Consider the following 144,179-nt stretch of genomic DNA (forward strand, 5'->3'; position numbering starts at 1 on the left):
AATGAACACAGAGCATATGTAGACATGTGTGAATAGAAGTCACCGTCTTTTTCTCTGATGCACACACCTGTATATGCAAATAAAACCCTCTCCCCTTGAGGCTCTAACACATAAATACTTGCACAGGTAACGGAGATGCCTGGGGTTTTCTCTGCACCTTTCGTCTTAACCTTGATGTTCTCTCCAATTCCCACACATCTGCTTAACACGTGTAGCCCTGAGCATTCACTTCCGTCTGACAAGGAAAAAAAGAGAGATGAGAGAAGGTTTTAGGGATCAGGTGTCTCCAGAGACTCTGATTGGCATTCAGAAGCACCGCTTCCAGTCCTCGTGCCCGGCATCCCTTAGCGGTCCACCAGGCTTTCGCAAGATGTCGAGAAACGGACAATAAGTCCTGAGGTGATCCTCACAGATATCCTCGGTTTCTCTCTGACAAGAGTTGAATGTTTTTCAGTGAGTAGCAGAGTGAAATACTTTGGTTTGTTGGTGGTTGGTTTGGCTTTGTGTTGCACCGAGTTCACTCGAGTTAAGTTCAGTTTGGCAACAGAAGGGGAGGTTGACTAGTGAAGTTAATTAGCATAACTCTTAATCCACACAGTTACTTACACTTTGAGATATCGTCGGTTTATGGCTCTCTTGCCTTGAACTGGCAGTCTTTCTTCCAGCAGCGGGCGACTCCTCTGCTTGCAAAAAAAAAGTCAGATTGAAGTCTAAGAAAAAATGACCCCACTTCTCACTTGATTTATTCCCTCAGTAAACATTGTAAACATGAGTTTGTGGTCTCAATTGCTAGTTTCAAGTCTTCTTCAATACAGCATGATGTTCATTTAGTAAATTATGGTCCCATTTAGAGTAAAATAGACCATAAAGCGACCATTCATGTCAAGGTTGGCCCTTTATTCCGGAAAGGAATAAAGTAACCTTTTGAAACAACAAACTAAATACATTTCTTTTTCTTTCTCTTTTGTTTTCTTACCTGTTTGTGCTATGCTGAAAAAAGTGCCAAGAGGCAATCCGTTCTGACGTCACCGTGCATGTCACCTTAGCGTCTTCTTGAATATTAGCTGTTAAACGGCGCTTAGAGAGATATTTATTTCATCCCTGGAAGACAAAACAGACCTTTAGAAGCAGACAAGAAGGGCAAACCTCTTTATGTTTTCTGGTCACTGTCAGAGAGAAGAGCCCGAAGGAAATATCTTTGGTTACAGGAAGAACAAACCCTGAGTGTTTCTGCCACTGTATGTGAGTAAATGGAGGGGGGTTGTTATTGCTGAGGGCAAAAAATCAAAAGGGAAGAGAAAACAATACAGGCTATTCTCTCCATTCTCTCCCTTGGTGGTTCTCCGAAACCGGCTTCTCGCTGCCTTTTCTTAATATTTTCTCACTTATTAGATTTTTTTTTCCATTGTCTCTATATTTTCCTCTGATTTTCCCTGTGTTCTATGTACCATGTTTCTCCAATTTTCTCCTCCCTCGCTGTCTCTGTATCTCTCTCGTCCCTCTGGAGAAAACGACTGAAGCTCTCGCCGCACACTCAGCGGTTTGCAGCATGTAAGAGAATGCTGCTTGTGCTTGTAATTTAAAACGGTGCCTAAAGTGAGAGAAATTAATAGTGACAAGCCCCCTGACACACACGCTGATGGGCTAAACACACACACACACACACTTTTAGAGCATCCACATTCAAGTCATGCCCACCTTGCAACAACACATCCTGGGGTTTCTGCTCTCAAAGGTGCTTCACCCCAAATCCCTGTTCAGATAAACAGTGCTTGTCATCTTGTAAAACATCCTCAATTCCTCTCTGAGTTTGACTCATTCTTTTACTCCATCACCAGGATGTGACTTTTAATAGGAGGAGGAGGAAGAGGAAGAGGAAGAGGAGGAGGAGGAGGAGAAGGAAAAGGAGACTCCTCATAGACAGACTGGTTCCTGTCCTAGCATGTGAGGCTTCCATCAGCCCGGCCCATGCAGCCTCACTGGTTTCACACTACATTTACCTTCATTCACTTTAACACTCCATTGGGTCTCAAAAAGAAAGGGGAGGGGTGTAATTGCATTTTGAGTGATGTTTGTGTCATTACCTTGCTTCAAAGTCAGCGACAACAACAACAATTTAGGGACACGCACTCAGCCTGCCTTAAAAGTCACAGCTGGCAAATTAGAGCAGAGATGGTCTCAACCGAAACATAAAGACTGAGAGAGTCACTTTCAACAGCGCTTAATACTGATCGCAGTGAATTGAAGGTGAATTGAAATTAGAATTCTACCCACACTTTGTGTGTAAAACTAAAATATGAACTATTATAGGCCATTTATGGCAACAGCATTAACGATTGAAACCTCTATATTTTGTTCATGATATTTCAACACCTGCTGACTTATTGACAGCTCATATTCATGTGTTAGTTATGTTGATAGCAATCGACCAGACTGTCAAAACTCATGACTTGGTGTGACATACCAACAGACTAACAGGTTAATTGTTAGTCTGCTTGAATTGTTACATTATTTTTTGTTCCTGCCCACTCAGATATTGCACCAATCAAAAAACGATGATGACATTGTCAGTCAGAACCAAAAAGTCACATCCCCTCGCGCCACAGTGGGGGCGCTTTACACACCCACACAGGGTTAAACGGACACCAAGGAGCTATAAAATGACTTGAAGATGGCATGACAGCAGTCTAGACAGCAACGTTTGAATTTCATGTTTCTCGATTTGTGATCTTCAGAAGAGTCAAATGTTTGCAGTGCTGTCAAGTGCATCAAGACGTCGCCGAAAAGCGAATTGGTTTTTGCACTGCTTTATAGGCTGCAAAAATTGATTATACTTATTCAGTGTGGCTGTGGCGCAACAAGGCTGTAAAGCCTTGTGCACAGCACACTATAATCCTGCTGGCTTAATCATAAAAAAGTACAAAAGTTTCTCCTCCCACAGCTTTGCCAACGCCTGTACAAAAGTGTGTGTCACCTATGTGTTTTCTATCAAGTGACAGCTGCTCTCAAGATTCAAGCTCTTCAAGATTATGAATCTCAAATGCAGAAATGAGAGAAGCGATGTCTCAAATGAACCTCTAATGAACCTCAATGACACATCTTACTACTGGTAATGTTGGCGTGTATACCGTATATTGCAATGTCTTCGGGCAGTAGCCACACTGTCAAAATGTCTTGCGAAATTTTCTAGTTATATATTAAATTGCATGTGACAGCAGAATGCTTTTAATCTTGAATGCTGCACCTTTTTTTGTCCCTTGTGTTGTTATCATTTGGCAGTTGTTACAATGGTGATCTAAGCTTCTTCTGCTACTGCTCCTATTATAGATGCCTCTGATGTTAAAATGACTTCCCTTTGGCAGGATGTGATGCACAACATTTTAATGGCTATGTCTAAACTAGAAGAATTTATAAGCCAAGCAGACGCCGACACTTGCATGAGCACAGCTGTTGTTTGTTTGTTTACAAAGGCTTGCAAGTGCAAATTGTTCCTCGGTCTCAGATTCAAAAGATAATACAATGATGTGCTCAATTTCTACTCCAAAAAACTGCGGAGCTCTGAACAGAAATAGACTCCTGTCTGCCAGATTAATGAGGGACTCATTTGCCAAGGTGAGCGATGCTCAGCTGGACTGGCTCATCAGATAACCATATTCCGACCCAAAACACAGCTTTGGTTCAAAAAGTCAAGAATCATCGTTATCCTTTTTGTGTCCTCTGTTGCCAAGTTGCAGGGACGGGCGACCCGCAGCGCCACGTCGACCTGGCACTTACAGTACATGTCCGTGTGCTCCTACGGTGTTGGTGTGCACGTATCAGCAACATGCACATGCGAGCACATGAGTGAGTGTATGTGCTTTTACTGTTTGAGCATGGTTTTGCTGTGCTGTGCTAATCTGTTCAGACAACAGGACCGGCCATGTCCAGAGGCTATGGGCTAAGGACAGGAGGACCTTGACAGTGCTGAATCTGTGAGAGTGTGAGGATGCCTCCACCCACACTGACTTGTCGGACTCTCTCGCCACGTGACTGTCAAGACAATTATGATCGCGCCCGTAGCGTAGAATTAGATAAAGAAGGCTTGGGGGAGACAACTGCCTGAAATGTAGACAACCATCTAATGTGCAGGCTCAGAGACAAGTGGCAGCGACAGGAGGTGAGTCAAATTCTTATGTTTAAAATAAAAAAAAGGCTGAGATCAAATTGAAGACCAGCCAAGCTTAATTGACTGACAGGACGGAAAACAAGATAGCAGCATGACAGTAGCAGGGAGATAGTAGAGGTGGAGATAAAGGAGGGAGGGAGGGGGGGGAAAAGAAAGAGAGAGAGAGAGAGAGAGAGAGAGAGAGAGAGAGAGAGAGAGAGAGAGAGAGAGAGAGAGAGAGAGAGAGAGAGAGAGAGAGAGAGAGAGAGAGAGAGAGAGAGAGAGAGAGAGAGAGAGAGAGAGAGAGAGAGAGAGAGAGAGAGAGAGAGAAATGGGCAGCAAGCCAGTGGTGGCTCTGGAGGGAGTCTGGGATTGCTGGCGGTTTAACAGCACGTCAAGCAGCTGGTCAGTCCGCGCCATTTGCTATATTGGCCTTAAAGCACTGCTGAGATGAAAGCCGCCCACAACCCTAACCCTTACACGCACACACACACACACACACGTACACACACAAACACACGCCTCCATATGCCATCCTCTGAGCACATGCACCTGCACTCCTGTGGCTAAAAGGCTACTACAATTATCACATAATAGATCTTTGCCCTGTTGCTGGAACAGAGCCACCTGGATATCAGATGAACTGAACTTATTCTTCTGTAACCCAGAGCAAGTGAGGGAAATAGGGCTGGGAAAAAAAACCAAAACTACATTTGTGGGGTCAGTCCAATATTAGCGGTCCACGTGGAGCACAAATCACATGCATCAACTATAATAGCTCTCGTTCATCACAACGCTCACAGAGGAAGACCAACCTCATGCATACAGTGCTCCCTGCCAAAGACGTATTGCTCATTGTCAGTGCGAGGGGCACTTCATAGATTAGATTCATCACTGACCTCATCAAGTGCACAAAGAAAACAAATTGGCTGAAACTGTACAATGTTTGTCATTAGCTGACATGTGGCCTATTTTCTACCCCCACTTGTCACTCCCTAATTTGAAACATAGACGCTGCAGGCCACCGCACAATGCACAGAAATGTAGCAGCGTTGCTCAGCCGAGAGCGCTCGCTGACTTGTATCTAGACAAACAAATCGATAAGCAGTCCGCTCTGTTCCATTATCAGGCGGAAGAAGTTAACCACCAGCATCAGCAGCGGGAGCACAACAGCAGCAGGGACTTGTGAGGGGGAGGAGGAGGAACAAAACAATATGAATTCCCAATTCATTTGAGAGCAAACACTTGCACTGGCATCTTATTGATTGAGGACAAGTTGGGTGGAAACTATATTGGTTTCTGCATTTAGCAGGGCTTCACTGCAGTGCCACAACTGCCTCTGCCAAAGGTATCAGCCGTGGCATTAAAGTTTGACCTTCTGAAGTTTGCTCCAAACTTTCAAAATGTGTGTAGTGATATTCTGTGATATTGCTCTCCTGTGTTAAAAACCATGTCGTCTCTAAGGTTGTACTTGCTGTAAATATCAAGAAGGAAGATTTGTCTTTCGGGCCATCTGTTGTGTATATTTCTTTTTTGAGATTGATTTTATATAATCACCCATAAATGCAACAATTATCCTGGAACAACTCTATGACAACATATCTTGATGCATCGTTTCCCTACAGAAAATGTACAAGAAGCAGCATAAAGAAAAAGCCTGCCTTTAATATTCAAATAAGAAAGCTTCACAATTTAAATACTGTGATCTAAAGGAGGTAAACGCTGCCATTTGCGATGTCGCAGCCTCTGTAGCAGAGGTCATTGCTCATCAGCCAAAACAGCGGGGGCATATAATCTCTCTCACCTACGCAGCTGAAAGATGGGCCGCTCTGAGGGCTTCTGTAGCTGGCACATATATTTCCCAGGCTCTTACTCCCTCATTACCTGCCTCCTTTCCTTCCATCTCTCTGCCTTTTTTATAAACAGTGTCTTGCTCCTCTCAAATCTTCGCTGGTGTTTCTATTTTTACCAATCTAACAAGGTTGCTTGGTCACAGAGGACTGTGAGGAGCAGCGAAGGAAAGAAATGTTCACTGGGATCCAAGACGCACACACGCTACTTCTGTTACGCCAGCCCCCAAGAGGAAAGGGCCCTGGGGCTGAAAGTGGAGCCCCCGGAGATGGAGAGAGATGGGAGCGAGATGGGAGAGAAAGAAGAGAGGGCGGGTGAAAGGGCGGGTGAAAGAGCTCGTGCTTCAGAACAGGCGATGGTTAGACAAACTCTTAACCTCGGAGACAGATGAAAAGAATCAGCTGGGAGCTGAGTGAATACGAAGAAAATCAGGGTTTAATTCAGGGTTGTGTGGTGTCGTTTGGGGAAGGAAAGTTGAACCTTTGAAAATCAAACAGGAATGAAAGTCTTTGATGTACTGAATAAAGTGGAACTACTGAGTAACTATTTGATCTGGTTGTACCCTCTCACCATGTTAACTTTAACCAGAAGCATCAGTTGATCTAATGATTGTTTGGGATTTGTGTCGTCCTGGAATAGAGCCAGGCTAGCCCTTTTCAGTCTTTATGCTAAGCTAACCGCCTCCTGGCTCCAGCTTCATATTTTGCAGAATTATTTTTGCTTTTGGGTCCCCCCCCCCCCCCACACACACCTGAAAACCGTTTGTGCAATCTACTCCTATGCTGGAATAATGACTTTTGACGTCCACAGAATTAGCAAAAAATGCAGGCCACAGATGACACTTGTGAGTGATGTAAATTCCGTGACGAATTTGCAATTGATTGAATTACCTAAACCAATTGACACCGCGAACCTGGTGATGTTGCGGCCCTTCGGGAGTTCGTAATCGAGCCTTGACGCCAGCAAAGGTTTGAATTCAGTAATTTTGGAGATCATAGTTTGTGTTTTTGTTGTATTGCATGATATTTTGAGCTGTTGCTGTTCTTTTGTCATTGACAATGCTTATGATAAGAAAACTCTCATTCTCTTTCTTGCTGAGAGTTAGATGAGTCGATATAACTGACATAACTCGTGACTCTACGATAAATAAAGAGGCAACCGCCAATTGCCAATTGTGAATAGCTTAGCTTAGCATAATGACTGGAAACAGGAGGAAACAGCCAGCCTGGCTCTGTCGAATGGTAATAAAATCCAAATACCAGCACCTCTAAAGCTCACTGTTATCTCATTGTTATATCTCATTTAATTTGTGCAAAAAACAAAGCGTTAAAATTACATATTTACTCAATGGTACTTTGATGCAGCGGTAATGTAGTGTATGTATATCACTGCCTTAGCGATATAGATGACTTTCACAGGCATGAGACTGTGATAGAAAAATACTAAAAATCTTATTTAAGTTCAAAGTATCCACACCGTATGTGGGGATGATTTCATTTTTTCTAGAAATACCGTGCTCGGCTGGGCTCTGAAGGGGCCAGGTCGTATGAAATACAATATCTTTCTATTTACATAGCGGTCACACAGTCCATTTGATATAGTCCACTGGCTTCTATGTCATATGAATAACTCATGCTCAGGAGAGGAGTAGACGTCAATGCCAAGAAGTCATTGTCTGTCAGACCCATTCAAACCTATTTAACTGTGCTTTACATTGTATCTAGTCAGCAGAAAAACAGGAGGGGCTGATCTGGGAAGGATAAATTATTCAGTGCTTTAATGAAGGTGCACAAGGGTAAATTTGCTCTGTAAAATGGTGCGTCCTCGGGAGAGGAAGTCCACTGAATGACTTGGGACAAACAGAATAGCTGTAAGGTCATACAATATCAATATTAATAGATGTAAAGCTACAGAAAACTGTACTATTCCCCAAAGGTTAATACTGCTGACAGGTTACATGGCACGTACCGTCTGGCTCTGAGAGGAAAAGGTTGGATTTTAAGGTGCCCTCTTTCTGTGGTGTTATTCCATCATGGTGACAACCAGAGAACATGACCAATTACATCCTAAATAGAGAACAAGAGTGCTGACAGACAAAAGCAGCTAGATGTTTACATGTGTCTCTCATCATTACCAGATTTCCACAAAATTACTCAGTTAGGTTTAGGAAAAGATTGTGAAATACTTAGTTAGGTTTAGGAGACAAAACTAGTTCAATAGGTTTGGGAAAAGATCGTCGTTTGGGTTAAAATAACTATGGAAGGGCCTGAAAGATGGCTGTTTGTTCTGTGTGGGCTTTTGAGGTCATTGTACTTGTAAATATTGTTGTGGATTGTGTGGATACCATACAAAATCATTTTGTGGGATATCTACGTTTTCGTAGGTATAGTTATGCATGCTGGATGAGACCAGCCTGATATGGTACAACATTATGGTGACTGTGGCTAAGTGGAGAGCAGGGCCGTCCTACAATCAGAGGACCGGCAGTTCGATCCCCGGCTCTGGCTCCGCTAGTTGTAAGTGTCCTTGAGCAAGACACTTAACCCCAAAAATCGCTCCTGTAGCTGTGCCTACGGTGTAGATAGAATCTGAATTGTAAGTCGCTTCGGATAAAAGCGTCTGCTGAATGACTGAAATGTAACATTACACCTGCTAATCATCCGCATGTAAGCATAGTCAGTGAGTGCATGCTAATGTTAGCATTTAGCTCCAAGGGCCACTGAGCCTCACAGGGCAGTTAGCATGGCTATAGACTCTTAGTCTTATTTTCTCCTCAACTCTCACAGATACACCAGTAAAACAGCAAACAGTGTTTGATGGTTGGCATGTTGGGAGATCTCCACTTGATTTCAGTGAAACTTTCTGTCCGTGTTTCTGCTGTCAACACTAAAAAACCCTGTGAGCAGCCCTGTTATATGCTCGCTGTTCCACTAAGGAAAGAACATCAAGGCGAAAGAACGAATCAATTATTAGAACAAAAGACAACTATTGATAGCTGCAATTACTCTGAAAATCATAGTCATAATCCTCACAGTCGGTATTCCAGTTCTGTTTAGATCGTTAAGTTTTGTTCCACATTTAGACATGCATTCCTGAAAAAATGACACTCGCTCTCTATCAACTGGTAGTATTGAGGACAAAGGTATGCTTTGATTTCACCAGCGTTTTTTAACTAAATCCATCTATAATATATTGTTTTAGAATGACTGTTCATTTCCTATCTAGTGAGCATTTCCAAAGGATAATACCAGTGTAGCTTTACTTGCTTCCTATCACCCTTAACGAATGACATGATTAAACCCACTGATGTATTTGCAGTCAAGCTTCATTACATTTTTTAAATGAGCACAGATCACATGTGATTATGTTCCTCCACCACAAATTAAATTATGTGAACAGGACAGGAACTAGCGACGCCCTTTTCTCTTGAAGGCCATCATCCCAATTCTTCCTTGTTCCCTCTCTCAAAAATGTGTAATCTTAGATAACACTTGTAGTATGTTACTCTTTAATAAAGCCATTATAACTTCAGTGGATTTTTTTTTTTTTGTGCATATGTGTTCTCTCAGTTTGCATGCAGTTTTGTTTTGCCTCTTCACTGCCACCAGAAACTCAAAAACAGTGTAAAACAAGGTCAGAAAGTGAAACAGTGAAAAATATGAAAATACACATCCTCACAGCAAATACACTGGTGGGTTGATAGCATCAATAGGGAAACGCTCAAATTAGCCTGTGCTGTTCTTTAACTATGTATAGCATGCCACATATAAATTCTGTCAAGAGGTGTGAATGTTTGCTAGCATACACAACATGTGCTGTTTTTGTTGCTAAGCAACAGAATCATATTTTGGATCTGTAGCAATCAAGTGCTGACCTTCCACTAACTTGACAGTTGTCTTTTAAGAGGACATTGGGAACAAAATGGTTGTTTTTAAAATTAGATTACTTTTCCACATGAAGACACATAAAACTCCATAACAGCCTAATACAAATATTAATACCAGCCTCTTCCAAACAACACAGCAAATCAGCACTCTGATATGCAAATACGTGTCTACATCGTGTGATGGTCTTCCACTTTGCAAAACATATGGTGTTAATGCATGTCTTGGAGAAATATTCTGTCGTCTGGCTTCAGTTTTCTTTATCTGTTTGCCCTTTAGAAGCTGCAGCTTCACATTGTACTAGACGGTCTGTTTTCCCTGGTGGTGATTTCAGCTTTGTACCTGATATGAAGTGCTGTGTTCCTCCAGGACAAGCTGTCTGATGTGAGAAAAGCCTACTATCCTGGAATACATCCATTTCCTCAGGAAACACCCTCACATTCACGCACACGTGCACTCGTGCCTCTGGAAACTGACATGCAGTCTCTCACCATATGGGATAGCTGACTTCAGATCACTAGTCTCAGCTACCAAATGAGCCAATCACAACAGCAAGCTGTCACAGGTGTGCCACTGTCACATCAAGGATGTCTCACGTACTGGGGAAATATTTAGATTCAACATCCTGACCTTTTAATAGCTTTGCTGTGACCTTTGTGACCCCTGACTGTGGTGGTAGATGCTCAGGGCTAAACAACAGTGATAAGTACTAAACCTTGTTTTTCTTGTCTGCAAGTCCACGTTAGCTCAGCCCTGCCCGCCTCAGTTGCAGTTGCTACGCCTGTCAGGCTTTATGTTCTAGACCAGGGGTGTCAAACATACGGCCCGCGGGCCGGATCCGGCCCGCCACGTCATTTTATGTGGCCCGCGAATCCGCCAGCAAAAAAAAAAAAATGTAAAAGTCGGACAATTTACAAATATCCGTTGTATCGAGCACGGCGGAGCTCCTCCCCGATCCGCACACCTCCACCAGCGTATGTGGCAGCAGCAGCCCCCCTCCCCGCCGACGAAGAAGGAGCAGCACCCCCCCCCCCCCCCCCGCCGACAACCGGCCCTTTGGGGGCAACCATGATGCTGATGTGGCCCCAGAGCGACAATGAGTTTGACACCCCTGTTCTAGACACACATGAAGACTACAATGATATGGTGGCAGATTTAACGTCAAAACTCTATGTCATTTTTTAAACAGTGGGACTTTGATTTCTCATAGAAGTAAAGAGGATGGCTTCTCATTTGGTAGCACCTTACATTATTTTGACATTTGGAGAAACCATAGACTGTGAGTAAGAAATGGACGTAGTCGACGTGACGTCACCCATTGGTTTATGGACTACTGTTTTGCAACCAGTGAACGGAAGTGACCATATTTGGACTGTGGAGGAGTGACGTAAGGACGCCGTATACGACTCTGGTAGTGGTAGCGACCTGTCAATCACAAGGTAGCCCCGCCCTAAAGCATACCCGCTTTATAGTCTATTTTACTCTGAATTGGACCATAATTTACTAAATGAACATCATGCTGTATTGAAGAAGACTTGAAACTGGCGATTGAGACCATAAAGTCATGTTTACAATATGTAATGAGGGAATAAATCAAGTGAGAAGTTTCTCATAGACTTCTATACAATCTGACTTCTTTTTGCAACCAAAGGAGTCGCCCCTTGCTGGCTATTTGAACGACAGCAAGTTTAAGGCACTGGGAAAAATCCATGTCTAGCTATAGTTGCTTAGCTATGAATGGATAGTTCATACCATATAGGGTTTAGCCAAAGATATAGAATAGTAGAACGGACGTTCCCATTCACATAAATGTAGCAGGACGGCCAGAGCGTCGGCGAGCTGTGACCACACTTTACGGCCCCACTGAAGTGTTGTTGCCATTACATATAACCAGTGGCGGGCCATGCATTTTATACCTGGTTCCTTCTGTGCTGTCCTACTACACTTGAGCCAGCTCCTAATAAGCTCATCATGACGCCACAGCTATGGTTATTATTTGTTTCTAGGGGTGTAACAATACACGTATTCGTATTAAACCGTTCGGTACGAGGCTTACGAACTGAACAATACGTTTGAATAATACTAGTGCATTTGGAACATGCAGAAGCTTAAATTGTGGGAAATATAATGTTTTCGGTGGACTGCGCTCACGTAACAGACAACGGGCTGTGTGACCTTTTGAACCCGGAACAATAACAAAAAACAGCTGAGGCCCCGCACGTGTGTTCAGGGAGGCTAAGCTAAACTAGGGCTAAAGCAATCGCCACACAATCCCCATTTTTCCAGACCATCATTGGAAAACAACAGCCCGAACGGATTCAATTGTCCGAACAATAACCCTGCGCATGACGGGATGCTTCGTAATTAACGGACAATGCATATAGTCCAAATCAATGTAATTAACACAATGACAAGAACGAACTCACAATAACCAGTCACATATATTTATATGACAACAAAGCAACAAATCAATCCAGCAACGCTGCAGCACTAGAGCACGAGCCATTCATATTATTCATAAAAATGACACGAGAGACAAATGAACACAGTAGTAACGCTACTGCAGATGTAAAAAAAAAAAGAAGCAGTTCACTTACCAAAGCTGCTGTTCACTTAAAGACAAAGTCCATCCTCCTTTCTTTGTTTACAAAGTCAGTAACTCCCAAATCCATTTCTCCTCCTCCTTCAGCCATCGAGTGTTAAAAAAACAAAGCTAGGTAAAAAAAAAAAGAATCTACTAAACACTAAGATCTGCTAGCTAGCTTTCTGTTTGACAAAAGTCACGCTGGTCCACTGACCAATCACGGCGCACGTTAATGCAGACGTACTTAGCAGGCTACCTCTGTACCACTGGCACTTCAAAGAATACGCCCAACATGTCAAACTATAGATCTGATTGGTTGAAGACTATGACAATCAACAATATCGTCCCCATTCACTTAAACTGCAAAGGCTCTCTAGCGGGCATCAGGCCTCTCTCCTTAAATAGAGACATAGGGGCTGAATCTGATTGGATAAAAGCTCTCCTTAAAACAAGCTGTGCTGGAAGCAGCGCTGCAGGCTGGAAGCAGAGCAACAGAGGAAGACAGGAGCTGTGCAATGAGGAAATAAGCTAATGGGGAAAAAAAATTATAATACATGTAGTGTATTTGTAAAAAATGATTAAATTATAAAATAACTATAACTTTGTGATTCTGTTTAGGCCAGCAGAGAAGGCTTAGCTGGCCCTGACGGCCCACCACTATATAACAACAATCACCATTTTCTTTTTTTCGAGTCAAATTATCACAGAAAATAGTTCAATGTCCATTCCACTCCAATTTCTATGGGTTTAGAGAACAGTCATCAAAACAGCTTTACACCAGAACCAACAGGCCTTCAAGGACTGTCAAATGTTCAACCTTTGACACAGGCACTACAGATAGTTTTGCCCTGGGCCGCCTTGTATTATATCAGCTTAAATATCGCATGAGCTTTTAGCAGCTATTTGCAGTTAAGTATAAATAACAAAGTCAACAAATCTTTTTCCCTTCCTGTACGTACAATGGCATCAGCCATGTACGGACCACGTCTGCTGCTTTCGTCTCTTGTCGTATCACAGTGAAAGGAAAGAAGGCTCCCTCTGCTCCCCTGGGGCATCGCTGCCAAGGACACCTGTCTGCTGCTGTGATTCGCTGTGTTCTACTGCACTCCAGTCAGCACGCCGCCTGATTACATAAAACACTGAATGCAAGAGAGTGTCCTACAGCGGGACGCCTCAGGCTGCAGAGCCCACCCCGAGTTCCTCTCTCTCCTGTCCCAGACTCACTCCACCAGCTGGCTGCTCATCTGTCTCGCCATCTACCTCTCTGTGTCACGGGGCATGGTGGAGGACTCAAGCGCAGACCAGGCAGAGTAGTGTGAAACGGGTATATTTAATGAACAAAACAAACCAATAGTAGACCATACAGGAATCGGCAGGGGATCCACAGAACAGACAAGAGAGGAAATTCCAGCAGGACAGGGAAGACAGACGGGAAAACCGGGAACAGGACAAGCCAAACGGGCGGGTAGACAATAAAAGAATCTGGCAAGGAGTGACTGAGGGGCAGGAGTTTATGTAGGGGGAAGAACAGGTGAGAGGAGTTGTGCTGATGAGGGGGAAGTGCTTGATTAGTGATCAGAGGCAGGTGAAGGGAATAAGCTGAGGGAGTGACTGACAGGTAGAGTGAGGAGGGTAGACAAACACAGAACACAGAGGCAAAGCCTAATCGTGACACTCTGTCTCGACCGCAGTTTTAGTGAGGCAGGGCTGCGTGCTTGCTTCATCCAGGGAGCTACTCTGGTCAGTCCATGCGCGTATGTCCGTCTGTCTGAGTGACAAAGAGGTCGGCTCTAATTAAAATCAGCATTTGTTGCCGCAGGGAATGGTAACTATTGTCGTGGCGACAGTCGGCCCACTCGGTCCCCTAAGCAACAGAGCTACAGCTAATGAGAGGCGACGACATGGCTCTGCTGCCAGAGGAGCATGAGCCGGCTCTCTATCTCATTTTATTTTATTTTTCTCCATTTTTAATCTCTTTACATCGAGTTCATAAATGGGTTTGTTTTTCTGCCCTCTGTCTTCCTCTGACTCTGCCCTTATCTATTTATTTTTTGCTCTTTACTAATTTAGTAGACCTATGGACGAGCTTGCCACGCTTTGATCATATTTTCTATTCTCTCTCTCGTTTCTGACTTCACCCTTTCTTTCCAATTACATCTAGTTTTGTCTTTTCACTGTTCTTCATCTTGCTCCTCTTTCATTTTGCTCTCATTTATGGCAGCACATGCATCTCCTCCCTCATTCCTCTCTCACTCTCCTCCTGTCCCTTACTCTCTCTGATGAAGTAAAAATTAACAATTATCAGATGCTCAAATATTTTTGGAGTGTCTGTGAGCGTATAGAGAGACAATTCAACGCAACATTTATCTGTCTGTGCTTTGCAGCCTTATCTCTGCAGCGTTGGCTCTGTCTGCCTGCAGAAATACCACCAAGTTAATCATTTGTGCTGCAATTGAATTGCTAAAACACTTAAAGAGAGCTGTGTGATGATAATACAGATGAAACACTTGGACTTGGATGACAGATTACTTCAGCAACTCTTCTTTAGGAGAAGTGCTGCAATCCAACAATATTATACACCAATAATATTCCTATGATGTGATGGTCTGCAAATCGGTTGACATGAACACATTTCCCCCCTCATTTTGCCTGAAGTTTGGATAGACATGCTCATTTGCCTCTCGATCAAAACTCTTTGATCGGGGAGAAGAGTACAGGGATAAGCTCAACACACAGTTAAGCCTAAAATGAACTGCTATTCTGAAAAGCCCAGATGTAATTCTGGAAATGGCAGGAATGTCTAATTGCCTTGTCGATTTGAGAACCACAAGGTCAGCGCACTCAGAGAGAAAAATCTGCCTTTGTCTCCCAGAGCGGTTGTTTTGGGCTTTGCATATTGTGCTTTGTCTGCGTGTCAGTCGAGACATTCCTGGAGATGAAAACCACAGCGCGGTCCTCAAAATTATAACTTATGTTTCTGTGTTTCAGCAGCCACTACAGTATATAATTCACTTCTCAGCTCAAGGCTTGATATATGCTAAACTTTGTCCGGTGTCGCATCCAGCAATTTTCTTGTTTTTGTCCCCCAATTATCTTATTTTGCCCGTCATTCAACAACCAGCTATCAAAGTGTCAGAAAGCTGTATCTGCTGTCCGTGTCAGGACTACAGTCTTATTTATTCACCTCAATGGCTTGTTGCTCAGAAACAAACAAAGACCAATAATGGCTTTGACCATGAACAGCTTTTATGAGGGTGTCACTGTTGTTTCTTCAGCACTATTAAATGAAGTGTTGAGTGTATCGTCTTTCTTTAGTGTTAAATAATACTTTCCATATCCTCTGTCCCAAATCTTTCTGAGCTTTGGTTTTGCAATTTGCAGGGAACTGATTCAGCCAAGGTCTACCTTTAAACACGAAACGAAGAAACAAACGCAATAGCGAGTACATCAATTAAAAGTTGTTCTTCTGCAGTCAATTCAAATCTCTTTAAAGTTGGCTTTTTTTGTTTTGCTAATAGTCATTTATCCCATCTGCAGACTTCAGTCGCCTCAAGCTCAATCACTTATTCAACACAACAGAGTAAACATGATAAATGCCTCGGTGTAGGCTTCTTTCAATTACCAACACACACAGTCTGACGTAACCTTCCCTTGTGTGTCAGATCTTGGTAACACGAAAACGCTCCCTTCACAGTAAATCAGCTTCACTGAGAGCTTCTTGTTTGAATATAAGGCAGATGAAACTGTAACCGTAACATCACACAGACGACTGTTTAGAGGGAGAAGGCCAACCAGTGTTACCGTTGGAACGGTTGTGGGAGCTTTAACATGCTCAAAGCCTTTAGATCAACATCACAGTGTTATCACTCAGGGTAGTGAGGAGGACGATGGTTTCCTCATGAAGGGAGTTTGGTGTACTGTGTTCAGGGTTTAAACTGCAATAATATTTTTGTATATAAACAGTGGATCACATGACAACATGTAATGTGAAAAATGTGCCCTTAGTGACGAACCCACTGAAAACCATCCACGACCCTGGAGTTCCCCTCAGCTCCACCGGTGCTTTTGGTGTCTTTCAGCGCATTGTTTTCTGATCAGCTGTACGCCACCGGCCCAGAACCAAACAGCAGACACATTTTGGCGACTAGCTAATGAACATAGTTGAACATTTAGCAGCTTAAGAGCCAGAAAAGAAGTTTGTGGAGCCAAACAGAGTGTGAATATCTGACTTAATTCACCAGGACGAATCCAAATGAATGCTAATGAATGGTAGTGTTGCTCTGTATCCTCTAGGCAATGGTGGCATGCGGTAACTTAAAAGTAAACTAGCAATAAGTGTGAAAGAGAGTTTTTTTTGTTGAAGTGCCTTCTCATCCGCATGCCAAATTACCTCTTTCACAGCCATTGGCAGTTGCGTGGCTCGTTATTTACGGTAGTTTGATAGATGTTTTTTCCCCCAATCTCCTCTGCCTCTGATTGGCTGGCACTTGTTGCCGTCTTTGCAGAATTTGTTAAGTTTATTGCTAGATTGGTGAAAGGTTGGTAGGTTAATGATTTCAGCTCAGATGTGGATGTTTTCATAAGGATGGCAGCCGTCATGTATAGTGGTCTCATATATAATTACTATGTCCTGCATGCAGCAGAAACATTTTTAAACGTTGCCATATGGATGACATACAATTACAGATCTGTTGGAGATTTAAATTCTTATGTGGTATTATTATTAAAATGATTGTTTACCATAATGTTGATATGGCACACTGATGGCACTTCATATCGAAATGGTTGCACACCCCTTTACTAGTGTAAAGATGCAGCCATAAGTACGGGACAGAGCAACACTTTTGGACACGTACAACAGGTACAATGACAAAGTAAGCAACAATTTCTAAAAGCTTATACAAAACACATCTTAATTCATTTATATTTAGTTTAATAATCAAAAATCCAAACTGATCTGCTTCTTCAGGACTCTGTGGGTGTGGTTTGATAAAATTGGATTTACAGTGTCTTTGCAAACAATAAACAATCCCACAGCTGTCGGCCCCTTTTTGAATCGCATGTATTTCTAAAATCCGATCGGTGCACTGAAGTACGCGACATCACCTTTTTCCAATGGAGCCCATCCAACGTCAAACCACAACCCATCAGATTATTTTTTGTTAATGTGGAGAACAATGAATCATAGTAAAAGGCTGGTTTAGAAAATTAATTTTCAGGGGTTTTAGGAGATAATTATGGATTATCTGAATGGGCAATGGTGGCCAGAAACCCGTCTCCTTTGTGTGTGTGTGACAGTCACAGAGAAATTCAAGACAAAATATAAAGTGCACTAAAGTGCACAGCATTTGTACAGGATCCTTAGACAGTAGCTTAGTCTAGAGAGCTACTTTTCTAAATCTCACCACCAGTGCAGGCTGCCGTGAGCCATATCAAAATTAGGTTTCTTATCATATACATTGTAATAAGGTTTCATCATATAAATTATATAAATGCGCCCCAAATGTTTCATAACCCGGTTTAAATTCAACCCCTTTCCAATGTAAAAACAAAATGTTTTGAAAATCCATGATGGCATGAAGTTGATGAAAGTTAGATGGTCTGTCCCACACTTACACACACTTGGCGGTCTTGAGCTCTGAAGTGCCTCTTTGTCTTTAAGTTTTACTATTAAGTATTTTGCTACTGGCAGTATTCAACAAACGTGAAAAAGATCATCGTTCCTGGCATGTTGAATTGTGTGAATACAATAAAATACTCTTATGTTAATGTGATTCTTCTCAATTTACCGATGAGGTGAGATGAAAGTTGTGTAACACTGGATATAATACGTGATGAGTGGTCTTTCAGAGGTGTACACTAAACCATGATGAATGGTGTGATGCAGCCCTGACACATCACCTTTGGCGGCCTGTGATTGGCTAATTCATTGCTTGAGGGAGAGCATTTTTGTTAGACATCACCTTAGTCCTTATTTTACAACACTCGGGTGTAGTTGCCGTCAGTACTTGAGTCACACGTTTAGATTTAGCTGTACGTTTATTTTAGCACTTCACAGTAAGTGCCTCGGTCCTACTACTTTAAACAATTTCTTGACTCATGAGTTTAAGATTATTCTTAAGAGTATTTGTTATTCGTTTTATAAAGATTGTCAACATCAATATCATCCGGCTACTGTACAAAAAAAAAAGATCTTCGTGCTGAAGTTTTGTGTACCTGCCGGAGAAGCTTTCTCCCTCTGTTATTCATGGTAATGAACTAAAAGTTTGATTAGACTAAAAGTGTTGAGCAGGACTTATGAGTTATTTATGAAACTTCCTACACAAACTCTCAGCAAGTGGTAGACAGATTCCTCTCAGTGGAAATGACATCATCATTTTCAGATGTCTTGTAGTTTTTCTTAGTAGCTGCAATGTGCGGTCAAGATGAACAGATCGATATGCATAATCATGGTAATTACTTTGGTTACATATTAAATGTGAAGATGCTTTGGCTCCTCACGTGGATTCATTCAAAAGTTGCCCTTCTCAGTGCTACAGAAATGATTTTACGTGGACTATTCAGTTAAAAATCCAAGGACAACAAGGTTTGAGAGTAGCAGAGAAATGATTGAACATGTCTGTTGAAGCACTGAGGTGCACTAAACCGAGTCTCAGCCATGTCTTCTCTGTTGTAGCTGTATTTATTTATGACATGTCATCTGCTGTGAAAAAAAAAGATATGACTTTCTTTTTAAAATGTTCATTATTGTGCCAAGAATGTATCTAAGTAGCCTATGTGGCTCTGTCTGAACTGGGAGATAGATATAAAAAAAATGTTATGTGTGGATATCGTGGATGTATAAAGAGAACCGGATACAGCAAAGGAATCCGCTGATTTACAGACGCTGCTTCCCGATGTAAATCTATGGCAAAGTGTTTTTGGGCCCAACGGCATCATGTGACGGACCCGGACGTTGTAATGCCATGGTTTGGCCACAATGTAAAATTTGGTTCAAAGCCCGGCGCTCTTGCTGGAGGCTTGGTGGATATTGGTGAGGGAAAAAATAATAAGGAATCCAAACAAGAGAGTTTTACTTGAGGGACTGACATCTTTTAGAGTAGCTCTGAGCATTGGGAGTGAACAGCTCCGCCTTACAGTTCGCTAAGGAGCGAGAACAGATGCAGGCACACCCAAGCAGGGGGCAAATCTTTGAATTCATACCAGCTCCACCACACAGCTGTCACTTACAGCTGGGAGGCAGGGAAGAAATAGTACATGTTTCTATTGGATTTCAGTTTGGATGCAACCAGTGGGGTGTCAAATTGAAATACTCTTTCCTAAATTAAAGAAGCCCCCCCAAAAAAAACATACTATGGGGATGTTTGAATTCGTCAATGGGTGCTTGAGGCAACATTACATGATGGGACCCAGAATTCCTGGCTACGCCCCTGTGTGTGTGTGTGTGGGGGGGGGGGCTGGAGGCCCAATAATACATGCTGTTCTCCGCCTTGTAATAATCACATCACGCATTGCAAATTAGGACATTTTCCAATATCTGGTCTTAATCGGAATCTTGAAAGATGGAAATTGTACGGTCTAGAGTCCTCACCCAGAGAGCCTGGAGAGAGCAGACGGTACAGTAGCCTGGCGCGTCACAGACGTTTTCTCACCGAGTTTCACCACACGGTGGCCCTGTGCCTCTCCTTTCTCGATGCTCCTCCTCGCCACCGTCAGCTCAGCCTCGCTCCCTCCCCCTCCTCCTTCTCCTCCTCCTCCTCCTCCTCCTCCTCCTCGTCCTCCCTCTACTTCCACTCCTTCCTCCCGTCGCGCTGCGCAGAGCCACAGACGGTCCTCCAGCACCGTGCGGCGCGGTACGAAGATGGTCGGCGGCTTGTGCGCTCGCAGGTTGGCCCGCCGGTCACGGTCCGCCCTGATAGTAGCCCTCACGGTGCTGCTGGTCCAGACGCTGATTGTGTGGAACTTCAGCAGCCTCGACTCTGGCGAAGACAGGGAAAACGGAGGCTCCAACGTGCGGGAGAAGAGGGACCGGGTCGCAGGCAACAAAGCCGCTGGCAGCGACTATTTCCAGCACGGGGTCCAGCGGCAGCAGCAGCAGCAGCAGCAGCAGCAACGGCAGCATCTTCCTCCAGCCGGGAAGGGGACGTCTCGCCACATACAGCAGCCGGTAAGACAGATGCGCCACCGATGTAGTCATATCACATCCACCCTCAAAAAAATAGACTGTCTCGCCGGGGATGAAGCCCGAAAGAGGTTGGCAGACAGGTCAAAACATCTCCAGTTTTTGCGCTTTTGGGGGAGAAAGGCACACGGCCGGGCCCCAAAACGAATGTTTGACTGTTGTCACTTGAACGGAGGCGTTCTCGTAGGGAAACGATAGGATGTCTAAAGCGAGAGAGATGCAAGCGAGCCCTTTTTTTTGTTTTTTTACTCCGAGCATCCTCAGCTCAATGCTTGCTGAGGACAGGAGCCACACATTACGCCGTTGGAATGAACGCAGACTCCACTTTATGCCGAAGCTGAGTATGACATCTGAACTCAGCGTGCAGTTCACTCCGGGGCAAAATGATAGCACAACAGGGGCAAATCCTTCCAAAAGATATGCCAGCCTCACTGGCTGGGGTCGAAGACCGTGCCTGTCACGGTCTATTTGGTATTTTAAGTCAAATACAGTAGCTGCATGGCTCAGCAGCACTGAGAGGCCAAATTGAAACATAACCTAATTTGCGGAGTTGCTTTTTGATGAGTGTACAAAGATCAGAGTCATCTGTTGTTTGTGAAAAGGCAAACAGCTGTATTGCTAGTGGCAGCATGAGACACACAGGTCAAGATGGATGTGATTGTGGCGCCAAAGCAAACATACAGACCAGCATAATGAACAAATTGCGTTAAAGATAGCCTGTGGAACTGTGTCCATTCAGAAGTAGAGGAGCTAATGACATGCTTTACCGTTAAACATTTAAGAATTGGCTCCCAAAGATCCAAAACGTGTATTTGTAGACTCCACGGACGGCTCCCCGTGTCCTGGAGGCAACACACCAAGCAAGCAGTTCTGTATTTGTACAGGGCTTCCCTGCAGCATGTGATTAATTTGCCAACCTGATCCCCGAAATTAATATTCTCCAAAATTGAGCTTCTTGCTTCGCATGGTCTCCCAAGCAGTTAGGCTGCCCTAAAGAAATTGGACGCAGTTGATCCTGGCAAGCGTGCAGCGCTTTCCCTTCACAAAAGCTGCCAACCATTCAAGTATAGCCCACTCCTCAGCCACCATGCAACCAGTAGATAACCGGCTTTGATGTAGCATGATACACTGTGGCCTCCGCACTCAGCCAGTGACTCGGAGCCGTGCACTGTATCATCTGTCTCCTCCGCAGATTTTACTGTGACTCACTCGGCTTCATCTGGTAGGACTGTTTGTCCCACCTGCCGGCATCTCCACAGCACAAAGTCGTGCTAAGTGCTGGTTATATTTGAGTCTATTTCTCGACAGTCAGAGAATCCTCCAAAGAAATATCACTGTAATATCCCTGTAATAGTCCTGCAGGGACTCATTAGTGAGTTTACATTATAACTTTAGGGTATGGTTATCACTTGCGGTATGAAATTGCTGCAATATCCCAATGAGGATTGTACATAAATTAGTAATGCAGGGACATAACAGGAGCCGACAATCAGTTGTGTCACTACTATTCACGCTGCGTCAACACCGGTTTGTCCAAATGTGTTTCACTGTTAAAACACACAGTGGATGTGCACTCATGACCTTTTAAAGAAGGGCTTTCATCCCCCATCACCTCGAGGCACTTCACACAGTCCTGTATGCCAGTCAGTCCCACCAGCCAGTCAGCTCGCCGGCTGCCAGTCAGATTGTCAACCAGCTCTCTGCAGCTCTGTGGCCCCCGGACTCCTCACATTCAACTGGTCGCCCTGGGCCACATGCATTCCCTCAAATGGTTAATCACTGTATTTTCATTCTTTCTCCCCGTTTGGGTGCCCTGTGTTTGTATGTGTGTGTGTGGCTTGGCAAGGCAGAGTTGTCCAGCCTAAGGGTGACGCATAAGCGCCAACTGATGCTATATGAGGCGCCACGCCTCAGAGAGGGGAGAGCAGCGTTTTGATCTAGAATAGAATGAGCCAGAAGCTACAGTATGACAATAGCAGAATTTCTATATGTAATAACTTGTTTTGGATGGAAACATTATGCATAGCTTTGGATGTGTCATCCCAGCAAACAGGGGCTACAGTTGTCACATTAGTGGTCTCCCGTTATGTCTCTTGAGGGAAATTCTGCCGGAGAGCGAGGATGTTTTCTTCTCTCGTCCAACAAGACGCCACAGCTTGTTGTTCACATCTCCACATGCCTTGTGTATCTGGATGTATAAAGCGCTTGACTGATATTATGTTAGCGGTGAGTGTTAAAGGGACAGTTCAACCCAAAAACATAATTACATACTTTTCCTTGTACCTGTAGTGCTATTCATCAATCTAGATTGTTTTGGTGCGAGTTGCCTAGTTTTGGAGATGTCTGCCTTCTCTCCATATATAAATAAGGACTATATGGCACTTGGCTTGTGGTGCTTAAAGCGCCCAAAAGATACATTTGGAAAAACTCAACAGTGATGTCTCTTTTCAGAAATTAAGCCCCGTTTACTCAAGATTATCCACAGGCGTCGTTGTGAGCAATTTCTTATGGATTAAGGTCTGTGGATTTTTTAGTCTACAGGTAAGAGGAAAAAAATGGACCTTTGATTTTGGGGTGAACTGTCCCTTTAAGTCTAAGTTGCAGATTCCCCATCAGAAATGTCCCCACTTGTTAATTAGTCTGTCTTGTTTTGCCTGACATCAGTTCATTACAGGAGATATAGCATCACAATTATTACTAATAGGTGCTTATTAAGGCGGTCCCGGTGACGGCCGTGAAAAACGGTTATTGTGCCAGAATTAAACCAACCTACTTCCAGCAGGAGGCTGAGTCAGACTTTTTGAAAAGCGTCTGGCTCCAAGCTTCACATCTGGTCATCAGCGGTTTCTTTCCATCTGCTGCTGGTAGTCATATACTGTCATGATCCCCATGTACCCAGTGGGTGTCCACCTCACACATGTTGTAAAGAGCTTTCCCGTTTGTCATGGTATTGTAACATTACCTCTGATGTACACTTTTTCCATGAGTTTTCCTCATGCTTTCCTACAGCAAAGATTACAATCCTTCTGAGAATGCACATTTACCCCCGTTTTCTCGACAAGTTTCCACAGTATAGTGATTATACATACATGACATGCTGAGTTAGAAAATATCGTACATTATTTTGTATTATACAGATGTTCACCTCAGCTATTTTGCCACAGTGGCTCACTTGGCTTTGCTACAGATGCAAAGAAAGGAGTGCCAGCAGATATTTAACTTAAATAGTTTGAGACTGACAGATGTTGCCCACTGTCGGAGAGTGAAACACCGAATTCAGAGAAGCTAAAAGTGGAAGAAATCAGCTTTGTGGGGTTTCCCAAATCGTGGTAGCAGCTTATACTAACCGCAATCAAAGTCTATGGAGCAGTTATTCAGGATATAATTAGAATATATGAGCTCTTAGATGACGACCGACAGAATTAACATTAATGGGATCGAAAATGAAAAACTTGCTTCAAAAAATGCTTCAGTCATGCTGGGATTATTGTTTAATGTTTTCAATCGCGTACAGTACAAGTAACAATGCCCTGTGCATATGTTTTTCATTTGTGAGCTTTGCTGAAATCCGTTGTTACTACCAGTCTTTTCTCCAACCACCACAACCACAATGTGATTCATCGCACAATGTCCATGATCACAGTGCTGACTCACACAAACACCCAAAAGGATGTACTGTATTGCGCGTACGTAGATGCAGGGAAGCAGCTCCACACAAACACACCCACGTACACAGTTGCACACTCGCTTTACACGCGGCCCAATTTCCTTTTACCCCAGTTTGAACGTGGGCATAAATCACGTTTTCGGGTTTGTAATGATCTGTTCGAATTCCAATTTGTAGTTTCTCGAAAAGGTATCCACATGAACTTCCATGCTGAAGACGTGCAGTATATACATGTAAACACAACAGGTCTGTCTTGTACTCCAGCGAGGGGGCTTTCATAAAGTGCACTGCCACTCTTATCTATTGTATTATGTATCCTGCTGCCTGCAGAAGAATTTGGCAATTGCTGTTCGCTCTGCTAACATAAAACAGAGTAAACAAGCTGCGCTGAACAGATTATCTCGACAACAAACTTTCTGAGAAGTAATGTGAGGAAGTATTTTGGATTCAACTCAATGGATAAAAAAATGTTGGGGAAAAAAGCAAGGCGTTTAGTTGACTTTATAAAATGCAGCTTCCTTAAAGTAACATTCACAATACTCAAGTGAAGCAGCAGAGCAACAGCATCAATTCTACATTAGTGTTCAGTTACAGGCTATGTACATTCATTCAAACTTTGCCATTATTTTGGCTTCATTCAACAGATGACAGCACAGAGGCAGTCTGGAAATGGTTGGGATAGAGAGGGTTATGACTTGCAACAACGGTTTCAAGGCCGGAATCAAACCCACGGCATCGTGGCTACACGTCATGTGCCGTAACCATTCGGCTACCAAGGCACTCCCAAACTGGATTTTGTTTTGACAGTGACAGCCCTAATATCTACTGTAGGTTACAGAGGTGCAACGCAAAAGTACGCTATTGAGCGGCGTAACATTATTTTAAGGCCAGCCTTCTCATTTTTCATTCCCTCAGAGTCTCTTCATTCACTGTGCAACAAATCCGCCTTTCTCACCTTTCTCACTGCATGTGTCAGATTCTCCCATTTCATTCTTGGCGGTGCAGTTCGTTCCAACAAAACCAGTGCCATTCCATGTGCCAGTCACTGCCTGTGCTGGTTGTTGTATTGTGGCAAAGACACTTTAGCAGTGGTAATTGGCAGGTAAATTGGCACTCCTCGAAAGCAAATCGTCTTGGACTGTGAGCCATCCTGCTTTAAACAGACCTTTGAACATACATAATTACAGTCCAGAGACACCCAGGTGATGCACTTTGTGATTTCATGTCCCGATCATTACATCAATAAAGTGTTACTCTGTGAAACCTGTAATGAGGGAAAGTGAAGTACAGCCTGCCCATCAGTCCGTCCATCTGTCGTTGTGATTTTGCAAACAGACAGCTTCTTTTTCAAGTGCCGTTAGTCTCAGAGAGAGGTGGGAAAATATTCAGATCTGAGGGAGGAAGTATGCCCTCAGACTTGAAAGAGACGCTTCGAGAACCCCAAGACTCTTTGATGATGAAGTGTAATTTGTATACATGACACCATCCTTCTTCAAAAACCTGCAACAGAAAACTATTTTATCATAATCATAATGCGGTATACCCTCATGTCTTTTCACTGAGCTGATCCTACTCATATGCAAAATGTCAGTGTCAGTATGGAATCCTAAAACTTCAGACTATATGTGTAGTTTGTAGACTGAAGGTTTGGGTATCCATAGCAGCTCAAACAGCACAACACAGACACGTCCCTGTGAAGCACTCCTTCTAGCACAGGTGCTGAAAGTACTGCAGGCCTCTTCAGTGTGGTATCCATGTAATCCATTTACAGCACAGGCAGCAGCCTCTCTCTCTCTTTCTCTCTCTCGCTCTCTCTCTCTGTCCTCCTCCGTCTCTCTGCTGCTGATAGTGTTTAAAGCGGAATAGCCATTTAACTATTCAACAAGTGTCAGGATGTTAGAAAACACTACAAATACACCTGGGAGCAGAAAACACGCTGGCATGACTCACACAGTCCTGCACCGTATGTTGACTCTTGCTCATGAGACGAGAGTAGAGCAAGTTCCATTATCGCATTATGTTATTTAATAGGGCAAATGGATAACTACATCATCAAGTTAAAAGCAAATAATGTGTTGAGGGTTTCCCATCAGCACACTATGTACAGTGTTCTACATAGAAATAGCTCGTAAAGTAACGCAGCAATGAAGAACGGGGCTGGTGTTGTTCAAAATGTCAGTAATAGAATTTTTCATGTTCGATTGAAGAATGAGAGGACGAGCTCTGAACCAAGAGTTCTTTTTGATTCTCATGGCTACAGAGGCAAGTGATTTTTTCTGTCATTTCACTGACATCATTTTTAGTTCCGATACACAGGACTGAATTGGGATATGAACCGTTCAAAATCGAAATGTTTTTATTATATCATGAAATTAGAGTGTGTACACGCTTCCCTCTCTTCATGTCACTCATTGCCAACGCATCATCCAGTGTTTCGCCACTATACTTGATCAACAGAAAATTAATCAGCAACATTTGGTTCCAGCTTCTCAAATCTGAGGACTTTTCTCTGCTTTATATGATTGTAAATTTAATATATTGGGTTTTACGCTGTTGGTCCGACATAACAAGCAATTTGAAGATATCACGTTGGGTAAATTCTGGCAAGGACTTTTGACTATTTTCTGATATCTTATTGACTTAAAGATGAATTAATGTCACACAAACTCTTGTCTGAACAGGATTCATGGAGGGTCAACATGGAGCTGCTCTGTAACAGAAACCTACAGACGTGTGACAAATGAGCATTTAAAACACTAATGATTTTTAAACATACCTAAAGTTATTCTCTCGTTTGTTGTTTTGATGATAGTGGTGGAGAGCGTCACCTCACATGTTCTTCCAAAATCATCTCATATAGGTTCATTTGTCTGCATGTTTGGAAGCCCAAATCCCATTACTTTAACAGATATATGAACATACATGTTGCAACAGATGCCGTGTCTGAAAGGGGCAAGGAAGGGAGGCAATCAACTCGGGGTGTTTTTTGACGGCACAGAGTAATATGCATGTCTGAGAGGGGCTTAACAGACACACCGTTTACTATCCTTTCTCCTCAGTTCGACTGTGCGTATGGCTGCATGTCTGTGTGTTCTTCGTGCTCAGCTTGATGCCTTTGTATGCCTCATCTGTAAAACTGCAAAATCAAAGATCACAAGTACCGTTCATCTCTCTCCTGTCAAGTCTATTCAAACAAACCTCACCATTACCACCAATTAGAGTTGCATTGCTCCGTGTCAACACCCCCCCCCCTCCCCACACACACACACACACACACACACACACACACACACACACACACACACACACACACGCACACATCCTCACCACAACTCAAGCCCAGCTGTCTCTCCTGCCTCTGCCCCCCCCACACACACACACACAATCTTCCCCTCATCCTTCCATCATTCCGCCGTTACAGATGGTTTCATTCCCCAACACATTAATAACGCATCATCCAGATGAATGAAGCTATATAATACCTAGCGTTGCCGATAATCCCATAGGTAAGAGGCTTAGCAGACAGCCCTGAGAGAGAGACAGCAAGAGAGAGAAACATAGAGAGACAGATAGGAAGACGAGGCTGGTGGGGAGCTGAATTAGTTTTATCTGAAGTCGGGTATCCATGTTGATATTAAGTCGCGCTAAAAGCCTGCACACACATACAGACTAGACCATCACCATATGGAGGGGTTATTAGGCCAATGGCCTAACTCCTTTGCTGTTTAGTAGATGCAGGGTTCCTTTAAAATAGAGCTACTGTATTTTATAAATCGAGATCAGTGCCAGCTCTTGTACAGAACACACTGTACAGAACGTTGACTGTGTCATTATCACATTGAACTGCATATTAAAAAGAAACATTTTGAAAAAGCTTTCTCAAAGCACCCTTTTGTAAATTCATGGCAGTGGTTTAAATTGTAATCTGATTAACGTGTTTCATTGTAGAGTTCAATTTTGATCTCTCTTTTTTTTTAATACAGATGTAAAGATTCAGTCTCTGAATGTGGAAGAGCACTCCGGTTTTAATTTCCAGTCCACTGGGGTTTCAGATGGTATGTCATATTGGATTCTTGGGTAAAATTTCCAATACCGAAAAGAAAAAAATGAAATATCTTGTAAAAACTAAGACTAAGTATGATCGGCTTATTATTTGTTAGCCCATGCACACAGCATGCCTCTCAGAGCCTAATCTGACCCCAAAAAAGAGAAAGAATTTAAAGCCCCTGAAAACGTATTTTCTCAATCAGCTTCTTATTTTGAGCAACAGTTGCCCACATTAACACAAAGTCATCTCAAAACGTTAGAACCGTTAGAACAAGAGTTACATGTCTTTGCTCTTTTCACAGGTTTTAAGTGGGTGGGGCTTAGTTGGAAAAAGATGGTGTCATGTATATCTGTGGACCTATCAGAGCAATTCTTAAATGATAGTATAATGACAGTTTTGGGATTGTTTTCAATTTACTGATTCCACGAAACATGAAAATTACTGCAGCTAAAATGCAACCTTAGCTTACACTAGTCGTTATTTATAACCAGCAGCTGTTACAAATGTAGCGCTTTATAGATTGTGTTTTGATCCAAAGATTCTGTGGAGACTTGTACTTTAGGGAGGATATGTTTTTTTCTTTAACGGAACATAGGTGAGTCTCCTTTAGGTGTGATCTGCCAAGCTGGGATATGATGAGAAGCTGCACTAGTACGTTCCCATCAGGTTGGATTGCCTGAAGTGGAAGGCATATATCCTGTTTGTGGCAGATCTTTCAGCCTTTATCACAGTGTGTACTGCATAGCATCTCCATTCTAGCCCTGCAGCATTCAACGTGAATAGACTTCTTTAGGGGATCATTAGACAGTAGGGAGTGTGTTTGTCTCTCAACCGTAATGGTCGCATCTCAGTGAAAAACACTTGACAGCCTACTCGCTGGGGAAGCATACGGCAGATTGCCCACTTCTCTGAAACCGTCGCAGTGCCGCAACATTGACATGCAACACACTGATCCACATGTAACACCCAAATGCACATGAACATGTAATCACACCCACACAGACTAATGACACTGAGCATGAGCCACTGCCTTGCTATCTCCTCCTCAACACACCATACACTAATCCTCATGTATTGTGTTATTCTAATAAGACAGGGGAGTTTGTGACAGAGACAGAAAAGAGTACGTGGCAGGATGGTGAGGACACAGGGCGATGACACATCGGCTGGGCAGAGATAGGGGCGATCCGGCCTGTCAGGGAAAGCTTTTGTCCTTCCAGTCCCGTGGAGCAGGAGGAGAGGAACTGACAGCGGCGCTTTTCTTCCTCCTCCTCCTCCTTTATTTTTTTCTTCTTCTCACTACTGGAGCCGAATGCCAACAGCCCAGAAGACTTGTCTCTATCTGTGATTAAGAGAGAAAGTGAGAGGAGAAAGAAAGAAAGAGAGATAGAGACAGGCAGAGACAGAGACACAGAAGAAAGCCAGTGGAAGGGGGGGAAAAAGAAAAGATAAACGTCTCATCCCTTCTACAAATCCGACGTCGACTCAAATCCTTAGCGTAATCCTCGGGGGAACCCAGTTTGGTTTGAAGGCTTGTTAGTGTAGCAAAGACTGGCAATGACTGTGTGGTTGGAGACCATTTCTTGGAAACTAACCTTAGTCCAAATGGCCTCCAAGCATATAGGGATCAGGTCTGTAATTTTCCCCTCGGTTGGTGAAGTTTAGGGTTTAGAGGTAAGCTGATGCCAAGACACTGATCAAGCTGGTTTTATCAAGCATCTCTAAATAGGAGCTCTGATTTAGGAATCTGCCCAGTAATCCCAGTTATCCACTGCCACTCACAGGTTGTGTTTCCACTGGTTCAATTGATCACGCTCAAAGACACTTGCTTCTGCTCGACATTTCTTTGTATTATCCACATCTGGATAGCATTTCAGAGCGGCTGATGCTTTAAAATGAGGGGGAACTTGGGCAAAGCAGGCCAATGATATAATCACCATCATAAATGCAGACAAATGTGGATAAAATGATGTGAGAGGCTTTTTTTTTTTACAATTTTCCATTTTATATAATGGTAGGATTTTGAACCTGAATGCTTTTTTTGGGACCTACCAAAATTTGCCAGTAGCACAAGAGCATCAAACGGTCAAAAACTGTAACTGGGCATCAAATGTCTGATCAGTTTATAAGATATGGTGAACAAGTTGTTACCAAACAGTAGCTTATTCACACACAGCAGGTAGTGCGGTATACCAGTTCAACTGGTATACCGCACTAATAGCAGGTATGGAGCAACATTATCATTCACTCTCATAATGAATCAAATGAATCTCCTCTGTGGGGGACTGAAAAAAAAGAAAAAGTAAAGTTGCAGGAGCTAAATGAAGCTATAACAATCGGTAGAGCGAAGGGGTACTGCAGAGTTCACTCAGTCATTTGATCCATTGTTGGTGTAAAAATACTGATTTGTGCAACCTTAAACCTAAAAGCGTGGTAAAAGAAAACGTAGGTAACGTTAGAAGTTGCTCTCCTGTCGGAATAACTTAATCACTGTAGTAGTCGGGTGGTGTTTGACCTAGAAGGTCATAGCTACATAATTACCTCATATTTCACCCATTACATACTCATGACACAGCTAGCGGTACATTGTGTGTGAGAGAAATGAGGTTTGGGTTTATGGTCGAGGTCATGTTGAATAATCACCCCCGTTGAGAGGTCAGTGGAGCGGCTGCCTTTGCCTCAGGGCAGCCACTGTTGGGAGGTATGTTTTCGGGTACAGGCACACTGGAGACAGCCAGGACGCACTAGTTGGATGTACACACCTGCAAACATCCACACAAATGCATACAAGTGGATACACACACCCACGCACTCTTCAACGTCCCCTCGGTGCTAAAGGCGCACACCTACAGAATGCATAAAATCAGAAAATACTCTTCCTTTCTGCATCACAAAAAACTCACCCACACAATCGCCCTCTCTCTCTCTCTCTCTCTCTCTCTCTCTCACACACACACACACATGCATTGCACGTACACCTCCGCCCCCCTTGGTTCATGCACAACACACACATACACACACACTTTGAGAGTAAATAAAATGATAAAACCACATGAATAGCTGCTCTTCAGTATTCATGTTAAAGCACCAGGACCAGCCGGAGAGCTCGTACTCATTACTGAACAGGTGTTTTCTCCACCAGCACTGCATTTACATCCTGTCTGTCCTTCCTGCTGGTCTCCACTCTGCTGAACGCCTCAAGGGCGGAGCTCACGAGGTCTTAACGCAGACGCACGCATCAACGCTGACACATTCGCATCCTTCTCTTTGACAACTTCCTCCCCCTCTTCTCCCTGCATGCTCCCACTCCTCATCTCCCCGGTCGTCCTCTCGTTTTCCTCTTCTCCCATCTCGAGTTGGGGCTGTCTCACCGCACCGCTGAGTCGCTCACTGGTCCTCCAGGCGCCGCAGGCCTCCCAAATCAGCTTCAATGAGGAGCCCTGCCGAGGCTGTCGCTGCCGGGGAGAAATTGCGCTGTAATTGAGCTGCGTGATAATAATACGTTCTTCTCTCTGATTCCTACCAGCGGTGAATCATCAACACCATCATCATCGTGCCATCACATCAGCAACGCTCGGCAGACGCTTCCACGCTGCCGCCACCGGAGTTGACCCTCTCTCTCTCTCTCTCTCTCTCTCTCTCTCTCTCTCTCTCGCTCTCGTCAATTGCACTCGTTACACTTATTTTATTCCCATTTCCTCTCTCTTTCACTTTCCTCTCGCTCCGTCCTTTGCCACTACTTGCTCCCCTCATCTGCCGCCAACCATCCTTCCCGTTTCTGTTCCATGTGATTGCACGACTTGCCTCGGAGGTATACAGAAATTACAATGTACGAAGAAAAAAAAAAGTGTGTGAGTTCGTAGATGGAGGGGAGGGGTGGGGGGGGGAGAAGATAATTAGGATGGGTGATTATGTGAGCACAATGTCAAATGGCTTTTTGCTACTTACTTAAGGCATTCATGCTTCTATGGCAGGAAACGGGAAAGCTTGTTCCTTTTTGAACATTGAACCCATGAGCGTTCTCTTTTTCTTAATGTCTCGAACAGATCCTCTTGTTCATGCATTCCCACATACACATACAACTTCCATAGGGCATAAAAGCGTCTGTTTCTCTCAATGCAGCCAGTTTGTTAAAAGTCAGGGAATATGTGTGCACATGTTCATGCAAAAGTGAGAAAGGATGAGAAAGTTAAATTGTAGTAATTTTTATTATTAGTTAAGTAATATAGGAAAGTTGGTAAAATTATGAGGAAAGGGGAAAACAAATTTGACAAAAAACTGAGACTGGGGATTAATTCAACAGACTGTAAAGAGAAAAGAGGTTAAAGGGAAGCAAGTGCTTGCCAAGACGGGTTATAGACTTATGTGTGTGTGTGTGTCTGTGTGTGTGTGTGTGTGTGTGTGTGTGTGTGTGTGTGTGTGTGTGTGTGCGTGAGAGAGCTACTAGTAGGAGGGGAGTTTACACATGGCTTTCAGTGCTTTAAACATCCTCATGAGAATTCCCTTTCCATAGAAGAAGAGGCCCATTAGGAAAATCATTGACTGCTTATTGGTGTCAGCACTCTACAGTATTTGTGTATGTGTGTATGTGTGCGTGAGCTCAAACAAAGAACAGTACTGCTCTTTTTCCTCACTCTCTCTACCCTCTCCGAAATAGCCAGTCTAACTTTAAGGAGGGGGTAAGGGCTTTTTTTGACTTCTCTCTTTGTCCTCAAGTTTCTCCACCGCTTTGAGTGAAATCCGTTTTTTACTCCGGTGAATTGGCCTACAACAATCTTTTTATGTAACTCTCAGTTTATCCACAGGATGAAATGATTACACCTTTTTTTTTTTTCAATGGAGGGCCAAGTAGGTCTCACTGCAGTCCTCCGGTAACTTTTCATAAATGGTTTTGTGAGATAAACTCTGGACAAGGCGTGGCTGCTTCTGTGGGGCTGAAATGGGAGCGCTCCAGCCACATACCATACATGTACATGCACAATTATAGCAATTAGCTGGTGTGCGGATGTGTGACTGAGTTAGTGTGTTTATTAATAATAGCCTCCTGCGCATATGCACATGTTCCAGAGGTATAAAGAGTATGCAGACATAATTGTCTTAACTGCTGAGAAAGAGATTTGGTCAAGGCAATTATAATTCAGCCAGGGCACATTTGCTTGCTTAGCACTCAGTCTATTTGCCTAAAAGACACAAATGACTGCAATTTAACAGCAATAGAGGAGCACTGTAATGAGTTGCTAACTATTTGCCTGATGTGAGCGTGTTGCTCTAAGGTGGGAAGAATAATCAAAGGAATAGGACTGTATTTTCACTGGCATTATGTCCAGTGGCAGCAATGGAGATTAATGAGAATGAGGTTTATTAGCTTCTCAAAACTATTGTGCTTTCTCTTTTCCTCGGAATATAGCTTATATTTGACTTCTGCTCAAATTATTCCATTTGAGACCCGATGGGGGAGGTTGGTGCCTGGCAACAGTAAGGAGAAAATGTACAGTGATTCATTATTACATTGTTACATTCACATAGTGTTCTCATTAAAGGAACAGTTTAACATTAGTTCATTAGTGCTGGGAGGCAGATTCTTTCTGCCCACCGGCTGCTCACAGCTGACGTTAACCAGCTCTCCTGCCGATTTCAACACAGATTTGTTGTTCACAATGTAGCGTTATCAGGGGAAAATAGGGTGCACGAGAGTGTTAAACCACAGGTGTGCAGCACTAGTTTGCACATGTTTGGCCCAGGTAGCATGTGACACGTGTTGTTGTTATTCCTGTGTAAATTAACTGATAAAGGAAACGTGATATCGGATCAGTGCATAGACTCACATACTTGCCAATACCCAATTCATCATTTGATGCCGTATCGGAAGCATTCCTGATACTAGTATCGAAAAATCCCTTCCCTATTTATTTATATATTTTTTGCATTTTCCTTCTATGTAGTAAAGCGAAAGTAGGTACAGCCTGTATGTGAGTGTCATGCTCTCTGTACGCGCACTGTCAAACTGATCCTGCTTTTTCTCTACCGTGTGTGTTGCTGTCACACACCACTGAAACCAAGGCAAATTCCTTTATATTTCTTTAAATGTATGAAATTGAGCAGGAACATCATCCCTGTGAGAAGCTACGCTGTATATACTAATTTATAAATGTATGTTGAGTGTCAGAGATGCTTGTCTCCAGCAGGGCTCGTGCTGTTGGTCATGTGCACTGCATACTATATGTACATGTGTTATATCGTGTACAGAATTCCAGAACTGTTACTTAGTTCAATTAATGTAAGGTTATGATTTTATGATAGCCGGTGGCTCTATACCCTCTGTATCTGTGTGTGTGTGTGTGTGTGTGTGTGTGTGTGTGTGTGTATAGAAATGGTGTGCGGGTGAGGAGATATGTGCACGCTGCATTGCACATCAAAGGTCAGGGAAGGTGATAGTTCTCCCTCGTTCTGTGTGTGTGTGTGTGTGTGTGTGTGTGTGTGTGTGTGTGTGTGTGTGTGTGTGTGTGTGTGTGTGTGTGTGTTGTGCTCCACATGGTGTCCCAGCCTGCAGCGGGCCTGATGATTCAGAGGACACAGGCAGCATGACGTGCACTGTCTTTGACCCTTCTCTACAGCAGCTGTTAATATAACGCTGCAGCTGTGTGGTTGTTTATGCTGTTGTGTTGTGCTGATGAGGGGAGAGGGCCGCGTAAGTGGGACTAAATATGTACGTTTGTCATACACTTGTCACTATTAGTGTGCACTCGCTGTGAATGATATGTACACCTTTGTGTGCTTTTCATATCAGTGTACAGCTGTGTGTATTTAGCTCCTGCTGGGTCACCGCGGGCCCTCTGCACTCTAGGCAGCGCCCTCCTTTGGCTCCCAGGGGCCCCCAGAGGATTTTTGTTGGGATATGCTGACAAAGTGATGCTGCTGGACTGGCTAACTGCTCCTTCTGTGGCTGGCACCGGCACCGCAAACGTAGTCAGAATACCAAGCGATGGCCGTGAGCACTTTCCTGTCTCTTTTGTTTCGCACAACCACGCACACATGCAAACATTATGACATCATCAGCGAACCCTGAATTTTTTGATGGGCCCAGCTTGAGGAAAAAGCCCCAAAATCCAGCCTGAAATCTGGATCGTAAACCTAATCCTCAACTCTGGGGGATCCGATCTGAGTCGCTGCGGGGTCTGGCTATTGGCCATTACTCCGTTCCTCATTGCCCTCTCGCTTTCTCTCCTTTTCCCCCCTTTTCCCTCTCTCTAGCCAGCTCTCTCAATTTTTGGACAGCTGTTTCACACTGTGAAAAGAGGGGAAAGTAGCTTTAATTTTGCTAGTAATGCCTCAGTCTGTGCATCTGCTCTGTCGGAGTGATTAGCGCAGCAGAAGCTGTCTTTGCTATGGTGACAAGCCCATATGGTTTCCGTATGTACAAGTAAGCAGTGGGCTTGATCTGTCACTTTGTATTAGAATTTGTTTTACTTGGTAACATACTCGTTAAACAGGAAGAGGTTGTGATCTTTGATTATTTGCTAGAAATGATTGTCCAGAGGATCAGTTAACTCCTAAACCAAGAGTCTGTGAGGTTTTGGAGGTCAAAGTGGTTTAGAAGAAGAAGTCAGACCTTAATGTAGAGAGCTCTGAGTTAATCCAAATGGAGTTTATGTGTGTGTGTGTGTGTGTGTGTGTGTGTGTGTGTGTGTGTGTGTGTGTGTGTGTGTGTGTGTGTGTGTGTGTGTGTGTGATGGTGTGTGTGTGTGTGTGTGTGTGTGTGTGTGTTTGGGGGAGGGACATTGGCTAGTGATTTGGTAAATGTTTGATGGATTAGATGTTGCAGTGTGGCACTCTTCAGTCACACTTCCCCACACATGTACACACACACACACACACACACAGAGGGGGCTCTGTGTATGGCTCTTTTCCTCTCAGACAGAGGGAGTTTAGCTCCAGCCTGGTTTCTGTTTGCCACACAGTGCACCACTGTAGCAGGCTAGCCGTGCCTGCAGCTTCCGGGCTTTTAGTTGCACCAATAATCAGCTAGCCTCCACCACTTGTGCCAAGGTTAACCACATAATTACTGCACTCATCTGGCCGAATCTCTTCGCAGTGCAGCGCAGAAGCATGATCCTGCAGTTGCAGAGAGACGCGTAACCCTCGAGCACACGAAACTACAAGGCTGGAGCTCAGCCGTCATAACCCTCACTGCAGTGTGGTGAAGATAGAGCCGACTTTCTCAGCTTATCTTTCTCAGGAGGTCATGGATTAGCAATCCTTGGGCCTTGTAGTTCTGACTCATTCTCAAGCATCGGACGCAGTCAACAAACCGGTATCGCAGTATGAACTGCTCGGAGTTGTGGCATGAAAGTGGTGGAACAGGACCTTACTGGCATTCCTCTGGATTACTGGAAAGTCACTCTGCTAGACTGGTGCAGAAGGAAGTTAGCGAAGGAATGAGATTTTGGGTTGCGTAGGACGAGCAGGTATATATGAATGTGTCTGCATTCCTGAGGGCATGTGCGGCCTTTTCATACCTTATTTGTTGATACAGTATGTGTATGAGTGGACATGAATTTCCCCTCTCTGCATTCTGTTCCCATAACAGGAAAAGAAGTCGACATACAGTAAACCAACCAGGAAATAATTTAATTGCAGTCATTCGTGAAACATGGGGACTTCCCAAACCTCATGTTTTTTGTTTCCTGCAAGTCAGGGAGGAACTGTCAAGAATCTGAGATCTAAAAGAACTGGATTAGTATGTCAACTAAATAATTTATTTGTTATTTTCTTCCAATTTCCTTCACCCTTTTTCATCTCCATCTGTCTGCTTGATGTCAGTGTCTCACCATCAGTTTACTCCAGAAAGACAAACCCCTCACAATGTTAAACAACGCCTGAGGGAAATCTTTTTCAAATCAAACGCAGTGATTGCCATCAGTCTGAAAGGGTCCTCGTTTGTTGTGTGACCCACAACCTTTCTCCCTACCTGATGCTGCTTGGCTTTGAAATGAAATGTTTCCATAGTAACAATAACTTTTTAAAAGGTTATATAATTATTATGGTTCATTTATCTCAGTTTCATTAACTTTTCAAAGGAAAGCAAATAAGGATACACATCCTGAAAGGTTACACCATCCATCAACTGCTGCAACTAACTGGATTATTTATTAATTAGTCTGGTGTATAAAATGTCAGTAAATAATGAAAAAATGGCCATCAATGTTTTCCAGAGCAGAAGTGAACCATTGCCTGTTATGTCCATTAGGGAGTATAAGAGAGTAAGAAGAAGAAGAGCTACTTTATTAATCCCCTTGGGGAAATTCAATTTGGCAACTCTCCAGCTTCCAGTTCACAGTCCTTACCCACTGGTCCGTGTTGGACTTCAGCCTCCAGTCCCCATGCCAAGTCTTGATGGCTCGAGCTGCTGCTGCCCAAGAAAAGGGTCAATATTTGCTGCCAAAGCCCACGACGGGAACCAGGGACCTTTAGATCTTCAGTCTAACACTCTCCCAACTGAGCCGTTTCGGCATGTTTACATTCACTAGAAGCAGCACATTTTTGGCAGTTTTGCTTAAAAGAAAGAATGAATCAGTTTCTGAAGAATATGTTCAAAAACAGTGTGAAAGTGTGTTTCTGTGACGGTTACACCCTTCACCTCTGTACTTTCTGGTCCAAATGAGTTTGAACGGTCGGCGATTACTGACATCCACGCCATGCATGTCAAGCTGACCTTAAGAAGAGCACGCAGAGTCATCACATGCTTTGAATCTCTTGCTTTAAGTCACACTTGAACACACAAAAAAAGGCACATAAGTAACATACGTGACAGTAGACCGTGTTCTTAATCCAGGCAAACGTCAACAACATGAATAATAAAGTGAAACTAGAGCCAATGCGGCAGTCCACACCACCAAAACTACAGTCGGTCAAAGACATTCAGAGACCGCCAACAGTCAGCTTGGTGTGCTGGGGCGCTTATACCTACTGACTGATCATAAAGGAGAATTAAAACCAGAAAGGTAGTACCTCAGTTGTGAGTTAAATCTAATGTGCACTTTCGTCAAACGTTTATATGATCCTTCGTACAGCAGGATGTCGCTTTTATGGTTCTGAACTTTCAGCAAAGCACTTAAGTCATAGTAAATGTCCCGCTGTGCCAATGGAAAACGTGTAAAAGATTTTGCTTTGTCAGACGCTTTGTAGAAAAGTAATTTCCTCTTGTTTCTATTGAGGCTGGAGATAAGCCAGGACGCCTGGCACACCCAGAAACAATTTACAGATTATACACACTTTCTGTTAGAGTAGAGGACAAACAACACACCCATAAGTGTGCGTGTTATATGCCGTAGGAACCTTGTGTTAGCTCTAACTTACACCTACATACTGTACACACTGACCTACATAAACATACATGTTTGTTAGCTGGCATCAGGCAGAACATCTAAAAGTTGACAGGATGCTTCACAGTTCCTTGTTACGAATCTCGTAATTTCCCCTCCACCACAGAGACACTGAAAACAGAGTTCTTTCCTTAAAGTGCCCATTTATTTAATTCCACAATACAATAATGTATTTACAACCGCAGTATTTACGTGTGGCAGCAGCAGGATTTGGTCGGGAAAATACTGCGCATCATTAGTAAGATAACCCGCTGAGCAAAACTGATAATTGCGAGAAAAAAAAAAAAAAAGAAAGGAAGGGAGAGAATGAGAGACGAAGGAGGCAAATGACAAACATGATGAAATAAAAGTTTTTCGGAATAACGCTGCGTGGGAGGAGATTTGGAGTGACCTAATTAAAATGTTGGAATCCTGAGAGGAATAAATTAAGAAAATGTCAGTTAGGCTGAGCCGGAGGAGGGGAGATTAAGAGGCGCAAGCTCAAATACTGTCTTATTTCTGCTCTCTTTTATCACTGCGGCATGGAACATTGGTCTGTAACAACAACATAGAGAGTTGGTGTTGCCCAGGTTATTAACCATATAAAGCATTTGCAATGACATAAGTAATATAAAAAAAAAAAAAAGGAATGATGTTTCAAGTTGAGAAAGTTTTGAGCTTTAGGTGTCATGTAAAAGAGAAAGTTGGATAGGCTGTAACTAGTCTGACACGGCTGATGTTCCATTCTGCAGAATTTCAGGGGAAACTTTGAAATGGAAATGGAAATCTGAGAATGACAAAAGAAAGAGAGAGACAGGAAGCTTCAGAGCTTCAACAAAATAGTCCCACCTTGCAATTTAAGCAGCTTAAGGTTTCTACATCATTACAGTACGGTAGCAGTATGAAAGCCACGTGTCTATTAGCGTCATCGCTGACTTTCACCAGCCGTCCCAGATACATTCCCCCTATGGGGAAGCTCCATATGGGGCCAACATGTTTGTGCTGTGCAGGACAAGACCATACGGATGCTGTCGGACTGCATGTAGGGTGTATTAGAGCAGATAACAGCAACGGCAATGTGTCGATTGTCACAGGATGGAAGAAGTGGGATGAACAATGAGGGGGAGGAGGGCGGGAGAAAAAGGGAAAGAAGGACAGCTGGTACCAAGACTGGTGTTAGTTAAGGATGACTAAGTGACATGTTGACAAGAGACAGATAAGAGGACTCCATGGAACAAAGATGAAAAAGTATCAGTGAGCCTCTGATGCCAGTGTGCTTTAGTATAGAACAAGATCTTTGATTCCACTTCCCTTTGAAGTGATCCATGGAAATAACACCATGTGGCAAGCATGAATTTCAGCACTGGATGAAAAAAAGGTGAAGATCCGGTCTGGTGCAGCATCCCTAATGCTGAGCCTTCACAGTCTGCATTGACTCGCTCAGCCACAGCGTTCTGTGCAATAAGCACTCACTTTACTTTCAATTGCAATCAATTCAGAAAGTTTGAACAATGAAAAACTTCTGCCCTGAAAAGGATGTTATCTCTAATCTATTGGACAATAACCGCTTGCAAATGAACAGCGGTTTCAGTTTATATTTTTAAGCGAGCTGAAATGAACGCTTGCGTGCGACACTCCAGCACCCAGAACCCACACTGTGCAGTCCAGGCGTGTAGTTTTCGTGCAGAAGGCATCCGTTTCAGCGCTGCACTCCATAACAACAGCGGGTCGTTTGTTTCAATCTGAAATGAGTTGGTCGCAACAAAGCAGGAGGAATTTATTTTCTTCTCTCAATTCTTCCCAAAACGTTGCATCAGCCAGGGGAGGCTTTACATAATTTGTGTCATCACTCCTTATCCCGACCTTAAATCTCCCGTGGACTCTCGCTGTAGGTGCGTGGTGCTCTGCTGTCTTGTGCAGTGCCATGCATCAGCATGTCTGTGTTGGTGGGTATTGGTGATCGTGTAACAATGGCTGTGGGGCTACACTCCACTTAAGCTGTCATGCCTGTAATGAACAGACGATTTTAGTGTGAAGCAGCTCATCTATTGGTGTGTGTGTGTGTGTGACTGAAAGAGGGAAAAAAAAGAGAGGGCAATCTTCAGCATAACAAGGCAGACCTTGTAGCTTACGGGAGAAGGTGTGATTGACGGCTTAACATCGTCTTTTAACATCTGCCTGTTGATATCAGCTTTGTAAATGTTACCATTTGAACAAAGTCGCTGACCGATTTAGCTACGATTGCGTCGTAGCTGTAGTGTTGTGTTTAGTGCTATTTAGCAAATGTTAACATGCTAACAAGATAAACAAAAACAAAAAAAGGAACTTAAACTTGAAAAAATTCTTACACGCTAGAAAGTGTTATAGGCCGCTGTAATCGTTTCTCTTGTCCAAACTGGCTGTGAAGTCCACAAATCCACATTCCAAAGTTGAGGCGAAGCTAAAATGAGGTTTCATCAGAGTTTTGGCAAATGGAGTGGGCTTCTTTGTCCTGGCAGTTGGGTTTAGGTTAATGGCCCGTGTTGTATCCAGGCAACAAACCTACATACAGAAATATCCCTCCGCCACAGCTCAGCAAGGAAACACTGCCTGCATTAACGCAACGAGAGAAGTTCTTTCGAACACTAATCTAACTTTGACTGATCACCTGATTTGGTCAGACTGCTGAAGCGATTTACACTCGACGAGGACTTTGGATTCTGTAGGATGTTTGAGCTGTAAGGGATTGATTCAGCCATTACAGAACAAACCTTTAACTCTTGTTACGTACGTTAGGAAAGTGGGCGTTGTATTAAGATCAATCTGGACCTCTTAATCACAAAGAAATGCGGGGAAAAAACATGCAAAATATGATGACAGGTTGTTACGCTTGCTGATGGTTTTTGTGAAGCACCTTGACATTGCATTACCTGAATAAGAACTATGCGGTGTCGATTCAAAGGTGCACGCACTGAAACTGCAACTTGCCGGCTCTGAATCCAGACAGGGTCAAGTACATTCCCTTATCACCATGGCAACTGACGAAAATATCAAATTCATAAAAAAAACAAAAAAAACCCGCAAATGATCTCTTGGATTTGAAACAGAGATGAAATGTGATCATTTATCAAAGTAACTGGTGCTCAATTAAATATGTAATCCTGTGACGTCTGTTTAAATATATTCAATTCAACGTAGCTGACGGAAACATACACTCACACTTTATTTAGCAGAATGTCATTGTAATGAAAACAGCTAGTGAGGCTCAACGGGATGCTGTTTTGTTTCTTCCTGTTTTATCTCACTTGTGTTTTTGAATCATTTTTCCTCGTTTGTACAACACACCCTGTATCTTTTTTCTCTTTTGCTGTACATCTGTGTCTCATTTGTCTCTCTTTCCTCTTTCGGTTTCCCTCTTCTTTCTTTGTGCTTCCACTGACTTTCTCGCAGTAGATCTGTCGTCTCAGCACTTCTCCTACTGTGTGTGTCTGCTGCGTTCAGTCTGTCTGTGTGTGTGTGTGTGTGTGTGTGTGTGTGTGTGTGTGTGTGTGTGTGTGTGTGTGTGTGTGTTCCTTTTCCTACTGACATTTCCGTGCCAGGTGTGACAAATGGCAGGCAGAGAAGAAACATTTATTCCCTGTGGTGAGCTTAATTAGCCTATCAGCTAAGCCTTGGCACCAGCTTGTTTTGAAAACCTGGCACACACACACACTTGCAAGCACACACATTTATCCTCTAGTAAGAATCCACCAACAAGTGCACACACAAACAAGAGACAAATCACTTCATTACATGCACCGCATATATAATTGGACAGTACAATTAAATGATGTCTAAATCACAGTTCCAATCCTTATTTTTCTTCTCTGGCTTCACATCCAGAGGGACTGAACTGTAGCCAACCTCATCTTTTCTCTATTAAAAGGTTAAATCATTTACAAATTACTGCTCTCTTCCAGCAGTTAGCATATGGTGGGTGTGTAGAGGCCACACAAGGCCAGCAGCCAGGACTGGAGGAGAGACATTAAAGAGATTGCATGTGTGTCTCTTCCGTGTTTGATTTAGTGAGCAGGGTATCACATTCAGTGCCGTTTTACATCACATATCCATCTGCGTGTATCTTGTGTGTGCATGTGTGTTAACATCTGTCCGCTTCTGTGTCGGTCCATTGTTCTGCCAAATCCAACATCTGCAGCTGAGGGATGGATATTGGGGAGCGATGAAGGAGAAGGAGGAGGAGGAGGAGGAGGAGGAGGAGGAGGAGGAGGAGGAGGAGGAGGAGGAGGAGGAGCAGAAGGACTCCTAGTGTCCACTAACCTTGCAGCCAAGCAAGGGAGCTGTAACGCAGCGCTGCTAATTACAAACACACTCATAAATACAAAGTCACACACACAAGCGCATAAATGTGCTAAATGAGTGGTGACTGTGGGCCATTCTTTGTGTCCTCTCCCCTCAATCTGTGAACAAATTACAGACATTATGGGCTGCAAAAGAGACTCTTTGTCTACCTCCGTCTTTTTCTCTTTAACTCTGAGCCGGGGCCCGGCACGTCCCTGTGCACCCCCCACTGTGGAGAAGGAAATGAAAGCCAAAAATGTTGCTGATATGTCTCTCCCTGCTTAGCGCTGGGTTTCTGGGCTTTGATGCCAGCCAGGTGGTGGAGGGGTGGGGGTTAGGGTATTAAGAGAGGTATTATGGTGCCCTTTAAGGGTAGAAATGGGGGAGGTGAACATTGTAATTTGACCTCGACTTGTTTTGGGTGTGGCCTGGTCCGGCAGCCCCGCTGGCAACAAATGGCTTTTGATGTCAAGGTTAAAAGGTTTGGTGGGATTTTAGGGAGACTTCCCGCTGCTCTGAGGTGGGATTTGTGTTGGAAAGTCAACAGTGAGAACAGAAAACGCATGGTGCTTCATTTTCTCTCGCACACCAGCAGTTTGGCTGATTACCTGTAATTGCTGGAGAATTGGATGCAATGTTTGCTTGTAAAAGATTGAGGCATATTAATGTGTTATATTCACAAAGTTAGGGTGAAGTAGGTTTTTTGATACGTCTTTTCCTTGCCCTGTCTTTCTTTATCTTATACAACAGTACGTTCTAATACACGACAATATCCCCGTCTTTCATGATCTCTACTCCTTCAAATGCTCCTCCAAGATGTACTGTAGATACAGAAAGAGTGGGCTGGTAGTCCTGGTTAAGAAGACGTTAACAATGTGACCCACTGGTTAATGATGACAATCCACTTTGTCCCGTCATGGTCGGGCTTTTGTAAGCGTGGCGGCTGGTGTGATTGCAAGATGTTCTCTAGTTGTTCGAGCTCTACCCTCACTCCCTTAACATCTTATTGTACTCCAGTGGGAACATTGTAGCAATTATTTTTAATAAAATGGACAACTCTGGTCTGATGTAGTTTATTAGCTTCTCCGGTTCCCAAGCCAAGTTCCTACTGACTACCGTCTCCTGCTACTGGGTGAAATGTCTTAACTGCTGTTGAATGACTTGACATGGAATTTGCACACCACGTCGTAGCAGTTCATATTGCTTCACATGAAATCAAACTAACAAAAAAGGCAGCAAAAAGTGTGCAAATAAACAGAGACATCCATATATACATAAACACACACAGGGAGGTCTTTAGTTTGGATTTAAAAGAAAGTCTAAGATCAGCAGGCTAACTGCTCCATTCTTCAGGCGCATGAAAACTGAAAGCCATCTCATTGGACTTAGAAAGTGCTCTGAGCACATGGAGGAGGTTACCACCTGTCATCATGCTGAACTAAGATGGTGAGTTAACAGTGTACCTGCTAAACACCAGCATGTTAGCATTCTGACTTTAATCTAATCGCTACTGTACCTAAAGTCTCACAGCAGTGGATCTGAAAATCATTATTAATCTCATATTGACTTCAACATCAATTTGGCACAGCTAGCTACGGTTTCAGATAGACATCTGTGTTTGAATAAGAGCTTAACAGATTTAGAACAGTTCCACCTCTTCATCCCGTTCTCTCTCCGTCACTAATATCCACCTGGTTTACACTTGAATTATCACTCACCCGCAGTATTTTCATTAAATTTGATTGAGCGTTACATTCAATAACCAGTCAAATCAACAAAATCCTTTTTGCCCTGTCTTCTTTCAGACAAAAGATAAAGTAATGCAGTGGTTGGAAATCTCGCAGCACATTGTCAATGAGGAACCAGTGTCCAGATCATCTGCAAATAACGTGATCCACAGAAGTCTTTTGCTTTGATTGGACAACATTGATTTGGAGCAGTGCCTTAAACAAAACTGTTTGTAACTGGTGCCAACATTAATGCTGCGGTCAAGCACAGAAATCTCTGGCAGTGTTGTTCCAAACAGGATTAGAATGAATCAATAGCTCCTTTGATGAACACTGTAGTTATTGCAATAGAGGAACTCATTCTGCCACACACAAACTAAAGACTTGTTTTGTGGCAATTTGACCATCTAATATTTCCTGTAAATCTTATCTTTTGACTGTTGTTTCTTCTTTGGATCCATTTGTTCTCATAACTATGAAAATAGCTTAAAATCGGAAAAGTCTGAAACCTCCTTTTTGCCTGGGGGTGCTGGACGAGGGCCTTCAATCATTTAGATGTTTTAATGATCTGGGTGTCAGACCAAAAGATGGTATCAGCCGTACCTCCGCTCGTTACTGCTAGATTCGGTGCTGAACTCCTCACCCGCCTCCCCCTGTTTTCCCCATTTTCTTCAGATCTTTATCTCCCTGTCATTCGTTAACACAGATAACTCTGCAGACTTCGGCGACTTTAGAAAGTTGTCACATACATTCCTCTGAAACCATAGCTTTTTATACAAGTTTACCTTTTTCATTCTGAGGTGGCCAAGCACGACTGGCAGCGTGTCGCTCAATAAAACCTCACAGGATTCTCACAGATGTTTGGAGAAAAGCCATTAGTTGCTTGCGTTTGTTGTTTAAATGCAAATCTGACCACATGATGTGACTTTCAAATGAGCTGATTATAATCATTTGGAAAATTATATTCAAGACAAATGTTTCACTGCTCAGCATGCAAAATACATTAGGCAAATGTAAATGCAACAACCGGACCATTCACGCTTTTGAAATAGTAATTTTTTGCATGTTTCTGCTTCTGTAAACATTTGTGATGCACCCTGACAGATTTTCACCCCCATTTCTCCGGGCGGATACCCAACCAACAACTGTCTCCGATTCCTGCAACACAGCCTGAACAGTTTTTGTCTTGAGTACAAGAAGTGATCATAAGACTGTGACCAAATTCAAAAAATCCCCTCTAGAAATAATTGGCATCCTCAGTTACACTGTAATGCATCATGCATTTATGCATACACCACACCTCTGTATTTGTAGTTCTGGCCCTGTGCCTCTAAGTAAGCATAAGAATGCTACCACAGCATTCTACATGTGTTCGATACAAATGACAATATTGGTGAGGTATGTGACCAGAAAAGGTGAAAACACACAGACAGACATCTATGTCACTGTGTATTGCATAGAGGACAGCTTACCTTGTATATTATGGTCACAACTCACCATCATCTAAAACCTCCTCCACCAACACATTTCCAACATCAGAATTCGGGGCCTGCGGACGGCAGATTTTGTGGCTATTCCAAAACCAACACTCACTCAAGCACGACCACTGCGGTTTGTCAATTGGTCAACCGACCAGGTGTGCACCGGATAAAAAGTATGCAGGTCTTTTCACGTCTCTCTGAAACTAATTCTGCATTCGTTATCCCCATTTGTATGTTTGCCACATCTTGACTCTCTGTGTGACGGCAGGCTAATCTCCTCGCATGCACCTATAGCGTAGATGTAGACGTTTGGCTTTTCATATGAGCTAGTTCTTTCAAAGTTGTAATGCCTGACACACACACACACACATTGTGGTATAGGCTCACACAGAACTTGACAAATGTAGTTATAGTATTTTTTAAGCCTGTAGTGTACTCAACCGTCTCGACGATTCAGTCATCCACCCTGAACTCCCCACAGAAACTTTAATGTCTGGGCAAAACAGGAAGGAAGAGACATAGAGTTGGTTTACCCCAACTCTGAAAAGGGTAAACTCAAACTCTTTCTAGTCTGCAGCTCGCTAAGTAACCTGCTGCTGTCTTTGCCGTTGGGCTCATAGGTGAAGCTCAAGTCTGCACACACAAAGCCTCAGGTGATAAACACTGTGCTTCTTCACCGTCTTTTCATCTCGTTTTTCACCCCACCATCAGTGCACAGAAATAATTTCCTCTGCAGGTGTAAACAGAGCAGATAGGTTCCTAACCTCTGTGCACAGTGCGTGTGTTCTTTGTATTGTTAGAGTGACACAAGGCACTAACAATTTATGTAATTTGCAAAACTGTGTTCCCAGAAAAGTGCCTCTTGTTATTGCCTGGGCGTGCTGCATTCAGGTGTTCTTTTGCAGAGCTGAATTCTTCTTGACTCTGCATACAGATGAGAGAGAGGGAGAGCTGTAGTGTGTCGTGGAATGAGCTTCATTTCTACCCATGTTGAGGTGTATGTTGTGCATCTGAGTCTCCAGACCTACTAGGAAACCAGAACTTAATTAATAAATGTAATTAACAGGTGCCTTCTATTTCCATGAGGAAAGAGACCTAATAGGAAATACATCAAAACAAATTAAAGCAATCCCCTGGACTGTTTTACGACGGATAAGGAGGTAAAGTTTCTCTTTGTAAAGTTTCTGTTTGTCATTAAGCAGAAATCCTCAGAGAGCTTCAAAGCCCTTGGAAATAGCATTTGACCAAACAATCCCAACTCAAGGTCCACTTGCTTGTTCCTGAGCTGTTGGCCATATTGCACACACAGCAGATTGAATTGACTGATTGGGATTGTTCTGTCAAATTAGTTTACAGATTTAGTGCAGATTTGCATCCAGATGCTCAATCAGAAGTTGTGTAAAGGATTAAAATTGCATTAGAGCATTTTTAGCATGCGAACATGGTCATTAGAAGTAAACAATTCATTTTTTTGCCACGTTGTCATGAGCCTGAGGTGAAATGCTGAGTGAAACGCATCGCTCTTGTCAGTCCTAATAAAAGATAATTGATGATATTTTTACAAATTCAGTGTGCGGTCTTTGCCACAAACACTCTATGGGGGCTAACTAGTCCTATGTCATCCATTACCTAAACAATAATAGATGAAACTACTTAGACAATAGTAAAACATGTAAAATAGTTTTGTTTTCAGCCGAGCTGGTTATCATATCAGGGAATCTTTGTCCCCACTTCTCCATATTATTTGTGTTACACGGTAATGTGCTTTTGGAGGCTTTTCCTGACGGCAGAATTTGTGGTTGCATTGCGGAAGTGAAACCAAAAGCTCTCGTCGCTGTGATATATTTGCACATCATTAGCATGCTGTACTCAGACACGGACACATGAGAGGAACACACACACGTCCACCTCGTCCTATAAAAGAATGACACAGCGAACGGATGGATCTCGCATAAATCCACAGCTTGTCATTTTCTGTCTTGCCGTGACAGAAAGAAGCTGCTGACTCACTCTGACCTCTGCACCGCGGTCATGCTGTGTCACCGCTATGTCACACAGTGAACTGGAATCTCAGCTATGTTCCCTGACACGCTCGTCTCAGACCTTACATCACACATTCACATGTCGTTCCCACCAGTCCATTCATGCAGAACAAAGAGAGGGGACGGGGGCTTTTCCAGTCAGGGGTCTCTTCCCCCATCTCTTTCTTTCTCTCTTGTTCTCCTCCTCTTATCCACTTTTCTACTTTTTCTCTCAGGCGTTTCCCTCCTCCACTTGTAATCTCTCTCTCAAAACCCACTTTTTCTCCTCAAGTTCTGTTATTCTTGACCCATGGTCTTTTAGGGGGACTCTATAAAATCTTTATGTGAAAGGCTTTTTGTCTGTGGCACATCCCCCCCCCCCCACACACACATCGACACACACACACACACACACCTCCTTTGCACCCCTATAGATCAGCTGTAGGATCCCACTATGCAGCCTGACTATGTGGCCTCAATGCACAGAAGGGACCCTCTGTTGCGGTGCCACTGAACAGGGGCCCATGATGTCACAGGGAAATCACCTTCATCTCTCAAACACAAACACACACACACACACACACACAATGCACAGTGCGCAGCCCCTCCCCTGCTCTCTTTTCTTCTCATCGCCGTGGTGAATGGAATTGCATGGCTGTGCAGTTCAATCACTGTCAAGTGCAAAGAAAAGGGGTCTCTTGTGCAAAATTTCATGATTCACAATTGATTAAATAGGGGTGTCATTTCATGGCTGAGCAGGGAGGTGTGCGGAGAGGAGAGATGGGGATGAGGGGGTGAGGCTCTTTCATGCCCTTGTGAGATATGGCTCAGAAATCGCCTGATGGGCCCCATTCAAAGCTGGAGATGTAAAGTTCTTGGGTTTATTCACAGAGGAAAATAAGAGGCCGGTATACGAGAGAGGAGGGGTTACAGGGACACAGTAGGATAATTGCCAGTATCTTCTCATGGTTTGTTAAATGGCTTTCATGCCCTTAAGAGATACGGGCCTAATATACTGTATGTTAGCCGTATGATTTAGATTCCTGTTGTCATGTGGAAACTCCCAGGGTTCACCCAGCGGGGAGGCAGAGGACAGGGAATGGTTTTGAGAGTAGAAGACGAGCAAAGAGGGTGGTTTTTAAGGAGTATCGTTTCACTGTACTCCACAGAAGGACATTGACTATACAGTAGTAATGAGGTTAGAGAGAAATACTTCAGCACTATATTGTGGGAACTGTATTGAGTTGCAAACCTCAGACTGGAACTATTGAGGTTCCTGGATTTCTTAGTAGAATAGCAGCAGATCTATTCTAAAGTCCGACCTGTGTCAGACATTGATCAGAAACAGAGATTCAAAGGCCGGCACTCACGACCACAGCGAGACACAAAGGTCAACCCACTTTATCTCACAGGGGTTCTAATGTCGATTAAGACAATCTAACACTTTTAGGAGACTATTTAATAATTGCCAACTTACTTAAATCTATCGCAAATCTTGCCAAAGTAGACCTGCCAAATACCAAATATGCACTTCCGTTTACATCACTTTTTCGACTTTGTAACAGTGTTTGAGAGAAATGCGTTAATTTTCTATGTGATTGCATTAAATCTACGAAACAAATCAGTGCTGTTTTCTTTAGAAGGGTTTACATGATTAGACGAAGATTTCAGTTTACGTTTAATGGTAAAAACTTTCCACTGTTGCAGTTCAAGGAAAATTGTTTTTAACTAGATTGAAGATTTAAGGGAGAAAAAATAATAACACCAGCTATCATTTTTTTTTCTGTAAAAAAGGTATTACAGGGGCGCGCGTCTTGCTTAGCTCAACTAGCATTGTGTCAGGTTTGGTTAGCTGGGTAATGCTAGCTGTTGATAGTTCAGGAAGCATTGCTAACTGTGTCACCACTGAAGTGGATCACAAACTGTTAATGCATCTTTATTAGTGTCTCCCAAAGTGAGAAGATTTGAAATGAAATAATAATGAAATAATATCCATAGAGAGAGTATCCATTCATTGCTGAACGGCGGTGGATTGATACTGTGACCATAATTCAATACGTCCCCTAACGTACATAATGGACAAACAAGTGTACAACATTGTGAGCAGTAAATTGTGACTTTGAACACTTAAGTATCATGATCATTTTGCCACATCGCTGACAACTGTAGTGTTGCACAAGGGTCATTGTTGCATCTTATATACACATATAGCCCTTTCTTTTGTCTTTACTGCCTAACTAGCTATTACAGGACACAACGTAATAATACACACAGCTTTTAAACACAAAATAGAAACATTTCTATTTCTCCAGTACATGGATGGACTACCAAGTTGCAATAACATGGATGTAAATGCTCTGCTATTTTCTGTATGTCAGACACATGTATTGAATGGAGAAGATCTGGGTGAACAAATTGTACTTTTATATTTTATTTTGTACACTACAGCACTGTCTCTACTGTACATAATCCCTGAGGCACTAACCCTCAGATTCAATACACTCTTTTGGTTCTGGCTTCTGCTGCTTCCACATCAGAGAAATCATTTATTATTTCACATACACACACACACACACACACACACACACAGGATAAATGTGACTTGCATTAAACCAGTCTCACAAGGAACGAGCGTGTGTGTGTGTGTGTGTGTGTGTGAGAGGACAAGTGAGTCTGGAAATGCAGGTGTGTGTGTGTGTGTGTGTGTGTGTGTGTGTGTGTGTGTGTGTGTGTGTGTGTGTGTGTGTGTGTGTGCGTGCGTGTGTGTCTAGTAATCCATCTATGTAAGCTTCTGGGATGCCGAGTAAAGGTTTTTTTTAGTGGAGAAGGCGAACCGAACCGTGTGACACTCAGGCAGCTCGGCTTCACTTTTGCCACATGCTTTGGGGATTTTAGCTCTAACATTGTTCACAGTGTGAGTTTCCTTGTTGTTAATACACACTCAGAATAAATCTTTGAGGTTATTCGAGGTCGCCTCTCAACTCTGTTTCCTCTTAATCCAATTTAGGGGGGAAGTTCCGGAAGATATCAACGCATTTACCGTATTTTCTTATTTTTCCACAGTAGCGTTCTCCTCAGTTCATTTCCACAACAGTGAGCAGATTCTACAGTAGATCAAATTATGTCCCATTAAGTGACTCATTTACATTTCAAGCATTTATCCGATGCTCTCATGCAGAGTGACTTGTAGTGAGTGCAATAGATGATTACGATTGCATTCCTGGATTTACGATGCGCAAAACAAGAGAAAGAAACGTAATGGTCAAGAGAGTGAGCGTAGAATACTAGTGTGTGATCGTGAACTATTGGTGGCCAGGAAGAACAAAAGATTTTTTGCAATGTTACTGAAAACATTAAGGACATCGAGTGACCCAGTAAGCTGTGACAGTGTCACCGAGAGCCAGCATGCACAGTGCCAGGGCCCATGAAACTGTAGCAGCTAAATGGAATTCAGCCATCACACATTTTATCATTTACACCGTTGCTTATTATACTGTGATGTGTCAAAATGTGTGCAGTGAAAAAGGCTTATTAGCACTATAGCAGGCTGGCAATCTGGTATTTATCGTGAGCCCTGTATTGATTATAAATAGATTATCCAGGGTATGATGATCTGGTTTTATATTCCGATTGTTGAATTATGAAATTGCTTTGATATTATCCTTTGAGTGTAATGTTTAATAATTAGGAAAAGAGACTTTTGGATCTAGTTATCTTATCTTATGTCGACTATAGCTCAGGAGGTCGGGCGGGTCATTTGTTCGACAAGGTTGAAAATTTGATCTCTGGCAAGACAATGAAGTGCGTGACTTAAGTGTAGAGTAGCTCAACGATGGGCAGAGCTGCGGCTCGCATCAGTGTGTGAGTGATTTGAACTACACAGGTTCACATATGAACGGGTCATCAGAGAACATGCTTTGGACTGAGCGTAATCTGTACTCAAGCAGAGCTCAGGGGAAAAACTATTGCAAGAGATCACAAAAGTATTGCAATGGCATGCTGTGAGGGAAGCAGAAGTATTTTTTAATTCCACTCCTCAGAGAATCACCCACAGTTAATGCATTTCTTCATAACGTATCTTTGTGTGGAGCTTTTCATGCACAGCTTTGCTGTGTTTAACAATTTTGCTTGTTTGAGGAAGAGGAACTCCTTCTATCTTCTTCGTGTCTGTGGTTAGGATGGCAGAGGTCTGGTTTTTTTTTTGTCTCTTTGCCCAGCTGAAATCCATGCACGTCAGCAAAGCCATATAGTCATAATAGAAGAATATCCGAAAGAAGTGGAAATTCAACAGCAGCTTGTGAAGTCACCTCTGCCCTCTGGAATACCCATGAGTCTCAACCCTCGGATCATTGTCTCTGGAAGACTTTGATCTTTGTTCAGTGGTTTCAACCATAAGAAGCCGATTACAATCATTTGTTTGCTTAAGAAGATTCCCAGAGGAGAGGCATTTTTTTCCATACTTTTGCTTCTTTTTCAGATAATGCATCCTTTCTCCAAATTTCATCTCCCTTACGTGAAGCCGTTAAGTAGTTTTCAGAGGTTCTCGCTGTCAGTCTCCTCTGTATTTGTAGCACATTTGCAGACACACGCACAAAGACACACTCACTTTTCACCACTTTCGCCCCGGGGCTTGTTGCAGGGCACACAACAAGAGGCTTCTGTGCATACCAAACCCAGACTGTTCATTCAGAGCTGCCGCTAATCGTGCATTTGTGCGCACGCACACATACACACTTCCATTACATGTGACCAGCATTCCGCCAGTATTAGCCGTTGGGGGAGAAGGGATTTGAAGGAATTGATCAAAAAGGAGAAAAAGAAAGAGAGAAATATTCTCAGGAAATATTCATAAGATAGAATACAATGAAAGCTCTAGAAGGTGAATCTAAGCACACACCTCTTATGAAGTAAAAAATACCTCTCTCTGTATTTCTTACTCTCTGTTTCCAACCTGATCAATCTTATTGTTGGGTGCAGATTAGTACGGTGTCCCTGAGAGCTCAACGCCCCGCCATATGAGGAAACACATGCAAATAGATGCAACACAAGCAAATGAACACATGCTAAGCATTTAGAAAAGGATTGCAAGACGCTCACGACACAACGGAAACGATGACACAAAGCCGACTTTAATAACGTCATAAGCCACAAACTACGGCAAGTCGAAAAGTTCTTTTTTGCTTAGGAAGGTTCCTAACTGAGGGAAATGACCCGGGAGTATCTAACTTGCCGCCATGATGAGAGCTGTTTGAATTCTCTAAATGCTAAGGAAAGGTGCTTCAATGCTTCCTTTCTTAGCTCCTTTAGCAATACACTAGACCAGGGGTGTCAAACTCATTGTCGCTCTGGGGCCACATCAGCATCATGGTTGCCCCCAAAGGGCCGGTTGTCGGCGGGGGGGGTGCTGCTGCTCCTTCTTCGTCGGCGGGGAGGGTGGCTGCTGCTGCTGCTGCCACATACGCTGGTGGAGGTGTGCGCGGCGCGTGCGGATCGGGGAGGAGCTCCGCCTTGCGCGATACAACGGATATTTGTAAATTGTCCGACTTTTACATTTTTTTTTTTTGCTGGCGGATTCGCGGGCCACATAAAATGACGTGGCGGGCCGGATCCGGCCCGCGGGCCGTATGTTTGACACCCCTGCACTAGACCATTCTTTACCAAAGGAAAGGAGATAAAGTCCGCCCACAATTCTTTGTGGCGGCAACATTTAAAGTGACGCACCATTCGGCTGTCCATGAAAACAAATATGCCTATGTTGCACAGGTTTAACAATTATTTTCATACAGTCATAAAGTAATGGGATTCATGTTGATTTACATGAATAGACAGTAACAACCGTTTCATTTCATTTCATATGTATTTATTTACTTAACATCACATTTACATGTAACAAACAGTAAATATAGCAAACTGTCAATAAACAAATTCTCATTCTCAATAACAAGAATTAATCTACGTTATTGTACAAAATATTGAACAGTTTCATGGATGTTGCACGAGTGAATTGTGAGTTTCTACTGGAAGCAGTAGAAGTGTTGATTGTTACGTGTGAAAGCAAAAGGAAGGAAGGAGCTCCGGTTTCTCTCCTTCACACACCACGAGTGAAGCAGCCTGTCACTGGAGGAGCTGTTAATATAGCCTGCGTGCTATAGCGTAATAGATTTCATGCTGCGATATTTTAGTTGCACTTTTTGTTGTCCTTCTTCGTTGTAGTTTCACCATGGCAGTCCTACGTCAGTGACATCCACCATCGTATCACAATTAGTTGAGTGCATCACTTTCTACTGTGACCTGGATACATTTTCCATTGTGTTGTGTGGTTCTTGCAGCGCTTTTTCGAAATACTGTGCCGGTGTCATCAAATTGATGTTTTTGTGTGTCGTCAAGTTTCCTCATTTGCTCGTGTTGTATCTATTTGCATGTGTTTTCTTAATTTGCAGTGTGTTCAGCCTTTAGACCCTTTCAAACTTGCACTGTACGGCATTTGTCATTGACCTGCATTGAAGCTCAGTGTACTTTGCCATACTATGTATGTGTTTGATTCCTAAACTATGAATCTAAGAAAGTGCAAAAGAGCAGCTGCTCTCGCCCCCAAACTCTGATAAGCTACGATAAGTAAGACTTCTTAGAAGTCACTAAGCATTTAGGTCGTCCCAGCTCTACCCTGGCTCATTTCTCCGCAAAGTGTCCTGAGGTGCAAGAGCAGCTGTGAACAAAGTCTGTCAGTGTATCAGTCTCCCGTGTCATGCCAGACGCCACATCTTGCACAGAGTATTGCAGGGATTCAGTCCAGGTAATTAATCTGAGCTCGTTAGCCACATGGCAGGCAGGTCGTAGCAGAAGCTCGCCTGCATGCTGCAGGGGAGACTCAACGCTCACCCACTGCACTCGCATAGGAAGTACTCCATTTCTTAATAAACCTACATGTGCATAAACATATGTAGGTTTATGCACATGTTGGTTGTCTGCATGGCTGTCTGTACACCAGCTTGTGTTGACAGAGTACGCTGGCACATGCAGTGGATTATCTCAGCTTGGCCCCAAAGGAATGATGTCTTTTAAAGGAAGCTGGTGGGGTGAAACTGATATGTGCCGCTACCTTGCTCTCCCTCACATCTACCATGGGACTGCAACAGTAAATGATGGCATTAGGGAGGAGGGGAGGGGGCGGAGCAGATGAACTGCTTTCCTTCCTAGAGCGAGGGATGATTCGTGGGCCAGGGGAGGAGGAGGAGGAGGAGGAGGAGGAGAGGGATGAAGCTGGACAGGTGCTGAGAGAGAGATATGTGCTTCTTTTTTTTTCTCTCTGCTGCACAGGAGATTTGGGGGGGGGGCTGGAGAGAAAAGGATGAGAGGAAAAGAGAGAAAAAAAGACAGGTGAAATATTTCCCCCTGTGGCAGAGGAAATGGGGGAAAGTGGAAAGGGCCAGCTCTGCATTGAGAAATGGACTAAACCATTCCCGGAGGGGTTGCTGAAAGTCCCAACCCCAAAGGCCTCTCTCTAAATGTACCTACCAGTGATGGATGGTATTAACGTTTACCCCCTCTGCTTTTTCCTCACCCCTCAGCAGAGCTCAGGGAGGGCTGTTTGTGTGTGTGTGTGTGTGTGTGTGTGTGTGTGTGTGTGTGTGTGTGTGTGTGTGTGTGTGTGTGTGTGTGTGTGTGTGTGTGTGTGTGTGTGAGTCTGCACAACCAGCACACCGCATGCCAGGCAATCCCGGCATGGCCTCTTCGACACTCTCAGGGAGTAGAAAACACATCCCCTGTAACAATCGATAGCCACCCCCAGATCCCAGCCCCATCTGCTGTCCAACGCGGCTCCTATCTTCAATCGCCGCCACTGCTATTAATTGTGTGCCCCAGCGTTTCCTGTTTAGAGCCCGGGCCCTGAGATTAAAGAGCAGCACAGCTACTGGAGTCCTTTGCTCACAGGAGGAGGGAGGAGGGGAGCACAGTGTGAGGATTGTTTATCCAGAGGAATCTCCTCAGTGCCAGTTTACAAATACTACTCATTTCCATTTACAGAGCCACATGGGGCAAACCTCAACTCTTATCCGTGTCAATTAATTTGCACCGAATCAACATCTTTGTGATGCTTTTTATTTTTTTCCTCCCCAAACGAAAACAATTAAAGCCAACTGAGATGCATACAAAAAAGTAGTTTGCAACACAGCAATGTCAGCAATGTCATACGTTAGTTGATTACTCAGTCAATTGATCACATTATAGTAAAAATGTTGTAATTGATTAATGGTTGATGGCTCATTTATCAAGCAAAAATACCAACAGCTGCTGCTTCCAGCTTCTCAAATGGAACAATGTGCTGCTTTTTTCTGTCTTATACAGGATTGTGAATTAAATATTTGAAGGGTTGGAAGGGCAGCAGAGACATCGGCACCTGATTGTGACTTATTGGCCTTGTCTTTATTTGCAAAATGTTTCTCTGACTATAACTGCACATATGATGTGATCAATCAATCAATGTCACCTGCTGATCTGACTCAGATGTATCATAACTCCTTATCAGTTTAGTTACAAGATAAAAGCAATCGTCTCACTTACTCAATAAATGGCCTTTGACGTAGCACCACTGCTTGCTTGTTTTCCCTGAAGCTTGAAGAATTAGTTTGACATTTTAAGAAATAAGTGTATTTGTTTTCTTGCCGAGAGTTGGATGAGAAGATTAATAAGCCCGCAGTGGGCTTTTGCACAGGCAGTTTTACTGCCTTTGTGCTACAAACCACACTGAATAACTCTCTCATGTCTGTACGATAGCGTTAGCGTAGCTCAGCATCGCATAGCTTGACAGTCTCACAGCTGGTTACCAGAAATAGTCTGGCACAAAGCGTCACTTAACGCTTAGTTGTTGTAAGGTTTGAACAATTAAGACACATTGTGTTAATTAGTGAGCTTCAGAGGTGCTGGTTGGTGGACTTTGTCACTATTCCTTTGGACTGAGCCAGGCTAACGATTTCCCCGTTTATGTTAAGCTAAGCTAACCATCTCCTTGCTCCACCTTCACATTTACCGCACAGACACGAGAGTGATATCTTTCTTCTCATCTAATTCTCAGCATAACAGTGCAGAAGCATATTGCTCCTAATGTCAAACTATTCCTTACAGCAATCCTTTGCTAGATACATTACAGACTCAATAAGCCTCACGTATTCTCGCTGAGGAAATGAGCGTAAAAAGGGGCTTAGTATACTTTTGTAAATATTTTGTATACTTTGGATTGTATGACTTCAGTGATAACAGAATATGCAGAGTACTTCATCAACTTACATTTAATATATAGGTGCTGTAAATAAAGTACATTTGTTCCATCAAGATGGGTTGAGGGACGTTTGGGCATTGTTGTTTTTAACATTTGCTCACTTGGGCATTTTTTGTCCCTCATCTTCTCGTGTCTCTCACAGTAGGACTCAAAGTGAGAGTATCCGTTTCTTTAGGGCAAACACATGCTGCCTCTGCTTTACTTGCTCTCTCCCTCCCTCAAACACACACACAGTGAAGGGAAAAAAGCCACAAGAAGCATTCACTGTACGCACATAATCATGAATTCACACAGACTCATTTTACCTCTGCAAACATCCAGTGACTTACACTGCATGGATTAGCCCCCTCTTTGAAACTCGGCAAGTAGGGATTTCTTTTTAGGTGATCACTGGCCTAAGCAGTTGTTACACGCGGGATTAGCAGGTTCTGCCATTCAGACAACATGGTCTGTTTAAACTGGCAGGGTGAAGAAAGCGGAGAGAGACGATGAAGGGGGTGAGGAAGGGAGAGGTTATGACAGGCGGTAGCGGGGATGGAGTTGAGAATAAAGAGGAGAGAGACAGAGGAAGAGAAAAGGAGGTGTGAGAGACGTGAAATGGGGGACAGATGAGGAGGGAAGGGGAGCAAGATGCGGAGCAGAAGGGATGAGAGGTGAAAGGAGCGCAGCAGAATCGGGATGTGTGAAGAGAAGTGTGAAGGGAAGGAGAGGGGGAAAAGGCAAAGAGTCGAGAGAAGTCAGAGATGCATGGAAAGAGATGAGTGTAGAAGGAGGAGCGGTACGTAAACAAGAGGAGATCAGATGAGAGGAGAAGCATACGTAAAGGTACCTGGTGTTGTGAGAATGGTACCTCTGCCAAGGAAGCAGCTTAAAAGGACCTGACAATGACAATATTGTTTTGTGTCCTCCTCTGTTTTTCATCTTGTTTTTGTTCCTTGTTTCACTTCTATAATATCGCCCTCCCTGTCTCTCTGAGTGTGAAAGTGTGTCATCCAGCCACCTTTGTAATTGTGCCGGTACAAGGTGTTTGCAGAAAAGGAAGCTTGATGGGCTGATAACAGGCCTGGCTTTAGGGGTGGAAAGACATTTCCATGCTGCCGCGTCCGGCTCACTATAGCATCTCACTTGCTTCCCGTGTGTCTCTCACATAACTCCCATTGCACTTAGCTCTTTCTCCCCCTTCTCCTTCCTCTTCTCTGTGTCTTGTAAATGGATAAACACATCGGGGATCCCTGTTGTGAGCTCTACCTTTTCCCTTTTCCTCAGCTGCCGTTTGTCGTTCCGTTGCACCCCCCCCCCCCTCACTCCCCCTTTCCTTTTCTGTGTCTAGCAAGGTGTGCAACAGCGGTGTGGCAGCCAGGCAGCTTTCTTAGTTTTCCGTTTGATGCATCGCGGCACATTTCCCTGGAACAAGTCAGCGCTTCCTGGGAGCAGAACTCATGCCTTGTGTCAGCGCTCCGTCGCCTTACCCGCCCCACTTTCACTCATTACCCTTTTCCCTCTGTCTGGTCTCCCCTGTGCCCCTCCTTCGCTTTCAGCCAATTCTGCTGGAAAGATAGGGGAATGGTACATTCGCACACACGCGCACACACACACTCGCACACTATCTCACATATGCAGACGCAGGGCACTGACAAGTGCAGGCTTTCCAGTCACACGCCACACCACTACAATTTCCTCACATTCTCATGTGGCTCCACTGAAAAAGGAAAAATGTACGTATGCATTCACACACACGCATAAACACAAACACCCACACAGACTCACAGTCATATTCTGGCCCTTTATCCTGTCTTGGTAATCTGTTTACGGAGTGCTGGGCCCACTTGAGGGAGAATTAATTGAAACCGGGGCTAATCTGATGATGGCACGGAGCGGCAGAGCCCTCGGCCCCGCTTCACCTCCAGTTAGGTTGCACCTTGTAGTTCTCACACTCAATACCTTGCTACTTCATTTCATGCCTCATGGTTCAATGCAGCGCTGCCCACTCATACATGCCACATTGATTGTTAATCCGACATTTGATATGCACCGCGCTCACTCAATTCAGATGTTGTTTTTCTTGTTTGTGTTCTCACTGCCCACCACTTACCGAGCGCCTCCCTTGTCTCTCTCCTCTTGTTCCCTCTCTCCTCATCCAGGACGGATATTACTCCCACCGGCCAAAGGAGAAAAATAGAGTGGACAGCAACAACGAGAACTCTGTGCCCAAAGACTTTGAGAATATTGACAATAGTAACTTTGGCGCGCGCTCACAACCACACCGACAGTCTGTAGGCGCCACCAGCAGCAAGCAGCAGCGGGAGCATCTGCAGGAGAAAGCCCACGCCCAGCAGCAGACCTGGCGGGACAACTCCCCGAGTCTGGGCCGCGGCTCAAACGAAGTGTTGCCTGTAGGCCACCAGCCTCTGGTGGTCGGCAACAATGCCTCCTACCCAGGTGGTCAAGGTGGAGTGGGAGGGTCTCGGCAACACTACAGTGCCCCACAGACCCAGCAGGCCCAGTCACAGCACAGACATCAGCACCCGCACAGGAGGCAAGCGACTGCAGCGCCGCTGGCGGTGACCTACGACGATCCGCCGAAGTGCGAGATCAGTGGGAAAGAAGCCATTTCAGCTCTATCCAGAGCCAAGAGCAAAGAGTGCCGGCAACAGATTGCTGAGGTGTACTGCAGACACAAGGAAGGGCAACTAATGCCTGAGACTGTCACTCGTTACTGCCCCCTCGAGGGTAAGTCCATCATTGTAATTAATTAGATTGATTAGTTGATTTCAGTCAATACAAATGGTTGTCTGTGCGACTAGTGCAGTCACATTGTATTCTGCACGAATAATGTCTCACTGAATGGGTCGACATCTATCAAGCTTCCCATCGTAGGGACACCTGGATGTTGAGATCCAAATGGTTTTGTTATGTAAAACCATGATTTGTACATCTGGTGCCGCTTAAAGTATTTCTCTATAACATTACATTTTAATGACTAAATAACCAACAATCAGTGTTACAGTTTGGGGTAAAAACATCCTATGATACTATTTATTGAGTGTAACACTCACAAACTTAACTAGTCTAGATTTGATGGACAGTGCTGGTGACATAAGCGAATAACCCCACAACTGTCATCACATTTTTTTCGAAGAAATGTGAGGATAAATAATTCCTGCAAATGCAGCATTTATGTAAAAACAGTTACAATGTGTGAGACAGACTCTCACCACAGAACTCTTTACTGGAGCACTCCTTAAACAATGTTTCCTCTCTTAACCACTTTTAAGAAACTTCACAAATAGATTCAAAATCAGGAGATCAATAAGCTAAAAGACGTTTTTGGTTGAGTTGATTATTCTAGCAGATTCTAAAGTACAAGATACAAAGAAAAATGATTGGCCTTTCCTCGTATTGTTTGACATGTTATTGTTGTTTTGACGTTATTTACTATACTCTCTGCTGTACAAGCTTTCTTTTTCATTGCAAAAAAACAGAAAAGTAATATCCGCAAAGCTAAGTACACAGAGTGTGGTGTGACCATTCAGGCTTAAGTACATGGTAAAATATTTCCTGTTCTCATAATTGCAATTCTTGTCAAAGGCAAGAAATGTTGTTTTTTTGCTGATATATAATTGGTGAAGTAAATTGTTGGAGAAAATGGGGATGCTGCTTGTATTCTCTCTAAATTGGTTTCCAATTTTCATTTGTTTTCTCAAGCTGGCAACGGAACACAAGTTCTCCTTTCTTTTTGTCAAGCAGACGCACACAAACTCTGTGAATTTATGGACATCTGCAGTCTGGCTGTGGATTCTGTAAACATAATCTGTTGCGGCTGCCGCCATCGGTGGGGAGCATGCATCAGTAACCATGTTGAAATGAACAGCACACACACACACACCGATGCATTCACACACATAGGAGTGGACTGAATGCAGTGTGGACAGCAGGGGAGGAGGAGAAAGCCATTATACATCCTGCCTGTTCTAGTCAGATACCTTCCCGGACCTCGCTCACGTTCTTAGGACTCGAGGAGGCACCGGGAATTTGCAACTTTCGTACATTCGCCTCCCCAAGAAGAGGAGTATCGTTTGTCCGTGCCTAAGCTCCTGTCATCCCACACAGCAGCTCACCATCCCACTCAAACTGACAGTTTGATCAAAGGAGACAAAGAAATTGAAAAGGGCCTTCCCCTGGTGGCTGGGCTGTAACAACACGACAGCTAAATTAAATCACTTTTCTTTCTGACTCTCCGTCTGCCTGCCTGCTGCCTTTCAATGTGTTATCTCTCTCTCTCTCTCTCTTCCCTCCTCTGTTCCCCATCCCAATTCAAGTCCTAACCTTGTTAACAGAAAATTGGCCAATTTGATTTGATGGGTATGCTGTCCTTGAGGCCCTGGCTACATAAGCTACTGTGATAGCTCTGGCATTAGCATCATTGAATACAGGAGGAACATGTTCAATCTCTTTTCCTCCATATGCTAACTTCACTAATATAACTGGGCTGCGTGGCTCCAGCATGTAGCTTTAGTCGAATGGCCTCGTACTGAAAAGGATGTGTGTATAAATTATGCTTAACGGTGCTATAATCAATGTAGTTATAACAATCAATCAAATAATGATGTGAATGCAATTGCTCATAGTGACAAACCCAGACAAACGAAATAAAAACCCAGATCTGAAGTTCCCCTCAGCTCTATGAGTGTAGAGTTAGTTTCTTCTAGCTCATTGTTTTGGTTCACACACACCACTCTCATAGTAGAACTTCTATCCCGATATATAGTTAACTCTCTTGAGTGATAACAATAGTATATCGCATGTTTTCGTATAATTCCATAAATAGACTATATAATAGCATGGTAAAGACTATTTGTTATACTCCTGTGTGAATTAAATACTTGAAAATGAAAAGTACAAAGATGCACCGATACTGGCTTAAATCTTAATCCGGTATCGGTGACAATAAGCCGATCTGGTATCGGTTACCATTGTTTTATAAATAACCCCTTCAGTACATTTGTATATGTATTTATTTGTTATATTTAATTTTATAGTTTGTTTTACAGTTAAGAAAGCAATGTTTAAGCCAAGCCTGATGTTTCTTACACATAAAATAATAAACCCGGTCACTTCTATGAGGCGTGCAGTTTATTGATAAAACACTGGCTTTGGATTGGTACTTGGTATCGGCATATACCCAAAGTCCACGATTTGGTGTCGTATCGGCACTGAAAAAGGCAAACCGGTGCATGCTTAGATAAGTACTTTCTCATTAAATAAATAAATAAATATTTAAAGTAAAATGAACAGGAAAGTTATATTACGGGGAAGAAATAAATAAATGTTTCCAGCTCTACACTGACTAAAAAAAAGGAGAGTAATCAGACGAAGACAATAATTTGATTTCACCACACTGGGGTATTCCCTCAAGCAGAATTCTTGATGTAGGCACGCAGGAGTTGAACACTGAAGCTAAATGAATGTATGTATGAATGAAGAAAATACCACACACTGCTGTTGGGAAAAAACGACTCACAATTCATTTTAACCAACATTTGGGATCTAAATGGACCTTTACACATTATTCTGCACCATTATTAAGCAGAGAGAAGCCTGTCCTGAGCTGTATGCACTATTGTATTTATTACATTGAACTCAGTGGTAATGTAAAGCGTGATGTTTTCACGATCATAACGATATGATTCCATTGAAAGATGATAAATGATTGCGTTAAATATCACCTAGCCCTATCATCAGCTCACATGCTTCCTGCCCAGCACCAAACAGCAGGACAGAGTTAGTGATTGCTGGTGAACCTAGTGGAGCATTTTGCAAATAAAGAGATTTGAGAGAGTGATGTGTCACCCAGCAGGTTGTTGGAGACAGCTGATTGTCTTCGCTGGTGATGTGATTATTGCCTGCTAAGGTCAGGTAGCTGAGTATGCTTGTTTGATTGTTACTTGGTGGGTTGAGCAGCATGATTAAAACATGCTAGTTTGCTTAACTAGAACCAAATGCTATTGTCGCCATGTGTCTGCAGGTTGTGTTGATAGGCAACCGTTTGTTTGCTGTATCAAATTAACAGGTGATAATATGTCAGTGTTCTGTTCAGGGTTGTGTTTGCTTTGCCCCCTGAGTGGCCTGTCATTACAGGTTGAAAGAAAATGAAATGAAATTTGTTGTCGCATTCGTAGAAATCAAACCCATAGATATGATTTGTATGACAGCGAGCCTAGTTTTGTGGATGTTTTGTAGGAGCAAACAAAAATCCCCAGGACATTTTCAAACGCAATTTGGTACAATCCCTTTGGGATATACTGTAGCTCAGCTCTTGTTCTAACCTCTCACATGAGCCGTCAAGACGGGGGGCTGGGTAAGAGCCCGAAGTTACGCAAGACGATGGAGGAAGAGAGTAGGGTGATAGCAGATGAGGGAAAGGTAGTTTAAAAGATTGATGGCGATGGGAAGGATGATGAAGAGTAATGAGTACAAGAGGAGGGCTTCTATTTTTTTCAAAATAAGGTGCAAAAAAAAAAATCTACACATGAAGCTCATTTACAGATAAACACTCATGCTCGACAAAACTGACGGTTAAGTTCTCTCACACACACACACACACACACACACAGCAGTGCTCATTAGTTCAGCTAGCATAGCACACACTCTCGAAGTGCTTTGTGAAGTGACTGGCCAATTATCCGTGTGCAAAGCAAACTAGTGAACCTTCTTAGCTGGCCACCAATTACCGTTCAATCTGATACGGCCCACAGTAGATTTCCCCCCTGAGCTGTCACACGCACACACATGCAGAGAGAGAGAGACAGACAGACAGAGAGAGAGAGAGAGAAGTGAGAAATAAGTGACTGACAGAAGCCACAGCCAATTGGGGCCAAATGGAGCCAGGGGAGCGTGTCATTAACCCCAACCTTGTGGTCAACCTTAAATGTTGGACACCTGCCCTTAAATTTAAACGAATGAGTTAGTTGAACGGGAGGGACCAGGCCTTTTTAGCCCGTCCCCGTCTACTCAAAAAGAGACGACATGTCGGACACTTACCCTAAAATTTTGAGTGATTACAGGAGCCTTAGGGCCGGACGGGGCGAGGAGTCGGGAGGGGCATTTTTGACGAAACATAACCTCAGGGGAAGAAACAGCCCCCACCTCAGTATTCCCTCAGCTTCCTCTTCTTCTTCAGCACAGACAGGCTCTTGGGAACTACAGTCCCAAACTATAGTCGTTAATCTACATAAGGCACATTCTGTGAACAGATATGTCTCATGAGCTGCGTGTGCACATGTGTTGTTATAACCGAAGATTTAAAAACAAACAATGTCTGCGATAATGTTTTGGGACTTGATGGTGCACAACTGCTTCGAGGAAGGTTCTCTTCAGGTTTGAAGAGCAAGTGTTTGCGTTTGAGCGAAACCACACAATGGAGCAATGTGAGGTTGCCAATGGCTCTCCAGATATTGTTGGAATTGTTTAATTGTATAGTGGCTTGGCCGGCCGCGACCGGGGCGGTGTTTGCCTGCATGCTTATTGGTGTCATGCGTGTGAAAACCAAGGCATCTTCTGGGAATTTTGCCGAAGAGGAATGATGGCACATTGTCAAACCGTGCTCCACCCTGAAAGCCCCAGAGGAATCTCTTTTTGGATTCCCATCTGAATGAGGATAGTAGTCACAGTGTGTGTAGTGTCTGGTTGGAAATTGTCATAGTTCCAATTCAATCACATGAGAAAATGCACGAGTGAGTAATGGTTTTGTGGTTTTTTGTTCCACAGCAGAGGCTGAAGGAGCATTTTGACTTCTTTGTTCTCATTTATTCATCTTATTTAATAATATCTTAGCTGTAGCATGGCTTTCTTTACTTGTACGTAATCCTGACTAATTTGGCCGCCTAAGAACATCTAAAGTATTTTAATGACACGGTGGAGAGCAAAGGGAAGTTACTCATGGTAGAGTCAGAGTTCATCAAGGCATCATGGCTGTATTGTAGTCTCTGTACGTCTTCAGGAGAGCACATCGATTGGTCGTCATAAAACAGATTCCTCAATTCAGACAGTGGCACTTTTAGAGACAATGTGAAAAACCTACTGAATGTTCACTGGTGACATAGCAGTTAATTATTATTAATATGCTAATCATACCACTCCAACTGATACTTACCATGTTGCCTGGCAACCTTGTTGTTATCGCAATTTCCATTTATTATTTAACGAAATAATCATATTTCATTTTCATTAATAGCTGTATTCATAACGCATTTGCTTTCCCTCGGAGATATTTATAGGTGCTTCACCATCTAATAGTGCTGTTTGTGCCGCCTCTCATAGATTATCACATAAATAACAGATTTTATTTGGCAATCAAACCAAACCCTGATTATGTTGCTGATGAAGAATCCATGCGATGTTAATTAAATGCAAGATGTGTTTTCACAGGTATCGTCGCTAAAATGTTGTCTTCATACCTCACAGGTAAAGCCAATGCTAATGTCCAGTGGGATGAGGACTCTGCTGAGAGCTTTCCATCAAAACCAGTCAGAATAGCGTTTGTCTTGGTGGTCCATGGACGAGCCTCTCGCCAGTTTCATCGCCTCTTCAAAGCCATCTACCACACCTCGCACTACTACTACATACATGTTGATCAGGTGAGCCACAGAGAGCCTACAAACATCATGTACCTTCAATCCTTTGTTTTATCAATGAAAGATTGGTGTGATAATACGATCTTCTTCTTTTTTCAATAACATTAACTCGTACAATATAATTGCTTGGTATCAGACACAATAATAATCGTGATCATTTCCTTTGTTTCAGCGCTCTAACTACCTGCACAGACAGGTGCACTCCTTGGCTGCCCAGTATTCGAATGTGAGGGTGACACCGTGGCGCATGGCCACCATCTGGGGTGGTGCCAGTCTGCTGACCATGTATCTTCGCAGCATGGCTGACCTGCTGGCCATGAGGGACTGGAGCTGGGATTTCTTCATCAACCTCAGTGCTGCCGACTACCCCATCAGGTAACAAAGATTTGTCATACAGGAAGGCGGGTTCAGTAAAGGGCAGTAGGGGAGACCTGAGGGGAAGGCAGTCAGGTCATTTCTTTAAGAATTGTCCTGGAAGGAAATGAAGTGAGGTGAAGGTGCAACCATCTGCAGTAATAAAGGTGACAAAGGCAGTCACCGGGCATGCTCAACAATGGTAGACCGCTCTCAGCCAATATGGAAGAAATTCAATACACACTGGTCTGGGCTCCTGCGGTTAACTGTGAGCTTTAAATAAAGAGTCACTCCAAACCAAACAGATCAATGAAGTAGAACCTCTGCTTTTCTCAAACACTATTCGTTCACACCTTCTATTCCCTGCTTCCTGGCTTGCACTCCATTGAATGGGTTACAGGGTGAACTGATCACAATTGAATTGGCCAGGGTCAAAACCTATTGACTTTCCAGTCCAGTTATGTACTGTACAGTCCAAAAGTCATCTCTCCACTTCAAAACATCCCCTTTAAGTTAAGAGGCTGTAAAAGGTAATTAAAGCCACAAAGTCTACGTGGACATGAAGTCATGGAAATAGCCTACTGCAGGAGAATTTTTGTGATTTGTACTTTTTTATGTGAGTTTATAGTCCTCCTGGGAGCTCAGGGTCTGCTGGGTTTTTGATGTAGCTCTGCAGCAGCCAATTAAAATCCTCCTATTAAGGAAAGAGTTATCTCTTCTGCGCAGCCAGATGTCCACCAGTTGAATTTAGACAAGCTGTAATGGCCACTGGGTAAAAAGAAGCTGGATCTGATGTCTCCACAGCTGGAGCTAAGATGCCGGGGCAAAGATGGATTTTGTTCATAGACGGGCTCTATCTTGTTGTGTTTGCTTGTTTTTTCACCATATCGAACGCTGCTGACATGCCTTCTGTGTCTGTCTGTGTATGTGATTCTGTGTTTCTGCACCAGTGTGTGCACACCTGAGTTTATGTCTGCATACTTCGGTGTATCTCAGCACCTGCCTGTGTACATGTGTGCATATTTATCCTGTCTGTACGCCTGTCTGTATGTCTGTCATTGCATGATGAAAGGTATTTACGAGTGCATGCACTGAGACACTGTTTTCCTCCCGTCTTTTGCCTACTCATTTGCATGAGGGTGATGTTGTTGAGAAAAGGGCTGACAGTGGAGGTTTTAAGCCCCATCTGTTGGGAAACGAAACGATTGATGGAGCGAAAGAGGGAGCCGAGAGGCAGAAATGACAGGGAGTGGCGAGGGAGCGAGAATAAGCAGCTAGGGAAGGGGAACAAGAGGGAACTGCATGTTTTGGATCCATGCAATATGGAAATATGTAAATGGCAATCTTGTATCTCTGCTTAGCAAGTGCATTTGTAACCACAGCTTGCATTTTACAAAGTCAGCTCACTGCATATTTACTAAGTTGAACTTGCAAATGTGGTCCTTTTTAAGTGGCAGGCCTGGGCTCAGACCCCCGTGAGAGAGAGCATCCGTGCTACTCGAGTGTCCTCAAGCAAGAAACTGAAACCCATTCAGCTGTTTTGCCGCTGATAATCCTCTGATTTCTCTGGAAAAGGAATTGGCCGGAAAGAGACATTCTCCCTCAGAAATAAACACCTCAGCATTGCATTATCATTATGGACTTGTTACTATAGCACACTACGGCGCACACAAACATGTTGGCATAAGCAGATGTCTGCAGATGCAACCATGTGTTAAGCTGCCAGCGTGCTTCATCAGAACTGCGTGTCGGATGGTCGTATAACCACTGCTCTCACACCACACCTTTCTATGCAAAAGCTGCCATTCACAACCACTTCAGCTGACTTTTACTCCACTCAAAATATATGTTGTGAATCTGCACTAGTCTGTTCTTAATGTAGCTTTAAGTACAGTATTTTTGGTCACAGACTTTCCAAATGGCACTCGTTTTGCCTTGATGACCATACTGCGGCTTCCCTGCCCCACTGCCCTGACTACTGCTGTTGTTATCAGTGGGATTGGAGACAAGCATTATTTCCCCACTAATTCCCTGATAATGTCTGTCCTGTCGCGCATGGATGGCTCTGAAAGGCAAACCCAGAGCCCCTCACACCAGCAGAGGGGCTGTGAGTCCAGGGGGAGATATGCTCTGTGTGTGTGTGTGTGTGTGTGTGTGTGTGTGTGTGTGTGTGTGTGTGTGTGTGTGTGTGTGTGTGTGTGTGTGTGTGTGTGTGTAGGTGTGTGTGTGTGTGTGTGTGTGCCTGTCTGTGTGTCCAGAGGCCAGAGGATGAGTTACATGCTTGCTTTGTCAAAGTACAACCCTCTTTCCCAGCTTTTATCTACACAGCCTCCTTGCTTTTTCCTCTTTTTTTCTATAAAGGCCCTCTTTATAGACTTTACAGCTGCTTTTAAGAAGTCTGAGCTTTGTCCGACGATGGCTGGCTGCAGGCATCATATCGTCTTATCTCTTTCACTTTGTCATGTCTCTATGAATAAAATGTTGTATCTCATATTTTAGCATTGTTCCATAAGGGATAGGTGTCATTTCCTGTTGTGAAAAAAGCCATTTATTACCCATTAGAACAAAGCCAACGTGCTTGAAAATGTGTTTGAAAAATGTCTGAAAAAACGTATTGAAAAACAAGATTGTAAAATTAAATTGCAAAACTTTTTGAGGTTTTTTTGAGGACGAAGGTGATGAATGTATGATTCATCCCTTTCCTGTTTGAGTGTTGTCAGTGTGCGTTCATAACTTCTACTCCACTGGAGTTCCCTCTCGGAATTATGTACTTAAAGTCTGTGTTATAAAAAGGCACATTATTGATTTAACAGTAAGACCATGGAAGTGAAACAGTGACATAATGATGAAGTTTAAATGGCAACAATATTGAAAATGTGCACATTTTGTCAGTACTTCACAGCGGTTTATTGTGTGTGTGTGTGTGTGTGTGTGTGTTACAGTAATGTGTGCGTGTGAATACCACTGTGAGACAGAGCAGCCACAGGGCTGACAGTAAGCAAACTAGACCCAGTGGACGGGGTGACCACTCAGGTGGCAAATCTGGAGCTTGACATGAATTCCCCTTGCTCTGTGTGTGTGCGGGGCTGCGTGCCTACAAGCATGTGTGTGTCTCTGTGCATGTATTTCGCATTGTCTGTGTGCATAGATGTGTGTGTGTGTGTGTGGGGGAAGTAGAGACAGAGAGGACTGCATGTGTCTGTGTAGCACATCATCAGTTAGGCTTTATGGCTCAGGACCTCCTAAGATAAGCCCCCCAGGCTGTGAAATTGCTCCTTGAAGAGAAAATGATATTAATATGCGCTTGTCCCTCCCCCCAATGATCCTTGAGCTTTTCACCAGGGCCTCACAGCTCTTTTAGAAAGGCAAGCCAGGCCATCATGAAAAGCTCCACCACAGATGAGATGTTAGAGCCATTGACTGTGGCGTAGCCTGCAGAGCAAAGCTTTTAGCCTGTCTGGCCTGTGTATGAGGGAGTTGACTGCTCTATAATGTAGGAGCAGCATGAAGTCATTCATCAAAATCGTGGACAGCACAATCTTTTGTATAATCCTTAATAGTTTTAACGGCGTGAAAGGACTGAGGGGCCGACACAAAGAGCAGCCGAGGTCTTTTCAATGTGACTTAAAGCCCCAAATGTGAAGTATTTCTCGATAACATTGAAGTCCCCCTCAAGTCAAAAATGTGTTTTGCTTATTGTTATTTCACTTGTTCGTTTGAGATTCACTGTGCAGAATGATGTATGCAGCAGTTTGTTTTTATATGTATCTGTTTCTCTGTGCTCACCTGAAATCTGAGTTTAACACATTAAACATCACTACTAGTTTGGAGCCAATCCTGTTCCAGTATGCAACTTACACAACCAGTGCACATCTACTCAGAATCAACATTTCTGTGACATCTTGTGTCAGATAGTTATCTTTTCAAACTAAAAGCATTTGGATATTTCAATGAGGGAGACGGGGTAAATTGGTCTGGAGCCTCTCACTTCACTTTCGATTTCCAGGGAGCGTTATCAACAAGCAAAGACCAAAGGGTCTCTGGATGCAATTGGGTAGAATAACAACTCTTAAGAGATCTTATTAGAGATTTTATTGAACTTTGTTGTGGAAAAAACATATCAGACAGAAGTTATATTTCAAACAGAGTATTCTATATGTCTTCAATCATGCATAGGGAGGATCTTTAAATGTTGATGACAAAGTTTGGAACAATCCTTAGTTGTTATATAGTTATTCTATTCTTATAACTTAGCTTAACTGTTTTATCAGGACTCATTACATTTTGATTCAAGTGTTGCTTAATCCTGATTGGTGCAGGGAGGTATGTGACATTACATTTGCCTTCTGAGCTCCACTCGCTTCTAACCAGTGAGAAAAGCAAAGATACTGTGAAAAACACAATTACAGAACTTTCCTATTTGAAATAAGCAAAAACAGTTTGAACTTTGGAAGAACGTTGTGTCTTTGTGTAGGATCCCATCACTCATGGTCAGGAGCTAATTGAAAAATATATTTTCTGTGACTTAAAAGTCACAGTGAAATGAATCGTTTGCTTCTGTAAAATGACGAAGGACGAGGAAGAAATGAATGAATTAGAAAAAAGAGATTCAAACACACGCCTCTGATCCATGATATCGCTCTGTTAGCTACACGCCTCGAACTAATTGTCAAGTGTCGTATTATATGATGGGCAAGATTAGCTAGTAAACCCAAATCGCACTTGATTGGATACATTTTGTAAACGCTCTAAAGCTCTAGTCATTAAAAGTAGTTTAACGTTTTACAGAAAGATGAAAGAGGGATTTTGATATCATTTGACATATATTTAGCATATAACAAGAGCAAACTGAGCAATTAACACAGGGACACGGGAATAGAACTTGAAAAATGTATTTCTTATATCACTGTCTTTTTTATAGCAACCAGTAACAGATGGATTCATTTGCATAATTTCCCTCCAAAGCTTACATTGTACTTTTAACATGTACTGTACTGCAGAATCAATGTTCCAGCTAGGTCTCTCCATATGTTTCCCTCTCGACACTAAGCCATTTCCTTCCATTTCAGGACCAACAACCAGCTGGTGGCCTTCCTGTCCAAATACAGAGACATGAACTTCATCAAGTCCCATGGCAGGGACAACGCCAGGTGATATGCACGTTTTACTAACTTCATTTTAATCCGCCCCACAACACTCCAACCGTTCTCTTACTCTCTGGCTAACTCTCTGTGCTTGTCTCTCTTACTTACACACACCAGCACCTAAGTGCACACACAGCGCACTCCTGCCAGCACGGCGTGGTCACTGAATCATAATACAATTAGCTCCCATCTGTGGCTCCATTAATTAACCTCCTCGGTGGGGTGAGCTAGCGAGGTCGCCGCCAGAATGCCCTTTTCCTGCTGCCTCTACCCTGCTGCCCTCTACTTTCTGCCTCATCACACCCCCGCGAAAACACATTCAGCGCCCGACACAGTGGGAAATAATACCCCCGAAACACATGAAAATAATTTTAAAAAATCAGCCAGCATGGATGCATGAGCCAGCGTGACTCAACGGTGCCTTTTTATATTTGCGGCGCAGTATTTTATTCAGTGCTGTTTGATGAGAGTGAAGCTGTTTTGTTTCTGATTTAATTCAGTTTTCACCAACAATAAGGATCTTGGTAATCCACCGCATATGTGTGGATGGCTGAAACTAATGGAAAAAAAACGAAACTAATTGAAAAATGCATGAGTGCGTTTCTAAAATGTCAACTGCGCATATTTGCACGTGTGCGCCTGTGAGCCACAAGGTCAATACATCAACAGTGTTTGACACTGTTCAGGTAACAGAGGGAACAGTCCGACCTGCTTGACCTGAATTTGACTCCCACACTTGATACGTTCACAGGAGTAACACCATCCGTTATGTATGCAAGGTGTCACGCTTCTTGCTGCTGATAAAAGTGCGACTGAGACATTTCTCAAGTCATTTAGGGCCACGGATAGGAGACATGTTCTGCTTAAGGACAGAAATGTTTGGATACAAACTATTGTAATACTAAACTAATCACAATTAATTTTTCAAATTATGAATATTTTTTCTATTTAGTCAGCAGTTGAGTATATTTTTAGTGAGCACTCTTTTTTAGTTTTCCTTGACCTTGATAGAAAACGTCATGAGGTCTTAGGAAAAGACAACTGCGGTGGTCAGGTCAGGGAATCTGAATCACTTACATTAGGCTACAGATTCTGTTTTTAAAGCAACGTTATTTATAACACACAATAAAAAAGCAAAGCATTTAGAAGGAGCAGATCCCAATTTTCACCCAGATTTTATTACAAGCACTCAAATGTTTCTTTCTTACTGAAAGAGGACAACGTTCATTTAAGTCAACAAGGACAAGCTCAAAAGTCTTCTGTTTATAGAAAGTAAAGACAAGAGTTGGGAAATAATACAAATGAGCTGCTGATTATATGCAAGTGTCCCTCTAAAGATAAAACAACACCCACAGAGTGCTTGTTTTTATGTAAATTGTGTTTTTAAAAGTCTAATTTTCACCTCCATGTCTCACAGAAATAATTATCCCTCACAGTTTTTTATATTTAATTATATTAAAGTATTCCGTGCTATAACCATATGTTTCTGTGTGCTCACCAGGTTTATCCGTAAGCAGGGTCTAGATCGTCTGTTCTTTGAGTGTGACACCCACATGTGGAGGCTGGGTGACCGTAAAATCCCAGAAGGCATCTCGGTGGATGGCGGGTCCGACTGGTTCCTTCTCAACCGCTTGTTCATCGACTATGTCATCAACTCCAAGGACGACCTGGTCATCAACATGAAGCGTTTCTACGCATACACTCTGCTGCCAGCCGAGGTAACACACACACAAACAGCGCTTTCACACTTTCTTAACCTTTGACTGACAAGTGAGTTCTGCTTTGTACTTATACTGCATTCCGTTTAGAAACAGTATTCACTGTTTGCTTTTCATCGCTGCGTTAGATGTGCGTGGTAAAAAAAAACTCGGAGGCGGATATGAACTCATAAAGTGAAGGCAAGATGTAAAGGCTGACTTTCAATTGACAACCATATGCAAGGATTTGATGAGAATTGAATGGTCTCTGTTGGGAAATTGGATGTTTATCATGAGTTACTGTGATTCTCCAGTCTCTTACTCTCTGAGAATTGAGTGTTGTTAAAAATACCAGGCATATGATTTTCTAATTTAGTCTTTCTGTCTCTGTTTCCCCGCTCTCTCCCCCCCGCTCTCTCCCTCTCTCTGCCTCTCCTATTTCTCAATACCCAGTCGTTCTTCCACACGGTGCTGGAGAACAGCGCCTACTGTGAGAGCATGGTGGATAACAACCTGCGCATCACCAACTGGAACCGCAAACTGGGCTGTAAGTGCCAGTACAAGCACATCGTCGACTGGTGCGGATGCTCTCCGAATGACTTCAAGCCTGCAGACTTCCACCGCTTCCAGGTAATAATACTACATAATGTAGAGAAAACTACGAAGCCAAAAACAGAGCTAGAGGCACACTTTTTGTTTTCTCAAAAATAATTCTCCAAATTGAAATTTATACAGATGGGTTTGGAGGGACAAACGAATGCTGAGGCTACTACTGGCAATTTCCCCTTTTTTTTGTGTGTTCTTTATTTTTTCATGTTTAGAATCGGAAGTTAATTGCTCCTTCGTTGCATAATACTAGGGGCAAAGTCCCTGATAATCTTGTGGCGCAGGTTGAATATCTCTTTAAAATATTAGCAAGAAAGTCATCACACAGAAATAGCTGCAGGGAAACCATCCAACCAGGGACGATTGGACAGCAATGGCATGTGAAACTGTGTGAAGAAAGGAAAGGAACGCACATCTTAATATATATCATTTTTATACAAAGTGAAGGATTTTTATTATATACCTTTTAGTAGGCTGATAAATACAGACCCTGGCCTTTATTCAGATAACAGGCCATATCTTCCAGCTAAAGTCAATCAGAGAGATCAGATAAACCTTCAAAAATAAAACAAATTTGAATGAAAATCATGTTCGTGGGAAATCATTAGCAGTCAATCTGGAAATGATCTGGCCTCAAGGTTTGTCCTCCCAGCCTCAGCATCCAGCCCGTTCCCACAGCTTTCACAATCAATGTGTGCAAAATGATGTCTTGATTATTATGACCGTGAGAGGGAAAAAAAAAGGTATATTAATTAGATCCTCTTTGTCTGAGTATGAGGGGGAGAGGAGACTTAGTTAGCTTTTCAAAATGAAAGTGAATGAGTGGCAGTGACTCCAGGACCCCAGAGAAAGTCAGTATCACAGTTTGACTTTTAATGTGCTCCTAAAAAGTAAAAGCTGACAAACACTCTGCCACAGTTAAAAATCACTTTGAGTCTCATCCTTTAAGTGCTTTGACTCACTTTTTCTCTCCTGTCCTTCACTTACCAGTCAAAGCTGACCTCAGTTCTCTCTTTGCCAGACCCGTCTGCCGTCTGTCTCGCCTCAGTCTCTGGCAGTCCAGTGCCAACACATTACCCCAGGTCCTTGGCACTGCCGCTGGGTCTGGTTGGCACCCCGGTATCAGTGAAGTCCAACCTTGGGAACAAAGCAGCCCTTCCAAAAGCCAGCCAGGCCCCGGTATTAATAGGACTCAATATCCCATTGAGCACACGATCCGAGTTTACCTTTGAACCTTAACACTGGGGAAAATGCAGACAAGTTAAGTCGGCTTCCCTCTGTTTTGCAGATGAGAAGAATAATTCAAGTTAAAACTTTAGAGTTCCCCAGCATAGTGATTTTGAAGTGCTCACCAGTGGAGGGGTTGTTCTGGAGAAGGAGAGTGTTGATGTTCCTTTAGTCTCAGAGCATCATTGTTTAGTAATCTGTATCAGAGTGAGGTGTATTTGGGAAGCGTGTCGGAAAGACTGCACTGAGGGCGTGTCAGAACACACAAAATCTGGCAATGTGTGAAAACTAAAGCGTCCCTCCCTTCCTGTTTAATTTGATATCCATGGCAGATCACAGAGGGTTAATGCATCATCTGGTCCAGTGTACCACAGTCAAAAAGTGTACTTGATTAGGTCGGCCTTGTTTTAGCAGGTAGCACCGAGGTGTTTGGTGCTGGCTAACAGTATCGGCAAATAGTTTTGTGTCTGGGACTGAAAAGATGTCTTTGTGAAAAGGCCAAGCTGTTTAGGCGGCACATTTTATAATGCACAATCAACCACATAAGCAACAGTGTGGCAGGGACAGAGAGGGTGAGAAAGGCATGGGTGGAGTGTGGGAGGCCAGACAGGACCCACAAATAAAAGGAGCGGTTGAGAAAAGAGGTGATGAATGGATGGATAAATACAGAAAAGGGAAAGGGGCAGTACTGATGCTGCTGTCATTACGTCATTTTGTGCCTCCAAGGACATGTAAGACAGGCTTTCCTCTTTTCTTAAAGGTGAACTGACCAATATTACAGTTTACGGGTCTTGGAAGGTACAAAGTTACTTATTATGCAGAAAAAGTAAATGTATAAAACCTTTTGTGGCTCCAGAGGGAGCTGTGTGAAGTCTTATAAATTGCCTCAAGTGGTGTGGAGCTAGAAAGAAGCTAGCTTACCACACCTCTACCGCTACTAGCATCTCACTCCAGAGTCTCTGACCAAACTCTTGGCGACCGAGTTTTTGTTGTGGGTAATGTAGGCACCAGGTTTTGACAAGGAGGAAGAATGCGTGGAATAAAAAAGAAAACACCTCTGATAAGTGCTGCATCAATTCTGAACTTCTTTAAGTGAGTCTGACAATGTTATAGAATTAAAATGCTAAATCTGTGGAGTGCTTATTTAATCACCTCACGAACCCTCAAATGTGTCATGTAACCCTATGTGGGAACCACTGACAGAGAGAACACAAGATGTTATACATGTGGACCATTTGTTCTGCAAAAGAAGGGGGAAAAAAAGGACTGAGGAGAGAGTCATTCTGATTTAATTGATGTAATATTCAATTCACATATCCATATAGGAAAGATGTATCTCCATTTTATCCACTACCTTCTACCACCTCTACTCTACCTTCTTTTTTTCTTTCTGCCCACACATCAATACCACACACATCAAACACATATTCATTTCCCTGCCGTCCTGGCACACCACCATTTCCTAATCTTCTCCTTTTTGTCTCTTCTTTATCTCTTCCCTTCCTGCTTTGCTGTTATGTTCCCCTCCCTCCCTCCATCCTTCCTTCCCTCTACCTCTGCAGCAAACGGTGCGGCCCACCTTCTTTGCCAGGAAGTTTGAAGCCAGCGTGAACCAGGAGATAGTGAACCAGCTGGACGGCTACCTGTTTGGATCGTTTCCCCAGGGAACGCAGAGCCTAAACTCGTACTGGGAGAACATGTACGACGAGCCAGATGGCGTTGCCAGCCTTTCGGACACGCAGCTCACGTACTTCCACTCCTTCTCACGGCTGGGCCTGGCGAGGGCTGCCGCCTCGCTGCAGGGAAACCCAAATGATCACAGCTGCAGGTTAGTCTCATGAACACATTCACCTATGCAAATACTTTTCCGCTCATCACGGCATCATGACGCACCTGCACCGACATCGACAGGTGCACTTCAGTTTGTTTTCGCTCTCAAAAGCCCGCCACACCCATGTTCATGAGAAACCACAACTTACTGTACATACAAATCTTTTGTGTCGATGCATCGTCTCTGTCTGGGATCACATGTCTTGATAATAGATAACAATTAATTGCAGCTGGGAACTCCAGGGTAACGCTATTAATTTTGTAACATGATATGACTCTCTGTCAAATTATTATCCCAGAGATAATGAGGCTGCATGGGTCAAATAATTGAAAGCTGTCCTTTCAGGCCGGTTTAGTATGAGTGGAAATGTATGAATTCCAGTTCTGGTAACATACAGTGTGTAGTTAAAGTGAAAAGGGAAACCACACTATGTTTTATATTTAATAGCCAAATGGAACATTTATGCCTCATGTCCCTCAGTACGGGGTTTCCACAGCCTGTTTTCAGTAGCATCTGGTGTAGGAGCAATTTAGGTTAGCTTTCCTTTAGTTTGTTTGCGCAGCAATGAAACCCTGACGCAAAGTGAATAAAACTGACGAATTTGATATTCTGATTTGGAACAAAGGCTAATTTGTGTTCATGTGACAGAAAGCCCTGTGTATCTCATAAAAAAAGGATCCTACCACCAAACAAAAGATAAAACAACAAACACGACACCTACAATAGCAGCAAACATTAAGATGACATCTTTATGCTGATCTTAATGACATCAATAAACATTAAGCTGACTTTCCCCCCACATGAGACAGGATAATGTAAAATATACCGAGCCCAGCATGAAGGAACGTATATTGACACACGCTGTGATCGGGTCTGCTGTGGTTTTTGTTGGTAGTCATCCAAGCTGCCAATTCATATTGTTCAGAAGTCGTCAGGTAAACTGACTGATAGCGTATTCGAGTGCAGCTTCACTTGCTGTTGTAGAGTAAATCTAGGAGGCAACACAACAGCGATCGCCTCGTATCAGCTGAGAGGGTTTCCTTCTGTGATGTTTGCTTAACCCCCCCCCCCCCCCCTCTGCATTGTGGGTGTTCTGTAAAGTCCTGCAGAGAAAGGAAGCATGTTTCCATCTGTGAAACCTCAAAGCCATCTATTGGCTACAGCTGTTTCTACCCATACATCTGTTAAAATAGAAAAGGTGATTACATACATGCATGTGTATATGGGGGGGGGGGGGGGGGGGCACCAAATCTCTGTCATTGCCAAGCAATGGGCCTGTGAGTGAGAAACATTTCCTTAAGGCAAACAAGCAAAACCCCAGTCCTAAACATTTACACGTAAAAACACTTTAGCTGAGAGGCCAGAGGTCAAAAGGCAGGAAATAGAGAAAACATATGTAAATGTCTGCCTGTGTGTGTTTGTGTGTGTTTGTGTGTGTGTGTGTGTGTGTGTGTGTGTGTGTGTGTGTGTGTGTGTGTGTGTGTGTGTGTGCGTGCATGCTTGTGTGTAGTTTTGTATGTGTGTGAGTATGTATGCAAGCAACTCAAGAGTGATGCTGTGTATGTGTATGTGTATGCATGTGAATGTGTTGCTTCCAAACAAATTGAAGTACCTTATGTGTGTGGGTGTCGTTGCAGGTTTTTAGGTGTATATGGGCTCCTCTGTCTCAAGGTAGTGCATCCGTGTATACATATATTTAGCAAATGCACATGGATTGAAGTTTCACCTGTCACATTAAGCCTTTCGGGTTAAGTCTCAAGTCCTCATAGGCAAACTGCAAGTCAGAATGAGGTCTTTGAGGTGTCAGAAATTCAGCTTGCCAAGCAGTTTTAATTAATGGTGTTTTTACACAGCTGAGTCCGCATTCTTGCATTTTATTTGCAATGGAGCTAATTGAACACAGATGAGAAGGTGGGTTCATAATAAAAAGAATGATTTAGGTGGTATGTGCCCATTTTCCTGAGATGATCAATAGCACAGCAGGACTATAAAAATGTTTGTTTATTTAAAGTAACCTGCAACCGTCTGGATTCTAAAAATAAAAATCTGTCTGCTGCACAATAACAACGATTTTAAACCCGTTCCTGAAGTTGCAATCTCTTCTCAGTTTGTGCATGTGAATCAAAATTATCATCCGCAGTTTTTAATATAAAAGGGCAACTTTGGTATTTCCACCTATTTTCTCGTGTTTTTATGTCTAAGTGACTAATGGGGACAACAATTTTGAAATTGGTCCAGTATTGAACGAGAACGCTCTAGACGCCAGCAGCTAAACAGGCTGCAAGGCAACTCCTCAGCGACAATCTACATTCACTAAAAACACACTGACAGGCTGCTATTGTTATTATAAGTGTCTGACAACTTTATAGAGAGGGCCTTACAGAGAAATACAACCTTTGACCTCATCTATCGCTTGATCTCGTCTGTTTGTTATTCATCTCATTTATTTATTCATGTTTCCACAGTTGCCTTCTGGCAAAAAGTCAGATGACACAATAACAAACAGAAAGCGAAAGGTAAAGAAAAACCTTTTATGTTTTTGTTTTAGTTACTTAGACACACAAACATGAAGAATGGGGTCCAGGTTAAAAAATACCAAAGGTATCCTTCAATGCTTCTGTTTTAATACGAAATAAAGCATTTATATTTAGTTTTACAAAAAGAGCAGGGACATATGTCATCTCTGGCTATCTGGATAAGGAAATACAGTCGTAACTTAAGGAACAGGTTGAAAAAGAGTCCCAGCAAGTGTAGTTAAACGACCTTGTGACCTTTGCTTGATATTTGTTTTTCTGAGAGTCAGATGCTCTGTGACTTGAATGTAATGGTAACACATTAGAGTCCGAAACTGTGGCTCACTCAACATATCCATGTGATGTGTTACTTATGCTGCCATATAATATTGTAGTGCACATTTTTAAAGGCTTATACAGTCGGATGTGATAATTTAACACAAAGCGTGAGACAGCCTGCTTGGTCTATGACGCAATCTGTCATAAATGAATCACTGCAGCCATTACTTGGCGGAGGCCATGAACAATACACTATTCTCATAATGCTTGGCAAAAGGCATTGCTAATAATCCTCAATGTTTTGCAAGAGAAGTGAATGATACTAGATTATGAAGTATATGAGCAGAAATCTGGAACTCACTAATGTGAGCTACACTGAGTCACAGCTGCAACGAGGCATTGTCAAGATCAAGCTGAACAAAAAGGAGAAAGGAAACGTAAAATGAGCCTCGTGATTTTTTTTTTATTCAGCCACACTCTGGTTCATAGACCTAATAATTAAATACAATGCGTGTGTGTGTGTGTGTGTGTGTGTGTGTGTGTGTGTGTGTGTGTGTGTGTGTGTGTGTGTGTGTGTGTGTGTGTGTGTGTGTGTGTGTGTGTGTGTGTGTGTGTGTGTGTGTGTGTGTTTGTGTGTGGGGCATGGCGACACAAGGCCTGTCTGATGTCGAATTGTACTGATCAAGTCAGGTAATTCCAATCAAAGTCTGCTTTTGAAGTCCAAACGAAGTGACAGCAGATTAGTCCTCACTTGGGCAACATGTGGCCTGGTCTGAGGCCTCAAGTACATCCACAGATAGCATGTGTGTGGCCACATATTTTGCGTGCATATAGAATTCAGATGTGCTACCAACAGATAGATGGATCAGCCTCCGTGTGAGACTGGAGCAAGGAGGAGGAAAAGGCAGCAGAGAGGGATTTGTCTCTTTTAGCAGCCCGCTGTGACTCGATTGGAGAGACTGTGGGCTAAAAGCCTGAATGGAGCTTCTGTGCAGGCTACGCCCCGACCCCTTCTCACTGCCTCTAACACTGTCAGCCACGTCTCTTTTGGGAAAGACGGGGGGGTGGGGGGGACAGAAAGAAGGATAAGAGAGGAGAGGAGCAAAGAGGGAAAGGCACATGAGAAAATAGCGAAGTGGGGAAAAGGGAGACAGGCAGAGGGAAAGGGAGCAGGAGGGGAGGGAGTGTGCTCTGCGATCCTTGTGGGTGTAAATATTTGCTGTTCTGCTTGTCAGGGTAGCATTTACCGGGACGGGTTGACTCCTGGTCCTTTAGTGGAATACTGATGAGGCCGTGGGCACTGGGGAGCACGGAGGGACAGTGTGTGTGTGTGTGTGTGTTAATCCGAGCGTGTGTGTGTGTGTGTGCAAAAGAGGGAGAATAAAGACGAATTCAAGGAAGCAGAAGAAGCGAAGGATGAGAAATCTGGGCGTGAAGGAGTCAGGACGTGCGCAGAGAGCAGCTGCAGATTGTTCTCCAGCAGTGCGCACCCTGGCCCCTTTTTTGTTTTTCCAGAAGTCACTCGGGCTGGCTGCCCCGAGGGCCAACCCTCTGCCACGTATGGAGCGACACGCAAACAAACAACAGACTAATCAGAGGGGCAAGACCCTCATTCGGCTTCAGTTGACTGGATTGACCCAGTTCAACTTTGTTTCCGCAGACTTGTAATGTGTTCAGTTGGATTGTCTGTCTTTTCAGAACTCTGACTAATCTGAGTCTGCAGCCAACACAGCCCATGACTGTTCTGTAATTTCCTATAGCTTGCAGACCGCTGTGGTCTCAGCTGATGTCTTCGTTAACCATCATTTCCACTTCAGAACCAGAGCACATGTTGAAGCACGCAGCACACAGCATAGCAACGATTAGCACGAGAGAAGAAGTTTGTTATTTACATACTTGGCGGTACATGGGCCTCAACACACTTTTCACTCGACTATTACTTATCTCTACAAGTCATAGACCGTCCATAAGAAGTAGAAGTAGTCACTGTAACCTCATCGGTTTGTGGGCTACGGTTTTGAAGCCTCCAGTTCATCATTTTGGCCTTCGCCATCATGTTTTTTTGGCTGTTGCAAACAGAGCTGACACGAGTGGTTGGAGCTAAGTACAACCGAACGCTGAATAAGACATTTTAGGTGACCAAAATGGTTACAATTAACTTGAAAACTCACTGTGAAAGGGTTCAAGTTTTAAGACAAAAACACAATGACTCCCAGACTAGACAACACTGTTGTAGCAACCTTTTAATCGCAAGGTTGCACACCCTAAAGCATACCCTGCTTTATTGTCTTATTTCACTCTAAATGGGACCATCATTGACGTAACCAACAAAAACATGCTCAATATGAATTATCAGCATTGTCGACATATGTCTTTGACCAATCGGTTTCCTTGAATTAATTTCCACCATGTCACACAATCGCAGCGCACATTGACTCCCCACTAATCTCCACTGCGAGGCTACATTAGCACCGCTAACTAGCTCCTTCCAGACGCTATCCAGGTGACACTAGATATTCTCCTCCTCTTACACCATTGGCACTGAAAAGCGGCGCAGCAGGTAAGTCAGCATGTATCAGGTGTGCTCACGGATCCTTGCTCTCTCTCTCTCTTTACGTTGTGCCAGGTACTTCCCCATGGGCCACCCGGTGTCGGTGCATCTCTACTTTCAGTCAGACCAGTTCCAGGGCTACCTTGTGAAGCACCATGCCACCAACCTGGCAACTAGCAAGCTGGAAACCATGGAGACCTGGGTGGCACCCAAGAAGAACTTCAAGCTAACCGCCCCTCTCAGCAGCACATTCAGCCGGCTGCAGTTCGCAGAGGTGAGTCATTATGTTGGCATTCGCAGCACTTATTTTATTAATTTACATTGAAGTCATTTGTTTGGCATGAGTCACAAACCAGTCAGTTGTCCATTGCCCATGTCAGGAAATGAGTTCTATTAAAACCCTAAGCACCGCATAGGAAACACACACACACAGCTCTTCAGCATATGATTAGAGACGAGACGTACAGCTCATTGCCATGGTGGCCTTACAATCATTGCTATGGCGACCTTGCCAAGACTCATAGCGGCGCAACCCCGGCACAATTAAACGGGTGCCTGTAATGGCCTTGTAAAATGTAAATTGATTGAATTCATCCAAGTTTATAGGGATGAGCGCTTCATGTGCTGTTTATTTGTTGTTTCCTAATAGAACGTCTTCTCACCTTCACACTGGAATGCTTCCCTTGATTGTCTTGTTATGTTAATCTGTGTTCCTGTTTACCAAAACGCCTGTTTAGGATACAGCAGCTCGGCTGTGATGTGACAGCAGCACAGTGCCTTTTTAAAAAAGGGGACAAAATTAACTGAGTGAATGTAAATTGACCTTTTTCTCTGGTGTATCGCGCGCAGTTTTGTCGGAGGCAGAAATGCCAACAAACTTGTGACTGAATTTGTTTGCTGTGTTCGTGCTTGTGAATCATACTTGTACACCTGCACACACCGCGACCCGGTTTTACCTCCGCCAGCGGTCCCAACGGGAACTCAGAGGGATCCAGACAGCCAGTCGCCATGCGGGGCCCCTCTCACTGAGCCCTGTATATGTGTCTAGCCTATGAAACCGTGATTGACAGACCAGTGATGTGGGCTGTGGCTGTTATCTGGTTGCTCAGCCTGAGAAAAGCATTCACTGTCGGGCACTGTGCAGTGGCTGCCAGTCAGTCAGTTTGTCAATCTGTCATTCAAAACATGAGCAGAAAGAGCTTGAATAAGACAGCGCGGCGCAGCAGCGGTAACTCTGCGCTTTTTGTCAACTTAGCAGATATGACCCATTATAGTACAGCTATACGCTGGAGTTTGCTAGATAAACCATATGGTTGGCTTAACAATGTGTTCCCTGTCCTCCTTTAGATATAAAGGAAGACAGATATGTCTTTCTTTTCACTCCTCTACTGCCGCCTGCCAGCTGCCTTTATAGGTCTTTTTACAGCATGATTTAGTGGAGGACCACTTACAGCCCACACGGTTAAAATTAGTATTTCACCTCAAGTCAGACTGACATAGAGAGGTATATTACTCTTTGTTGGACAAATCTTTTACAGTAGAATGACTGACTTTGACTGATGGTTTTGTCCTTGTTCTACCACAGTGTATATACACGTACATATTGTGAAAGAGGAGGATATCAGGAACACACTATGAACAACCTACAGCCTCGAAAATTAGGAAGGAGTGGAATGTCTGACACAGTGACAGAAATATTTACATTACGAGCTTCAAAAAGGTGCAACACTATATTGTGCTGGATATTGCTACGTGTTCCTGTAAACCTTTTGAGTGGAAAGTACAAACGACTAAAGTCTTTCATTCAAGAGTGATTATTCAATTTACACATTTTTCTCAGACTGAGCCTCAATGTACAGTTTTATCATCTGACACCCAAATGTTTTCTTTTAAGCCTAAAACAGAGGTTTACCTAGAGCACAGACAGTTTGAGGACAATTATTTTTTTATTTTTTATTTCCTGGGCGTGGAATTAAATGTGACTGCTTCCTGTCTCGCCTGCAAGAAGAAAGTTGTTGTTCGGAATATCATTTCTAAGCCTAGGCCATGCTAGCTGTTTACCCATGTTTCCAGTATTTATGCTAAGCTAAGCTAACCAGCTGCTGGCTGTTCTGCTGCTTCATACTGTATCTATCGCGTAACAGACAGCATAGTGGTATTGATCTTCTTATCTAACTCTCTGCAAGAAAGCGAGTAACCACACTTGTGGTTAATGTCAAACTATTTATTTAAGTCAGTTTTGATGCATCACAGAAAATGTCCTGTTCTCTGTCTCGCACTCTCTGTTCTCCACTCTTCCTTCCTCATCCCTCATTGCTCCACAGTGTGTCTTTATTTGCAAGCTTCCAGCCATCTTGCCCATAGTCCCTCAGTATAGTGTAAACGTGTCCCAGGAGAGTCCTCTAGTGCTGCTGGTGAGCACCTGTGTTTGATTACCCTCACTAAAAGTGCCACTAATAACCTTCTGAATAAGGCCTCGAGGGGGATTGGTGCCCTATGGTTCTCAGCAGGGCCAGATGTAGACTGTGACTGTCCGTACCCCTGCCTGATTAAATTGACCTGTCTTATTTAATTGAGGTGTAGGCGCCGGCAAGGCGGCAGCGAAGGGGAAAGGTTTTCAGGGTTGCCGGGTCAGAAGGAAGAAATGGAAAAGAGGTGGATTATGAGATGGGAGCATTTTATGTTTTCTATTAAATCAGGGAGGGAATTTAGCAGAGCATGAAAGAAGTAATGTGGGTAATCGACAGAAATGATGAGGCATATGTGGAGAAAAGTTAATCTATGGGCCATTATCAGATATGAGTTTCTCTTTCCGTTTGTCAGGTCCACAGAAGACGAGAAAACGTGGGTCAAATCTGCTGAAATTAACAGCGGTTTTCAGTAATTACTTGTTATGAATGGAAAATATGGGTTATTGAGTCAAGTGAGTAAACACGAAAGTAGAGACACGGGGGGGGTAACTGAAAAAATGGGGTAGAGGTCGCAATGAAGTTGCCAGATTAGCATTACTCACACAAAATCATGTGTAGCTATCAGTGAGAGAAGGTCATAAGCCTCCAACTTGCTGAACGATCATGAGGCTTGGTTGGGTGTTGACCTTAAGCCAAAGCGTATTGGTTAGAAGAGGCACGGGACAGGTTGAGTGTGGAGGTCATTGTAACTGAAATGGGCCACAAGTTAATCCCTGTTTGACCTACTGTCATACTGGAAGAAAGGATTTCTTGCTGCTGGCGGGCTTCATCGATAACATGCAGATATTCCTTGTGTTTAATCACCGAGAGAGTGATACCTTAGACACAGAAAATAATTGCAACGTTCAAAGCAATACGCTCTGTGAATGTAGTTTCTACATACTTTTAGCTGATGTGAAAACAATGCTGTGCATTTGCGTGGGCATAAGGACCTCAAGCTCTTTGCATAGAAATACAATAGGTCAATGCAGTACAGAGTATTTGTATTTTACACTTTGTTTAGTAGGAAGTGCCTTCTTCTGCCCAGTATTTCTGTGGTAACTAGGGTAGGGGTTGAGCTAATGTTAACCTGTGTGTACATGCAGAGAGTGAAAAGCCTCTCATCTGCCCTTCAAATTCCCCAAAAAGTAGAACTTGAACTGCTGCACCAGTTGTGCATAATTATGTTGCACTTAACTGATGTTTGTCACTAAATACACTTTGGGCAAGAACCAGAAGCAAGGCTTCCTCTCCTACCAACAGCATGTGAATATTTTATACTTATCAAAATCTTCCTCTCACAACTCTTAACTTTAGTCGGCCTCCTGCAGGCTTTGCTCCCAGTGGATTATAGTGAGATTCCTCTATCAATACTTCCTTCATTTCTTTCTCAGCTCAGGACCAGAGTGCTACCAATCAATTGGGGATCTAGTGTGTGCCAGCGAGTCAACCTTGTATAAAGTAATGAGCTACAGAGGTGCCAGACAAGAGAGTTGATTAGTAATTTAAAAAGAAAAGAACCAAGGTCCAAGAGGCAAAAATGGCAGAGGTCAGTCCAATAATTGAGATGAAAGTAAGGTGTCTTTTGCAGATGGCCAACACACACACACACACACACACACACACACACTGTCTAATTTATCCATGTTATGTCTATTTACGTATACTGAACATCGCAATCTCAATTCTCAAAGGATGATGATGAGATGAGTCAGTTCCAGTCAGCCATTGATCGTCCAGCAGGGTGAGGCTGTGTTAATCAGCTACTATTGTAAGGATGAGCGCTTCCTAAAGCCGCTATCCCTCTCACATTTCTGCCAACACCCCAGACATCTTCCACTGTGTGTGTGTGTGTGTGTGTGTGTGTGTGTGTGTGTGTGTGTGTGTGTGTGTGTGTGTGTGTGTGTGTGTGTGTGTGTGTGTGTGTGTGTGTGTGTGTGTGTGTGTGTGTGTGTGTGTTACCTCCCTCGCTATCACCTTATCTCCCCCCCATCAATCTCGATCGCTCGATGTGTCTCATTTTGCATATTGCGCGGTTTTGCAATCTCTGCAATCCAACACACAGATCACACCTCTTCAGTTACAATCTTGACCGCAATGAAGACAATAAATGCAATTAGCTGTACTAATGTATTCATCCTGTTTGTCTTTTTTCCTTTTTTCTTTATTTCAGTTCAATTTGAGACTCTTTGTAGAGTGACAGAATCAAGTCCTCTATTGTCAAATTATGAGTTCAAAAGACATGACCTATAAATCTCAATTAAAAGTTAATTCAAACAAACGTAGTAGTGTATGCTAAATGTTAATTATGTAAGCTTACTGGACATAATCTTAAATTGGCTCAATGTTTCACTGGCAGTCCTCCAGTGTGCGGCAGGCTGGCAGCTATTTCCGTGTTCTGCAGCCAGAGGCACTGTGTGTCTCATAATTCACCAGAGATATATTTGACTTTGGTATTATCTCTCACATTTTTATATTGAGTTTATTTATCTCAAAATTGTCACAGAGAATGCCGCATTCTCTGTCTTTGTCGTAGCACTAGAACCTTACTTATAGAGAAGTTTGCGCCCGAGACACCTTTTTTTCTGTCAAAAGGCTGTGTCTGCATATAATATCAGTAGGTACAGTGTCTTCCTCTGTTTGGGTTTTTTTCACTGATGTCAGGTTGCAATCCTCCACACTTCAGTTTACTTTACGGACAAATGCTGCTCACACCAGATCCTGCTGTTCATTGCCTTTCTTCTCTCTTTCTGTCTCTCTAAAATGTGTTCAGAGTGCAAACAGGCATGCATTTGATCTTCACCCCAAGGGGATATGGTTGGGGTCTAGTCAAATGCCTCCCTCAGCCTCTCATGTTCCTTGTCAAAGATACACTCAGGCATCGAAAGATATACTCAGACGTTCAGTACCAGCGACGGTGGACAAATGGACTCACACGTGCAGGATGAAACAATCAGGCTTGTCAGCTTCTGCGCATTATAACATTATATAACAGCTGTGTGGAGGGTTGGTGGAGTGTGCTGCTGTTTGGTGAAGATTATTTCCCATGATAACTCAGTGCAGATATTGGTTTTGTTCATAGCAAAATAAAACGTGATGCATGCACAGAGGATGTTACTTATTTATGTTCACTTGGCATTACCGCACATGCAGCAGCAGGAGTGAATTTGTGTACCCTCATCTCTTGCACTTTTTTGCTGTTGCTCCTCTCCTTGTCTTTTTTCTTACCTCATTCTGTCACTCACTCTTGTCTTCCTGTTTTCTCTCCGTCTCATTTCCTTTTTGCTCCTTTTTTTTTTTTACGCCGGCAGATCGGTACTGAGTGGGACGCCAAAGAACGTTTGTTCAGAAACTTCGGCGGCCTGATGGGCCCCATGGAGGAGACAGTGGGCATGCAGAAGTGGAACAAGGGCCCTAACGTCACCGTCACTGTCGTGTGGATCGACCCCACCAACGTCATCGCGGCCACCTATGACATTCTGATCGACGCCGGCGCCGAGTTCACCCACTACCGCCCGCCGCTCAACCAGCCTCTGCGGCCCGGTGTATGGAGCGTCCGCATCCTGCACCACTGGAGCCCCGTGGCTGAGATGCACTTCCTTATTGCCCCGTTGGCCTATAACAAGCACCAGCCCATACGACAAGGTGAGAGAGCGATTCAAACAGCCTCTCGTGACGCTTGTTTGTAACTCGCCATTTGTTTCAGCTTTCATCACACAAAATGACTATTGATTGCGTCGACTTATTGCAGTGCTGTGCTGTTCCTCAACAGATAATCATTCATCAAAAAAAAAAGGACTTACACATTTCACTACATATTATCTAGATTTAGTGGAAGCCCTGCACTGCAAGGGTAAAGAAAAAAAGACCTACACGGTGCAATCCAATACAACAGTCCTGCAATAAAGCTTGTATTTGTGAAGCTTACGACACTTTGTTGACACCGAGTCACAGAGGAAAAAAACTGCTACAACAGTAAAATGCTGCTACGGATATCAGTAATAATAATCCAGTAACATACATGTATATGATAATATAACCTTTGGAGTGTTTCTATTTTACGTTACTACTTCTGCTCAAATGCATGTTAGAGAATATATAATGTTGTACTTTAGACTCCACTACATTCACCCGAGAGTTATAGTTGTTAGTTACTTTGGTTTAAGATTTAACATAATCCCCACAATGCAATATCTCCTTTCTCTACTAAGTACAGTTTCTTACTACGTGAACAAAAAGTGGAATCATTTCAGCCTGTTTTAATTTAACTTCTTTCATTATTTACTGGATTTTAGAGCGATGGGCTGTCATCAACATTCTCACATTTATTTCTAAACGTTTTTGAAACTAGCTGATTTATATAGGAAACAAGTTGAAAATAATCTAACAAGACTTGCTGATCTTTTCATTAATTTTATCATAAAACTTTGATCATAATTTTTTGGAAAGTTGTAAAATAACTCAATTTTACACAGGGGATAATAGTTCAATAATATCACCAATAACTGTATTTAAACGCTGTGAAATGGGCCGATCTGGAGAACGAGTACTTTACTTTTAATACTGAGTGTATTTTGGTCATACTTACTTTTACCGAGGTAACATTTTGAATACAGGACTTTCACTTGTAATGGAGTTTATCTAATATTTTGACTTCTTAGGGGCGACAGTGGTAGAGCAGGGTCGTCCTTCAATCAGAGGAGCAGCAGTTTGTTCCCCGGCTCCACTCGTCCATGTCGATGTGTCCTTGGGCAAGACACTTAATGTTAAAACGCTTTGAGTGGTTGGAAGTGTACAAAAGCGCGATACATGTACAGTCCATTTACCATTTATTTACTTCACAAATAGTTTGAGTTCAATCCACAACAGTGTGACAGCATGATAAGCCGTACAAAGGAAGTTATTGCATAGTGGAGTTCACTACATGGTAACTAGTACTTGTAGTACATATGTGATGGACAGGCTCATTTTAGCTTAGAACGTTTACAACAGATCAGCATTTCATATGCAGAATGTATTGAATGCACATAGTGGTTATGTTTGACAGACATTTTCAGAATTTTCTTTTCAGTCGACACCAGCACAGTTTCAAAGAGCGACTTTTCATTTACTGTGAAGTAACGAATGTCTGCAGCCACACACACACACACACACACACACAGAGAGAGCCTTGTATTTGCAGTGATGCCCTTTCTAATCAAGCCTCTGGGTCTCTGCAGACCTTGGTTGTTTGTCATCAAGTCACCCTTAATAACCTAGCGAGCTGCTCATACACAGTAAACAGAATGTTAAACAACAGTGCACTTAGCCCTCCAAAAGCAATGACACAATTAAATCAATCAGCCAGCATGGATAAGGGGCAAGACTGCGTTGTTGTAGTCAGTAAGCAGCCAGTTTTCTCTCAAATCCCATGAGAGTTGAGACGCAAGCTTTGGCATAATCGTGTCTTTCTCTGTTTAATAATCTCACTGAGCCGTTTTAATGATGAAGAAAAGCAACAAATAGAGAAACAGCTTTTGTCTTCGACCTGAGTCTCAGCGGGACATGGGGGGTTCTGTTGTTGTGTAGTGTGAGTGAAATATCTCTGGCTAATAATCTCTGGTTTTACGGCTGTATTAGGTTTATAACGCTGTGGCTTGCTTTATAGCTCAGTTATAAAGTAAAGGTATATAAGTATTATCAGCTAACCTTACTTAAAGTGTCAAAAGTAAAAGTGCTCATTATGCTTATGTCTCATTTCAAAATGTGATAATATTATACAATGTTGTTTGATAACTGATGCAATAAGTAAGGCATAATGAACAGTCATTATTGGAATGAACCCCGATATGAGCAGGAATCACCCTGAAGGGGGTTCATTTAACAATAATGACCCGCTCGCTGTACATTATCCCAATTAATACAAGGCTACTTTCTAAAGGGATCAATAATTTGACGCAAAAAAACATTGATTTAAAAATGATTTTAATGATTCCCTCAAAAACAATAGTCCATAGCAACAATCTGTTATTCATAGCAAATATCTGCTATACAGAAATAACAATTGAATCCCGTAATGGACCAATCAGAATTGAGTATTGAACAAAGCAGTGTAATAATGATGAGTATTATTTAACTGGTAGAGGAGGCTGATATGAAATACTTTTCACAGTGTCTCCTGGAGAGCAATAAGTCATAGTCGTTGATGTTTTCTTTGTAAAATCCTGATGTGAAAAGTAACAAGTAGCTCCAATCATCATACATGGAGTGGAGTAAAAAGTACAATCATACCATGTACAGCATCAGTGGTCTACAAATAACATAAAATGAAAAAGTACAAGTACCTCAAAGTGCTTGTAAATGACGTACTTACCACGTACTTCCACCACTGGCTGCCGTGTTAGACCACATTATATACATAGTTTTAGCGAGGTCTCCTGTAAATTGAGTGTTCTTAATATTTGCCAGCCAGCTAAGTGTATTGACATTAGAGATCTAACCTTTTTTTTATATAAAAAGCTATATTTTGTGTTTCTTTGCTGATCATAGTAAAAGAAAATATAGGCCTGTTTGACTCCGGTGATTGCATACTTAAAGCGAGAGTAAGTCACATAAATCTAAAAGTAACACAATCTCCCTCTTGCTAATGAAAAACTAAACCATGCATAATAAAATGCCCCTTATTCAATTCAGCACACTCAGGAGTATTCCTGCTCCAGTCTCACTTGGTCTGGTAGGATCAATGGCTTCATTTTAGCTAACTTTAGATAGATATTGATGTATAACTGACATCCCTATGTGCTACTGATACAATAAATTTTAGCATTTAACAGATATACAATTGACTTGTTTATCACAAAAGTAAAACATAGCAATCCTCAACAGAAATAAGTTCCAGTAAACTGTAACTGTTGCTTGTGGGCACCGTGGCCTCTGTTCAGCAAAAGTCAACAGTCTCACTTTCGCATCAGAAAATATTGAAAACTTCGCTGCCTTGCTGCCTTGTGATAGACTGTGTATTAAGAACACAACGGATTAGGGAGCGGTAGCAAACTCCAATCATATATATGGGTGCTTGCTCTTCCCATTGTTAACACTTGGATTGTGCCTTGAGTTTACACACCGCAGGAAATGGCAGACATTTATCATAAACCTATATTTCTCATATTTGACAGTATAAGGACACATAATAAGCTCTATAGAGTTTCCACTTTTGAAGTGGAGATTATAGTCACCATGTAATAATCTTGTGTATGCTTGGCTTATTGTGTGTGTGCTTTCGTCTTAGCTGTTTCATCCACCCGCCTTTAATTTACTGCCATGTCTGGCACCAGGTTTCCCACCTACATGCAGTGCCAGTAAAACTTTATGACGTGGCCTTCTACCCACATTGGCAGCAGCAGACGCATGCACACACACATGCACAACCACACGTCGTTTTTATACACAAAGCTAGCTGGCATGGTATGGACATTGCCTTGCCTTGTGGTGGAGCACCTCATGTCTTGACTGCATCTTTTCTGTCACCAGTGCATGAAAAGCACTGATGTCAGCTCAGCCATGCTTAGAAATGATGGCGAGCGCCCCAGTTAGAGTACCAGTGAGGAATTTACAGCTTCAGTGGCACTCAGGGTGGAGAAAGTGTTTTGAGGTGAAGTTGTGTCTACGTTTTCTGTCTTCCTGCCGGGCTTGACCGTCATAGGAAGAAAGAATTAGGGCGCGTCTGACCGTTTCCATAAAGTCAGCATTGCACTGGCTTGACATACCACATCAAACATTGGGATTTAAGTACTCCAGTCATAAAAATCAATCCAAGTAAATTAGCAGTTTAGACTTTTCAGATGATCATAAAATAAATCACGTTCTCTGCTTTGATATTTTACAAATCAAGTCTCCCTTTTTCCTTTTCTCCCCCTCCCTTCCCTACAATCCCATCTCCCTCCGTCTGACCACTAATTATCAACTCTTCACACATCCTCTATCTCCTTCTCTGTTCTCTCTTTCTTCCTTCCCACGTCTCTCCAGAGGATACTCTGAAGCACCACAACGGCCCAGCAAAGAACAGCTACATGGAGCAGAGTTTCCACGGCCTCAACCCAGTGCTCAACATCCCTGTCAGCCTGGGATATGTGGAGCAGGCCAAGAGGAACGCGGCCCTGACCGGCCCGGAGCTCGAGCGTTGGTTAGACAGCCTGGTGGGCGAGTTGTGGGAGGCGGCCGACGTCTGCGCCGTTGGCCCTACCGCCTGCCCTGTCATGCAGGCCTGCCCCAAGAACCCTTGGAGCTCCCTGAGCCCAGACCCAAAATCCCACCTGGGAACACCGCGCGCAGACGGGCGCATCAGGTAGCAGCGAGGCCTCCAGCTGGACGGGAGGCCACAGCACAGGAGATTCACTGTTGATTTTTATTTATTTAAGGCGTTTACTGCAGGTGGAGTAAGGAAAAGCGTTCTTCCTCCGTCTCGGGAGAAGAAGAAAACAAAAGAAGTGGATTTTTTGGGGAGGTTGGTGAGGGCGTCTGGACAGAAAGCGAGGAGAGCGATTTTTAGATCCTCCCACGGGGTTCCTCCTTTCAGGGGATTATGCTGGCTTTGCTATTTCAGTTTCTCAGTGTATTTATTTTTCTTCTCATGGCTGAGTTTTACTGTGATCAAACGTTGCAATTTTCGAGCATTTATTTTGCTGCTGAATGAAATATGAATTCAGCTTTCAAAGCCCTGCACGGGGCCCAGCGGTCATGTGACACTGGTAGCAGACAAAGTTCTGCTGCAAAAAAGCCTTAGCTGTAAGACCTACATGAGGAGGTAGCCTGGGACTGAATTAAATGTATGTATCAACATAAACAAAATGAGATGATATCCGAGTGTTCAGATATGCCAAACATTCGAAAAAGATTATTTTGATACGACTCAAATGCAGCTCCATCAAAAGCAAATTTCCAAATGTATGGAGAAACTTTGAATAACAAATATTTTAGCAGTATTAAAGCCAATTTCTTCAAAACTCTTACGATAGCTCAGTGACTCAGTTTGTCAATCAGTTGAATAAATCAGTAACAGCAGCACAACTTATTTCAGTTCAGTGCCTGATGTGGAACTGTTGAGGCCGGGCGAACCATCTGCTGCAGTCACGTTTCGTAAATATAGAAAAAGAGAAATGCAAATACTGAGGCCTTTTCAAAATAATTACCCCTATTTGGATTATAATCGCAATTTAATGTAGACAATTTAGTGTTCTAAATTGCTAAATGCTTCATTTGTGGTTGTTGTGCAAAAGTATTTGAAGACTTAACATTCACATAGTTTAGGTTTATTTTAATAAAACCCAGATGTTGCGACCGGCAGAGGACGTCTTGGGTTTTCTTACCAACCTGCCTCAAACTTGAAACACAGTTATCTCAAGCTGACCTTAACATTCTCATCCATGTTTTCAGTCTTTTACTTTATTCCAATCATTTCCGTGACACTTTATGTTTTACATGATTACACAAGAAGTCTAAAACATTGTGTGAATGAGGAGGAGGGGTGAGTCCATGAGTCGCTATTTATTTATACGTTTGTATTAATACTGATATTTTTAGTCAGTGACTAAATAACTGCGACGCTGCCTTGGCAGCATGATCAATATTTTTTTTGTAAAGAAAGCTGCCTTTATTTACAAAGGCCAACACCCCAAACTTATACTGTACCTTTATATGGCCCGCACCTGTGTGTTAGTCAGTGTTGTCCTGTCTGAATAGATCTTCTTGTCTTGGTTTCTTAACTGGCTGTTTGCCAAGTGCATCACAAGAGAACGTCACCCTGACCTGTGAGGTCAGAGGTCAGCTATACCTAACAACCTCACCAAACAGCGAAGGGGAACAAAAACACTCTTCATGACCGACCACATTGGACAACTTCTGGATCGAAGGAGAAACTGTCGTTCTTGTTGGTGTTGTATGATTCCTGTCAGTTTCAGAATGATAGTGAGTGGTAGTGATCTTCATGCTGTGACAATAATGTACAATTTCACGTGAATATTATAGTGTGTCTTGATTGCAAAATGCATAATTTATTAGATCAACTTTATCAACATCAAGTACCTTTTCTGCCATCAAGACAATCTCTGGATATTTGAGACAAGTTAACTACACTGAGAGCAGCTCTGTACCACAACACAACCTGAACAAGAGGTACGCTCAGATATTTGTTTTAATCCGAAATAAGTTTCATCTGGAGCCAATAAAGAGTTCAGTCTGTGGCTGTCAACATTGTTTAAGCCGCCACACAAACTAAGTGAGTGTTTCTGCACAAGCCGATTAAGAGACATTAATGCTCATTAATGTCAAGTTCACCTTGCCTCGCTGTCAGAGGTGTCCTTCCCTCTCAAATCTACACTGTTTCTGGGTTGGCTTGTAAAGGACAATTTTGTTTTTTTTCACTGGCCGGCGTCTGCCGCCACCTTTTAACTTATAGTGCCACCGTGCTCAGAACAATACTTCACACAATACATATTATTATGTAAGCTCAATGACGGTTTTGGAAAAAGGTGAATTAAATAAATGTAACTCAATGTGGAAGTCCTATTTTGTAACAAAATGATTAACAAATGAAGAAGATGTACATAGGTATTTTGTATTGAAATATTGTTTAAAGGGTATTGTACATGTAAATACAGATGTGGTAAAAATGACTTTGAATTATTATGAGTTTTTGAGGTGTCAATAACTGGGCACAAAGACTGAATTGATGGTGTTTATTGATCAAAGTACATAACCTGTTTCAGTGTTTTTGGACAGCTGTGACAACAACCTTGTCCTATTTGCCTCTCAGAGAAAATAACATGCCAGATTGTTGTTGTTCTTGCTGGAATGTATTGTTGAGCAACTGTTGCACAAATTTCTCTGAACTGATGTTTCCCCCATTATTTTGTTCTGGGGAGGCTCTGTGTGCCTTAGCTGACTTTTAGAACCTTCTCTGTCCATTAAAAGAAAAACAACAATTTTATTTAGTTATTTGTTTTGATCTCGTGTGAAGAATACCATGAGTTTGTCGAGTGATTCACTGGTAATGCAACACCAAAAAGATGTCTGCTGTTGTATATATCATCAGGCCTTCTGTCTTTATCAGCTTTTATTTTTTATTTTCTTCCCAATGGGGGATTTGTTTTGTTGTACTTGACTGGCTTGTCATACTTTTCTCTGACTTTTTTTTTGGAAATAAAATGATATGGAAAAACAGCTCATGTGGACTCAAAGCATTAAGCCTGCTGAGGCATCTTCCCACCATTACACTCTACTTTTGCTTTCCAAATATAGTCCCAAGTCCATTTAATGGGTAATAAAATATTTTAGCATTTTAATTTCCATGATATTCATTTATGTATTAATAGTGGAAGGAAATTAAGTTAATTTCCACTCAAAATATGTGGTTATAAACAAGACTGGCTTAGCGAAGATTTAAAAGATGTATTCCACTTAGGCTGCACAAATAAAAATGTTATTATTAACAATGGATTGCATGACTTGAGTAATGTGAAAGGGGTCGCTCATATAAACCGACAGAGATTTGTCATCTAACTCTGTAGTTCCTCAGCTTAGCATCTTTCAGCTCATTGTTTTGGTTTTCTGGCCGGCAACTTTTCTGTTTTTCTGTCCAGCTGTAGCAGGGGGGCCGTTTGCAGCAAAAAGAAAATAAAAGCTTTAATAAACTCACTGTACACTCCCTGCTCAGCACCAGACGACAGACACACCTTTAGCAACTATAGCTTGTGAACATAGCTTAGAGCTAGAGCCATTTTCTCAGGAGTAAACTCGTGCTATAATGTCAGGCGGTCAGAAACATGACTCTAATGTATTGTTTCTGATGGATGTGTAAGTAATCCCCTGTTTGCAAAGACGTTAACATAACAGATACTGCCCATGTATTCAGCAACCACAATAATGCATAAACTATATAAATGAAGAAAATAAGCAACACTCTGGAGATGTTTCCTGAAGTCCCATCTCTCTCTATGCCTCACAGTTGGAAATCATTTTGTGCTTTAACCATCACTTCATGCCTTAAGTATTTCCCTCAGTCAAACTGTTTTCAAAGTGTTAACTGTGGCTACAGCTAGTTGCTCCCATATGTTTTCCACTAAATTAGCTTGAATAATTGTCCTCTCGCAGAGATTCTCACCCAACACCCACTTCTAACACGGCTCTTTATTATGTGGCCACAGGGAACGTCAAACCAATGATGACTTCCTATAAACAAGACAACCCAAGTCATACTATTCACCCACAATTACAGCTATGAAGTGCAGCTAGACTTGCTTTTATTACGGCATCTGATAACTTTTTTGTTAACTGTGCGTGTTTGTGTGTCAGAGGCTCACCATCGCAACGTAGTGCTGTTGAATGTTTGACAGTCCTTAATCAGAGGAACACCACAGTGGCAGCAGATCCCATTTACTGTCCCACGACTTGGGACAGCCGGCCTAATTAGTCCTGGCTTACTCTGCTGCACGCTTGTTCCCTTGTGAGTGTAAATGTGAATGCATGCATTTCCTGAGTAAGCAAGTAAGCGAGTCACTCAGTGAGAAAGCAAAAAACATTGCGTGCGGGTTCACATGCGTGTGTGGTCGTTCCAGTTAAGGCGAATGTGAAGAGAAATGTGCGGCAGGATGAGCGGTGTTACGTTTGTTCGGCTGCAATGTGAATCAGCAAAAGCTATCCTGCTGATATTGGGAGGAAATTATTTGGATTTATGGTAGATAAACACTGTGATGATCATCTTCAGCTTTTAACTCGAGCTCAATGACACACAGACTGCTTGATTAATTAGCACCCCTTAAAAACGGAGAGATATTGCAATAAACAGTGATAATAGGCATCTCTCTCACTACAATGACATGGCCGCCTGCCCACAGAGAGCCTGGGATGTCACCACTGAATACATTTACAACTAGAAAGGTGCACACAGTAGAGCGCCGATCTCCATCAGGTGTGTCTGCAACGACCACTGATGTATTGTGTGATTGAAAGAATACAACCGGTGCTGTAAAATGTCGTCACACTGACTTTATTGAAACTCAAAAACAAGCTGCTATGTACATTATACAGGCAATGGGCTTAAAGCTGTCGCATAATAAACCTCATACAATTGTGCCAAAACAAAAAGTACACTGACAAAGCTGTCTACCCACTTAGCAGCGGCTGAGTGACGGCGGGGCTCAGCAATGTGAGCTCTGATAGTTCCGTTAGCCAAACACACTGACGGAAACAATAACAGAGTGCACATTTTTTCCGGCCCTCTGTGTTTCTGGCTGTAGAGCAGCAGCTGGGGGTCGGTGATGCCCTCAGCTGTGTCATCACTAGCGTCCCCTAGCGGCCGGGGGCCGGTTAAGAGCGGTGAATGAGGAATAAGCAGGCAGTCAATGGCAGGATAAACAGGTAGTGAAAGGTGTTTTGAGAGAGTGTGAGTAACTGCAGCTGCGAGACGTCCTTGAGCAGGCAGCCATAACTGGCCACCCAAAATATTATGCAGTTTGCTGCAGCTTAATAAGAGATTAGCCATTGAGAGGCACAGAGCTGCACACTCACTCAGTCGCAGATATTCACACACACGACCGATCACAAGACCTCTCCCCAGGCTTACGCCTGGCGGAGATAATGACAAAATTAAATAACCTGCACATTACACCTGTTTGAAAACCAATGTTAACTGACAATACAGATAATGCGTAAAATGTATGTTTTTTATTACCCTAATGGATTTCAGTGCGTAAATTGTAAATCTTGTGAATACAAAAATGTAACTTGATTTATATACACAACTTACAAAATAGGTAAATAAGATAGGAAGTACAATAAATAATAAACAAGATACTACAAAAAAAACGACAAATCGCACTGCAGCCGTCGATAGAAAGCTACAATGGTACAATGGTTTCTAGGACGCCAGATATATTCAACGGTTAGTATTGATCAGGAGATGTTGATGTCAGCTGGCTTGACCGCAGTATTTAAAGGGGACTGGGAACTTGAGCAGGTGCTGTTTGCGAGTGGTTATAGTGAGTGTAACATCTCTTGCTTTGTTTTTTAATTTAACGTTAGTTTTCGTATTATGAAAAGTGATGGGGTCCAATGCTGCTTTCTGAAAAAGTGGTTGGAGGGACATATTCCCTGTGTTCCCCTTACAATTCACGCTCTGGCTCTGTCTATGTAGCTTGCCGTTCTGAGATACTGAGCATGAAGATTTTCACATCCCAGCTGGCGAAACTGTTCTGCAGTCAAATGTATCTGAAAACCAAGCCAGCATCATCATGGTACACTGAATGCAAAATGTCAAACATTTATGAAAATTACAAATTGTATTTTAATGCCCAAACAAAGGCTATGTATGTAATATTTACTGTAAACAACTGTAACGGCGGAAAACTAGAGGAATGTCATTCAAAAAAGACAGCGTCTGAAACTGGAAATAATTGTGTTTTTTAAATATTGTTTTGCACATCAAAAAGAAGTTGAGTTTATTGTGACAGTAAAACTAACAAGCATGTACTTCATATCACAGAAACGTTTGCCGTGTTCCAATATTATTCTAACACTAGCACAGACATTGTGCTCTGCTTGATGTCCAGACTTCAAAAAGCCACTTTGCGTTTGAAAACAATGAAGACTTTATCAGTAAAACTTGTGGCCGTCTGACCATGAAGCTCGCAGCCAAGTCAAGTGTCAATCCAAGAAAGCATCAAGTATCCATCTGGACATTAGGGCCAGTCAGCCTGCCAACACGCAGATGGACGATTGTTGATGCTTTTCCATGTTTGAAGAGTCAATCAACTGCTAATCCAAACCCAGAACATAGATATCAAAGGCTGTATTCAAAACTGCATACTATACTAGCAGTACTGATGTAGCATGTAGGAAGCAAACAAAAGCAAAAATCGACAATATGCCAAAAATGCCCGGATGTCATACCGATTTGGAAAAGCTCTCCAGTATACATCGGACTAACTCGCCAACTGTATCTCACAATGCAAAGCGTTGGAACGTCACACTCTATGGTCACAACAACAGTGGTTAAAATTGGCACATTTTTTAATTTTTGTATGCTATTATCACTTAATTCACAAAAAAATCAACTGTTTAGATTTTGAATATTAACAGTTTAACAAAAATGTATGGCAAATGATTTGTGCAAAATTAGCGCAGCCTCTGACAGAGCAGAGAGCTACTTGTTGAGACAACATTACCACTTTTAACATTAGTTTCAAACTGACTAAAACTAGTAATAATAATGTAATGTTTTTTGTGTCTTCCTTTCTTGCGTTGTCCAAATCTTGAAGCCAACTTAATACAATCGCACATTATGTCTACCGTAACAATAGGCAGAGCCTCAAGTACACATGCATATCAGTCACAAACTAATCAAATTAATGATTTGATTAGTACTCTATAATGTATAGTCACAAGAAGTTCACATTTTTTAGAAAGTGTAAACTTTAAAAGAACTAAAGGGAATAAAACATTATGAAAACAAAAATGGCTTGCCAAAGCATCTGTCCATATAATAAGGATATGTCTGATTATGTATTAATCAGCTGCTATAGTATAGTGTCCAATAAATACAGTTTTTAATCCTAATAACAACTACAGTGCCTTATTTAGGACAAGAATGAAACTTTATATTTGAAGGACATTTTTTTAAGATTTAGTAGGAAAAGATATAGGTTAGGAGCTGAGCGCCACAGACAGGTATGGGGAAGTCAGAAAGTACTCAGAGACGGATGAACGCATTGTTGGTTGTTTTTTTTTCACTATGTCCCCTAACCCTATAGAACATCAGCATTCTTATCCTTTAACATGAAAAGTTTACCTAGATGCATTCCCTAATCCATCTACCGTCAGAATAAACAAAACACAAACAGTAAACGACACAGTTACAAGAAGTCCCATTTCTGTATACTACTACCCAACCAGGAAAGTATTTAACAATGATAAAACATGTACGCGTGTATTTTCTTGTATTTTCAAATACAATCAAAAATGCCATTTTATTTACTTCCTGAAAATGATCACAGTAAAGTCTTTAACAATCCCATTCAATCACAAACAAAAGTGCATTCTTCACTCTAGGATTCCTCTTCCTTAGACACTATTGATGAATCCGGGAGAATGAAATGTATTCAGTTTGAAGAATTTGTCACAGCTCAAGGGTATTGCATGTATTCTTTCATCAGCTACACTGAATATGCGATGAGCTTCACTGACTTTCTCCCTGCGTGTTTGTTATGGTCCAACCCCACTGTTATGCCTTTTTGAATAATTCCATCTCGCAACACTCAGCAGCGCCACTGAATATGTCGTTTCCTTGTGACTTTTAAAAATCCACACTGCCGCCAGTGAAACACTCAAGCTGAGATTAGAATCGATCTGAAACTGGGGGTTAGGAACTACCATTTGAAGCCACTATCACCAGCCACTAAAAGATTTAAACGAGATGGAAATGGTTGGACTTTGATCACCAGCTGGCTGGTAATGACACTTATTTCTCCTATCTTTTCTCTAGTGGACAGAATAATGACATCATTTTTCAGGGCCAACATGCTCTTGCTACTCCGCGGAGAGCAGCAGACTCTCAGCTGCACAGCCGCAGAACGCGAAGAAAAAGATCCTTAACAGTCAAATCCGATTTGAAGCACCTCCACGCTGCACAGTTTCCAACTTCTACTGCCGGGCCAATATATTTGCAGCCAGGCAGAAGAAAGGCAGTACACGCCTGTGAGCTGGAGTGGGTGCTAAATATTTCAATAACAGCTCACTGACAGCAAGAAAGAGAGCGAGCGGGCAGGAGATGCAGCGGGTGCTTGGTGCTAGACGCTGTGGGAGCAGCAGTGAGGGGTGACAGGTAGGTGCCAGTGTTACATGAGGAAGTGTCTGAAAACATCAGCAATCGGACGGATAACAACACCAGGAACGTGAAGAGCGAAGAAGTGGGCCCAGGCCACATGGCATATTGATCAGAGAGGCTCGGGGAAGGTGTCCGTCGAGTCTCCACTTACACACCTGCTGACGAAAAGGTGTGTGTGAGCAGCAGAGATGAGCTTTTACTCTCGCGGAAAAAATACATGACCTCAAGTGAGGAAACCCAACTGAGATGAATGTGAGTTCATACACAGTTTTCATAAATGTATGTATGAAGAAGAAGAATGGAAAGCATCCGCAGAGATACACCACCGTACATCAAGCGGACATGAAAAATAAAACAGAAAACAGAAAACAGTGGAGAAGCTTTATAGATGTTGGACAAAGAACCACATCTTCTTTGAAGAAATATAAGAAACTGTCTTTCATTATCATGCTGTCTGGTTCAGGGCTAGTCATACATTTCAAAGTCCGGACGCCAAATCATGAAAAACAGTGGTGGGAACCAGCATAGAAACACAAGTCTGGCAGTTTAATTCCCCCCTGTCTTCCAATCTTTCACCCAGAGTTTGTCCTGTGTATCCCAGAAAGTTCAACCGTGCTGGAAATTTGACCAACACGCACACTTTTAGATCACACATTGTCCCTAGATTATCTTCACAGTAGCCCAATGAGTCCAGTTCGTACCACCCTAAACCACAAGGGTAGCAAAAAGAGCAGTATCTTTCTTTCACATTGATTATCTACTTGTTTATTTTTTTCCAACCCAGGGGTTGTTAGCTAAACTGACAAGTCCCATAGTAATTTCGTGGAACCCATCGGCTATAAGCCTGTGGGTGCGAGGGGCTTTATTTCTGCGGCTCGGGTGTAGCCAGCTCATATCCGGGCCAAGACCTTCTTTTTTTTCCTGTGCGCTGATGTTGTTTACAGTCCGATTAGTAAATTGATATGCTAGACTGGAGTTGGAGTTGATAAACGACGTGTTCAACCGGAAGTTTACAAACTGATTTTCAAGGACATAGGTTTGCATCTGGATGTACCTACTGATATGTTGGGAGGACAGAATTGTCCCGACCAATACTTGTGCAAACTCTTTCACATTATCTCTGGAGTGAACAAACACAGACACAGAGAGAGAGAGAGAGAGAGAGAGAGAGAGAGAGAGAGAGAGAGAGAGAGAGAGAGAGAAGCAGAGGAGCAATGCGCTTCTGATGTGAACAGCGCGGCCATAGCCCGCTATGAGGTCAACGAAGTTCAAACCTCTATAATTATTTCCTAAAAAGCTCTCTGCATCTGAATGACGTGGAACTGCTGGAAAGTGACAGCTATCAATATGACATTTATCCGTGGTGGTGAGGTGACTGGAGAACAGTGTGTTGTTTTAAGTAGAGCTTTTATCCAATCAGATTTCACCCCTGTGTCTCTAGGTAAGAAGAGAGGCCCGAGGCCTGCAGACTCACAAGTGAATCCCTTTGCAGTTTAAGTGAATGGGGACGATGTTGACTGTCATAGTGTTCAACCAATCAGATCTTTAGTTTGACATGTTGGGCGTATTCTTTGACGCAGTCCACAATTTAAGCTTCTGCATTTTCCAAATGCACTAGTATTATTCAAATGTATTTTTCAGTTCGTAAGCCTCGTACCGAACGGTTTAATACCAATAGGTGTATTGTTAAACCCCTAGAAACAAATAACCGTAGCTGTGGCACCATCATGAGGTTATTAGGTGGTGTTTCAGCTGCAAGACAGCACTGAAGGCCCAGGTATAAAATGCACAGCCCGCCACTGATTTACAGGATGGCAAAAACTACATCATGCTGGAATATTTCCATATAAAACTGACACCCCATTAACACTTAAGTAACGACTTCACAGTTTTCAAGCATGTAAAACTGTTTGAGTTGATTGGGGAAGTCAGCTCGATTAGTGGCTATAGTCACATGCCAACTTAAAGCTACATCCGTCCCAAATCTTGAGACCCATTTGTGCTTTAAAGATGATGATTGACATGTTTTTTGATCATTTAGTTGTTTGTGTCATTCGTGAGCTAATAGTCCATTGTCAGTAAAAGCTATTCAGTATGGAGGGATGATGCTTTACTTGAAGGTTCACACAAACTGTTAGCAAATGTAATCACGCAATAATTTGTTATTGGTTTTGGGTAATAACAGAAAACTAATGAAGCAAGTAGTCTGTAATAGTATCAGGGAAGTAATTAAACAGCATTTGTTTGGTAGGTATTTTTCTTTTAGACACAATCTATTGTTAACATTAAAGTGAAACTATGTAACTTTTGATAGAATGATAAAACTTGTTTTAAATGTAAAGTGGAATGAAATCATTTGTGTACTTTAATGGGTGTGACCAGCTGCTTTTGGTAGCTAATGTTAGCAAACTTTATATTGCTGTGTAACTGACATTACTGAGCCCGTTGGCTGACTTTATGACTCTTCTCTAATTGTGCATTCACAATTGTGTTTTAGCATTTACCATTATCCCAAAATTGCCACTTGAGTCCACTGGGACTGCTGTTAGCAGAAGTTACACAGCCTCACTTAAACCAAGTAGCTTTAGTTGACTAAAGCAGAATAGAGGCTGCAGATCAGAAGGTTGTTGTGGTGGTCATTGAAACAGTTTTAGGAGGTAGGCCTGCAGACAAACAATCATCCTGTTTCATTGTTCAGGTTGGTGGACATTTTGTCCGTAACACAGTATGTAATTGTTCATTCTACATGTAATTAATCACATTCAACTATAGTCCTGGATTACTGAGGAACTACTTGTTGGGTGTTTATTAGTTGATTGATTTGATTTGATTGCATACAATCAGTACCTACCCAGGACTTCTTGTACATTATTGTAAAGGGTGACCCTGTCTGTCCAATGCCCAATTTGACCGAGACCTATATGTTCAAACTACAACCTGAGAAGGAGGTTGGGGTGTAAATAACACCAAACAATACAAATCAGTAATATACTATAAAAAAATAATAAATAAAACACATCTCTATAGTAAAAAGACAAGAGGATGCTGTGTTTTTTTTTTTAAAGGCTTCATCCTAAAACAAAGCTGACATTTTCCCCTCCGTTAAGTTAACACATTAGGATTATTCAGTCCAAGTCTAACTCAGCCATCGATTCACTTGAAGCAAAGAGCCTGGGGTCGATTTTAAAATGCTGATCAGCTGTGTGTTCGAATTAAGATGTACAGTGGAAATAAGTCAGGAGGGCGAACGGAGGGAGTCTGAGAAGGAAGCAGAGCGACGAAGACAGACAAAAACAGGGAAGAAGTGCGTGTGTGTGTGTGTGTGTGTGTGTGTGTGTGTGTGTGTGTGTGTGTGTGTGTGTGTGTGTGTGTGAGAGAGAGAGAGAGGAGGGTAAAGCAACTGAGAAAGAGACAGAGACAAGGAGACAGCTCCCAGCAGAACTCTAAAACAACAGTGTGTCTTGCTGACGGATGATACGCGGAGGCCTGCTGGCCAGCCATGCGAGCAACCCATTCCCTCCTGAACAACCCGTCACAGAACAGGATCCAAATCAGTAGTGCAAGAGGAGAGGAGACGAGAGATGTGAAAAGGAAAAGGAGGGGAAGGGAAGGTCAGAAGAGGAGGGAAAAGCGTGCAAGAGGAATAGGTGAGAAGGGAGGACACGGAATGATAAGGGGAAGACGTAGATCACGAGGGAAGAAAGATGAGAGGGAGGGAGGTGAAGTGAATCAAAGAGGAGGCCAGGGAGATTTGAAAAGGGCAGTTAAGCCGACTTTCTCAATTATTCATTTGGAAATCAATACAACCCCCATGCAGCAGCTAGGGAGGTTAATAAAAGAACGCCAGAGGAGATGATAGAATTTCATGTGATTTCGTTTTTAATTTGTGATCAATAATTTAGCTTTGGATGCTTGCTTTTTCCAAACAGCCTTAACTGTACTTTCTGACACGTTGGCTCCAGAGTTATGCAAAGAAGAATGATGAGAAAAAGGTACGTGAATGTTGTGGCCTGACAGGTCAGACTGTCCTCAGTGCTGTTTTGTTGCAGAGATAGAGTTAGGCTGACGATTGAAAGACAAAACAGCATGAGTGTTGTGTGAGGAATGTGCTTTTAAATGCCCTGCCTGGATGAAGGAGAGCAGAAAGAGAGAGAAAGAAAATAAATAAAATATGACGTCATGGATTTACCTACTAGAGCGCACTCTTCCTCTCGTTTTTAGCTGTAGCTGTTGTGTGACGCTGGACAAGCTGCCGACTGGTATAAAAGGAAACACTATGAATTGAGGGCAATAGCCTTTTGTTTGTGATCAGATCAACCTATTAAACCCCCTGACTCATCAGGTCCTTGCAGCTTTTTTTCTCCAAACTTTTCCTTTGTGCGCCGTGGCCACAGGGATCGAGGAATAGATCTCTTAAATGTCACGAAGACTGATGGCGGGTGTGTTAAAGTGTGGTGACATTACTGCCTCTACTCTCCCTCTTCCTAAGTCAGGCTTGTCTGCCTTCTGCACTGACATTTCGCTGGCCGTGTTTACGTGGGACTCGCCGGACAAAATGCCACTCCAAGATTTATAGCTGTGAACACTGGCTGGTGGAGCGTAGAGAAGGTGTGTGTGCAGCCAGGTAGAGAGAGGCAGAGAACAAATGAATTTCAGAATTCATTGGTTCTCCATCTCCTCGCTTTCCTTTTTTTTGTACTTTCATCTCCTCCTCCTTCCCTTGATATTCACTGTCATCTCCTCTGCACTGTGAAATTCTCCTCCGCTCCCATCTTGCTTCTTTTTGCTCGTCAAAAACAATTTTCTTCTCTTCTCCTCTTGCATGTGCATGTTTTTAATGCTTTGTTTGAATGAGAGAGAATTTGCATTTTATGTTTTACTTTTACCCCAACTGTTAAGGATGGCAATATTCTACATGTTTGTTAATTATCAATAAACCCCATAAAAACCCTTTGAAACCTCCTGCTGAAGATGTAAATCTTTAAACATATAGGTCACAAATATCTAGCTTAATTTCTTTGACAGGCTTAGTTATTTCCAAAAATAGCAGGACACTATTGTTTTTAGCAAATGTTACACAAACAGGAATAAATAGTACATTTGCTGGGGACTATTGTCAGGGCCGGATAAATCCATATTGTGTGCTCTAGTGAATATTTCCGACAGCAGGAAGGTGTATGTGGGATTGACTCAAAAGAAACTGCAGTGCCCATATTCATCACAATGAAGGAACATGTCAATGCAGCAGTGTGGCTCACTGATGTGCATTTGGTAGTTATTGGACAATAATAGAGCTCGATGGCACAGAGGAATAATATATATCAGGCTTTGGGAACATAAACAATACTTGTTAGCAGAATTAATTATTTGTATTAATTAATTAAACCAAAATGTTCCGGGCCATCACATTTTTTTATTTTATTCGACTTTTCTTTGAAGTTGCAATGACAGATTTTCAAATATCACAGATTCTCTGAGCCCCGTTTCATTCCCTGGAGAGAAACACAAACCATATGACAGGAAAAGTTCAGCCTGCAATGTGACTTGACTTCTGCTTCACGCACCATTTTCCCTCTCGTTAAAATACTTTTGTAACATTACTGGTTGGCAAAATGAGATTCAATGAGGACAGACTAGTCAGAGGGGAAAAGGTTACTGAATGCAGGGTAGAAAAGGAAGAAACTTTTTCCGTGGTTCAATGTCATGGACGTGTACCACATAACTCTGCGTGGTGATTTCCTTTGAGACAAGCAGTCGCATCTCAAGGGCATTGTTTTTCTTTCCGTCATGGGGTTGCATGAAAAAGGTCCTTTGTTCCCTGCTGCGCCCCAGCACACCGTGTGTGACCCACATAACACAGTCGAAAGGCCCCATCCTATATGTGCTTACCGTTTGTACACACATCATATGTCACGACGCACTGAGTGTCATCATCGCATGGTGGGGACATCAACTTCCTCTGTGGGAGCAGCTCTGCTGTATAATGTGTGGGATGCATCATCCTTCAGCCGCAGCACCAACCTCCAACCACCACAATCTCTCAGTGTGAAGAAGTGATCTGTCATGCCGGCAAGGTGGCATGCTGAGTCGCACTAAAACATGCACCGTTGAACTGTTTCTTTATGTAATGAACTACAGCTCACTGATGCCACGTGCGACTCTTTTCCTAAATATATTTATCATGTTTCAGCACATGTAACACCAATGTATCTCCACATCCCTTTTTCCGAGAACCACCTTTCAGGAACTAAGAATCAGGCTTGGTGTTACGTGGATGAAAAAGCAATTTTGACATTTTTAAATGAGATTCGGAAAGATTTTATGAGCACAGTGGGTCACATAAACGTCTTACATATAATAATATCGAAAAACCTGGAAACAATTACAGAAACTAGAAACACAAGGTTTCCAACAGAAAGCAACATCATTGTAGGATACTGTGAACAGATTAGACGACCATCATCCTTCCCCACAGCTGCAACCATACTCTGCTGAATGCACAAAGTAATCACATGTTAAAAGAGAGTAACGCGTATTGGCTACAAACGAATATTACTACTTGTAAAGTGTGTCCTTAAAAAGTAGGCATGTATACTTAAAAATGTTTATTGATTATAAAATTAGTCCAGAGAACTTTCTGTTTGTCAGTGGTGGAAAGTAATAAAGTACATTTACTCAGTTTTTGGATAATTCATTTATACATTTTATATTAATTTGGCTTTTTTCTTTTTGATGTACATTTGGCTGCACTGCATTTATTTTACAGCTATAGTTACTATTTACTTTTAGATTATATGAGTTTTATGAGATTATATGAGTTTTAGATTGTATTATATCATATGATACACTATTAAAATATAATTATTATTAAATATTCAACTGCATACATGTATATAAAGTAGTGGTTACCCCTCAACCAGCCACACCACAATGTGCAGTAGTATTAACAATGTCTTAATGTGATGTATGAGACTAAAACAAAGATATATCACAGTGACCATATTTCTGCAGAATGAATAATTTTATTCAATTTAATTTTAACGACAGTGTTAGTTTAGTCTTTGTTCTTAAGCACTTCTTGTCATGGAGTATTTTTCACATTGTTGTATTGGTGGCGTTTTATTTTGGCAATCCTTAAGATTTCAGTCCTTCTGATCAATAATTTATATTTGAGTGAAAACAATGGAGTTGAGTCTTTTTGTGGATACGCATGCTTGAACTTTTCAGAATTTAGTGCAGCGAATTTTTTTGTGCGTATAGAATCAAGAAAAACTGCAATACACCCTTTGTTCCTGAATGTCGCCATAGACACTCATTTCGTAATACAGCAAGTATAAATATTGCAACACTTTCATCAGGGGGCCAAAGGCTCAATCGCCATTGTGTTCTTCTGGCAATAGATAGTGACTTAAAAGACATTTATTCAAATGAAAATATTCGGATTGACATTTTAAGTAACGGAGTACTTCTATAGTCAGTATGCAGCAAGGAATTGTGATACATTTTAAGTTTCCGAAGGTTATGATAAGACTGTTTTATTAATCCTTTAATGCTGGAATACCTAAATTGCCCACTTCACAGTCACCCTATCTTCCTCTCATTTTTCTCATAAGCTTCATTACCAGGTCATCTCTTGTCCTTGCTCTAACACAGCACGGCCCACTGCAGAAGCCTTGTAAGTAAGACAGACCAGCATCATATCCTCTTCCATCTCTGTGAGGTTTCTTCTCCCTCTTGTCTTCCCTCCCTCCCTCCCTGCCTACCAGTCTTTCAGTCCTTCCTGCTCTCCAGGCTCACAGGTCCAGCCAGTCATGATGAATGTGGAACAGGGCCCAGCCCAGGCTCCTGCCATTACCCCTTGACAATTTATTACCCTTTATCTGTAGGCACAATTAACCCAGGCCCAGGAAATAGGGACTTATCAGTCCTTCATTAACAGGAACTGCCCATGTCCCCATCCCTCTCTGTCACCTGACATACACACACACACGCACACACACACACACACACACACACACACACGCACACACACACACACACACACTGTGTGGGCTTTCAGTTTCTCTTTTTGTATTATGGCTTGATGTTCTTACGACATTCGTAGACTCTCTTCCTGTCTCTCACACACACTTTATCTTTGTCCTTTTCACGTGCCCTTTTGTTCGCTGTCACACACTTTCTTAGAGATTGTATTTTTAAACTAAGATGATGAACACTCAGAGTGGCACCACAGTGCTTGTGTTCCGATCTGTGTTTTTCTGATCCATTACATTTACACATAACAGGCCCGCAAATAGTTTTCTATGGAATTGCTTTCTATCGAAGAAGTAGATCCTGCGAAATATGTTGATTGTATGTTCGGGGGATCAAAGTGATACTTGACAGTATTTGATACGGGTCATGAAAACTGCATATTTCATTTAGATAATCTAAATTAGGTTTTATTCTGAATGTAGCATTTTCAGCTTAAGACATAATGGAATATGCCGATGTTATCCAGGATATGTTTTAAGCAGACATGCAAGGTTAGGGTGGCGATTCGTGCCCACAAGAAAAGAACACACCTACTTTTAAACATTATGAAAGACTTGGATATCAAAAGGTTTTTGGGATAATGTGCAAACATTTCAAGACGGTGGTTGAAGGAATGAAAAAGGAAAACTGTGTTCGTTAAGTCGAACAAGTCCGCCACCAGTAGAACATTTTGGATGTGACTATATTCTTCATTTCTTTAGCTGGGACAATCTAATTATGGCCCCCAGTGTATCAAATTTGACAATAAACAATGTGACAATGTGAAAGGGGTGGCTTGTATTGATGAACCTGCTGAGAATTATCACCTGAATCTGTTGTCACCTAATCAACTGCTGTGTTCCCAAGTTGTTTTTGCTGCTTTCAAGAGGCCAAACAAAAATCAGTTATTGCAGGTTTAAGTATGTCTCTTAGAAATTAAATATTCACGACTAAAAAAGCAATAATTAGAGTTAACGTTTGGTTAAACCAACATTCTTAGGTGTAATTTACTATTTTAACAGTCAGCTAATATCCTTCATCAGGACTCTGTGCTTGTGGTTTGATCAGATTTGATTGATATTGGCCTGACAACATGAGCAAACAACCCTTCAACTGTCTACCATGGCTGTATTTAGACAGGTGGGTGCATTGTGGGTACATTTTCCCTTTTAAAACTATTGCCAGAGACTAGAAAAGTGGTTTATACGTGTGTTACGTCATCCCAATGTAATGTTTATGGAGTGAGCAGAAACGCCCTGGGCAGGGCGTGACGCAACACAGATGTAAACCCAGAAGCAAGAAAAATGTCTTGACTTATGCACTGGGCAAGCAATTTTCATTTAAAAGAATGTCCGCTATCTTGGAGTCCATGTATCCAGTTTTTATAATGCTGTCATCACATTTTGATTCAAGTCCTGATTGGTGTAGGAAAGTATGCATTCACTCCAACCCAGTGAGAAGAGCACAAAGATGCAGAAATGCAGAAAATTCTTACAGAAAAGACCAAAATGGTTCATACGGTGGCAGAAACATTTGTGTTTATGTAGAGCTCCATTGCTAATAGTAAGAAGCTGATTGAGAAAATTGGCGTACAGGGATGAGAAAATATCAGATTTAAGCTAGTCTACAGAATCCCAGATGATAGTCTCACACCACAGTATGGATAATATTCTGGTATATTGCCTTCAGCTTCACAGGTACATTGCAGGGTCATAATCTGTAGGAGTCCTTTTGTATGAATGAGATTAATCTGTCCACATTATCCACACATGTCAAGGGGATACCCTGCTAGCGTGCATCCAGGCACCAGACAATAGCCTACTATGTACACCACAGACCAGAATGCCATTCAGGCTCTTTCAAAGCTAATCAGTTCCAGCCTATGAGTGATTGCCATTGGCCACTGGTGACTGCTGACATTTTAGGCTGCGCTGCTCTACTGTAAAATGGAGGAACGGTATAAAAGCCAGAGTCAATCAGGTCTGAGGTGAGCCAGCTCTCCTGCAGTCAGCGCCCGGACCAGGTTTAACTGAAAGCACCGGGTCTCTGCGGTCAAATATAGCCTACTGCTGCTTGTAAATATTATATAAAAGTATGAGGTTGACTAATGAATGCAGGCTCTGTCCAGTTTGGCAGGAACAGGAGGATGATGAAGGCCAGGCGTAACAATAAGGACATTTAGGAGAGCTGTTATGTATTTGTGTGTGTGGGTGTGAGTTTGGGAGGTGTCCTTCATTTGCAGCCTCACACGCTTAGAAAGTGAACAAAACTAAATGACTTTGTTACATAAACCAGATATAGTGGATGATTTATACAATTCATCTGCCCTTAGCTCTCTGACTCTTTCTTTCTGTTGTGAACAACCAAAAGTTTCTCCTTATCCGTCTTGAAATCTCTAACAGCCCTCCTTCCTATAGAGAGCATCGCCCATGGATGTGTGTGTGCTTGTATATTTTGACATGCATCAGAGAGTCACATACAGTATCTAAATCTGTTTTGACAATGATAACTCACCCAGTTTAAGTTGGTTTGGGAGCAGATCGAAAAGCCACGGGGTTCACGTGGGCGCTGACTCTGGAGACGCAGAGTCGCTGGAAGCAAACAAGAATCCAAAAAGTCAAGTCTCCTGCTGCTAGCTGATAACAACGAAAACAAATAGTCCCAGTTATACATCCCTCTTGCCTTCCTGACTTCATCATATATTCCACTCTGTGTGGTTTACAAAATGAAAGAACTGTATTTCAACATTTTGAGAAGAATCCGCAGATACACTTGTAGCTTCAAATTGACCCGATTTGCTGCCTCAAAGGACTCTATTCAATAAAATACGTATTACAGAGTTTCATCCCCTTGTCATCTTCTCTCTGTAGACTGCAGACAGAGACTGATGAAAAGACAGCAAGGCAGTCATTTTGGCGAAATGGATGAATTCAGCAAGGAGCACATTCCACCCCAAAAGAACCCGGAGAACCCAGTTTGTTATTCTAACAGAGATGTTTCCTCAAAGACGCAGTTTGTGAGATGTAAGTTCAGAAAAAAAACCCCCATCAAATGTCATCATGAAATGAGCAGCATCAACACATGAAACTCCTCAGTGAAGACAGCCTTCACAATAGAACACTTCCCATCTACAGAGGCATAGAAATCTGGTGTCTTGACAAACACAAAAAGTGGATCTTAGAGCTCATAACTCTTTCTCCCAGAGGCACACCGCTAAAAATGCAACAGCTTGTGTGTCACTTGCCAGGAGAAGAGAAGAGAAGGTAAAGGGCATCAAGGCATGCTGGAGGCAACATGCCCAAACAAACGTCCACTGGCAGCCGGCGCTTTCTTTACAACTTACAAACTGCATCTTTAAGCAAAGATTAGTTTAAGGATTACAAGGCTGGATGCTTTTAGCTCCTTGAGAGTGCTCAATCTCTTTCCTCAGAGAGTTATCCTCCCTCCCTTTTCACTCATCCTTTATAGTCATTAAACAGAATGGAGATGTGTAATAGAGTAGGATGGGAGAGGGAGAGAAAGACAGAGGAAGAGGCTGAAAGAGAGAGAATTAGATTCTCTGACACCCCGCTAATTGAGCGATCTCCTTTGAGCCCGCCCAGCCTGCCAAGTTTTAATTAGCAACTAATCAAATCAATATGGGAGCTGCCAAGCGAAGAGGAAGGCACCTAGATCGTGGGATGGCTGCCTGGATCACAGCTGCCTCTGACCTTTGCACCTAGAGGTGTTTTTTTTTCAAGGCTGTAAATGATGAGGGCCAGTGGCCCCGATGGCCTGCAGATCTCTCTGCGAGTGAAGGATGGAGCGACTGCGAGGCAATTACTCAGCTGGTTCGACATTAAGACAATTGAACTGGAGGATAAAATCTGGGAGCTTATGTTCAAAATTGAGCGTTGTCTTTTAAAACGGCCATTTGCACGAGAAGGGGAGGGATTATTTTTCAAAGCAGAAATGTCCACCTTGTCACCTTTACACGCAAGCATAAATACTAATTTATATTTTTGTTCTGAATAAGACCTCAAAGTCTAAGGCTAACGATGCACATCTGCTCTGCATGCACACACTTTAACAATAACTTGGGACATTTTTACATTAACTGATGAAACGTGTCTACACACACACACACACACATATACACACACCCTCCCATCAGACACACCTGCCCTTCAACAAACCTTTGAAGTTTTAAAGTGTTAATTACAGATGAAACCTGATGTGATGTGTTGTGCCATCTTCAGAGACATCCACATAAGCTGGGGATGAGAGGAAGAGCCACTTCTGCCCTCTCATCTGCTTCAGGAAGCTGTCAACACATCCTGACCTTCCCTGGAGGCGTCCAGCTGGGTCTGACGTCTTATAAAGCCCGGGGCCCCCTGGCTCCTACAGCTGCTACCTCTCTCTCTCTCTCTCTCTCTCTCTCTCTCTCTCTCTCTCTCTCTCTGTCAAACACACACAAATACATAAACACTTCCATGAAATCACGTAAAAGCACAAGCATTCACATGCGCCCCAGAGCACTAATATCCTTCCAATGCTTGCTGCCGTGCGTGTACGTGTGCACATATGGTCACACGGGCCCTCGGACCATTAGTGTTCCTCACTCTCATCAAACACAAAGTCAAAGCATTCATCCGCTTTAATGGCCCGCGACATTTACGTGTTTCTTTTGCCTGCAAAAGACAGGATGACGTAATTGTGAGGTGATGTCATTTGAGTGTTGAGTGGGCATTGACAGCGGTGCAGAGGCCAAATTACACAAGCGTCCTAACTGAAAAACTCTTACCACAAATAGACTCGGCTGCAGCTCTATCCGGCTAAGTGGTTAGAGAAAGAGTCCGCTAACGTGAGGTTCTGCCAGTCTTTAGTCCTCGAACAAGACACCAGTCCCAAGCTCAATGTGAGTTGAATTTGAAGAAAAGCATCAACAAATCATATGCCAACAGCAACAAGTGAACCCATGGCAGGTTGTTCTAAAGCAAAGATAAGACAATATGGTAAAGTAAAGCAGGGATGCCAAGCTGAAATAAATGGGAGTTTTCCAATCATTGCCTTTCTAGATAAGATTGTATTTTATTCTCTAATGGCCCCAAATCCCCAGATTGCTTGGAGGGACGTTGAAACTATTAACACATTTTGTAAAAATCCTAGGCTTTCAGAAGACTGTGTTTTATTTCGAGGTATTTTTATAATCTTTGTAAACAAATTGCTTATGTTTGAGGGGCATAAAATAAAATAAAAAGTTTTGTACAGAGAATACACAACCTTAAAGAGGATGATTCACCACCTGTGAATAATAAAGCGACTCGTATATTGGCAGATGGGAGCCTGCAGCAGGAAACTGCACAGAAAATGTCCATTAAGTATATTTTGCAAGAGGAAGCTGAGGAGATGCAGCTTCCTGACACCTCGTTCAGCTTTTACAATAATCCTCCAGTGTAGTTTGATGACTCAAATATTTGATGGTGTAGTGAAATGTAGAGATGAGATGTGACGCAACGCTATACAATACGGTACTGTGGGTGTCGTTTGTTCAAATGCAGGAAACGACCTGTTAACATTTGTCTGACAGATGCCTCTTGTGGCTGTGTGAATTACAACCATTGTCTGTGAGGAGCTACGGTGGGAGTTGTGGGATGTGGTTCTAACACTGGATGAGCTTTTAAGGAGGTCAGGCTGGATGGTCGGGAGCACAAAGTGTATGACATTGACACGGGAGATACTTATAAAGATATTGACATTCCCATTGGCCTCAACTCTACTTGGTGTTTAGTGCTAAGTAACTAAACATTACATTAATCATTATCCACATGGTTTGTCCAAAGTGAAATGCATTTAATGTTAATAGCACCTAGAGCGAGACGTCAAACTGGAAGTGCAACCCTCCCAAAGAAACAACTAGAGAGTTCAGAAAGCTGCAGCGCAGTTATAGCTGATATTACTGAGTTATAATGCAGATCAGAAACCAGGAATATCAGGGACGTTTGTAATGGTGGTTTTCCAGAAAACGCCAGCTGAACATTAAAATGAAATGGAAAGCAACTTATTTTGTTTAGTTTGGAGTACTTGCTGGGTCCAGTAAATTGATATGAGATGGGGTATAATTGAGTAAAATTACATGCTTACTCATTTATTATTTAAGCCTTTACAGTAATCACTTCTTAGGCTGTACATTTTCTGCGGGGCATACTGTACATCATCCACATAAGAGGCCAAACTGGACCATAATGCTCAAGGTGATCTATAGCGGACAAATGAGAGGCCTAATTAATAACGGCAGCCTCCCACTGGCACCTCTTGGCCTCCATGTTATTATATGTGCATTAGCAGCTTGTGTTCATTGCCTGCTAATTAACCATTGCTTGACATGCATAGAGGGAAGCAGAGCAGGGGTGGCTGCTGGTAAACGACGTCTTCTCCGCAGCAGCAACTGCAGCACGAAGCAGTGGGATCCCAGCGATCCACCTAAGATGGGACCCGGAGGAGCATGATGCCCTTGAGGACAGCCAGGGACTGCAGGGCAGAATGGATGGCTGCATTCACAGCCATAAATTCTCTGCTTCCTAACTATCTCATTCATCATATGCACACCAGACTCCTCTGCACCATGAATACACCAACACATCACGCACACTTCCCACCCACCACTCCTACCTCCCTGGCTCGTCCTATAGTAAATAAGGCATACAGACAGAGATAGGGCAGAGAGTGAAAAACATGAGATAAGTGTATCAGTGAAATGACCATATGACAATGCACAGCCCTCTATTTCACCTTGGAATGTGTGAATTCATTCGTATTTGAAGATACAACAGTACTCCTCTCTCTCGCTCTCTACAAAAGATACATTTCCATATCTTATTCTCAGCTGGTCACCATTTATACCAGAATTTTCCTCCTGGTCTTTGTAGATACGGCGTCTGTCGGAGCTGTGTTGGGCGGTGGAATAAATCACATGGCTGGAAGTAGAAGTGCAATGCAAAGTATGATCTCATGCCACATCATATGGTAACATAAGCTGAGCTTGCTTTGGTACAGGAGCAGCCCTGCACAAGACTGTGTCACCTTACAGACTCAAATCCCTTTTATGTTGTCGTTTTCACTGAAGCAAAGGGTTTTGTCTGCTTTTGATTGTGGTCACTGATTCTACTTTTCTTTCCCCCATAAATGCAGATTTATTGCGACGGCGTTGATCGAAGTTGAGAAAAATCCTTGAATTTGATCACGTTTTTATTTGGAACAAAACGTGACTGAGCTGTGTTGTTTCCTGAACAACTCAGGATCTGTCAAGCAGTCAGATTTAATACCCAACCGACTTTGTTTCCCACCCTGAGTTTGAATATTGATATTAAAAATGTATCTAATGTATACATTTATAAGACAATTGCCTCAGTTCACTTTGCACATCCACTTTCACTTTTCAGATTGTCTTTGTTTTTCTCCCTCATTTCCCTGCGACCCACTAAGTGATTTATGGCGGCAGGAGACAATGTGGAGCGGAGTTAAAAGAAATGTCGGTCTTTTGACTGAATCCACATTTCAAACGCTTACTGCTATTCCAATATTAATTCTGTTATCTCTGAATCAATCATAATTAGTCTTGCTGCTTGCCAACCAGCCTGGCCTGAATGCAGGATGAGGAGGAATACTGAAGATAGGACATATTTCTACTGCCCTCAAGTGTTCAGTCGGGGGAACTTCAATGACAGTACAAATAGAGCTGCGGGTATTAGACCTTACTGACACCATCTATTATCCACAGTGCAGCTGGACAAGGGAGCTCTGTGAAAACTGATGAGATTATAGCAAGCAGCTAATACGTTTCCAGACTCCAATGGCCTGTCTCTCAGTTTTCCGTGGTAATGGATGTGATGTTTGCACAAGGACCTCGGTGTCAACTGTAAAATGCTTTCTTCCTGCAAGGAATTTACAGCAGTGAATTGCTTTGCTCGAGCTCCATCAACATCACGCTGGGAAAGAACACTGAGGGACCAAAACATCTCACAGTACTCTCATTTCTCAGCCCGAATCGCAACGAGAAATGACTTGAGGCAATGGAGATTGTGTCTACACAGGAATGGCAGAGGTTAGCAAGTAGAACAACAATCAATGTGGACAGAGCAGCGCTGTTTCAACACTGGAGAGACACAGCACCAAAAAGCTCCCATTTCCATTCACTCACAGAATGTATCCTGGAACTTTTGTCATTTTATTTTTAACAACAATAACAGAAAAGCATTTCAATTCAGCAATGAATTCATTCTGCAATACAATTGCAACTGTTGAGAGACATGTTGCAGGGAGAAGAAAGTGACTTTAAATGTTTTAAGAAGCAGGAACAAAACCTAGTGAGCATTGATTTGGGGATTTGTACGTCAAAAGACAAATAGACTTGAAGGCTGAAAGCAGGCTTAATATGTGTGAAGTATTTAAACGTAGTGGTTGCATTCAACAGTTGCGTCAACAGCCAATAACTTAATAACTTTATTTCAAATGTTTGTCTAAAACCTGCTTCAAATTGTAAATACGGTTATTTAAAAGTTGTTGAATTTGATCTGCAAATTGCCAAGTATGGTGATTTGCACAAATCTATTGGGTGGTTGGAACATAAAAATAGTGGCAACGAATTTAAAAATGATCTGCTGGGCTACATACCACAAAAGGTGGAGGTTTTTTTGTGATTTTGGCAAACTGCCCCTTTACATTTCTCATTAATTTTGCTTAACTCTATGCGTCCCGATGAAATTGATCGACCTTCTTCCTTAGAGTTCGTTACATAGGTTCCAAGCTAAATAAACTGTTTAACATATTAGCATGGTGTCAAGCACAATATATTCTGTCTTGCACGTTCTGCAAAGAGTTGCTCTCTCGCTCCCCCTGCCTCTGGCACTTTCTATCAAAGCAAGCCAAACAGCACACTTTTTCTTTCCGTATTAATGTATTCTATTTGTTTTGGGAGCTGCACGTCTCCCCCTCTCCTCCACAGCGGTGCTCTAAACCCTTCAGGGACATCTCAGGGCTCCAGCTGACATATGGTGCAGACTGGAGAAACATGTTGGAGGCTGCCAGGCGGTGGACCCTGATCCCCAGATGCATAGGTTGCACATTGTCTTCAAACAGACTGTCACTGTGGCAGAGACAGTGAGAGGTTTGCAGGAATGAGGGAGGCTTTCCAAAACGCGTCCCTTCTGACTTCACGTTTCCCTCCTCGAGCCGTTTTCAGTCTGAAAGAGCCTCGGGACTTTGGACTCTACTCGCTGATGCGGAGGTGCTACTTGAGGCTTTAGTTATCATGGGGAGCTAAAACAGGTCTGAAGTGTTCTCATACTGCAATGTCTACGCTTAATGTTGGCACCCAGAGGGTCCTAATTTGGGTCTTAGGACCCTCCGTTCGTCCATTAACTCTGTGACGTGTTGACCTGCTTTACAAAGAATTCCTTTCCGCCTAAAACACACAAACACGCCTCCCGGTCTTGTGGGAATTACATTTCATAGTAAAAAATGGCAACAAAAAGAAAGACATGGTGGATGTTTTGTAGGCTGATTAAAGTGTTTGAAGCTGATTACTTTTAGGTCCCCTTTCAGGTTAGTTGGACTCCTGATCTCAGTTTCTTTAAGACTCTGGCTCCGGCCGTGGCTCTGTCTGAACTACACACGAACACCTGAGATTCGCTTCATTCTGTGAAGCTGGTGACATTTAACTCCCTTTGGTCTCAGGCCTATGGGAGACAAATATTAGAGTACTGATAATATTTATTTAATAAAAACATTGACTTTCATTATCTAGGATAGAATAAAACACATGAAATAATGTTTAGAAAGTAATACTGAATTTGTATTCATTTCTGATATTAAGAATGTGATTTCTTAATTAGTTTTTTTTTTTTTAGCTCTCTATTCATTCACTCAGTTCAGCTGCTGGTTAAAATTGGAATTTGTGAATCAGAATTAGCTTTATTGGCCAAGTATGTGAATACGAACAAGGAAGTTGACTTTGGTTTCTGTTGCTCTCGGTGAACATACATAGAAACAGAAATGCAGCTAAAAACAACAAAGCTGGACAAAGTTTTAAAACAACAATGACATTTCTAAACAGTAACAGCAATAGTGCAGAGTGTAAGGGTGCTAGAATAAAGATGGATGAATGATTACTGTAACAGGTTGCTTTACATTTATTTGTATATCTGGACTGTTTTTGAATGACGTTGAATAAATTCTTATCTTTTCATACTTTCTGGAACTTACATTCCTATTTGAAAGTTCAAAGTTCTTTCATTTCATACCTGCATTTTAAGATAAGGTAACATACTACGCTTGATGAGCTGTAATAAATTAAAATACCTTTACCTTTTGAAAGGGTTTGTAAATGCCACTATCCCAAAGCTCACCAGAAGTGTGTTCTTAAAAGCACATTTTCACAAATCGTTCCCCTGGAGTCTGGCAGAATTTCTGGTGAAGTGCTCTCCTTTTACTAGAAAGTTCAGCATCAAGAAAAAGACAGCAGAAATGGGAGTGAGGGGGTGTTAGAGGCTTTCAAGGTTCCAGACTTTAAACTTACAAGATGGTCTGAGCCCCTTGACCAATCAGTCAATAAGTTGCTCCTCGGGAGAATTCGGCTCTGCTTCTTTTGTTCTGTGCTCTTTGATACTTTACAGAACCCCCCACACTTAAAAAACTGAAAGTACTATCAAACTGTTTACAAGCCATCTGATCGAGTGGTTTATTTGTTGCTGCCAAGACAGCTGACCCCAGATGTATTATTGTCAAAATGTCACTAACAGCATAAAAGCCGTACTTCTCTAGCTCTTCTGATTTCTCCAATTTTTTTCAAGCAGCAGCACAAGTTGTTTTTTTCTTCTTTCTTTTACAAGGCAGCGCTTGAGTGCTGTGAACCCATCAGGGAGGCAGGCAGCGTGTGCATGCTCTCAGCCCACGAGGAGCACTTGGACAGAGATGTTGCATTAGCAGGCTGTTACTTCTCCTCTTCAGAGTCCAATGTGAGGTCAGCAGCAAGACTCCGAAGAGGTTGGAGACGAGACAAAATACACAGAGGACCCCAGAAAAGGATCACAGTGGTGAGACGATTGCGGGAGCGAAGAGCCAGGGCTTTTTACAAGCTGGCAGTTGTAAAGCAAGGATGTGGCTTAATGGTTGCTGGGGCCAGAGACATGGATGTCCTTATTAGAGGTTCGTCTGGAGCCAGAGCAAAAGTCCTCTTCAGTCAGGTGTTTATGGAAGTAACTCTCTGAGGCATGTGCCCCAGAGTCATGTCACAAACGCCAACCACCTGCAGTAGAGTCTGTAATGGTAGCCGCATGCTTCTCATACACCTTTTACCTCAACAGCTGCTGTCAGTGGGTTGACCGATAAATGTTTTATCACTTTCTCAGTTCGTTGTGCAGCCACTTAAAGCCTTAGCCAAATAGTTTGTTGCTTTTCACTCTTGAATTAAGTGAGGAGCACCGACCAGATGAGACAAAGTTGATATTATGCTTTCACACTCTTGTCCATATGTTGCATAATTTGAGTCCAACAAATTCCATTTATTATTTTTCATGCACCTACAATATTTTGGACTATTGTCTCAAAGATAAGCATTTCATGTAATCTTGAAAACTGTTTGGTATTTGAGCTAGCTCATACCCGTTCTTTCCTCGTTTCTGACCAATGGCTGTTCAGTCCGGTCACCTGTTGCACATCAAAATGTTGTGATATGATTTTTTTTTTTTTATGTATATTATTTTTGGCTTTATATAGATGTGTTTGTTGGCGCAATGAAGATCTGACCAAGAACGTTTTAAAAATAAGATATTGTGGAGTCAACGGTAAGCAGATTCTACTTTTTACCATGTTTACCGTGTCAACCAACCTTTGTTCAAATGTTTTATCAATTATAATTTATTCATTTCTGTTTTCCATGACAACTTTACACGTCTAGTCTGTATTTCTGTGGTGTTTACGGACAAAGTCAAAAGCTGTTCCAGGTGTCAAGTTGCATTCTTATCAGAAAAAAACCCAAACATACCAGCAGTCTAGTGTGTTCAAGGATTTTGTCTCAACCAAAGGACTTTTATTGACCCTGTAACAAAAGCTGCACTCTTTTCAGAAGCCACCTCTCAACAGACACCTCTTTGTATGAAATAAGTCACAGCAGACTTCCAGCGTTCACCTGTCATTTCTTTTATTTGCAGTTCTTTACATTTTAGAAAAAGAATCCAAGGATTTTGCCTCCTGTGTGTTTCCGTCTGGCCTCTTCGTGGTCCATGATGCCAGCTGAGGTGGTCAGCACGATGTATCTGTGGAAACAAGTCAGCACGTCACCAATCCACTCCGATAAATCCATTACACTGCAGCAGGCTGCGTGAGATACATAACTCAAGATCTCTCACACAGATCACAATTATATAGTTAGCATATAGAAAGTGGTACAAAACTATAGGATCGCTAACACGTGTACCATCTATCCTAAAACAAGTATGATTTAAAACGTTTACTGTCTGGCCTCCAACTGTCAAGTTCATAGTTCGTTTAAAAAGGAGCAAAATAAAAAGCCTCCACACACACATCTATAATGCACCAGAAAGACATAAAAAAACTGAAAACCATCATTTTTAGCCATCTGATTAAACCCAATTCACAAATAATCTGCCAAAGCAATAACTGCTATGAAAACCTATTTTTCTGAACTGAACTTTCATAATTTGACTGTAAAGTTAAAGATGTGTACTGGTGGGGTGATTGCTGTCGGTATACTTTCCAAGTTTAACTGTGTTGAGTGCATCTCAGACTGCATCTGTCTGGCTCCTCGAGTAAATAACAGTTATCTCAAACCTACTCCCGGCAGATTTGTTGAATATTAAGCTTTTTCGAGTACGGTGGAACCAGACAACTGCAAGGTGACAGAAACATGCAACTCTGGAAATAAGGCAATATGTATCATGAAAACCATCACTGTCTTGTTGACCCATCTACAGAAGGAAACAACCCACTTTTAACAAGTACCAGCTGTTTACAATAGTTATTTTAGCTCCACAGCACCCAGCAAAGATAAAAGCTTCTGGAGGTCAGCTGTACAACATTTTATCTTCAGGTAACAAAACAGCAATTCAATGTGTTCAGAGTAAAAGGAACCCAGTCATCCAAATTAGTAAATGGGTTTAAGTTAACATACAAGACCTAAGTTACTGATAAGATTTTTCTATTTCAGTTTTATCAGTCACTCCTCATGATAAATAAAAAAAACACATTGCTTATTAGAGGCTTCATCTCACATTCTGCATCTACAGCGCAGTAAACAGAATGACATCACCGCTTCTGAGAAGTTCCTCCATCATACAGCCTCTTACTAGCACCGACTCATAATGAAGTACTGAACTAAATGACTTTTTACAGTGGTCAATGGCGTCTGGAACACACACACACAGAGATGTTGTGCTAAGCACTAACGGGCAGGCCCATTATTCTGGGTTCTCTGGCATAGAGAGAACAACTTGGTGGATTTCTGTCATTGCAGCATCGGTGCTTCTAAAACTTCCAAGAAGAAACGAGTCGCCTATGTTTTTGTCTGGACCACAGCAAAGAGGCCGCCACAATGTTTCTGCTGGTAATGTACCACCACAAAATAAATATATAAAGACAATAGGTACCAAAACTCCCTTTCCCTGCCATTTGCTGTTTCAATATATTTTTATATCCCCAGCTTTACAAAAGGCAGTCAGCGTTTGTGAAAGCCGCTCCATACGTCCTTCAACCACGACGTCAGTGTTTACACCAGTAACAGGTTAGGAAATGAAGTATTTCTTTATTAACTCTCACTTTAACAAATAACTAAGTTCGAACAGACTCTAAAATGTGATGTTACTTCATTCGTTAGCCTCTATAACAGGACCGACATTTACTGATAAAAGCTAATTATCTACATCAGGAAGTAAAATAGTTATTTTAAAAAAAAAACAGGTTGTCTTAAGAAAGTTTTGCATAAAAGTAAAATTGCTTCACAAAGGGAAGAGATCTACATGTATTTAAGGAACATTTTGCTGGCAGAATCAGTTTTTCCAGATATTTAGTCGATCACTATTTGTGTGCTGTTCTCAGTCTCTTATGTGCTACTTTAGGACACTAGTAGAACAATTAGTGGGACTGGGACCAAGAATTCAATATTATTATTATTATTGATACCATTGACTATCCACGTAACAATTGTCAATTCTTCAATCATAATTACTACAAATCCAAAAATACATTGCTTGTAAAAAAGTGATGCTTTTAAGTCATGCTGCATCAGTACACACGTATGTGGGTGCACATGATCAGGATGGCTTCACATTATTTAAATCAGAGTACTCACAGTTTTGGTCTAAATTAAAATGTTTTATCAAAATGCTATCTTCCCCACACCCGTCTAAATGTTTTTCTACCTGACGCAGGTTTCTGTACGATGACGCTACACAGTATAAACACAAACATCATTAAAGTCTGTGTAGTAATGTTACACAGTAACGGCATACTCCCAGCTTTGAGAAGCAGACAGGAGAACCTGCACGAAGTTAAGGGATGCACAGCTAAGTGAATGCCGAATTAATTTGACTTCAAAAGTCACAAGAACACAAACTAACAGATCAATCTAGCGGTAGACAAGCAACGTCCATGTTCTTCTAAGATAAAATGACTGCTTTTGCGAATTAAGTCAGAAGATATAACGCCATCAGTTTACAAACGGCCTACCCTCCAAGTGTAATTACATTAAAATCATTCTAATATACAGCAAATTGGGATTCTCAGCACAAAATCGTTAAATCTCTTGAGGGGAAACTAAATTAACCAAATTTTCCAAAGCAGCCACACAGGACCACCAAGCAGACAAGATGAGCATGAACACAAGCCAATGACTGGAGGACTTAAAGGGTCCAGTGGGGTCAGCACTACCACCATTCAGGTTGGGTTTATTTTGTGTGTGTATTTCATATAATATATAAAACAATATATACACACACACACACACACACACACACACGTTGGTGAATAGGATTCTTACCCAAACTGTCTTGATGGCAGCAGGTTGTTCTGCCACTTCTCCAGATCCTTGAGCTGGAGATCAAAACGTGGACTGATCACGCCGCACTGAAAGACACAAACACGCTGGTTAACACTTCAGATTCACGCGTGAAGGTTAAATACTGTAAAATGTATAATCTGCGACAGCTTCCGTATTCCCCAGTTGCATTTACCGCTTTCCCAAAAAGAAGCAATGAGTTTAATTAAAGTAGAAGCTTAGAAAACATTTTTATGTCTAGAGGCTTGCTTATATCCTTTGGAAGAGCAGACATGACGGAACAGTTTCAAACTGCTGCAACAGAGCTTTAAATGTTTTCATTTGTAGTGTAACTCAGGTGTAACGCAGACAGTTAATTCAACATTGCATTTAATTGAAATCTTCTTACAAGCAGTGTTATAGCGGGCTCAACTCAGACATTTTACCTTGTTCAGCCTGCCTGTGAGATTGACGACAATTTTTCCAGCTCTGTGGTCGTCAATGATCTCAAACTCACCAATGTAACCTGGAGGTATAAACGACAAAGAACATCATTATTAAGTAAAACGCTCAACGATTTCATTGAGACACTAAACTCTACAGCCATTATCACTCTTTAAAAAACCTTTTCTGCTGGATGTTGACCATCCATTCACCAACTATACACTCTGTTGTAACTTGCATCTCCTTCTAGCTTTACAACAGCAAATATAATGCACAGAACACATTGTGCCACTTTCACATGGCCAAATTATTAGCGTAGCGTTTCATAATACCAAAACACCCCTCACTCAAATCAGGGAACAACCCTCACTCACCGTGCTTCATCATGACGGTGAGGAAGCGCACAATAACCTTGGAGCAGGGCCTGAGGAGGACCTGGCGTTTCCCACGCTTCTCAGCATTGTTGATGCATTTCAGGGCATCCGCGAGAACGTTCATGCGCACCATGATGCCTGCAGACACAGGAAAGAGATCCATCAAGTTATTAGCATGTTGTGTGTGTGTGTGTGTGTGTGTGTGTGTGTGTGTGTGTGTGTGTGTGTGTGTGTGTGTGTGTGTGTGCCACAACCAACAGAAATGAAGCTATGCACAGCTTCACAAACTACTTCCTTTACAGTCAATGCTTCACATACTATGGAGAGGAGATCTAACCTGTATTTTATGTAGCTTGTTCATCTGAAGAGGCTTACACTTCAATGTAAGGGAGCATCATGCTACATACAATACGACTGGGAAACTAATGATAGATAACCTCGGACCTCGTCCTTAAATATTGGAATGTTTTGAATGTACAAGAAGTTAAGCCCACCACCCTTTAGTCCATGAAGCAAAGTCTGGCTAGCACTAATTATGTCACGACTAGAGCATTTCTGACACAGGTAGCCTTACTAGCAACAAGGCTAACACTGGTAAGTTAGGTAGGATAACTATTTAGCCAATACCCGCCGAATTTTACGCGCGGAAGCAGAAACTCATATATATAAATATATATATATATATATAATGTGCTTGAGTAACACTGAATACGCTAGACTCCCACACAGCATGGTCCATCATGAGCACCAAGAAGCTAACGGTACCTAGCTTAGCCGACTACGTTACACTAACAAAGTAGTAAAGCATCCCCCCCAACACCCAGATACAGTGTTCAACGACGTGTCGACCACGTACACAAGATGTTACACTCGCATATCAACGGAGAGCGTTTATATATATACGTCTTATTTGTTTGAAGTAAAACACTCGCGTGGTTTCGAAGCTAGCCGTTTCAGGCGCCGTGAACGCACCAATTCCCAGGGCCGGGCTGAGGTACTGCTAGGTGAAATTTGTAGTCCGGTTGTGTTTAACTTGTCCCACCAATCGAGGCGATAATCCTCCCAAATCAATAATATGAGTTTATGCTTCAAGATGACCACAGAAATGGGACATATAACATGCAGATGCTTAAGATACTTAGAAGATTGACAGTGGCAGTGAAAAAGGGCATCTTACCGGTTCTGCAATATGGCGGAAAGAGGAAGTGGAAGCGAACGGCAATGCATTATGGGGAAAAATCCAAGACCTTTTTAAGCTGGGATGAACCCCACCACTGTGAAATTACTGTCTTTATGTTTTTGATCAGAAACCCACCGCACACCCGCTGTGGCAATATAAAACGATACAGAGAGTATTTGCACATTTACAAGTTTCCCGGTAATGTGACTTCTAAAAGCAGCTTTAAGAAAAACAAAAAGACATTTGCAACCAGGTTTCACCGTCAGATGCGTGCAGAACTTTAGTCAAATTTAAAGCAGCGCCTCTTAGCAGTAAGGATGTAAAATTGCATCCATACATTTGTATCCGTTCCCTTGCATTTAGCTAGTGCGAAATATATGCATAATTTTCTTTTCTAGAGCAATATGGCCTGCTGAGTGCAATCAAATATTTATTTTCAGCATATTAAAAAACAAAGCAGATTTCCTGGTTCATGCTCAGTCGATTTCAGTAAAAGAAGGATGATATGACCATGGCATTGCAGCAAAGGAAGGTTGACAAGTTTAATTTTAGTTTTTTAGAATATTAATCGTAGATTGGGGTATCTTTGTTTTGAAATTTTCCAAAAGAACAATATCTGTACTGTCATGGTGGGTCATGCAACAGAAGAGGCCCAGCTACGTAGGTTCAAGGCAGTCTTTAATATGTGTCCTGTCATTTCTGCTGGTCTCACATTTGCGAGCAGGGTCCAGGGCAGAGGTCTTCAACAGGGGGTCCGCGGACCCCATAGGTAGGCTACTGCAGGGGGTTCGTGACATTTTTGGTTGATTAGATTTTTTTATTTTAAATTTTGTTAAACATGAATCTGTCCATTATTTTAATAGTTCAGTATTGTATGCAAGATAACAGGTATGTTTATGAATAGCAGTGGCACTAATAGGCCATCACTAATTTTCGATTCCACATTAATGTTTAAAATAAAAACCTAAATTTGATTGGTTTGTATGCATGATTATCATGCAATTGACAGACAATGTTGATATTGGTATCAGTTAACAAGGTATGTTTAGAAATGGCAGTGGCACGGCCACCCTACTCATTGTTTGCATACGTTTAAAATAAAAACTTTTTAATAGCTTAGTATTGAATGCACAATAAAGAAGTATGTTTATACATGGCACTCGGCCCATTTTAATATAAAACACAATTTTATACAATATATATAGAGTAGGGGATCCTTGGCCTGAAAAACGTTGAAGACCCCTGGTCCATGCAGAATTTGTGCAAAATCTTTTAAAAGGTGTTTCTGCTGAGCAGTGGAATTTACTGTACATACCCTTTGAAGAAACTGTGTGTTATTTACTGCAAACTGAGATTAGCATATAATCAAATCTAAGAATTTGATAAAATAAAATGCCAAGATAAAGCAAGAAACATGCTTGTTTCTTTCAAAAGGTTCATTGACACAAGCTAAGAAAAAACTTTTATTTTCTTATTTATACAGAGCAGTTGGTGTTGCGTAATTGAAATGTCCTCTTTTACATTAAATTACTCAAAATACATAAAGAGTATACGTTTTGAGATGTAAATGCTCCTCAGACTGATTGAGTATATAGGTCCCTGTATGGTTCAACAGATACTGATTAGTGCTTTATAAGAAACTCTGTGATGCTTTTTCAGTCTGAAAGAAAACTAGGCCGGAGGTCAGAGACATACCTTCTGCATCTTCTCATTTCACCTTTTTGCATATAGCTTATGATTGTGTTACGATAAAGACTTCAAGAGAATCAACAAACAGAATTTGATGAACCACAAACGAGTCCATGTTGTCAGATCAAATTAGAATCTTTATTCCCTGTTTTAACATGAGCAACAACTCAGTCTGATGCTTGTTAACAGCAGGTACGATTCTTGTCACATTAGTATCATTTGTCATTACAGTAGATGAAAATAAAACATACAGATACAGTAACATCTGAAAATGCCTTGCAAAACATGCACAACATTGTGAAAGAAGCATGAGTTGCAAATATTGACAACAATTAAGGATTGCAATACATAGTCTGTATTATGTCCATGCATGTCACTAGCTAGATGATCCTGACCACTGAGCGGTAAATAACCACAGCGTTGTTGTTTTTAAGGCAACTTTATCAATTTACTGCAGACGTCCCATGTTAAATAGTTGAACTCCTGCCGGCATATACAAAAGAGCATCATGCACATTCACCACCAGGAGCTAGAGACTAAAACTAAGTCACAGAAATCGCAATCAGTGTCTTTGTGAGAAAAAAAATGATCGGGTTAATGTGAATCCAAATCAGAATACTCAAAAGTTGGCACATCATGAATAACTGCTGTTGTATGACTGTTCGGTAGAAAGTGCTTACCGGTACATACATCTTTCTTTAAAGCTTATTAAAATGTTAACCTACCATAGTATATTGTGTGCAAATGTTTATTTTTACGAGTCTTGTCAAAGCAACATGTGCCGACATTTTGAAGGAGCTTCTATTCATTAAAAACTTTCAACTCTATTACTATACTCTAAAGTTTGAGTTTCCTGTATAGCGATCAGGATGAAAGTGTGTTAAATGAGGGAGCCTACAGTATGTCTGGCCATCTGCTGAAACTCAAAGCTATTTAACCAGTACAACTGAAACACCTTTGATTTAGACCCAAAGCTCTTTCCTCTAGTGTCCAGTAGAGGGACAGCCAAACCACTCAGACTCAGTGACATACCCACCAGTCAAGTCACCAATTTAACAGACGCATGAAGCATAATGGAATGCTGAGCAGCACAAGACCAAGTAACCAGATTTCTGTACTATTTCTATGGTTACATTACAATTTCAACACATTATTTCTTCTATTAAGCCGTTGCATGGCTCAAGCTTCTATCCACTTTTACATTTAGCCACCATTGCTGACCACGCTGGCCAGAGAATCTGCATCTTCCTGGGGATCCAGGCCCAGCTTCTGGAGGTCAAGGCCCATGGCGACCAGCATCTGGAGCAAAGTGAGCTCCTGCTGGGTGGCCTGGTCCACCAAGGCTGGGCAGGTGGGGTTGCACTGGGGCCACTGGCAGGTGTCCACCAGGTGGAAAGGACAGCCTTTGGCAGGGGTTCTGTTGTTGCGGGTGGCCTCCAGACTCCTTTCCCAGCAGTGCAGGGCCCGTGGCAGAGAGGTGCCTTTAACTTGAAAACTCATCCAGTTGCTGGAAGAACAACAAGACAGGGAAGTTAGGGATTAGAAATAAAAAGAGGCAATTTGCTTTTGGTCACTTTTGGCTCATCATTTTATTGCAGCAAGGGTTACCCAGCAGAACAGCAACCGCAAAATTACCTCCAATGACCTTGGACCTTCAGCTCCTCCCATAAAGAATCTTCTCCCTCATTAAATACACCTAACTTAGCCTGACTCTGTAAACCGAGCACTGACCCATCAATATCCATCTGTGCGGCAAAATAATGAGTGTGTTCAAGGGGTACCGAGGGGTTAAGGAAAGTGTGAAATGGCATTTGGTGACGGGAAGAATGTGGCGTGATGAACGAGCAAACAAAAACAGCAGCATGAGCTCACTAGGTAGAGATGACTACTGGTAGAGTCGAGAATAAAGTGAGGGGCGGAAGGCATGAAAGTGCCTTACCACCAAAGGAGTCATATATCCAGTCTTACCTTCTGGTAATCACTGTGTGGGAGAGGCAGGACGGAGCAAACACTGCCCTGAAAAACACAAACAGAAGAATACAGCCATCTCTCGGTGTTTGTCGATCTTTTAGTTTACCCACCCGGTTCTTATTAGATCTATTGATACCACTTTTCTTTCAAACAGGTTTTTGGGATCTTACGTGACATCTCTTAGTGAGATCTTGAGCTCCCTGCCCAGGTTCTGAATGTACTGCCACTGCTCCTCGGACAGACTCTGTCCTCCCATGTAGATGTTCTCCACTCTCAGCTGCTCCTCATCAAACAGCCACTGCACAACAAACAGAGGGGCTACAGGGAAAACAAATAGTTCAGTTTTAAAGATGCTCTAATCAATATATTCATATAAATATGTGCAATGGAAAATAGTGACGCTCATGGTGATGAACCTAGAGACAGAGAATTGTGACCTGACTGCAGCTCCCCTCAGCTCTATGGAGCTTTATTGCTTGTTTCAGCTCATTGTTTTAGTTTTACTACCAGTAAATTTACTGTTTTTGGTTCAATCTCACGGCTTTGTGAGTGCAGCAAGCAGCTGAAAAAAGATCTGATTAAGGTATTGTTGCCTTGACAAAAATGTTTCTTAAGTGAAGTTAATGGTTGAGCTTTCAATTCTAATATGAAATAATTCTAATATGTAAGGTCGGTCCCTAGTGTTTTTTTCCCCGTGTACCAGCATATTTCTGTCTCTGACTGAGAGTACGTGATGGCAGGTGTATTGCTCTGCAAGCAGCAACACCACAGGCCAAGCGTTCGACCCGCTCTGAGCAGGCATGTTTTCAAGGGGCACTGCACTAGTCATTATAAAGTTAGGAGGCCCCAGACAGCACTCACAGGTCAAGGTAGAGTACAGTTTGTGGCCAAAGAAGCACTGCCACTCCTCTCCTCTCTTATAGAGCTGCCGGCATCTGTCAGGTACAACCCCGTTCCACAACCTGAGAAAACACAACAAACACCTTTAATACACACAAATACGATAAAACCAAATATAAGAGCACTGTTATATTTGGGACGGCAAAGGAAAGATCATTTCTGTATCTGGCCTATGAATGTGCTGCTTTACATATATTCTATATAGGCTCACTGAAGAATGCATGACTTAACCTGAGTCCTATCTTGATAGCATCTTCAGGTGAGCAGGAAATAGTCTCGGGGCAGTTGGGTGATCTCTGCTGTTTACTCTCTAGAAACCATCCAGAGTCCACGAGGCCTCGGACCTGAGCCTCTGCACCGAGCTGCTCCAGCTGACTGGCCACCCTCTCGATGTTCAGCAAAACACCTGTTCCCCCAGCACTGCAGGAGAGCCAATAAAATAAAATAAATAAATAGCTTGGCTTTGAGAGTGCCACGTTTTTTAGGGGTATCATAATGACAGCGCATGCCAGCTGTTCCCATTCAGACAGTGGGTCTTGTTTTAGGTCTTGGGGGAGTCCAAACAACCATGCTGCTAACCTGGGAAGAATGTTCACCATTACAGGGCAAGGCCCTTTAATAGACATTATGTCTTTATTGTTGACAAGAGGAAGCACCCAAAATAGAGCTTCTCTTGTTTAATGTTGGGCATGGAGATGGTCCAGATGGTGCAGAGGATGTAGGCTCTTGTCCAAAAGCTGTGGTCAGCATCAGAGTGCAAGCGATAAATCAAACTCACCTCGTGCCAGACAGCATGACAACCTTGGCCTGCTTGATTCCTTTGGGGATGAGGTCTTTGATGACCTCGCGGATAATCAGGGATCCCATGAAGGTGTACTCAGCTGTTAACAAATACACACATCAAATAACTGGAAGCAGGATACTACACAGGACAAAAAAAACAACAGAAAAAAATCTTTAAGGATCTGGAGAAACTTACTTGCGTTTGTATTTCTATCCCCCTCTTTTTCCTTGCCTTGCCGTAGCCTTGGAGGAGGGGTCGGGGCAACCCCCGTGCCACTCCATACATCACTGGAGCAGTACGGGATGAATCTGCAGAAAAGGAGACAATCGCATTTGTTAGAAGAAAGCTTGAGGCCATCAAAACACCTCCACCTCTCCTCCATGAAGGTCATCTCTTCTGTCATTTATTAGAAATTGCCAAACCTCTACAAATCTCACTCAGCTGTTGGTCATACTAGTTGGTTATACACATTTTTTAAGTTGAAGATTGTGTTTTAAAATGTCTTTAAAAGGTAGTCTTATATATTCATATACTGGATCAAGTGACCATGCCAACTAGGACACTCATTCCCACAATGTTAATTCCCCTCAGTTCCCCTCAATTCTGTCGAGTGTTTAAACATTTTTAATCTCATTGTTGTGGTTTTGCAGTCTGCAACTTTACTGTTTTGGCTCACGCTCACCAATATTGCCAACCCCTTCCAGAAACAACAGGCCGTTTTCTTTTAATTAAAAAAGCATTACAAAAAAACATGGTGCACTACCTGCCCAGCACCAAGTGGCCAAAAAAACTAAACAATGAATGCAGCTTTAATTAAGAAAAAACAATGACAACAATAGGCACAAACAAAAGTGATTTATTGCTGTTTTAAATATAAGCCATGAGATCATATTTTGATATCTACAGAATTGTGGATGGGGAGATGTCTCTGTCAAACAAACATTAACAAACAAGGATTGTCTGCATGTGACCAGTAGTCACAGTAAGACACACAGTGAAGATATACAAGTACTTACACAATGTTTGCGTTATGCCAGTGTGGGTTTTCCTGCGCTTGAGAAGACAATATTCCAGTTCCTGTAAATGGAGCAATCAAAGACCACACAGATGTCCATTTGTCTCACAAAAGGTTACGTAAAACAAGCAACATCATGGGAACAATATGACATGCATTTTAAAACAAGGCCGGCTGACCTACCTCTTTTTGTTTGGGGCCACCCCAATGAGCTCATTAGTCTGGGTATATTTTGGTACCTGGAATCACAGGTATCTTTGCTGTGGCAGCACCAGCCACCTAAAAATAATAGAGACTAATATTAGACATTCACATCAGGCACAGAAGGGAGACCCTTGTTAGCTCATCACAGAGGCCTTTGAGGAATGGAGAGAGAAAGGAATGCACCTGTAGCCTGGTCTGCTAACGAGGCTATATGTTTGCTCAGAGTTGGAGAAAAAAGATGAATGATTCCTTTAGTTTGCAAACTGTCAGCAGCTGATTTGTGGGTTTGACATAAAAAGGGGGAGAGAATTTGACTTGATTGAATTTAGAAAAATGCATTACACTCTACCACTCATTATAATACACCAATAAATCATATATCCTGTTATAGAAAGTCCAGGTGAAATGCTTGTGTTCCGTAAAAGTGATGCACACCTCTCCTGTGCTCTCAGAATACGTAAGTCAAGCTGGAGGACAATCCACAGACATTTCCCCCATTCAAAGTCTATCAAAGTGACAGGCAGTAACCAAAAAAGGAGAATAACAGAGATGAAATCCCCATCAAAATTCCAATGGGGGCGTCACGCCAAAACAAGCTGACCTTTGGGGACCAATTTAACCAGTTGGCTTTTTAAAAACTCACCTTCCAGAAATAACAGCCATCGGCGGCTTCCTCTGAACTCCTTTAGGTAAAACCTGCAGAACCACAAATAAACAGGAATGAGGAGATGGTGGATATAAGGCAGCCATGTATGGACATACTGATGTCCTATGTAGCTTCTAAAATCACTGTATTATCTGCAAACAGACAGCAAATGGCAAAAATCGCATAAGTTCCTCTTCAGGAAAGAAAAAAGAAAAATCAAGAATGTCTCACCCAGCCGCTGTTCCATCATTACATGTAACTTGATTGTTCTTTAGGAAGTGCAGCCTCATATCATCTGTCTGTTGTTCAGCTGCACGAGCTCCTGCAGCACCCTCCCGCGCTGCTTCAGCTGTGCCTCCAGTGCCTCTAGAGCTCCCAGACCTTCCAGTGCCTCTAGTGCTTCCAGTGCTTCCAGAGGTCCCAGAGCTTCCAGTGCCTCTAGTGCTTCCAGTGCTTCCAGAGGTCCCAGAGCTTCCAGTGCCTCTAGTGCTTCCAGAGCTTCCAGAGGTCCCAGAGCTTCCAGTGCCTCTAGTGCTTCCAGAGCTTCCAGAGGTCCCAGAGCTTCCAGTGCCTCTAGTGCTTCCAGAGCTTCCAGTGCTTCCAGAGGTCCCAGAGCTTCCAGTGCCTCTAGTGCTTCCAGAGCTTCCAGTGCTTCCAGAGGTCCCAGAGCTTCCAGTGCCTCTAGTGCTTCCAGAGCTTCCAGTGCTTCCAGAGGTCCCAGAGCTTCCAGTGCCTCTAGTGCTTCCAGAGCTTCCAGAGCTTCCAGAGGTCCCAGAGCTTCCAGTGCCTCTAGTGCTTCCAGTGCTTCCAGAGCTTCCAGAGCTTTCAGTGCCTCTAGGGCTGCCAATGCTTCCAGCTGCTCCAGCAGTCAGATCAACCACGGGGGGAGACTGGTCAACATCACCTCCTTGGTTCCCCCCAGACTTCTTGGTGGACTTGCCACTAGCTTTAGCATTACGGTTGTTCTGACACCAGATTCCCCCGAGCAACAGCAGGAAAACAACCTTGCCTAGTACCTTCATATCTGAAGGCAACACAAGAAGAACAGATACATGCAATGCGTAATTACTCATTCATAATCTGGCTACATACATGCACATCTAATTGTCCATAACTTGTCTACATTAAATCCAACACTTTTCAACCGGGGAATTTACTTACTTCTCTAAGAAGAATCAGCTTTGAAGACGGTAGCTGAGGCACCCCAGGGGTCAGGCAGACCACCGGTGCTGCTGAGGACAAAGTGAGAATTTCAGAGCGCAGTGACCAGGTGTGAGAGGAGGATGCCAGTCAAGAGTAGAGATGAAGCCTTGACCAAGTTTTGATGAAGCCTGAAAATCAGCTGTGAGCTTTATAGTGCCACCATATGGATCAGATTTCCTCCCATTTTCACTTGCAGCTCCAGCCAGACCCTGAGATAAACTGCTGACGACACACCATGAGGGGAGGTACTGGACGGCCAGTGGCGAGGAGAAACGATAACACACGCGTCTCTCAACACATTTCAAGTCTTTGCACACACCCACCACTTAGCTCTCTCCCATCTGACCATGGCTCAAGAACGAGCTCTCCTTCCCCCTATTGTCTCTCTCCTTCTCCCTTCCATCGTCCATCTCTGATCGCCAGTGGTAAGCATAACTGCATAGCCCCTTTGTGTGGTATGTGACCCCGAGGTCATTGGAGTACACACTTCAAACACTTTCCGACATGGGAATGAATAGTACCTTAAGGGTTCCCGCATGGTCAACAATTTAGCGGACACTCTCAAGGCACAGGTGGTGGACACTCTAGTTGGCTGTAGTAACAAGCCCAAAACTTCTTTAAAGAGTGATATAGTTTCTTATTTTTAAACATCCGAAAAAAATGTAAAAAGTTATTGCCAGTGACATTTTTGATTTGTAAACAATGAGATGCAGGACCCATCGCATTTGATAATCTCCTTCAGCGGTTCAAATTGATTTTAATTGTGTAAATTACATGCAGCACACTTTTTGGGGCCCCTGGGCAGTTGCCCGCTTTGCCTAGTTTGTAATCCAGCCATGTGCCACTAGGATGGCTGAAGGGTGACGTACCACTGATCGCTGCAGGTTCATGAGGCCAAGGGCTCTAAAATTCTCAACAATGAAATGCACACCATCCTGACGTGTCAATCATGTCAAATAATGATTGCTTGGAAGGCCAGAGGCTGCTGAGGCTGCTGGGGCTGAGAGGAGTGCTGGGTGGCAGGAGAATGAGTAAAGCACGGAGGAAAATAAAAAAATAAAATAAACCTTCAGTTCACATGTAAATAAAAACATTAGGAATTGGTCAAAGGTAAAAAGTAAAGTGGGTAGCAGAATATTAGTCTTTGTTGTTGGTGTCTTCAAGATTTTCATTCTCCTTTGGCAAAAGAAGATCAAATGTCAACTGCAATAATGAGCTAACCATTTAAAGACGTGCTAACAAGGCAGACAGATTTATCATGGTTTGTCTCATTGCTTTGTCAGAAAAAAATGTATTTTTGTCTCATTTTCAAGCATTTCAAGCTATTCTATCTTCAACTATGTCCAGAAAGAAAACAAAGCTACTCAAAAATATGTCTGTGAGATCGTATGCACCTACGCGCAATAAAAATGTACCCTAAGGACATAACTATACTGAATTTGATCTACCGAGCTGAACAATTCTTCATTCCTTCAGTTGTCTTGAAGCATGCACACCACCATCTGTCTTCCCAGAAATCAATGCAACAATCTGTTTAACAGATACCTCAAATAGCTGAAAACCAAAAGAAGTTGCTGTAAATCTATCACCATTTCGCTAGAATGTCACGAACAGAGAGATGGCATTGCTGCTATTTTGTTTTTCTTTGATATGGGATTGGACAGAATGATGCGTTTTTCACAGCAGGCTTCAGATCAATGGATTTAAGTGAATTTGTGTGCTACCCCTCCAGTGATTCAACTCATCCAACTTGTCAAACATTGTCCCTCTTTGCATCGAGAACACACACACACACACACACACACACACACACACACACACACACACACACACACACACACACACACACACACACACACACATACACACACACACACACACACACACACCTACACACACACAAACATTTACAAAGTGAGACCTGACACACTTCAAGTCTATTACATTTGTCTCTTTACCTTTAGAAAAACAAATATTCTACATAACCTGTAAGGGGCTCATGAGACATGTTGAACTTCACCCTGACAGGGGCAACAGCTTGACCCCTTGTGCAGTACAGGAGGCATTCTTTCTCCCGTTGTGTTGTAATTTTTCACAGCCAACCTCCAAGGTCAGGACACCTAAAGCCAGGGTGGTCCGGGCACTTTGTCTGCTGAGCATGCGTGTCATCACCAACCTCAAGAGCTGAAGGCCCGGTCGCGAGCTAGAATATTTGTCGGCTGATAGCTTCAAAGAACGAGCGAACCAGAGACAGCAGTCATGTGCTGGATTCTTATGCCCGCACAACAGCACAGAATGGTTGCAACTCACAGGTAACAAGTCCAAAAGTCCAACGGTATGAACAACACATTCAAACCTTAGCGTGTTTCAATCAACAAGCTCTTGTTGTAAAATTAATCAAAACTCATATTTGTATAAAAATGTAACAATAAAACCTTCCATAAGGTTGTGAACCATACCACAATCATGCCCCGCAGCCTCCTCTGCCATGTTGGGTGTAATTTGACAATCTACAACAGCATCCCTCTGAATCTATGTTGTCACCAGCAGTGGAGAGCATAGCTTGGAAAAGAGGCCCATGATTAATAGGAGATAAGAGTGGCATGAAAACAAGCCTCAGGCGAGAGATATGAGACCTGGTTGGAGTAACACTCTCTATTCAATCAGTGAGGATGACAGGCAGATCTTAGCGGGATCAGTGCGAAGTGCTCGGCCATTGCAGGAGGCTAGCAGGTGGGGTGGGCAAAGCTATCCCTAAAACCAGGTGTTAAGAGGCCTTGCGTGGTAACCTTCTGCAGACTGCCAATGCATCAGTGTGATAGATGGAGGAGGGGTCGATGGCACGAATACAAGGTGTTGGATTTAGGAGGGTTGGGATGGTGATGTAACGGGCATAGCATCGGATAGCTGACAAGCAAATACGTTGTGTGTGCTGCGAAAAGCTGCAGCGCACTCTGCTGAACCTCTCACAACCCAACTATGCGTTCTGTCTACCTTATCGGCGTGCCAGACGCACCTTCATCCGGGCAAAATATGTTCCACCCCGAGTATGAATACCAAAACCACAATCCTAAACAGTCAAAGATGTGTTAAGGACAAATTGTGAGATTAGGGAACCGAAAGCATCACAATATATATATCAAGTCACGCAACTTGCTTATACCCTGTTTTTTCCCTCAAACAATTTCTGCCATGAAAATGTTATCGTCTCCATCAGGGTTCAATTCTTTTCCTGCCAAAGTGAGCCACTGGTTCTGAAAGGGGATGGGGTGGGTGCATACTGTGCTTGACTGATCAGCTTGTCTTTGGGACTTGTGACACAGTGGAGCAGTGACGTGGCCTTGGAGTAATGCTGGATGAACCACCAGGCCTGTCAGTGCAGTGATGGATACCAGCGGTGGGGTCACGCCGTGCTGGGCTTCAACAAGAAGTCTTCACACCTGATCAACAATTCCACTATCGCACAGCACAGGGTGGAAACAGCTGCACAAGCCCCATCTGATAAGAGAAGATTCAGATAAATATCACCTTGATGTCTGTTTTCTTGTCAACTTAATATCGTGGGTTCATTACATATACCTCAGAATCCACACCCTGAAAAAGGTTGGACATTCTGCATATACAAATCGGAAATCAGCTTGTAAACTTATGCTATGTGGCTGTGATTTGCGAGGAATATAAAGGCCTGCAGGACTTAATACACCACTAAGTGTCAACAGGACAACCATCCAAGCAGCTCTGTGAGGTTGTCCTTATGCACAGCTGTGCTTTGAGGTCAATTTTAATGAAAATGCTAACATACTGATGTTTGGCAAGTATACTGTTTACAATTTTAAGCTTACTTTAGCGTGCTAGTAGTGGTGCAACGGATCACAAAGCTCACTGTTCGAGTAGTATCACGGATCAGTCACGGATTGAATCATCACAAAAGAAAAAAGGGAACAAATATAACTTTTAGAGATCCCTGATCACTGTTTTTTGGTCATCCATATTGTTATTTGATTATAGCAGCTTTTTTTTTGCCACCGTCCCTAAAACAATTTCAACCACTCTGAAGTCTGTTAACCATCAAAAATTCTAAATGTTATCTTGTGACAACAGATTACTTTGTTATAGTCATCTATAGCGTCACACAATTAAAATAATAAGGAAATAAAAGATTGTATTTTTATGGATTAAAACAAATCTTATCATTAGTAGTTTAAATTATGTATTATAAGATCATAATTCATCTTTAATATCTATTTATGTTGTCAAAACATCTCTTTCAAACAACTGAAGTTTGTCACTGAACAAAACCATCGCTCTCCTCGTGTCTATTTAAACAAGTTTTAGTTGTTTACAATGTGATATTATCAGAGATCTGCGACTAGAAAAGCATAAATGCAGATGTCCTGATCGCATATTATACTGAAGATCGGCGAATAGCGATCGTCAGTAAAACTTTCACACTGTGATGATTATCGTTAAACTGTGTAATTAATCCGCCCGCGTGCCGAACCGCGAGGGGGGATCCGTACCGATCACGGATCAACACTGGTCCGTTACACCACTACGTGCTGGTATTTTTAGCATTTGCTAAATAGCATTAACAGTACAACTGAGGTGGATGGGAATGCCATTTTATAGGTATTAACCAAAGTACTGGACACATAACACTTTGACCTAGTAGCACTGATGTTAATGTTGCACAAAAGTTAAGGGAACACTGTGAAGGCAAAACAAAGTTTTGTGCCAATCCATCCAGTGCATGCGAGGTATTTCACTGGGTACCTCAACTTTGACCTGCTGATGTGGCAACACTCGCACGCTTGTTTGTTGTGATGATATGATGAAAATGGGGCAACATCACAAGATTCATTTTGAGAATTTTTGTACTGCTGAACCTTCCTCGAAGACTGACCTTGGTGCGCTTCTTCTTTCTCCAAAATGATTGGTAGATGGCACAGTGTGGCAGGCTGTAAATCAGACATTCCAGCTGAAGTGATGTCAGCCCGTTGCATGATGTGTTGTGGAGACATGTGGACACGTGGTTTACAGCTCTTTCAGGCCACACACACACCACTCAGTCACCCAAAAGATTTATCATGGGTCTAAGTATTTAGATGCACGTGGACATGCACACATGCATATTTCAGCAGAACAATTTGAAAATGCTCATTTATGTGTCACAAGCAAGAAACAAACTGTAAAACCATAAAACAAAGTTTCAATCTGCAACACAGTAATCTAAAGCATATAGTGACATCACACTACAGGTATTTATATGCATAGACATACCACAGAACAGTAAAATGTTTACTATTTATAGAGTTGCCTTTCTAAGTCGGGCTGTTTTTCAGCCCATGCTGCTGTAGTTGACCTAAATAACCAAAGGTATATGAAAAGCCTGACTGAGTCAGTTCGACTTAATGGCCCCTCATTTCTGTAAACCCCTTGTTAAAGGATCAATGCATGCTCTCAATAAGTATGCATGTGATTTGCATATAAAATGTATGATGACATGACAGTTAGCATCTGCGTTAACTTTATTCCCCAAGACAGTCAACTGGGCTGAGCTCATCAGATAAAACATGATATCATTATGTCCATGCTTAGCCACATCATGTCAGGATACCCACGGTTGACAGAGCTTTCAGCATAATGGACAAATAAAGAAAGTGAATGAGGACACTTATTATTATAGACAATTATTCTCTGTATTAAGGAGATTAGGGATTGGGGAATACAAGCAGATGTAGTAGCAGTACTTTAAAGCGTGAATATAAAGACATCTTGGAACATATGCTTATTTGCTTTCTAGCTGAGAGTTCGATGAGGAGATTGATATGACTCTCGATGTTTTCATCTCGGCAACAACACAAATAGGCGTAGCTCCCATAATGTCGAACTATTCCCTTCAATCGCGCCAGAGTGTCCAACAGCTTAAACCTCGATTGACCATGATGGTCCGACTTTAACAAACCTGTTTATGTTGGGGAGGACACTCTGCAATTGGACGATGCATATAAAGCGCATGGCTGGAGAAAGTTTAAATATATATTTCCCTGTGTGCTGTTTTTTTCTTCCAACCTGACTTCTCAAAAGGATATATACGCTTATATCTCAACACACACTAGGAGATGTTTGTTTGATGATTATTCTGTATATTCTATCATTTTAAATGAACTAATGGGAGATATGATTCATGTGTTTGTGCACTTTACAAAATGTGAAAGAATACTATGACTATGGGACTACCACAATACTGTTTTATGGTGATTCTAAAGTGAAACAATGTCGACTCAATCCCCAGAGGTTACTCAATGCTACAGATGGACCTTGGCTATCTGTTAGTTACCATAAACCCCAGAAAGGCCTGCTGACTGACAGTCTGCGTATAGCCAAGCCAAGAAGCAATACAATCTGTATCCGAAAGCTTTTATGACTTATAAGGATTTGTATTATTCGTGCTGCTCAAAATTTACAACCAACATTTTTCACGGGTAGCAAGACAGTCCCAGTTTAGTTTTATGGCCTTTCAAAATTCTTGTTGCCAATTTCTCAGTCAGTGTTTCAGCAGATTCCTTTTGAATTCTGAGAAATGAACCTAAACAGTTCACATGAACGCCTGATGGCCATAGACGGACACAGAACGTTAACTTTTCGCATTAAGTGAAATAAAAAATCAAAGTCGTATTAAAAAGTATTATATCTATAGCTAAACAATGACAGATAATTTAGATGTGAAGTTGATGGCTTGCGGTTATTAACACCTGAATGTTTACTGAGTCATCACTCCTGTTTTTATTTACCAGTAATTCCGTCACCCAAAATGGTGCTACAGATGGAGCTGTACTTTTGTTTCTTTATTTAAACAGTTACACCTTGCTATAAAACTGTCAGCACTATTAATCTGGGCAGAGATAATGTATGATCCTCTACCTCTGATTTGCAAGCTGCCCACTGTCTCATATTACTTAGTGAGGTGACCTCTTTGTTCTACTAACACAAGAAAAAACATTTCTTGTCCTATTTAGTGCAGGTGAGATAGTGAGTGTTTCTATAGCTTAGAAAATGTAGAAACAATTTTAGCAGAACACAGAGATCATAAAAGGACATCGTTGTGATCAGCAACTCTAACCAATCAATATATTGTCTATAAAACAGAACAAATGGAGGCATTACGGCACATTAACCCTTGAGGTCAGGTCTGATATGCAAACTCCTACCCCAGCTAAAATAACTCCTCTGACTTCATGCTAGGCAAAATATCAGAGCTGTGAACCTGGGTGATAACAGCTCATCTCAGTGAAACACTTTTAGTCCAGACACTGCTATACAGACAAGCGATGAAATAAAGTAAAGACCTGAATTATGTTAATACAATGATTATCCTAATAGCAGTGTTTGATCAATAAACTGTATGCCTCACTGTGTGGAAGAGACCGGGATCATTCTTTTATGTGTAAGGCAAGATTAGGCTTGAAGTAAACATTGCTTTCCTAACTTTCTAAAACAAAATTCAATAAATACATCAATATAAATTTACTGAATTGTGTATTTAAATAATGGTATTGGATACCCAATCCAGCTATCGGTATCAGGCATCGTTTTGCCTAATTTAAAATGTTTACTCTTGAATTTGAATCCCTGTTAAATTGCTGGTGCATGATTTATTATTTTAAAAATATAGAAAAATTAGCAATTTATGTTTTTGTATTTATTTGTTGCATTACGTTACGTAAAGATAGGAAATGAAATATTATCAGAACAGTTGCAGACTGAATGGAGACTTAGACAGGGTTCTGTACGTACTATCATCAAAACACAAAATAAGGGAATATCTTTTGGAGGAATGGCGTTTCCCTCCAGATATCCACAGACTTGTCCACTTGATACATTATGTTGTTATCTCCTCAAATTGTTCACCCATCTGTGTTCAAATATATTGTAAAGTATGAGGTTTTCAATTGAACCGCCCTTACTGCCTGCTAGAGCCAGGAGACACATTATAATCAAAAGATTTGAGTCCCATCAGCTGGCCATAAATCAATGCATCATCATGCTCCAAGTGCATGAAAAGGTTAAACTATGGGTAAAAAGGCCTGGGGTCAGTACTCGGTGTGCAGTGAGGACAAACAAATACTGACTCAGAGGGGAACGAAACCCTTTGCTTAACCTGTTGAAAGGCCTAATAGATTAGGGGTCCCTGGACAAGCCTCTTGTCAATCCCTCTTTCTCAGTGACCTAATGTACCCAGAACAGCTGTGTGAGGACGCTTAGCAGTTAGGCCAGGATGACAAGTCATTGCTCAGCTTGATATATGAACTATTACATGTGAAACAGGAGAGTTTGTTGAAGGCTATGATGGCTGTGTATGCTAGTAACAATACGTCCTCATTACATGTATTTTAGGTATTTATCTTTTGGTGAACAGCAAGTGTAAGATCTTTGTCTTTTGTCCAAGAGCACTCAGATATCTTAAGGAAGAAAAGGAACATTAATTAAACATTATTTTGGATAATTGCTGATATAAGCTTACTCTCAATAGTTGAATCAGTACTGCAAATGTGTTTTTCTAATGTTCTCACTAACATTACTTATCAGGCAAGCTGCATCTCAAAGGAAGCATTGTGACAAAAAAAAGAGCGACACATTATTTACATTGACACAACAGGGTAGAGATCTGCTATTTAATTCAGGAAGAGTTACCTCCTCCGACTTAAACAGTCTGTGTATTATACACTGTACAGAGAAGTACAATTTTGCTTCATGTAGGTAACGATGAATGTTTGTATACAATACTTTAAATCTTGAAATAGTATGACAAAGTGTTTCATTTACAAGGGAGCAGGATTCAAATTCAAATTCAAATAATTTCATACAAACCGAGTCAACAAATCAAACAAACAGCAGAGCAAATTTTCAATTATTCTAAATATAATGTTAGACACGCTGAGAAACAAGTATTGCAGCTTTGCAGCCAAGCTGTATTGCATTTTTTAGTAGCCAGTATCCAGGAACCTAAAACAAACAAACAAATACAACATACTTAGATTGTG

The 144,179-nt window shown here is 42.4% G+C and overlaps 4 protein-coding genes and 1 long non-coding RNA gene across 7 annotated transcripts in view; 1 reads left to right on the top strand and 4 right to left on the bottom strand.

Annotated features, from left to right (window-relative positions):
* The window catches only part of LOC306696322, a 1,880-nt gene extending 791 nt beyond the window's left edge, over positions 1 to 1,089 (bottom strand). Inside the window, exons 1-2 of the long non-coding RNA XR_013767098.1 lie at positions 977 to 1,089; positions 607 to 680 (exon numbers count right to left, since the gene is read on the bottom strand). This is a non-coding gene — a long non-coding RNA (uncharacterized lncRNA). The remainder of the gene's footprint in view (positions 1 to 606; positions 681 to 976) is intronic.
* A 19,235-nt stretch (positions 1,090 to 20,324) lies between these two features.
* Positions 20,325 to 93,156, top strand: xylt1 (xylosyltransferase I; the record flags this gene model as incomplete). The annotated part of the gene is made up of 11 exons (XM_079159381.1): positions 20,325 to 20,630; positions 59,686 to 60,274; positions 66,008 to 66,180; positions 66,350 to 66,552; positions 71,601 to 71,681; positions 73,177 to 73,393; positions 73,826 to 74,002; positions 76,768 to 77,033; positions 82,455 to 82,653; positions 88,141 to 88,474; positions 92,834 to 93,156. 11 exons carry the CDS (start codon positions 20,325 to 20,327, stop codon positions 93,154 to 93,156), a joined length of 2,868 nt encoding a protein of 955 aa, XP_079015507.1.
* A 28,702-nt stretch (positions 93,157 to 121,858) lies between these two features.
* Positions 121,859 to 126,742, bottom strand: rps15a (ribosomal protein S15a). Its single transcript, XM_079159567.1, has 5 exons — positions 126,721 to 126,742; positions 125,544 to 125,681; positions 125,172 to 125,251; positions 124,729 to 124,814; positions 121,859 to 121,990 (listed from the first exon to the last, which is right to left on the bottom strand). The coding sequence occupies exons 2-5, from the start codon at positions 125,674 to 125,676 to the stop codon at positions 121,897 to 121,899; spliced, it is 393 nt and encodes a 130-aa protein (XP_079015693.1). The 5' UTR covers positions 125,677 to 125,681; positions 126,721 to 126,742; the 3' UTR covers positions 121,859 to 121,896.
* Positions 126,743 to 129,615: 2,873 nt separating this feature from the next.
* Positions 129,616 to 134,954, bottom strand: notum2 (notum pectinacetylesterase 2; the record flags this gene model as incomplete). Of its 3 annotated transcripts, none has more annotated exons than XM_079159642.1 (12): positions 129,616 to 129,919; positions 130,381 to 130,428; positions 130,554 to 130,701; positions 131,245 to 131,345; positions 131,515 to 131,703; positions 132,062 to 132,164; positions 132,263 to 132,375; positions 133,084 to 133,144; positions 133,266 to 133,361; positions 133,930 to 133,982; positions 134,164 to 134,370; positions 134,824 to 134,954. In XM_079159642.1, the coding sequence occupies 12 exons, from the start codon at positions 134,952 to 134,954 to the stop codon at positions 129,616 to 129,618; spliced, it is 1,554 nt and encodes a 517-aa protein (XP_079015768.1). The 3 variants fall into 3 exon arrangements, with proteins under 3 accessions (XP_079015768.1, XP_079015770.1, XP_079015769.1); XM_079159644.1 differs by having other exon boundaries at positions 134,164 to 134,345; positions 134,814 to 134,954; XM_079159643.1 differs by having other exon boundaries at positions 134,164 to 134,325; positions 134,794 to 134,954.
* An 8,842-nt stretch (positions 134,955 to 143,796) lies between these two features.
* The window catches only part of coq7 (coenzyme Q7 homolog, ubiquinone (yeast)), a 2,889-nt gene continuing 2,506 nt past the window's right edge, over positions 143,797 to 144,179 (bottom strand). Inside the window, exon 6 of the mRNA XM_079159059.1 lies at positions 143,797 to 144,141. Within this exon, the coding sequence (XP_079015185.1) occupies positions 144,064 to 144,141 (78 nt within the window). The 3' untranslated portion in view covers positions 143,797 to 144,063. The remainder of the gene's footprint in view (positions 144,142 to 144,179) is intronic.

The sequence above is a fragment of the Pholis gunnellus genome (genome assembly GCF_910591455.1).
Source record: "Pholis gunnellus genome assembly, chromosome: 5".
In the NCBI taxonomy this organism is placed as follows: Eukaryota; Metazoa; Chordata; class Actinopteri; order Perciformes; family Pholidae; genus Pholis; species Pholis gunnellus.

Excerpts from the sequence above, each read along its gene's own strand:
- rps15a (XM_079159567.1), bottom strand. The coding sequence starts at position 125,676 with ATGGTGCGCATGAACGTTCTCGCGGATGCCCTGAAATGCATCAACAAT. Across the intron at positions 125,252-125,543 it reads CACCGTCATGATGAAGCACG|GTTACATTGGTGAGTTTGAG; the intron begins GTGAGTGAGGGT and ends TTATACCTCCAG. Across the intron at positions 121,991-124,728 it reads CTGCCATCAAGACAGTTTGG|ATACATCGTGCTGACCACCT; the intron begins GTAAGAATCCTA and ends TTGTTTCCACAG.